Raw genomic sequence first — 133,795 nt, 5'->3', positions numbered from 1 at the left:
ACACTAATTTCACCTTGTAACACACTGCACAGTATTCCGCTCACTCTCGAAAGAAAGAGATCGACTCAGAGGCGGGAGGAACCGCTGACGAGCAGGAAGGCACAGCCTGCGTCAACAATTGCCCAAGATCTGCGGTCCTCAATGCATGAAGGTGTTATCGGCCAATGAATTAGTGCTCACATGTGGGACGAAACCAGGAGCACGCGGAGCAAACCCACATGTGCACGCAGAGCCGGCTCAGCCACTAAGCGACCCTTGCAATTGCAAAGAGCCCCGTGGCCGGCAGAGGGCCCCCTAGAGTCACTGCTAACTAGTGGGTGAAAAAAATCATACATCAAAGGGGCCTCCAACCAAATTTTGCTCAGGGCCCCCAAAGGTCTAGGGCGGGTTTTGTGTGCACGGATGGGGAACGTGGAGTCCACGTTTGCTGTACTGCTTTCTCCTGGCGAGCAAGGGTATGGAACCTCCTCAACGTCCACCCATGAAGGGAGTTTCGTCACGTTTGTGTGATGCCACCAACCGTCACCTCCACAGGGCTAGATGTACAGCTGCATGCGCCACAACCGCCCAGTTTAAGGTGGTGCGCTCAGGCTGAGGCGGTGATGCGCTTCCTCTGTGTTCCAGTGTCAATCTAAAATGACCTCTGACCACTTCGAGGGTGGCATTTGTGATTAGCTTCATCATCACACGGGTGCCTGAGAGGGCTATTAGTCATTATTTGGAGAGTCGGGAAGAGTCTAATTGGTAATGTCACGTTTATCCGTTAATTTACTGGCTGCGCGGTACAGTAATGTAATCGGCGAGCAGGGTAATTAGGGCTGCTCGAAATCAGTTGCTCGTTTTAAGTTTCATCCGATGACGCATTGGGCCCCCTTGAGCTGCCTCGGGTCATGGTGCCTCCCCATCTCGGCGTCAATGTAAACGAACTGATCACCCGCATCCTCCTGGTAGATATAGAGATGCAGGATAACAAGGTAAATGTACGGGCACTTTGTCAGGACACTGGTGGCTGAAGGCCTTCCCACGCCTTGCAAGTTATTTGGGTTTTTGAGCCACACTGCTCCATGCTGATCAGCGCCATTATACTGGACCGCATCTCTCCACCGGGAACTGAATAGTCACGTTCAGGTCCTGAAGGAGGTTCCAGCACGTGGAGCGAAATATATAAAATAGCAGAGGGACACATGAAGAAAACAAACGAATATTCAGGAGATGAATGGTCAGCTTCGTGAAGAAGCGCCCATTACACGCAGTGAAAACGTCAGACATTATGCCAAACAGCACGTGGTATAATCCGACAACACATAAGACAGCTGAGCTTTGGAAAATATTGATGTTCATGTGGTATCTTCGCTCACCCGATGTCGAGGAGGCGGAGGGGGGGTGACAGTTTATGTGTTGGGGGGCTCTAGAAATTATTCCATGATAAATAAAGCCCCTGCGCACACTGCTGGGATTTACCAAAGCCCTGGTGCCAGGATCACAGTGCCAATGTTTAAGCAGAGGGTTCGTTGCTGGTGGTGATGGCACCAAGGTTTGATTCGAGTCCGCTGGAACCCTCACCGTGTGTTATCATTGCTCACGACAGACAAGCATATCATGGGCGAGCTGCGAAATTAAAATCACAGTCGTGCGAAATAAGTAAGGTAACAGAGTGATGACAAATAATATATAATGTTTTAATAGTGCCATTGTAATGATGAGGTTTTTAAAATATACAGCATATACAGGTTGCTTCAAAAACATGGTAACACTTATGTGGGACTATCGTTTTTAATGGAAAAATAACTGATAATTCAATGTAACATGATAACAAATGTCATGTTAATAGCTTCAAAAAGTCAAAGAGTCTCCACTTGTTCGCCATCGTTGTCAACACATTGCCTGGAATCTTCTCCATGTGGTCTCCAGAGCCCACAGGCAGCACATTTCACGTGGTATTGTTGCAAATTCTCCGAAGTGTTAACATTTTTTTGAAGCACCCCGTATAAAATAATATGAATTCAAGCTGATTACTTGCTGCACCCAAATATACATTATAACATGAGCTACATAGCTCAATGGGTCTCAGCTGGCAAAAATGAAAATAAAGAAAAATTCATATTTACCATGCATCCAATATTGCGAACCTCTTGGGCCACTTGGGCCACGGTGCCTTTACCTTTGCCCGGGCATCCACCACCGCTGACGGCACCCCACACACACACAGCCAGCCCAGCCAGCACGCACAGCCACTGCCAATTGGCCCTGCGACGTCACGGCCAGTATTGCCGCAGCATGGGGAGGAGCGATCGTGTAAAAAGAGGAGGGTTGCCGATGCGATCCGCTGGTGAGAGAGCAATTTTTTTTGGTGGGGGTATTTTAACTTCGCGCGAATGTGTTCGAGAAGAGACATTTAATGCAATTGTGGTGCCGCTGCTGCAAGCGGGGTGGCTGCCGCTCCGCAATGCAGGTGCGTGGTGGTGTTCGTGTCGCTGACCGCCGTTCACTTTGCGTTCACGGTTTTCGTAGTCGTGCCACCGTCATTACGTTTGTTGTGTTATTGGGCAGAGAGCTGGAACGTCACCTCTGTGTGCGCGTGTGCGTGCGTGCTGCGGGTGTGTGATAATATGAAAAGGTCAATCCCAACGTCCGGTTATGTTCAGATTCTGCGTGCTTCCCACCTCCCCCATACCGCATGTGGTATTGTTAAATAAAGATACTGTGTGTGTGTATATGTATTGAGAGAGAGAGAGACGGTCGTGTTTAGATAGATAAGAAAACAATGTGATGCCATCATGCACACTGTGTAAATGTCATGGTGTTGCGTAACTATAGCCATGCAAACCTATTAATTCCGTGCATAATAATACATTTTTGAGGAGCTCAGATTGTTTTCTCTTAACAGTGTTTTGGTTCATTGATACAACAAAATATGTATTTACGATTATAAATATAGTTCGCTTTAAGTTGCGTATAATATGCAGACAGCACTGTGATTTTGGATAATGATACCCTTTTTGCTGTGTAGGGTATAATACTAGAAAACGAAAAGCTGCAGATCTAATATTTCCCAATTGAGTACTGTACTGCAATCCCTGCAATGTGCTTTAAAATGCGTAGGAGTGGTTATTCGCTCGTTGTGTTGTGCACCCTGCGACCTAAGTTGGATTGTGGCGAGGGACATCTGAATAATAATCAGCCGAGTTGGGTCTCCCCTATCGCCTTCACAAAGGCGAAAATTGGTGAAGTATGGTCAAATAAACTTCATGACTGACAGAGGCTGGGAGGCCTTCAACCGGCAGTGGATAGATACACGGCTGTATTTTTAAAATGATGATTATTTAGAATAAGAATATGAATGTATTACTGGAGAAATCCGATGAGCGATAAAGCTCTTTCCCACAGATGTCCAGTTGGAGCGGGTCAGAACGTCGCAACGACAAGAAACAATCCAGAAACACGATAGGAGCGCAAAGCATCTGAAAGGTATTCAGACGTCCGCGCGTTTATTTACTCATTGTAGACAATTGCATTGTTGGCAATGTTTATATTCTGCAAACGCCTCCCTTTGATCACACCCCCCATGACGGTACCGTATTCTCCCGATCGCAAGACGCTCCAGAAAGTAAGACGCACTACAAACTTGTGTTCGGTGTCAATAAACTTAAACAAGTCCGATTCATGAGACCTCCCTTGTCAGTATCAAAATATAAGAATAGGTTTCGATTTAAAGCTTTCGTGACTGCAGGGATTCATATTCTTGGATCTTTCGGTAAAATCACGTAGAAGGGAAATAATAAAATTTAAAAAAATAAAACAATAAAATAATACAATTCTCACGACGTTTCGGCCACAACACAAGCAGCCGTCCTCAGTTGAAGAACAGAGCTGTCGGAAAGACAGCGTCCTATTATTTGTCTTCTACGTGACTTTACCGAAAGATCCAAGAATTTAAGAATAGGTTTTACCCTTTCTGGCAATTAAACAGCTGTGTTAAGATGTTAAAACACCAAACTGAAACCCTTTGCAAGGAATCATGTCTGCATTAACCACAAATACTTGTGGTGAACATGCAAACAAATAAACCAGCTCCGATAGTCTATGAAACTTAAATCTGGACAAGTCTGGTCTCGCACCCACATATTGTATGATCATCATCAGCAACACGATCCATGGGCAAATATCCCGTCGGTGTCCGCTGCGTATTTCGTTTCCACTTTCCTGCGTCGTGTGCCAATTATTGCTCAAGGAGCGCGCACATCTTCCTGCCACCAATTTCTGGCACCGACCTTTTGCGCCCTCGTCAAGCCATTCTCCGTTAGCTCTTCCTCTCTTTTTTTTGTCCCGGTTCCTTTCATTTCTCCGAACTGCACGCGAGTCGCGCCGTTTCAACGCGTGCTTTGAAACGCAGGGGGTTGGGAAATAGTGGGTCTCACAATCGGGGCACTACGGTAAGGCTCGCATCTAATGGATCGTATTTATTTTGTATAATCACTCAACATAAGTGAACACCAGTGAACTCTGTCTAGTCTAGGCCCTGCCTGTGTTCGCGTCCAGTGATTGATTCATCCTCTGTTCATGCTCTATAAGTCCCCGGGGAAATATGTGAACTAATTTAATCGAGTAGGGGGATGCTGCCGGGGATGTAATGGACTTGCAATACCAAAGGTCATCAGTCGCACTCTCCGCAATCCGATGGGCAAAGTGAATTAAATCTCTCCGCTTCTGTCCAGCCAGCAATGTTGTTAAACCGGGCACACCCACGGCCGATCGGCGGATTTGCGTGCCGTGGGGTAGAGTGTGGGTACATCACTTTCACCTCTTTCATCCAGCATGGAAGAGGAGGCTAAATACGATATGGATGCCATTCCGTCAACAGTGTCATTCACAATATGTTGCAGGGCTGCACCTTTTCTTTCTACTTTCATCGAATTACTGTCCAGCGGCAACCTACGATTATAATTAAGGCATTGCCAAAAAAATGATTAACACCGCCAACATTTAACTGCTTTAATCTAGATTTGAAGTTTTCGTGACTGCAGGGATCCATACTCTATGGTTCTTTCGGTAAAGTCACGGAGGTAGAAAATAAAATAAATTAAATCACGACGTTTCGGGCGCAACACAAGCGTCCGTCATCAGGTGGGACAACCACAGCCCACTTCAGCAATTTTCTTGCTGTGGTTGTCCCACCTGATGACGGACGCGTGTGTTGCGCCCGAAACGTCGTGATTTAATTTAATTTATTTTATACCCACGTGACTTTACCGAAAGAACCAAAGAGTATGTAACTGCTTTGTTCGTGGTGCAGCTTTAGAAGCGTGTTCATGAACCTAAAGCGTGACAGCTGAGCTCCCAAGCCGAACTCACGACTGCAACCCAGCGGCAGCACATTCGAGACAAGGGGGGTTGGTGGTACACACATGGACTTGTGAAACTCGCAAACTCCTCGGGGCTGCAAGGTGGCAAGGATGTGGCAGTACAGCAAATGGGCATATGAGCATATCTGTGCAGGTGTGTGTTGAGTACCCCGTGTGCGTGATCTTTCTACCAGCTACTCGGGTTGTTCCCCTCCCACAAGCACGAAAAAGCACTCCTTGAATTGGCTAAGCATCCCAAAGCGGTCATCGTCGGCCGTGAAAAATCATCCGCTGCCGGATGAAGGCCCTTTCCCAAGCCATTGCCATCTCTCTCATGGTCATGTGATGTGACACCCCTTGCCCTCCGCCCCAGAAGAAGTGTCCTGAGACTTGTATCTTAAATTACAACGAAGAAAAGCCAACGCAATAAACTGACAACGCACGCACAGGAAGCATCGAGGGGTGGATGCTTGCAATTACGTTGAGAGACAGAAAGGGGACACGTGAATTACAGTACACGGGTTAAAGACGGAATTTTTTACTCAAGACTCGTGGCTATATCTTGACTTAAAGCTTTCGTGACTGCAGGAATTCATATTCTTTGGGTCTTTCGGTAAAGTCACGTAGATAGGTTCAAAGAAAATAATAAAATAACAAAAACTACGACGTTTCGATCACAACACAAGCGGTCGATGACGACTGCTTGTGTTGCGATCGAAACGTCGTAGTTTTTTGTTATTTTCGTTGAACCTATCTACGTGACTTTACCGAAAGACCCAAAGAATATCGAGACTTGCGAGTGAGCTTGGGCAGGAAGATGGAGTCGAACTCGCCCGAGAGATCTACCAAACACAAAGATGCAGGGATCAAAGCAACTCACGTACAGGAGCAAGTTGGATTGTCTACATGTCAGGGCCATGGAAGATGGAGATGGCTCGGGGAAGCCTTCATCCGCAAGTGGATTTATCATGGCAGATCTATGTATGTATGTTGAAGTTCTTTCGCACCGTACGTAGCCAACTGTGCTGATCGGAGGTGCGGGGGAAGGATGGCAAATTAAACACAAAAAGCAGATCTCAAGAAATCTAGGTTTAAAAGTGCATAGCTCCAGTGGCTTCCTAATATCGGAAGGAAGAGCGTTCCAGACGGCCACAGAAGTGCTCGATGGCTAGCGGAAAGCCGCCGCTTGCGAGGACGACACGGAGTTCGCGCGATGAAGGTTCATGCTCTCTGACGAGATATATGACGGCGACGATGATGACGAATACACATTTCTACTCGTCGGCTGCACTCGACGATTTCCAGCAGTGTGGGGTTTAAGGCGACACATCGGGTGGCGGTGTTGATAATAAAGTGACGACGCACTTGTGATACGACGTAAAAGGGGGGAGAGGCAAGCCGGGGTATTGCTGCATAAAGGTGGTCCAGTGGTAGCACTTGCACACCACAGCAAGAAGTTCCTGGGTCAGGTGACTGACTCGGTCACTTTTCTGCGTGGAGTTCGAATGTTCTTCCAAACTGTTCTGCACGCGTTTCCTCCATGTTCTGCGGATTCCACTCATGGCTCAAATTAACATCGAGGGTAACTGGAATTTGCCGAACATTGCAATGCTGAAAAATGTACCTGCAAATTAACCAATTGGGAGCACACACAGCAGGAGCAGTGTCTTGAGAGGCAGTGAGGCTATCCTGGGTAAGCAAGTGATTTAATAATAATACTAATAAGCAGAACTCCATTCTGTATCTCCATATATGGTTTAAAAAAATATGTTTCAGTCCCATCGGTCTATTGGCATTGCAGACCAATATTGCACTGAAATCTTTAACTTAATTAAATTCGCCATCAGGTGTTGATGGTGGCAAAAGAGTAAAAATAAAGTTTTGAATATGACAAAGATTGATAAATTAGACTTCATTGATTTCAGCAAGAATGGCCCAATACGATGTTAGGCTCCATTGCACGGGCATCCTGCGACGGTACAGATATTAGACAGCACAGGTCTTAGCTACAATAATCAAGATGCACCCCATCTTTTTGGTTCTTTCGGTAAAGTCACGTAGAAGGGAAGTAATAAAATAATAAAAATAAAACATAATAAAATAATTCTCACGACGTTTAGGCCACAACGCAAGCAGCCGTCCTCAGGTGAAACCAGGTCTGCGATGTGGCCGAAACGTCGTGAGAATTATTTTATTATGTTTTATTTTTTATTATTGTATTACTTCCCTTCTACGTGACTTTACCGAAAGAAACCAAGAAGATGAATCCCTGCAGTCACGAAAGCTTTAAATCGAAATTTAAGATGCACCCCCTCAAAGAAACTGTAACAGCCATGGATAACCTCTCAAACGTAAACCAGCCCTCTTTGTCATACGTACGTTAGTGGAAGTCCACGGGTTTCACCTATTAGAGGTGGCTGTTGCACTATGGGCTCTGGGCTCCAAGCCGTCGAGCACTGGGACGGTGCCACCTGGCTTCGCAGCTCACCTGACACTCTTTGTTCGGTGGCCGTGAAAGGAAAGCGGACACTTCGACTGTACACATGTTATACAATGGTCGATTTTAGCTGCGATCATCAAGAGGGCCTCCCCCCCACCCCCCACCACAGCCAACCTCTCAAACTTAATCCAGCCCCGGTTGTCATACGCCCATGGGTTTTTTTTCTATAAACGTGACTGTATTTATATATGTACTGCATTTTTTCGATTTAAAGCTTTCGTGACTGCAGGGATTCATCTTCTTGATTATTTCGGTAAAGTCACGTAGAAGGGAAGTAATAAAATAATAAAAATAAAACATAATAAAATAATTCTCACGACGTTTCGGCCACAACACAAGGACGGCTGCTTGTGTTGTGGCCGAAACGTCGTGAGAATTATTTTATTATGTTTTATTTTTATTATTTTATTACTTCCCTTCTACGTGACTTTACCGAAAGAACCAAAAAGATATATGTACTGCATGTTGAACTTCTTTCGCACCGTACGTAGCCAACCGCGCTAATTGGAGGTGCGCTATGGGCTTCCGGCAACAAGGCGTCGAGCGCTGAGACGGTGCCACCTGGACTTCTCGCGGCTCACCCGACGGACGCTCCATTGTCCAGACCGCCCGTGACGGGGAAGGCGGACACTGCGGTTGCGCGCCCGCGTGCCACCCCACACAGCGGCAGCAGTAGCAGGGTGCTGGTGGTGGCGGTGACGGAGCGGCAGTCCCGGGCACCACCATGTCCAACACGAGTGGAAGCCGGCGGACGTCTCTCAGGTACGGATGGAAGCTTGTTGCAGCCGAGCGCTTCGCTCAGTTTGCGTCGTCTTCAGATGCGGTGGCAGCGTTTGTCTCCTCGGGAGCTATGCCATGTGGGGGGGGGGGAGGCTTTGTTTGCCCACAACAACAACAACAACAGACAGAGCTTTGCCCAACTTTGTATTATTTCATCTTCTTGGTTCTTTCGGTAAAGTCACGTAGAATGAAAATAATAAAATTAAACATAATAAGATAATTCTCACGACGTTTCGGCCACAACGCAAGCAGCCGTCCTCAGGTGAAGACCAGGTCTGTCGGGGAGACGGCGTCGTGAGAATGATCTTATTATGTTTTATTTTATTATTTTATTATTTTCATTCTACGTGACTTTACCGAAAGAACCAAGAAGATGAATCCCTGCAGTCACGAAAGCTTTAAATCGAAATTTGTATTGTTTTGATCCTTGTACCCATGGATTAATCGCGTCACCGTGGACACTCACGGTGGCTAGGGGATGTCAAGTACCTCGCCTGATATGCAGGAGGTCGTGGATTCGATCCCGACCCTGACACCTGCTGTATATTTGAAGTTTGCGTGTCTCTCTCCCTGCGGTCGCGTGGATTTTTCTCCGGGTCCTCAGGGTTTTCCCTCCACATTTAGAATCGAAATCACGCGTTTAGAGTATTTGGCTGCTACGCATTTATGGCCAGGTCGCTTTTGAAAAAGAGCTGTATAGCTCAGTGGACCTTACCTGCTAAAATAAAAAATAAATGTTTAGTTTCATGTTTTTTTAATTTCTTCCTCGATATTTTCCGGAATGCTGCAATGCTGGCTTGGAGTCGAGATTATCGATCTAAGGCACGACCAGTCGAGCTCAAGATAAACCGAACCTTTCCATAACTTATTATTCGACCCCATATTCCTACAATCCTATGATGAGGTTCGTAGAAATTCTATGGAGTATCACAAGGACGACACAAGGTGAGATGGAATGTTACTGGGTGGCAACATTATTATTGGAACAATGTTCCGTACTGTTCCGACTGAAATTAAGCACTGTACGTACCCAATATATGGAGAGTGGTTTTTGTCCGCGATGTGAATGTGCGATTATGGAGGAAATTGGCTTTCAGGGCCTGATAACTGTGACAAAGCTTAAGCACCGATCACCTTTAATTATAATGATTTTGATAGCCTGTGGTTGAGCTCCACTTCCTTCCGTCTCTCCATTTCACCCCTTACACCCAACCTCAAGTGTTCGGGTAAATAAGAAAAAGGATTTCGCGACCAATATCATCCATAATATAGTGGGTTAGATCGCGTAATTTTTTTTTTATAATGGAAGAAAATAAATCGTCAAAAAAACGTCATGTAATTTCCGCTAGCCATATCGTGAGAACGGCTTACGGAAAATATAAACGAATGCTTCCATCCTTGAGAGAAAATTTGATGTACTCCCCTAATGTATGCAAAATACCCCAAAACATTAGAAATGTCTTACTCATGCGCGCGAAACGTTTGTAATTTCACACCTTCGTACGACCAATGTCACCACTTCAATTCAAATTCATTCTGCACCACCAGATTCTGCAGTGTGACTCAAGGTCAATTTCTTACTGTGCCACAGAGGTCGCAACCGGGTACCCGATACCCGTACCCTACCTGATACCCGGCTACCCGTACCCGGCCGGGTACGGGTACGGGTACCCGTTTGCGACCCTGGTGCGGCCGGGTACGGGTACGGGTAGGCCGTGAGTCACTGATGAGTAACCGTTTGTCAATCATTTCGGGTAGGGTACGGGTAGGGAACGGGTACCCGTACCTGGCCGGGTAAATGGGTACCCGTACCCGGCCGGGTACGGGTACCCATTTGCGACCCTGGTGCGGCCGGGTACGGGTAAGTAATCAAAACCCGTTTGCGACCTCTGCTGTGCCACATTGCAGTGTATCATTCATGACTGTTGGGCTTAAACATTTCTTTAGGGGCCGTCCAAAAATTACGTCACGCGCCCAGGGGGGGGGGGGGGTCAGACATTTGTGACGATGTGTGACGAGGGGGATGGGGGGTTTGAGAAATGTGACGTCACATCAAAATGCGCAACTTTAAATATAGACAACACGTTTTACTTAATTAAATAGACTTTTTAATAAATGTTTTCTACTACAACATCAGAGTGCACCGGCACATGAAATACGCACTACAATGACAATAGTTTAAAGCGATTTGAAGCATGTTTATTTTTTTTTGGGGGGGCAGAGCTTTTTGACGTTATATTTGAGGGGGGGGTGTGACTTTTGTGACGCCGTGTGACGAAGGGGGGGGGGGTCAAAAATCGTCCAAAATCGCGTGACGTCATTTATGGACGGCCCCTTAGCAATACTTTAAAGAAATAACTTTTCGGCTGTGAGAAGTCTGTGGTAATGAACATGTGGATGTAATTTTGTAGTTTTACACTGGTTTGTCGGAGCAAGGAGACAAGCATAGTGAAGCGTCTCCCTTATAAACTACAAAGATTTCAACTATATATTTTTTATTTTACCAGGTAAGGCTCACTGAGCTACATAGCTCTTTTTCAGAAGTGACCTGTCCACAAATACTAGCTCAGTGAAGTGGCCCATGTGGACATTTATAGCAGCAAAAAATTACATTAAATGCATGTTGATTCTAAATGTGGAGAGAAAAACCGGAGGCCCCGAATAAAAATGCACGCGCAGACGAAGAGAACATGCAAACTCCAAACATACATGCGTCAGGGTCAGGATCGGACCCACGATCCAGGCGAGGTAGTTAACATCTCGCTACCGTGGCGCCCCCTTCCCTGTGTGATCCCTGTCCCAGTGTGTTTGTGACCATAATGCAAGCACTTCTTGTAACTCGAGGGATCTAACGATCCGTGGAGCAATATCGATTCTCCGAGCTCACAATACATCGATTTGCATGTGTAAAGTCCGCACTGGGCTCACGTGACCATACAACCAGAGCTATCTACACTTGCTGCAATGTGAGATAATCCATTTGAATGATTAATGAATGGAATCATGACCTTGAATAGAATCATGACCCCTTCTATGAATTGCTATGCTTCAGGGAGGTGCGTGGTTCGAATCCGGCAGGCCGCCGTGGTTATTACTGCGGGTTTCGTTAACCATGAAGCATTCAAAACAAATAGATCGTTCTGTGCTGGCGTCATGGTCCACATTTACCGACTTTGAAATGTTTCCAAATTACTCGATTGAAATTACACGTAGCAACATGCCCTCCTTACTGTGAAACGACTGCCAAGCATAGCACCTTCGTGATCACCTTGTGCCATCAGAATGGTGCGAGTAACAAATTCTCTGAACATGAATGACTTATTATTACTACTGCAGGGGATAGGGGCCAGAGAGTGTGATGTGGGGGTGAATTGCCACAATGATCAGTCTCTTATCAGTATTTTTTGCGCTGGAAACGATGAATTGTGGCGGCGTGATCCGTACGCGTGGCGCGCCGGTTGAGTGCGTATAATGGTGCGAGTAACAAATGCTCTTTAAAAAAAATACATTACTGCAGGGGATGGGTGCCAGGGCATGCGATTTGGCGGCGAATAGTCTGAATGGTGGTCGGCGCGGTCTGCACGTGCGGTGCGCAGGTCGTGTGCGCAGAGTCGCAGCGCCCTCTTCTCGGTGGTGACTCCGACCGGCTCTGGGCAGGCCACACCGGAGCCCCTCCTGTCTCCGGGGAAGAGGGCGCCCTTCCACAGCAGCAGCAGCAGCGGAGGCGGTGGTGCCACCGCCGCCCAACCTAGGCCCTACTCGGGGACACCATCCCATGGCTGCACGAGCAACTTCTCCTACGGCCGGGCTGGAGAGGGCAGCCCCACACACAGGTAAATGGAAGAGAATGATTGCCCCCCCCCTCCCCCCCACCTTATAGCCTTTGACAGACGGATGCTGCTGGCAATCGCCGGTCCAGTTGGCGGATAGGCTGATGGATTTAAATTGACGTTTAGATTTTTTTTGGTGGTGCAAACAGGGCCCTTGTGTGCGATTGTTAAGTTGCGTGTTGCCAGCACCACCACGCACGGCTCGCCTTCGTCTTTTATTGCACCAGGTACTCGTTTCTTATCTTCTTATTTTATATTTATAGAGCGCCTTTGATTAAGAATGAGTCGAATCTCGGGGAGGCCCACTGCTTCTAATATTACTCACCACTAGGGTTGCTAACTCTCAAATACAAAACAAGCAGGACATATACATGGGAATAAGACTATTTCACTATACCAGTAGAGGGTAAAAATTACACGGTGAATGAATTGTCCTGAGTGATGAAAGGTGACCTAATGTATTGATTGGGTTCCAAATCCCTGGGGTTAATTGACCTTATCAGATGTACAAACAAAAATGGCTGAGATTGCCGGGGATTGTTAGAAGCCGTCCCTTATGGGACTACATTCGCCTAAGTCTGGAGTCTTGGGTTTCATAGCAATGGCTACCCGACAAAGAGCCTTAGCACAAGCCAACATGAAGGGCTCAGTGGTACAGTTAACGATAACTTATACAAGACAAGGCCGCCATCATCCTCGTTAATTTTTTTTAAACCGTTAACAATAATAATGATACAAAAATTGCATTTACGAAGCGCCTACGTGCAAGGCACTCAGAGCGCTGCACATTGCAGAAATAACTAAATACACGGCTTGTCAAGCGATGGAATAACGAAGAGGCTTGGAGCTGATTTAGAGAACCGAAAGCAAGAGAGAATAAACGTTGGCATTCAGGCGGGGGTATAGACCACACCGCCGTTTGTCTCCGAATTGTGAACAGCACCGGGCGAAGCGTTCCGTAGATTGGAGAGCGGCACAACAAGAGGTGGGATAAATAAGTGGCTGATGCAAGTACAGACGATGCCAAGTATGTACAGACACAGGCTTATTATACAGGGCCTCCTCTACTTACGAACAAGTTAGGTTCCAGAGATCTGTTCGTAAGTCGATTTGTTCGTAAGTCCAACTTTACTCCTGTACGGCATGCACACTAAACACGGGGAATGGCTTTAAAAGTTGCATAATCTCCTGTAGATGTAGATGCCACTGGTTCTTCAAGATCTGCAGATGTAGATGGCACCACCGCCATCCATTGTGCGGCGGTTGAACTTATGACTCTCGGTCCAAACAGGCAACCAGACATACGGACAGGTTTGTTCGTATCTCTGAAAGTTCGTAAGTCGAGTGTTCGTAAGTAGAGGAGTCCCAGTAGTCGTCATCTCGCAGTGATACTACTTTGAGTTACTGAGCGTCTCAAGACATCCGTTTCCCAGGGTGCTTCGATAAGAGACATGCAATACGGTACAGTACAGGAGAGGATAGATAAAAATACACCCTTTGCAGGAAGGCCAGCTGTGCTTATGTTCGAAGTAGCGTGTAGAAGTTGCCATTTGCCTCTCCTCTCCCCAGTGTAATGTAAGCGCGCGTCGAGCATATCAGAGCCATGCCTTTATAAGATGTGCTTTTATCCAGCCTCCACTGCATTATCATAGTGCTGCACTGTGCTAGTGTACCTGGCCAGATATGAATCCATGGCAATGTAATGAATGTCTGGCTTGGTTTAAACAGTCTATGCACTTGCGCCAACCTGGAACCAGGGGCGAGCATTCCATCACGATAAACGATTCATCTGAATCGCGGAGCCATTTACAAATTTGGATCCTGTACAGCAGCGTAGTTGTCAAAACGATGCCCACCCACACAGCCAAGCCACCATCCTTCAAGGGACCTGAAACAGATTCAAGTGTGAAGGTGCCAGATCTGGGCTCTGGTGGGTGGGGCAGTGAAGACTACTCATGTTGTACAATGGCCTCTGATGTTCTCAGGCTTGTGTGTGGCCTCCCATTTTTTGGGGAGGATGAGGGATTTTGCCACACACACGTCCTTGACATGACATTCACATGAATGAATAACATGACCGGCTCACTTGATTATGTGGCTAAACGCTGTAATCGACTGCGTTAGTTGTGGTTGATCACTTTTAAAAATGGTGGTTGCCTTGACAACCTGCCTACCGAAGGCAGGAAACCCCGTACAATCCACAGGCAGCGTGACGCGGCTGATGTCTAATGATGCGGAATGACATGACCAAGCATCCCCACCCCCCCTTAACCTCCCATCCAGCGGCACACACGTGGTAACAGAGGCAGAAGGATCGGTTACTTAAATAATCGGAGAGGTCAACTCAAATCATTTTGTGTTGGTTTGATGAAAAGCTCCTTAGAAAAAATGTAAAGCATTACCTTTAGAGTCTCCCTTGTACAATTGAATCATACTGATCACTACTGGGAACGCACCGTGGCAAAAAGAACAGTCACCGCATCGCGCCCTTTCAGATGCGCTTCTGAGGCCGTCTGGAATGCTCTTCTGTCCGATATTAGGAAGCCACTGGAGCCACGCACTTTCCGATTTATATTGAAAACAAATTTATTTAGAACTGCTTTTTGTGTTTAGTTTGTTGTCCTTTCCCTGCACCTCCGATTAGCACATTTGACCACGTACGGTGCGAAAGAAGTTCAACATATATACATCAGTGGTGATGACGAGATTATCAGATCAGGGGGTGCGGCAATTGGTTAGGTGAGGCCCCAATATTTGATTTGTCTCGCACGGTCGCACCCAGGCTATTCTAAATCGCGGCTCCTCTTGCCTAATCACATCATCATTACGCCCACGGTCTCGAACATTTAACGCTGTAGGGGAGCTCCGTCTTCACAAAATGCAGCCACCACAGCTCCATAGTTACCTGTTTGCCATATAATTGACGCGTATCTAATTAAACACATATCCCAGAAACGGAGTTCTACGTCCATTGTTATTTTTCTTTACGGTAAACAAAAACTTCCAACACGAAGTTGTTCACAACATATCTCATGGTGGTTGCCAAGGGCGCCCCACCAACTCGTAGCTTTGGCCACCAGGGCGGAGGGGGTGGGGGGGGGGCAAGGCACACCCTGCCCCCGACACCGGTTACGCCACTGACGTACGTGCAACAACGCGAACATTTCGCTTTGCAGGAGGTCCAAGCCAGCCGCCTCCGTGGAGACGTCTGGGATGAGAGCGCCCTCCGAGCCGTACCTCACGCCGCTCCAGCAGAAGGAGGTGGCCATCAGGCACCTGCGGGCCAAGCTGAAGGACTCGCAGAGGCTCATGCAGGAGAGGTGAGAGGGCAGTGTGATGAAACCCCCCACCCCCACACCCCACCCCCGTTCTCCAAAAGGTGCCCTGACCCCAAAACGAGAGTCCCATCGCAATGCCCGCTCATGAACGGCGAACGTGCAGCCCCGCGGTTTCTTTCTCGCGTCACCACTGGCCAAAAGGGCTTCCACTCGGGGGGCTCTCCAGAACAGCCTAGAGCAGAGGGCCCCTACGCTGGTAGGTTTGACGCGTCGGGCTATCACGACCAAATGTTATTCACGACAAAGGTTTTTATTTTGTGGGTTCGACCGCGTGAATATTAACATGTCTTTAAACCCGCCGCCACCCGACAAGGCCAATCGGTAAGGCTCGTCACGTAAACAAAACGTGCCAATTACTTACTACTTCAGCACACCCGGTGAGTTTTATCACACTCCAATGCTGGCGGCGGCATGACAAAACAATTGCAGGGTGCTTAATTTTTTTTAACACTTATATGGGACTATCGTTTTTAATGGAAAAGAACGGATAATACACTGTAACATGATAACAAATGAATGTTAATAGCTTCAAAAAGTCAGTCTCCACTTGTTCGTCATCATTGTCTGTAATCTTCTCCAGGTGGTCTCCAGAGTCCGAAGGCACATTTCTTGTGGTATTGTTGCAAATTCTCGGAAGTTTTAACATGTTTTTAAAGCACCCTGTATATGTACGTATGCATGTTGAACTTGTTTCGTACCACACGTAGCCAACCATGCTAATCGGAGGCGCTGTCATTCTAATTGGAGGCGGCTCTGCCGTGGGAATCGCTCGGGAGAAGAGGCCGGCGAATGTGGCCGTGGCCGTAAATGTTGGCCGCCGTTGTGCTCGCTCGCAGGGAGGGCGAAATGGAGGAGCTGCGTCTCAAGCTGGGCCAGATGCAAGAGGACTGGGTGGAGGAGGAGTACCAGCGTCTGGAAGCCCAGCTGTCCCTCAAGGAGGCCAAGAAGGAGATTAAGCAGCTCAAGTCGGTCATCGACACGATGAAGAACATGCTGGTGGACAAGGAGCCCGACGGGGGCAAGGGCGTGCAGAAGTACTTTATCGACATCAACATCCAAAACAAGAAGCTGGAGGCTCTGCTCAAGCGCCAGGAGGCGGCGGAGAATGGCGTAGCCGGGGAGGGGCAGGAGGAGGGTTCGTCGCCGCCAGAGTCGGCCACCCGCAGCTCCGCGTTCACGAAGGGCTCCGAGGATGAAGGCGAGAGCTCCGACGGCGTGGACACGGACACGGACGCCGAGGCGGAAAAGGGGACGTTGGAAAAACACGCAACCAAAGAAAATGGCGCAACCGTGGACGCGTGCAACGACAACGTCCGCCCCGGCATTTCGCGGGACACGTCTAAGGATTGCCTGAGCCTTATGCTCAGCGACTCCAAACCGCCGACCTTGTCCATTCACGTGCAGTCGGCCGAGGGCCTGCCAAAGACGCAGTCTCAGCACTCGCTGCTGAAGCTGATCATCGCGAGTCCGGTGGAAGAGAACGTTCTGACTTTCTCCCAGGTGGACATGGACAGGGTTAGGAGGATCAGCAAGGAGGAGGGCGTGCAGACGGACGAGGTCACGGGTGAAAACGCGCCCGACCCGAGGGCGCTCAAATCTCAGGCCTGCAGCCCGATCCTCTCGCAGCTGCACAAATGGTCGCAGGCGAATGCATCCTCCATAGCCGATGGCGAACGTGCAGAAGATGAACTCAGGGAAAGCGCCATAGAGTTGTTGCAGTTTCAATGCAACCGAGAAATGCGGAAGTCGCTGTCGTCCCTGACCTCGGAAGAGCGAGGCTCACTCGACGCAAAGTCTGACTCTTGCTACCCTGAAACGGTGGTGCAGGTGTTTGATAGGTCAGCTGTGGAGACAACTGCTACAGGTGCAGATGCACGGATGGGCCAAACCGCTGCCAGCTCAGCCGCTGCCTCTGTGGAGTGCTGCAATTGTTTGACCTCGGATAATCTTCAGAGCGGCTTACAGGCCGAGCCAGTGGGCATCAACAACAACAACGCTGCGATTGACTGCTTGGTAACCAGCCATTCTAACAGCAGCCTTCAGAGCCTTGTGGAATTGGCTGAGGAAGCTGGTAAGGATGTCTCCATTTTTTTAGTTTTTCTGCAAAGGATTTGCGTTGTAGTTTCTTGCTATTAGTTTCCATGCCATTTTCATGTGTTTTTTTACAGCTGTACTGAGTGATTCTTTACATATTTTTTTTAAATAAATAATGCATATATATAACTATGAGTTAGGTCATGTAATGATCAGGACAAATCTCTGTCATACGAACCTCCACCACCCGACTGAGCCAAACTAATTAAATTATTACGTTTAAAAAAGATTATTGTTTCAGCTCACCGGGGAGTTAAAGACCAATTGTCGCAACCGAAAATCGCAATTAGATGCGACGTTTCGCTTGAAATCACGCGAAGCGACTTTTGGACAAGAACCAGGAAGTCCGAAAGCCTGAGTGTAAAATCCACTGCTTCTTTCCTTACACTGCTCGACTTTGGAAACACCATCTTGTTGTCTATTTGCCCAAGTTCTTTTGACATTGGTAAATTGAGGCAAACCATTAACTGTAAAATTTTTTTACAACTGTGATAGTGCTCATAGTAAAGGTTTTTTTGGTTAGATCGCGTAAATATAAATGTGTCGTTAACCCATCACCACCCGATGCAGCCAATTGGTAGGGGTTGTCACGTAAACAGAACATGCCAATTCGTTACTACTTCAGCAGACCGGTGTGTTGGCGAGAAAATCCACAACATTTACAATTTGAGTACAATGTGTCGCTGGTGATTACCACCAGCTTCATCAGGTGATTTTCCAGAATTGACTCTGTCGGGTGGTGCCACGGTTAACGACACATTTATATTTACGCGATCTAATCCAAAAAACACTTTATTTTGAATATTATTAGTCACGAAAGCCTACGCATTAAACGGTGATGGTGTTGTTTGTTACTGGCCGCGTGGATCAGCGTGTTGTGCCCCCCCCCCCCCACACATATTCCGCTTGCAGCCGAGGATTGCCCCCATGCGGAGGCGCCCGAGCCCAGCTACTGGAGCAGCAGCGCCCTGCTGGACACGTTGGTGCTCGCTGGGCCCATCCTGCCCACGGTCGCCTGGTTCCTTCGGCGGCCCGGAAGCACGGCGGCCGGGGCCGCCGGCGCCGAGGCTGGCGCGGCCGTCGGGGCGGCCGTGGGGCAGCCCTTCTATGGCTTGCCAACACTGCTGCGCGGCTGTTGCCTGCTGGCGCTGCGCTCCCTGCGCTCCATGCCCAACGCCGTCATCGCGCCCATATGCCTCTGCACAAGGCCCCAGATCCAACAAGCAGACCCAAACAATGGGGAGGAGGAGGCGCATGGGTTGATGTAGATGACCGCCGGCTTGCTATGGTCCTGCTGTGTGATGAAGGACGTTGGATGGCCACGACGAGGGTTGCCACCCCCGATCCTGTTTTTTTCCCCCAAGATAATCCTCTTTTTTTACCCCAAGATAATCCTCTTTTTTGACATCGCTGTCATGACATTTCCATAAGTCTTCTCGAGACATGAAGTCCAGGTTTTTGTCGGTTATGATAACACGCCCGGGTCTGAATTTCCCATGGAATATTTTCTAGGGCCCACCAATCCCGCAGAACCCCCCCCCCCCCCACCGTGCCCTCCAATAGTGGGGAGAGTGGAGGGAGAGGAGATAGTTTGCAAAGTTCGGCCCCAGATAACTTTGGCTGATACAGATCCCTGAATATACCACTCAAGACAATGCATTTACGCGTAGTTCTCCCGTCTTACGATAACGTGAGATATTCCCCTTCCCATGATAAGTGCTGTTTTTTGAACCACAGAGGTGGCAATCCTCGTGGCTACTACTGCAGAGGTGTCATGGCCAATCTGTCTCCCCACCCGATATGAATTTGCTTGCACTAATGTTTCGTGGAAAATAACAACGATAAATCCTGGAACAGTCAAATCTCGATTATCCGGGATTTTTGTTTGTATCATAGTCAGTTTAACGCCTAGGCTTTCGCGAACTATATCATCCATGACATAGTTTTTTTTGGGTTAGATTGCCTAAAAATGAATGTGTCGTTAACACTTGTAAATGTTGTACTCAGATTTCTCTCCAACACACCGGTGTGCTGTACTAGTAACGAATTGGCATGTTCTGTTTATGTGACAACCCCTACTAATCGTCTGCGATCTAACCCAAAAACTGGCCTAACGGCTCGAAATACCAAAACAGCCACCAACAAACAGCATGAGCGAAGGTGAAATAGATACGCGTTTGACACTTTTCTTGAGATCGACAAAAGGTTATATGGAATTGGAGAAATAGACGATGGTGGGAAGGGAATTCCCAAGTCGAGCAGTGCATGGAAAGAATGGGCTCAGTGCTGTGACCTCCAGTGTGGTGTCGAACACAGCAATGGTTGAGACAAAAATGGACTTCTGGTAGGGGAGGGGTATAGCGTGGATTAAACAAAATGGATAATGCAAATCAGATGTAAAATAGACTGAAACATCTCATTAGATGTTTTTACTTAAGCATAATGGGGGTGAAGAGGTGGAAGTGGTCGTGTTGTTTTCTTTTTTCTTTATTAAAGTGGTCACTTAGTCGAGGGTGAGCAACTGCTAATAACACTGTGTAACAAAAAAGTACAGAAAATAGCTATTATTCCCCACAAACTTTGCTTTGTGACCAGGACACAAGAGCAAAGTTAATAATCCACTCCATTAATAACACTGTGTAACAATTTTGTTTTCCTGGGTAGTGTTATTTCCTAATTTCTTATGCCTCAAAAGTACATAAAATGGCTATTATTCCCCACAAACTTTGCTTTTGCGACCAGGACAGTGTTATTTCGAAATTTACCTATTTTCGATGAGAAAACGTGTGCATTTGTGTAATTCCTTCACTTAAAGTCCTGGTCACAAAAGCAAAGTTTGTGGGGAATAATAGCCATTTTCTATACTTTTTAGGCATAAGCAATTAAAAAATAACACTTACTACCCAGGGACAAAAATCGTGTTACATAGTGTAATGATAGAACAAATGGAGCATTGGGAAATCAAAGGGGGAGAGTGAGTGCAATAACACCACATTTTCTCTTTTTTTTATCTACAGTCCAGATAATCCGTCAACAGATGTTCGAGCGTTAACTTTATTTGTCAAGGAAAGTCTCACTGAATCTGAAGCCGACACTTGTTTTTGTGCCCACTTCCACAAAGGTGTGGGACGACAGGACACCTCCAGATGAAGTTCACGCGCACGAGGAGGCGACACTCAAAGCACCGCACAGCTATATTCAAGAACTGCTTGCTGTGCTGCCACCACCAGGCCACTTGCTCGCCAGAGCGTACATGCCACTGGCATTCCTCGGCAGTCTTCCACTCAAGTGCAGTACTAACCAGGCTAGCACCTGCTTAGCTTCTGTGCTCTGGTGAGATTGGGCACACGTGCAGGTTACGGGTCCCTGAATGAAACACCACCACGCTTGGAGCGTATATTTAAGCTGATGATACTATGTAGTTTATACTTTAGTTTTTTACGTGGTTGTTTAGTTACTGTAGCTACATACTATTAACATTCCTTCCCTTTATTAATGCTACCCCTATCCCCTCCCTTTGATGCTGCTAATCCTGCATAATGCACGGGCATAATATGACTTTGAAACCCCCCGCCAAACCTCCTACGCATTTCACAAGTAGTACTAATCACATACCTGCATTTCCCATAAATATGCTAAATTCCTCTAGATATGCAAATTCTTTTGTCAAGGCGCCCTTCCCCCCCTTCCAACCCAGCTTAAATATACGCTCCAAGCGTGGTGGTGTTTCATTCAGACGCTGTCTCCCCGACAGACCTTGTCTTCACCTGAGGACGGCTGCTTGCGTTGTGGCCGAAACGTCGTGAGAATTATTTTATTATGTTTTATTTTTATTATTTTATTACTTCCCTTCTACGTGACTTTACCGAAAGAACCAAGAAGAAGTTACGGGTCTCGTAGCAGCTGAATGTAAGGGTATAAGCTCTCTCTGATTCAGGTGCATGTGCGTAATCTCCAAGGTACAGTATAACGATCTGACGAACTAATCCTCTGGTCAGTTGACTATAAAATGTGACCCCTGGGCTTTATTTGTTGTTGTTTGTTGTTGTTGTCGTCAGCCTATAACTTCCGACCGCTGGGCAAAAGACTTCCTTAATGTTTTCTATTCCTTCCATTGCTTAGTTCAACTTCAGTAGTGTCCTCCAAACTGCAATTTTCATCTTGCCATGCCTTCCGCTGTCTTCCTCTGCTTCTTATACCTCCTCTTGGTATCTACTCCTCATGAGACTGCGACATAAGGTCATCATGTCAAATGGAATTAGCCCGCACTAAGCTATTTAGACTGTACTCTTGTGTAGCATAAACTCAGCTGTTGCCATGTTGTGCAACCATTGAACATAACTCTGGATATAACTGATGATACATTTGTGTATAAGTATTTACTCATAATTTTGGAGCTTTCGTGACTGCAGGAATTATTCTTTGGTTCTTTCGGTTAAGTCACGTCTAAAGATAAAATAATAAATTAAAATAATAGGACGTTTCGATTGCAACACAAGCAATCATCATCAGGCATAAAAGAAATAGCAACAAAAATCTAACTAGAAAACTATAGACAGACATACAAGCAGACAGACATCACAAGGACACACAGAGAGAGGACACATATCTCTCTCTGTGCCGATGTGTCCTCTCTCTGTGTGTCCTTGTGATGTCTGTCTGCTTGTATGTCTGTCTATAGTTTTCTAGTTAGATTTTTGTTGCTATTTCTTTTATGCCTGATGATGATTGCTTGTGTTGCAATCGAAACGTCCTATTATTTTAATTTATTATTTTATCTTTAGACGTGACTTAACCGAAAGAACCAAAGAATATTTACTCATATTATAGTTTGTTGCCTCGTTAACATTGAACATATTTTAAAACTTTTGAAATAAGTGGTCCTGATTATTCTTATTGTGATTATTATTTGAATGAATATACACTACTGCTCTGCCAAAAATATATATTAATGTAGTGTGATGCATTTTGTGATTTGAAATGCTTTTCTGTAAACAGCATATATATTTTTTAAACGTTATTATAATTTTAAGGAATCCATCCCAATATTGTTCGGTGAACTGTAACGTGAAGGATTTGCAATACTGTCTACAAAAACTGAAAGCAATACATAAATGTAACGAGCTCTGTAGAAGCTATATGGTAGTATTTATAGATATTCATTTTAAAACATGGTAACGGCATTCATGAAAACCATAACCTAACTTTTAACACTTTATAACACAATCAGCTGGATATATGCAAAACTTGCTTTTTGTAAAAATAGAGCATTATGTTGTCGTTGTTTTGTGCCTAGAAAAAAAAATCACAGTTAAATGCATTCTGCCTTAAACTCTGAGTTATAATTTAAGTGCACTACTATATTACATAAAATGATGAACCTATAATAAAAGGCATATATTAGCTAAACATTAGCAGGCATTAAAGCATAGTAAAGATCGCATTGATTTTAAATGGTTCTGTAGAAATATTGGGTAGGCATTTGTGAAACAAACATTATGGTGCCACTTTTGCCCAAACAATATAACCGTGCAAAAGTAGTAACCAGAATATAATGATACAATTAATGAGTGGAGTTTGTATACTACAGTAATATTTAGAATAACGGCACTTCTTGGAATGAGACCATTGGTAAAATATAAGAATGCACAACTTGTGTTATGAATTCCACTCAGTGAAATTATTTTGCTGTACTATTTCGTCTTGCCTTGATATCTTGACTTCAGTGCGTCTTTCTCATGCCTGTAGTTAAAAAAGTAGGCAGTAAACCTCTCATTCGTATCAAAAAATATGTCAGTGGTGCAAATGCATGACCAGGTGCGTTGGCACTTGCCGAAAAATCATTCACCGATGACGGTTAATTGTGGACGAGGTGGTTTGAAGAAAGGTGGCCTTATGGTGAATTGTGCACGATTGAACCGAATACGTGTACCAAATGTGTTGATTATTGTGTACCGATGATAACCAATTGATTGCGCCCCAATTGGTAAATTGGGAGTGGTCTCCACGATTCTGGCGACCAAAGGCAAGATCTGAGAGCAGATAGATGGTGGGAGACTGTCAGAGCAGATCTTGGAGATCGCGTGTCTCTACGGTGCAGCAGCTGCACCCACATATCTGATTTGCACGGTTGGCTATGTACGGTGCGAAAGAAGTTCAACATACTCTTTGTTCAACATACCTATTCTGACAGAGGGGAGAAAGCGTTGGCGAGGCGTGGTGTCGGTGGTGGTTGCATCAATGGTTTTGGCCTTGATGCGGTCCTTGATCCTGATATCAATACGCACGATGAATTCTCCACTTTTGGAAGGATAATAAGATAATGGACAAATGAATAGTCAAAGAATATCGGTAAATTATGTATTGTTGAATAATGGTTGACTCGTGTGGACGAATTATTAATACGGCACTTGAAATGAATTACAGAATGTGGAATTGTCATCAAATGATGAACTGGAAATTAATGGACGAATAAAAGACTAACGAATTATTGTACGGTTTCTATGAATTGTAAATTAAGTATTAACAATGCACTGTTAAGCCTGGACAATAATCGGCAAGATGAGTCAGTAGTAGAGCGAGCAGCTTGCAATCAGAAGGTTGAAAGTTAAAATCCTGGATTGGGGTACAACTCAGTCCATCATACTTCTGGGGTCTATAAAATACTAACTACTTTGTGGAGAGTCTACAGCTAGTGGTTGTCCTATGGACATCCTAGTCCTATGGATAACCGCATGAAACACATAAACGGTAAAAACTATTACCGGTTTGTCGCACATATCACAATGTCTAGCAATAAACATACGGTTAAAACCCCCCCAATCATTGTACCTTAGAAACGAAGGTTAGCTACTATGGTGGTGTAAATTGTTAGCACGCGCTGGACTTGATTAAGATTCCATCTCCCGATGGGCAGGTCACGTTCGGTGGGGTAAAGTATGGGTGGTTCCTCATCGATTGACGACTCACCGATCGATGGGCATGTGGCTGGTGCCGAAGCACGTGCTCTCGCGTCCCACTTACGGTGGGGTAAAGTGTGGGTACTTTATCGATCGACGACTCCTCGATTGACGACTCCTCGATGGACAACTTATCGATCGACGGACACGTGGGTAGTGCCGCGCACTCGCGTCCCACGTCAGGTGGGGTATAGTGTGGGTACATTCTCATCGACCGACGACTCACCGACTGACGACTCATCGATCGACGACTCATCGATCGACGACTCACCAATCGACGACTCACCAATCGACGACTCACCGACGGCTCATCGTTCGACGACTCACCAATCGACGACTCACCGACGGCTCATCGTTCGACGACTCCTCGATCGACGACTCACCAATTGACGACTCACTAACGACTCACCGATCGACGACTCATTGATCGACGACTCACCGACGACTCATCAATCAACGACTCACCGATCGACGACTCTCCGACGACTCATCAATCGACGACTCACCGATCGACGACTCACCGACGACTCATCGATCGACGAATCACCGATCGACGACTCACCGACGACTCATCGATCGACGACTCACCGACGACTCATCGATCGACGACTCGCCAATCGACGACTCACCGACGACTCATCGATCGACGGGCACGTGGGCAGTGCCGCACGCGCGTCACCACCCCCCACCCCGCCCACCCCGCGCGTCAACCGCGGAAGTCGCCGCCGTTGCCACCTCCGCGTTTACCGCTCACAGCCGCTCGTCGCCGATCCGAACGGATTGTTTCATCGTCGTCGTCACTATTTGTTGTTGTTGTTGAGCGGGTGATTTAGAAGCGAGAGGCAGGGACAGCGCTGGATCGAGAGCGACCGACTTCAGCAGGTGATGGGGGCCGCATCGCGACGAGAAGCGGCTGCCGCCGCTAGGCGAGAGGAGGCGGCGGCGGCCGCTAGGCAAGCCGCAGGCTTCGCCCTTTGAGATTGGGCCTCGGCGCGGTAGCGATGGGATTCCTTCGCCGTTTTTGAATGCAATTATTTGTTAAGTTTTGTCTAACTACATTAACGAGCGCAGACTCGCCGTGACTTAGTGTAGTCAAGCTACTACAGGGCCTGTGTTTGTTAAATTAAAGTGTATTCACGCCCCTTGGCGTTGGTTTAAAATGTTCGCATTGATCGTATTATTGTTGTGTATTATAACTTGTTTGTTTTGTAACTGGAGTATATTCTTTTCACAACCAGCACGACAGAAGTATGTATTATTTAGCATCATTACCGCTGAGATCGTATAACTAAATTGATTTAACTTGACTACGGTGTTTAGTTATACCGTGGCTTAATGCGGTCCAAGTACATTGGTACTCTTATCTCATTAATGTTACCACTTAAAACTACAGTACATTATTAACATTGATCCAGGGTGTTCCTTTTACAGTTGTATATGTTCACGATTATTTGATATTTGTATAGAACTACATTAACATCACTTTGCCAGAAGAGTTGTAACATGGCGTTCGGGACTGTACAGCGTTATTGCTTTTGATGATAGTTTATTATAATTTGTATTAAACTTATTATTTTTCTACAGTGCTAACAATTGGGTATTTTTTTTACTGTTTTGTTAAACTTACATTCATATGGCTTAAAGTTTTAAAAGTATGTATGTGTGTTGAACTTCTTTAGCACCGTACGTAGCCAACCATGTTAATCGATGCTGTTTGCTGTTGTTTCCACGTATTACTGTCATTGTGATGAGTACATTAAAAGTACTTGGTAGTTATCAAAAGGACCTCCCTTGGGTTTAATGTGCTACAACATTGAACGTCAGGTGTTTGTAAAGAAACCATGGAATGTGGCGAAGACGTTATCAAAGCAAACAGCATATACCCTCGATGGCATCTTGGCATTGCCCTTGATGCTATTGTTGGTTCTTGTATCGTTGATTGCTCTTATGATCACATTATTCTAGCTAGTGTGTCTCTTCAGCAGTGGTTAACGTACAGCAAATTTTATTGCTTCTTGTTATGATTATAATTAATCATGTCACGTCAGCAGAGACCAACCCAAGGCTTAATGTCGAATGGTGCGTCTATTATTTGTTCAGCATTTATGTAACTGTATCATGTTACTCTTAATATTCTAACTCCTATCATACAATTGTAGGTCTCGCTCCCCAAAGAGACTTTGTTCGAGTGGGCTCTCTCCTGCTTTCGGTAAAGTCACGTAGATAGAAAATAATAAAATAAAAATAATTAAAATAAACAATAAAATTCCAAAACTCACGACGTTTCGATCGCAACACAAGCGGTAGTCATCAGGCAGTGATGGGGGCAAGCCTCCAACTGCAACTGGTGGTATCTCAACGTTAGCAGAGTATTACCTTGGATTAATGTATTGCGTATTACTCTTAATATCACTTTATTAACAGTAATAGGCAATATAGAACTAAAAGCACTTCAACTATGCAGTCTCATTATCACTTATCACAGTTATTGTCACCTTACAAGCAGAGCATCCCTTTGTCACGCTACGATACAGTATTACAATCATTACCACTACTGTTAATAGTACTGTCACCTCAATGACAGAGCCTCTTCCATACATTGCATTTAACTCAATGACCAGTATCTGCCCCCCCCACCTCGGCCTTCACCAGTTAATCAAGCACTATAATTATTCCTGTTGCTACACGAGCATTGCTCAATATGCCTAACGCACAACCACTTTTAGCACTGTCATCATTAGTAGTGGGAGAAGTACAAACATTGGCTGGGACTTAGCTCATTTGATTGACAGGTGTGTAAGACTACGAGTTCATTACCATTAAATACAGACTTATTGGCCATAAAACATTGAATTGCCACATTGGTGGGAGGTCAACAACACTTGTATTAAGAATCATCTAACCCTGCCATCGGAATGTGGTTAGGTCCAGCAATTGCTAAGGACCTGGAAAACTTACTTTTAAAGGTCATTAACCTTGTAATCATCATCATTACCCATCATTACTGTATCATACAGTGTTATAAATAGTAGAGCTTGTTTGTAACATTCTAAATCTAGTTGTGTAACATGTATTGCAACATGTAGACTCTGCACTGCATTGACGTATTGTCATGTGTTAGCAATGGAATCGTATTTTTTTGTTACCAATGAAGTAAGATAAAGATGAGTTAGAAGTAGCCATTGTATAAAAATGTACGCTACTAGCCATGACTTGTATGGCTATATTTCGATTTAAAGCTTTCGTGACTGCAGGGATTCATCTTCTTGGTTTTTTTCGGTAAAGTCACGTAGAAGGGAAGTAATAAAATAATTCATTCTTCACCTGAAGACGGCTGCTTGCGTTGTAGCCGAAACGTCGTGAGAATTATTTTATTATGTTTTATTTTTATTACTTGTATGGCTATCTTCCCAAAGAGACACGATCTTAACCAGTGTCTCGCTTCTAATTCATGTTTTGAATTGTACTCCATATTTCACGGTTGTCCTAACATACTGTTACATGTGTGCTTCTTTTCAGGGTCGAGCTCTGTTCCCTCACCAAAATTGCCTAAGGCAGAATTTCAGGCGACATGTTTCGTGGGGTTGCTGCTGGAAACGCTGGTAAGGGCACAATGAAACATGTGTAGTAAATCATTTCAGAGACACTATTAGGAGGCAACAACGTTTATTCTACACCTTACACGACACCGTTACACACGGGACTAATACGCCTGTCTTTCACTCTTGTTACCCATGGGACTATAATACTCCTATCTCTTTCCTATACGGGATAACTACAATCGGGTCCGAGCAGCCACGTGCTGTCTGACCCACGATGTCGAAGACGTAGCACCTCGGTTCCACTTCACCCACGGACAGCCCCGATATGCAATCGGAGTCCCCTTTTATCCCTCTCGACGCGACCTGGCTCCACCCTCAGCCGCGCCCCCCTTCTCGAATGTTCCCGAAGGTTCCCGACAACTTCACACATGCTTCCTGCCCGGCTCCGCCCTTAACCACGCCCCCCTCAGGAGCTCTCCAGAAGCTTCTCGGCTGCACTACCCGTGTCCCCTCGGTCACATGTTCCCCCTACCCCTCACCCCGGCCCATCACGCGCTTCACCCGGAGCCGGGGTGAGTCGTCCTCACATCCCCCTTCTGCCAGCAGCCCTCGTGACCCATTATGCGGAAATTACTCGCTGCGCTGACGGAGTGGCTGCTATTCCCTATTCTGTCGGTAGGGCTCCTTTGCCTCTTTGCGAGCAACCGGTACCACGCCCCCAGTGACCCACTATGGTACTGCACGGTGTGCTAACCTCTGTCTCCATATTTCCTTGTTATACTGCACTCGGTGCTACGGGCCGTAGTGATCCATTTTACATCACTACACATGTTTTCTACCTTACTGAGCACGGTAAGGTCTCAGAGTACACGGGCTAAGAGTATGTGGACCCCGCTCATACGCGACCGACCCCGATTCATACTTGCACTTGTGACTCGTACTTTCGCTACACGCACGGGTTGAGAAACTAGTCACATCTCATTGCCCGCCATCACGCGAACGATCTATTTGACGGCGTGTAATTGTATCGCCCGTGCAAGAAACGAGTCGGAAATAAATATCGTGCTCTATCTTACCCGGATGCTAACGATGATTAGTGAATCTTTACTCTACAGTACTGTACTTTGTTAAACATGTACATTTATACATTTAATATACACGCTTACATTTTATGTACTACACTCATATAGGTGAACCACGAATTACGCGAATTCGCGCTTACACGGGGGGTACACGGAACCTAACCACTGCCGCGTACTCTGAGACCTTAACTGTATATAATAATTGTGAACGTTTATGTTCACAATGCTTTATCTTAGGTCTCACTTACAAAAATAATAATAATATAAGTGTGTTTGCAGATGGCTAAAAACGTCACCTTTTGACCTTTGCACTAATTTTATTAAAAATAAACGAATTATCATTGGATTGTTTGAAACATAATTTACCAATTGTCTACACTGGGCACTTTAAATTAATCTATTCGAGCTACAAAGCTGTTTTTGAGAAGAATAAGACAAAAGCATTATTATATTTGTTTTGAGTGTAAAATCTTTATGAAACGGACAAGTTATTGTTCGATCAAGAACTCAAAAGCACTCCTGCCCTTGCGAGGGTATCTGTACGTTCACATGAGATTGAATACAATTTTGGTAAGGATTTCACAGTATCATGTGTGTTTCAGGACGTGTGTTATTTGTGATACTATTTTGATAACTTGGTGATTTTCTGGATTTTCAACTCTAATTTTAATTTTGTTTTGCGGCATTATTTCAACAGCCCCTGCCAACAATCCTGAGCTGTATGAGGTAAGTGTTCAATGTTTATCTATATTTTTATACATTCCTTCATTATTTAATTTCACAGAGATGCATCGTTCTATGCCCTTGAACTTTTTATGCAAATTTTATTTTCAGGAAGTAAAGCTGTACAAAAATGCGCGCGAACGAGAAAAGTAAGTACTGTGCATTTGTTGTTGGAGTTTAAATGACACTCCTTTATTTTACATTTATTCGGCTTAATGTTACGGCAACCACAAAATTACCTGATTCATTTGTGCCCATTTGTGCTTTGTTCGTGTATAAGGTTTGACAACATGGCAGAGCTCTTTGCTGTTGTGAAAACACTCCAAGCTCTTGAGAAAGCCTACATAAAGGACTGCGTGACTCCAAATGAGTGAGTCTTGAGGTGCAAGGATGGCACTAATAAGCTAAATAACATAAATATATATCAAGCAAATGTATGATGTAATAATATATGTCAAATACAAATGCCGTATTCGTGAAACAGTTGAGTCCTGCTTAATACTTGCGTTGTTTTAAACGTATCTTTATTTTTAATATTCTGTGTATTTTTGCATGTTGTAAGGTTTAGTTGACCTTGTGATGTGTGCTGGCAGGTACACCGCAGCCTGTTCTCGGCTACTTGTGCAGTACAAAGCTGCCTTCAAGCAAGTGCAGGGCTCTGAATTTCAGAACATTGAGGAATTCTGTAGGAAGTACAGGGTATGTACAGATGTCACAAGCTATTGTGGTAATTTAGCAAAACCTTTTCATAGAGCACCTCATTTCCATACTTCTTTGAACATGTCAGTTTCAGAACAAATTCAAGTTGTGATTACATCAAAAAAATACATTACGGAGAAAGCTAAATTATACTATTTTGTATTTACAGCTTGATTGCCCACTTGCAATGGAAAGAATCAAGGAAGATCGACCGATAACCATCAAAGATGATAAAGGAAATTTGAACAGATGTATTGCAGACATTGTTTCGGTAAGTTTAACAATGAGTATTCTTAGTTACAAGCATGTTACACATCTTCTGATAATCACTATTTTGTGACGGTGCAGATCTTAAGTGTATATGACAAATATTTATCTCTTGACTTAAAGCTTTCGTGACTGCAGGAATTCATATTCTTTGGGTCTTTCGGTAAAGTCACGTAGATAGGTTCAAAGAAAATAACAAAAAATAACCAAAAACTTTTATATTTATTAATATTTATCTCACCGGGTATGAGAGACCAACGCCCCTTGTGAATAATATATGTTACCTGATTGGATCATAAAAAGTTACGGACTCCCCTCCTGTATGGGGTGATACATTGCTCTGCAAGATTTCTGAATGGAACTTTTTTACACCATGACATGACACTTATAGCACAATTGGTATACAATTGCAACAAAAAACAATCATATTCCAAGCGACAGAAAAAATAGATACATTGTACAGTCAGCTACAAATGTCCCCTTTTATTGATGCTCAAGATGCACAAACCTGGCCAAATGGCAGAACTCCACCAAACGAGAGAGCTGCGAATGCGGCGAGTGCGCAGACCATGCAACAGCCCTGCTCAAGGAATGCCCCTGCACTGTGCAAGATCTTGCAGCGTCGCAACCTCCGAGCGCTGAAAAGTTCTCGCCACTTGAAGGACATTTGACTTTGGTGGACGAATACGAAAATAATATTGATGCTCTTAAACATGCTAAAATCTGCTGTTAAGCACTATTCTCAGCATTAAACCATTTCAATTGTGATCTTTGATACCGCAGCTCTTCATCACAGTGATGGACAAACTTCGCCTGGAAATAAGAGCCATGGATGAGGTATGTACTGAAGGAACCACGTGTCCACATGAATATATTTATAACTCTAAGCTTTATGTTTGGCCAACTTTGGCAATCACCTTAATTTTTATTTTCAATTCAATGCTGGTTATTTAAATTAGCTTTTCATTGTTTGGGTCACAGGCAGTTGAATGATGAAATGTGTTGGCCGGGTGGCTTGATATTCCACGTGTTTTGAAATATTCACAGATACATCCTGACTTGAGAGAGCTAATGGAGACCATGAACCGCATGAGTTCGATTCCGTCGGACTTTGAGGGAAAAGAAAAAGTGAGAACCTGGTAAGAACGCGTAAGGATAGGTGATCGTTTGTCACCATAATTTAAATGTTGATCAATTACCCTTTGTATTCTTATTAGCGCTATTACCGATACCCCAATGAAGCCCTCATATATTGCTCATATGAAAGTAATAACGTGGCCAGGAGCACCCTCTCGCCACAGTGGCGTAACTACCTCATCTGGTATACAACATATTTGGATTCAATCCCTACCCTGACGCCTTGGGCCTTACCTGGTGAAATACAAAGTTTAGTTTATTAATGCAATGGTTACAATGACCCCTTTTAGCACCGATTTGATTCGGGCTCACATCTCCAGGGAAGCGTCTTGAGCGCTACGCGAGGCCTGGCTGTATTAAAGTTAAAGAGTTAATAATACAAAGTAATGTATAATTTCCACTGGTGGTTCAGGACCACCAATGGTGATGGGTAGCTTGTAGGAGTTCACGCTGTGACAGTGTTCTTCACCAATTTTCAATAAGACATCAGTGTGAGGGCCACCGCACGTTTGAAACCATTGGGTTTTCCAGCACGATGATGTTGGGCGGTGTTTTCACATGTTGTTTATTGTCGGGGGCCTCACGTCAGGGGCCGCACTAGAGGCCACCATGGGCCGCCAGTTTTCCTGCGGGCCTTGCAATGAAGAACACTGCGCCGTGAAATATACGTCTTGTTTTAACACAAACACAGGTGGATGGTAAAAATGGGATGTAGTTACATGTGTGCTCTACCGTATCCATCTCTCCAGGCTGCAGACACTGGGCACCATGTCTGCGTCAGACGAGCTGGACGACTCACAGGTGCGACAGATGCTCTTTGACCTGGAGTCCGCCTACAATGCCTTCAACCGTCATCTGCACGCCTCCTAGCCATGTGGTCGAATGGCCAACTTGGCCTGCGGGGGCCGCTGCTGAGTGAGCGCGTCCAATTGGGACGATGAAGAGAATTGCAATGTACCTGTACATACATGGGGCTGTTTTATGCCAACTTTCTCACTTTTTGAAAGCAAGTCTTGTCTAAACAGCACTGCTCTTTCACATGTGTTCTTTTCTCCTTGTTTTATTTGTATATATCTTGTTAAACAGGTTTCCAAGAGGTGTAAAGATGCATCACCTCAAAATTGTAGTTAGAAAGATCAAAAAAACGTAATTCCATATATTTGCATGTGGACCTTAATGACATTGAGAAATACAGATGAGGTAAAAGTCAATTTGCATCTTATTGGCTTTTTGAGAGTATAGATTATGGTTTATTGGCTCTCTGAATACTTTACTGAATGTCATAACATTTGCCTTGTGTTTGGTTTCCCTAACTTAATAAAAACTCAACTGAGCGTCTGTTGGCAGTGGGGCTTGAGCACAAACGAAAAAAACTCCACCTTTTCCATTTGTGGAGTTCTATATGAACATTTTAATAATTATCATTTAAACAAGGGTGTGCATGTATTTTTACTTCATAATCATTTGAAGCACATTGTCTATTATTAGCAAAGTGTTGACTTATGAATTCAAAACTGTTTGTCGACTTAACATTTCTCAGTGTTCTCAGGGCCGCACGATGTAAAGTGGACTCCAACTACAAAGTCAATACACACCTCTCCTCTACCCTCTTATGTGTTCTGTAGAAGGACCGTTGCCAAAAAAACGCGAGCCTGCAATATATTGTTCTGTTTCATCGGATTGGCAATGACAAATGTGGTTTTGTTTTACCCCAAACTTTATCATGCAACATTTGAAAACCAAACTGGAAGATTGCCTTAATACTGTAATGAGTCGTGCTGATGAGTGGGCAGAGTTCTTCGTAATGTCCAAGTGCGAAGCGTTGTATACGGTTTTAATTAAGGGAAGGTAACGGCGATGAAGAATATTACACATGGCGTGTGCCACTTTTATTAGGGTCTTCCCAGCAAACGTTACACTATTTGCAACAATTGTAAATCTTTATACCTTGCCTTGCGTTTTAACTACATGGCAAATATTAGCACACTTTATTAAAGCAAACAGGTTTAAACATTGCTTTCAAATACATATTGTTTTGAAGCTTTCATTATTTTGTAACATTTGAAAAACGTACGTTAAATTATAATGTAATGTATAGGGATTTCCATTCTACTGTATAATAAAAAAAACTCCTTAATGTTAACATTGTTGTGTTCTCCATATATCATGTTTTGTTAGGTAAGCAACTGATAGAATTCAGCATGCAATAATGACTAAAAATTCAATAAAATGATTTACATTCATGTTTCTCACAGGATTATTCACTCTTCAGATGCACACAAAATGATGAAACAAAGTACATAAAACAATTAAGTGTTCTTAATTAATTGCCAACAAACCTATGTGATCTATAGGAAGGTACGTATTATGTCCACGTGTTAAATGACAGCTGGTGCCTTCTCGGTGTTAGATGTCCCACTTGGCACTGTGTGTTCACAAGTTCTGATCGCAGGCCTGGTCTTCCTGTCGCCGAGGTCCGATCAACGAAGGCAGCAAAGGTCAAATCTCGCCGGGTGAGAAGATCAGCCACCGAAAATTGAGAATCCAGGAATGTAGAACTCGCGTCGGAATGGAGGGCCAGCTAAAAAAATATAATCCTGTTAAAATTAAGCACATTTTGACATTCTCACAATTGATGGGAGTTTTTAGCCACATGTATGGTTTAACAAAAATACATTCCTGCGCATGTTTATGTACTTGTGCGGAATCAATTTAGTTACAGAAGAAGTTCCCGGCAGATGGAGCGGCATGTTGGGACATGCTAAGCAACAAGCGGAACAACCATCAAACATCTTGGTTCTTTCGGTAAAGTCACGTAGAAGGGAAATAATAAAATAATAAAAATTAAACAATAAAATACAATTCTCACGACGTTTCGGCCACAACGCAAGCAGCCTTCCTCAGCGTCTTTCCGACAGCTCTGTTCTTCACCTGAGGACGGCTGCTTGCGTTGTGGCCGAAACGTGAGAATTGTAATTTATTATGTTTTATTATTTCCCTTCTACGTGACTTTACCGAAAGAACCAAGAAGATGAATCCCTGCAGTCACGAAAGCTTTAAATCGAAACCATCAAACAACTGAGCCATGTCTCATTTTATCCGGAAGCTTTTACGACCGAATTGAAAATTGAGAACCCCTTTATGTAAGAAATAACATTGTAAAATAGATGTACCTGTCCAGAGGATGTGATCCTTGAGTGTTGGTTAAGCCCGCGAGAGAAGCCTGGAAAGGAGCTCACTCCTGTGGAGATGGACCTGCGGAAAGGTGCTGACCTCAAATCCCACAGAGATGAACCTAGCAACAGTTCCTTCTTGACCAAGTCCTCACTTAAAACCGACTTCACCTCATTGTCTCCATCACTGCGGCTCGAGGACACATTTTCACACGACCTGCTCAGCATCGGCTTGTAGCCTCGCGCAATGATGGCCATGTCGTCGTAGTTCATCCTCTTATTGTCGCCTCTCATTCTTTCTCTGCCGCGCTGAAGGGACGCAAAGGTGCTGCTCGCCGGTCGAAACGTTCCGCTGCTGGAGAGCGGGGCCCACTGCGTGGTCGACGGTCTGATCGCGCTCAATGATGCGCTCGCGGAGAGAGGGCCGATGCGCTCTCCCCACGCTCGGAGCGTGGAGCTAGGCAGGGCATAGGACGGATACACCTGACGGATATATTCTTGCAGCGGACGAGCGAGCGGAGTGACCGGCTGGTCCCGGGGCACGTAGAAGATCTGCGTGCGCGCGAGGTTGAAGCCGACTCGGCGAGGAGGCAGCAGCGCGTGTCTCGGAGTGCCCTGTTTGAGTGCCGACTTCACCGGTCTGTGAGCGGCCGTTCTTTCCGTAGTCCCGTCCATTGCCTTCCTCGAGACGCGCTGGCACACGGACAATGAATCTGCGTAAAGTGCGATGGAAAATTTGCAATGAAATGCACGTTTTGGCTCCATTAGGTTTTCACAATGCGTTAAGCCGTGGTGCAGCGTCGCTTGAGTTGACTCTCTGATGTGTGAAGGAACATTTCTGAGGCTTGACTAACCGACTAATGGGTCTGCAGTTATTGCGCTCGTTTTTCTTTGCGACATGTGCATTGGCCAATCTATGCATTAACCATTTGTATGGCTGCGGAGCTAGTTGTTGTTGAGCAGAGGGCAGTGCAAGCATAAGTTATTACACTGCGATTCAATTCTCTCACCTCTGATCTCTTTCACAAATCCGCACTGAGCAGTGTGGTGAAATATGATCAAATAATAATCTGTATAAACCATGTCATGGGGAGGCTCATTTCCAGTAGTGGATTGACATGTATTACATTTCATAAACGTTTTTGTGTTAGATCGCGTTATTTATAAATGTGTCGTAACCCTCCACCACCCGACACGGCCAATCAGTAAAAAAGTGTCACGTTGACAAAAGACAAATAGTTCACTGCTTTAGCCCACCGGTGTGTTGAAGAGTGAATCCACAACATTTACAACTGCTCTATTTAAGTGAGAGCTTCTCCATTCTGGCGAATTGCCCGATGATACCAGCGAAGCGGCGTACTCAAAAACTGTAAATGTTGTGGATACACCTGACGGATAAATTAGTGTTCTGAAAAAAAAATATTTTGGATCAACATAAACAATACAGGCAAATACAGATCATAAGAAGCTGAATTTGTCACATTCAACATGCGAAAATCAGGTCTTTCGGCAAGGATTGAATTCATATCCGGCACTGTACAATTACGTTTAAAGACAAGAGTGAGGAACATGGATTAAGAGAACATACGCAGGTGGAAGACAATTCTAACTGTTATTAAGTAAAGTGCGCTTAGTGACAAAGTTGACAGCCAACGAATGGAACGCGTCCAAAGGGATTTCGTGGATTAGGTGCCGAGTAGAAAGTTATTTCGTAGGATCACAGGAGATGGCAGTGGCTTGGGGAGGCGTTCATCCAGAAGTGGATTGACTGGATGATGTCCATGATTTTATTCTTAATATTATATTAAACCTATCACGGTATAGGTAACTCAGAAAATTCTTACGTCAAAGCCCATCTTCATGCAATATACATTCGACAGATTGGCGTGAAAGAGTTAATACATGAACTTGAATGTGATCAGAATTCTTTACATTGTGTACTTACCGTGGCAGTTCCAGGCTCATACATTAACACATTTTTTCGCTTGCAAGTGGTATGGTAAAACAGGCTTTGTAAAATACAATATTTAAAACATCAATGTACTTTGCTACCTCAAGGTGATTCGTGGCCATGGAAGGCACATTATCCTGGCATTTGTCCAACGTATGTATGAAAAAAAATCTGAAAAGACTGAGTATGTGTTTTTAGATGTCCTGGCAACTTAAGTGCAAGCCGAGTCTGGGGTACACAATACACACTGTAGAGGGATGAATAGAGTGGCCATTGTAGAGCAGTGCGCTTTGTACATACAATTGTGAAATCAACACGCTGTAAAGGAAACATTTACCATAGCAAAGGCTAACAGCATTTATTAAGCGATCTCGATTACAAGTGCAGACATGCCCAATTTACATTGAGAATCTCGACAGTGATTTTAAGAATTTCACAGCTAATCTGCCAACAAACCGAATGGTGCTTATGTTTTTTCAATTTGACTTTCAAGGCATATTTGCTGACATGCTTTTATTCAAGTACTCAATAGTATTTTTGTACTACATAACATCATCGCGACCTTTCTCTGCGTACAACGTTTAATGCAGACGGTGAAAATTGTGCCTTATCACGCCTGTCCTGGCTGACGTTGACCGGCCAATGCAGTTCCTAACAGCGGTGTGCAGGGCCTGTGAACCGGTCTTTTACATGAGTCTCGTGTAGCCTCATACAATATTTAGGCTGGACAAATCATCCCAGCTAAGGGCTGTGGACAACATAGAACTCGGCCTTAATAATACTCTCTACAGGGGACACAGAGCCCCCCCCCCACCCCACAGTCAAATCACTACATCGGCAAGCACTTCGGTCCCATATGTTGCCCCAAGTACAAGTTGTATGGACCGAAACACAAAACAATACCAGCAGGGAGCAGCCGTTATCAATTTAGGATGACTGTACAATTAATGCGCATGTACAGACAGCTCTTTGTCAATCCACTGTTGCATGAAGGCCTCCCCCCACACCGTGTCGGTCATTGGGAGCTGTTTGACCATATTTCACCACGCTGGTTCGGTGTGGGTTGGTGAATGGAGGGGGCGCGGTGGGGGGAGGTCAAGACGGATTCAGATACGACTTGCCACTTATCCATGACCAGGAATCAAAGTCATAGAAGAGTGCGCAAACTGCTGTGCCGCCACGCATTCCCACATTCAACGTATTATGGCAATGGTTAAGCATACCTACAATTACTTTAACTTCAAACCAAGTTGAATGTAATTTGTTAAACAAGTTAAAGTGATGTGTTGCTCATATGAGCATCGGTGCTCAACGGTTTACATTCCCACGTTCCTATGGTAAGTCTATCCACATGACACTTAACCTTGACATCTCCGCAGAGTGGTAGATATTTTATCGACCGCGAAGGATGATGGGCACAGTTTTGACCTCGCAACTTTCCGTTTGCTAGCCGCTCACTACCTGCTGAGCCATTGTCTCGGCTCTTGTTAACGTTTTTAATGTTTAGATCTTTCGTACAGAAGTTGTTCATATTTTTTTCAACAAAATAATGCAACATATACAATTAGAAATGAAGAACCCCCCCCCGTTAAATGTTATTGATTTACGAACGAGCTATACATATATTGTTCAGACGTTTACCTCTCGAGTTGAGCTTCTTAACCTCCCAGTGGTCATGGAGACAATCTGACGCACGTGTGACAGAACAATCCCTTCTTCAGCACCGGACAAAGGCCACTCGGCACAAATTATCATCCCATTAGCCGCCGCAACTTTGAGCTTTAGTTCCAAACAAAAAAATAAACTGCGCGGATCAAGTGAGGGCAACGTGCGAGTCAGATGCGTGGCACAGACGCAGTGACACCAACCACCACCACACGTCCGCGGACACACGAAACACACCCCCAGAGTGCGCGTGTGTGTATCTATCACGTTGCCACTAAAACCTCCCTGTCAAATTTGCACACAGCATGGTGTGTGTCGTGTTTTGTGCACTAGCCAATAAGTATGGGCAAGCAACAAACCCATGAATGATGGAGTGCATGGGGAGGAATTAATACAATTATTAATTGACAAAGTGTTGTAAATGATTATTATTTGTACACAATGTTCCGGATGTGGACTAAGAAATAGCGTGCATGTTGTTCACGTTTTAGATATTCCAAACAGCATTTGTAAGTACAGTCTACTTTGCAACTCAATTATTTACCAAGTACCCTTTCTAAAAATAACTCAATTAAGAGTTCAACTTCATTGCATGTTGTACGATCTATGCGTAATTAGACTACGGGTTACCTTTTACGTTGTTTGTTGTTGTAATCTTGACTCATCAGTTGTACGCGTGTAATTCCAACAGCAATGACAGCTTGGCAACAAGGTCCACGCCTCCAAATCCTCTTTTTCTTCTTCTTCTTCGATTCGTGCGTACGGCACGTGGAGATAAAATGCCAACGTCGAGATCTGCTCGCCACGATGAGAGGGCTTCGCGTTCACATATCGTCACTCCATCACCCCGCACGCTTATCCATCCCAGTTTGAAACCTGCAAAGGGCTGTTGTTGGCAGGCAAGGCAAAGGTGTGAGATTGCATGACGGAGGCAATTAAACCCCCCACCCACCCACCCACCCCCCACAGACACGCTAAGCACACAGCACACAACGTGGCCACTAAACCCTTCTCGTCAAATTTGCACAGCGCGTGCTCTGCGCACCGAGCATGAAACTTCACAGCCCCCCACCACCACCACCGCCACCCGCACTACCCCCACCCCAACAAAGGCAAAGATCCCCCGTATAGCCTGTGACAGACTGTTGGGGCAAGTGCTGTTAGCGAGCACCTATGAAGGCCGGAACGGTACACGAGGGGGTGGGTAGCCAGCATCACGCCCGACCGCTCCGGGTACTCATTTGAGGCCGAGTCGACCTAGGGGAGTCCCAGGACCGGTTCATATAATCTCCACCGATGTTGGCCGTGAGAGGGAATCGATCCCAAAGGCAAAGATCCCCCGTATAGCCTTTGGTCGACCGTTGGGGGCAAGTGCTGTTAGCGGGCACCTACGAAGGCGCTGACACGGCACACCTCCGATTAGGTTGGCTGCGTCAACCCCTTGTTAGTGTCCTCCCTTATTACAAACCAATTGACACCTTATTGGTCACCCCGTGCCCTTATAAATCTTAAATGTCATCCTACAACGTCCCATGGAGCTGAAAACTCAATTTCCCTGTACAAGAATACGGGGTAAACCGTGTGGGTTGACAGGTATGCGTACTAGATTTGAAGCTTTCGTGACTGCAAGGATTCATATTCTTAGGTTTTTTCGGTAAAGTCACGTAGGTGAAATTCTCACGACGTTTCGACTGCAACACAAGCAATCATCATCAGGTGTGAAATCCACAGCAAGATTTTTTTTAGTAATTTGTATTATTTTATTATTTCCCTTCTACGTGACTTTACCGAAAGAACCAAGAATACAATCTTAAGTTATTACGGGACCCAAAACAAGAAGACGTCTTCACAATTCTGGCTGATCGCCCGATGAAGCTGGGTGTTGTAATCACCAGCGAAACGTCGGACTAGAATTGTAAATGTTGTAGTGGGTCCACTCTCCAACACACGTGCGAGTTTACTGAAGTAGTTACGAAATTGGAGACGTTTCGTTTACGTGAAAAACCTTCCTGACCGGCTGTGTCGGGTGGTGGCGATTTAACGACACATTTATATTTACGCGATCGAACCCGCGACCAATATTATGGATAATATTGGTGACAGAGGGGGGGGGGGTGGGCTTCCCTGCCCCTCCCCCCTCCTCCCACCAGACTAGACAGATTACGTCACAAGCTAGAGCGTGTTGGGGGGGGGGGTTCGCGTGACCATGGCAATAACCCCCCCCCACCACCATCACCAAGGGCGGTTTTAGCGTCAGCCGCTCGTTGACGTCAATCGCCCAGTGGCGTGGGGAGGAGCTGGGTGACGTCACGAGCGGCGGTGGGGGGGGGGTCGCGACCCTGACAACCGCGCAACAAACGTCACGTCGCGCGGTGATGTTAAGGGCGTGATGAAACGCCGGGCAACGCCGTGACGTCACGTCGAAGCGGTGAAACCTCACGCGGCGCGTTGTCGTCACGTTAAAGCGTTGAAACCTCACGCTGCGCGGTGACGTCACGGCGCGCGGTTAAACGCAACGCGACGCGATGACGTCACGCAGCGTGAGGGTTAAAGGCACGCGGCGTGGGGATCGTCCCACCGTTACCCCCTCCCCCCCCCCCGTTTTCTTTGCGTCACCGCGTCGCTCGGTGACGTCACCACGGCGTTGCGCGACGTCCACCCACACCTCTAGGCGACGTCATCACGTATCTGGGTGACGTCACGACGCCGCTAGGTGACGCTACTGGGTAGCGAGTTCTCGCTGCTTCGCTCGCGGTCCGGCGCGCGCTTCTCTTCCCTCTCCTCCTGTTGTTATTGTTGTTATTGTTATTATTTCATCCCTTAGAGATTTCCCCGTGGTTCTTAACCCATTCACTTCAATGAATAGGCACATTGCGGTGAGTAAAAGATTCGCGGCCGCACAAAAACACGCACGCACGCAAGCGCCTCTCGTTACCGTGCGAGTTATTTTTGTTTTCGTCGTAAAAAAAATATTTTTTACCTCTTCTCACAACACACGCCCCGAGTTTTTTTTTTTTAAGGAACAAACAAACAAACACAAATGTGCGGCTTTGCTTGCTTGGGGTGAAATCAGGCCGGACGGGGTGGGGGGGAGACGGCGGTCGATTCTCGTTCGTTGTGACAGCCGGGGGTTATTTATTGTTGTTGTTGTTGCCGTCGTTGTTGTCGCGCGCGTGTGTTTGGTAAATACATCGCGAGGGAATCCGCGCGCAGTTCGTTGTTGTTTTTTTGTTTAAAGAGATGAAGGGGGGGGGGGTGGAACCGCTTTGTATTTCCTAGAGCGGATAAGGTGCCGGTTTGGTGTGAACGCGTTCGCCCATTGGTCCTGGTCGGTCACGTGGTTGGGGAGGGGGGCGGCGCGCGAGCCAATGAGACGCGCCTAAAATGCGCCGGGTAGCTAAAGCGTTGTGGGAAATTGGAGCCGCTCTCCCCAATGGGCGAACGCGTCCGTAAGATCGGAGTCTTTTAACCCTGAAGGAATCCGATGAGCTGTAAAGCTCTTTCCGCACAGAGGTGCCCGGTGGTAGGGAGTGGTGGAGCTGCTGTTGCCGCAGAGACGGCGGGTTCCTTTACTGCTGCGTCCGCCTCTCCAGGGATCCACCGCACACACACACAACACCGCAGTAGCAGGCATTATAAACCTGGGGATGCATACGCAGCACGAGTGATTCACACAACAACCGGGATATACACACACACAGCACAAAGGATACGCACACACCACTTGGGATATAAGAGCCGCCGATCGCCACTACGGTGCGTGTACCAGGCTAGGTGCACATTGAGGTCACGCGAAGTGTCGAAGGCTCGCCGACAAGAGGTCACGGGACATACCCACGTGCCATTGGTTGATTGACGTGACCAGCAGAGTGGCACCACCAGTGCCCCCACTGTGCCAACTTACTGAGTTTTATGCGCAATGCACTCGCTTGGTTTGAGCATCGCCCTTCTGCTTATCGTTGCTGGAGGGCGGTTGCCTCCCAGCTGCCTTGCAGCGTCCTCCACGAACTTCCTCCCCGAACTTCCTCCCCATAGGGGCAGAGCTTGACACCGGTGGTACCAGTTACCTGCAAGTCCAATCAGGCCATCTCTTATCTTGCCCATGCCACGCACGTTTAGCCCCGTCTATCCGGCCAAGCAGAAGCTTCTTGGGCATGCATTGGCTGGGTATGCGGGCTACACGACCCAGCCAACGCAACCTTGCCTGCTGGAGGAGATCACTGATGGGACTGTGTCCAGATCTTTTAAGGATCTGTAAGCTCACTTAATTCAGTCTGGTTAAACCCAGGATGGATGTTAGGCAGGCCAGCCTGAAATCTTCACACCGGCACAGATGTTCCTTCAAAGTGAGTCCATGTTTTCGCAAGTATAGAAAAGGGAAGGCGATACTGTGGCCGAGAAAACCCGGAGCTTCCTATGGAGAGATAGGCCAGGTAGTTTTCATACAGCGTTAGACAGCTGATGAAAAACAATTCCGGTCTCGGAGTGAGACCTCCGCTGCCAAACAGGAGCCGGTCATAAGCACTCTGCCCAGGGGAGTCGAGGGATCGGAGTGTTTGGCATAAAATATCCAAGCAGGTGCTTTGTTTTTGTGGGGCTGATGGTTAGGCCTAATTTCTTATGAGCACGATGCAGGTTTTGCAGCAGAGTATCTAAATCCTTCTCAGAGTGAGCAGCAATTAACAGATCATCATACATAACATGGTTGACCAATAATGACATCCCTTCACTGCAACCGGGGATTGATCAGCCTCCCATTGTATCTATACCAGATGGAAATTCCTTCTGTACAGCCATGAGAGCGTTATGAACTACGTATTTAAATAATATGTGCAATAGTGTAGGGGCCAGAGGACATACCTGTTGCACTGCAAGGTGAACAGGAAATGGCTCTGACTCCCTGCGACGCATTTTTACCTGGTCCTGCCCAACATCATGCAGGTCCTTAATGATTGTGAGCAGAGGATTAGGGACCCCAAAAGCACGAATAATAGCCCAGAGCCCTGGCCTGTTGATTGTCATAGGCCTTGACCAGGTCTATGAAGCAGAGCTGTAGGTCCTGTTGAAATCCCCTACACCTCTGCTGTAGCAAACGGACAGGGAATATGGTGTCCATGCATGACCGACCCAGACTAAAACCACATTGTTCTGAGGCAGAGTCCATCTTCTCAAAAACCCACGACCAGCACTCATGCTTGCAGCTCTTGCACGGCTTTAGGAGCCTCCAAGTAAACTGTGGTAAACCTAATTCTGGGATGTTGTGACAGTGGGAGTCGGTCTTCCGCTTTGTTTCAGCTAGCCAGAACACCTCCATCAGCCAGGCTGTCTCGGGAGGTCTGGACTGTGTACCCAATGCAGCCATAGTAGCTGGATGAGTCACACACCTGAACCTACCCATTTCCCCTTGGCATCAAGTGAAGGGGGGGGGGCGATGCCAACCCCAGCTGCAACGATCATGAAGTTTGCACATGCAACCTTCCATCTGCAAGCTGAGACCAGGCTATTGTGGGTTTGAATGCGGTCCTCGGTGGACACCCACCACCGCAGTGGAAGGATGGCAGGTGCATCTTACAGATGATAAGCCGGTGGTCATTGGGCAGATCAGCTCCACGGATGGTCCTGGTGTCAAGGACATGGGCCTACATTCTCCATTACATCATTGTATAGTTCAGCAGATATTCTTTCCTGGACCTGGTGTGCATCCATGATGTGTGGATATGCTGATTCTGGAACAGTGTGTTGGTGATTACAAGCCCATAGGCTACACAAAAGTTGAGCAGCCTTCTACTGTTGTTATTGAGATGATCTGGCCTATGCATTCCACATGGCCAAATGGGGTTTGCATACACATGTGCACACACACAGCACGCAGGACACACACATAGTATCACTTGTATTATTGGCTCCAAACCATACCACTTGCCTTCTCAACCAGACATGGCACCACATATCTCTCGGATAATACAGAAAGGCACCATTTTTTAAAATTTGGACTACACACAGGTAGTATGGCATCATTGTCCCATCGGCTGTATGACACAAGACTACTTTTAATCCTCGGTCATACAGCATGGCACCACGTGTCGCGCAAACTGCTTGGCACAGCACCTGTCTCCTCAGATACACAGTTTTGTACCCTCTATTTCCTGGACTACACCGCAGTGCACTTTTGTCTCCTGGCTACGTGACACGTCATCTCCGTATCCTGGGCTACACACACCGAACGACACCTATCTGGTGGGGCTACCAGTATGACACTTTGTCTACTTGGACACAACAGAGCATTGCAACACTTATTTCTTGGATTATACACATCACCTCTTTCAGAGGAAATCGCAAATAGCACCAGCACCACCGGTCAACCGGGCCCCATGCAGCATCCTGGATACACACATCGCAACAGTACCTGTCACCTGGGCTATACACAGTATTTGAAGCCCTTATCTCCTAAGCATGGCACCCATTCTAGATTTGAAGCTTTCGTGACTGCAAGGATTCATATTCTTAGGGGGGGAAGGGCCCCCCCCTCAACCATTATATATACGGAGTGGTACCTCTTGTAATCTCTCATTTACTTGATACAGCTGTCGGGCTGTGACGGTTCCACCTGAAGATGGAAGCTTGTGTTGCCTCCGAAACGTCGTGATTTTTATTTGTATTTTACTTTTATTAATTTTAATTTTAATTTTTTACCTACGTGACTTTACCGAAAAAACCTAAGAATATGGTAGCCATTGTCCTCCTGTGCTACAAACAGATTGGCACCCCTTATTTCCTGTGCTAAACAAAGCACAGTACCCTCCGTCTCTGTTCTAATAAGTCACACTTCAATGGCTGCCGTGTATTCACATCTTGACACGTTAGGATTCTCCCTCCACGATTTGAATAATGATCACAATTTTATATTTGTGTCCATTATCATGAATGTAGAATCTGAAGTCGTTGCAGGGTTTGCGTGAAACAATTGCGATATATAATTTAAAAATGATTCGCACACATGGTTTAAGACTATATTTTGAGTATAAGTATAGACTTGAAACGATTAATTACTATCTGGAACATAACTATGAAGACACAGTGCCAACATCAGATATGCTGTGTCTTGAGAACATAATCATGTGATAGTCTACATGTCCATCACTGTTCCTTACCAACATTGTTTTATATAGAAAGTGCTCGTAAACTTTCAAATGACACTTGTGCATAATTGCTTTCTTTTTTGGGGGGGTTTGAGAAATCTTGTAAAAATGTATTTAATGTGACTTGCTGTTACATACTAGTGCTTTATATTTCTGTCAAATTAATTGGTATGAAATCGTTGTCTTCATGCTTCGTTTTTCCTTTTTTCTTGCAGCAATTCTGCGGTGTTCTTGGTCGCACATTTATGGAGTTTGTGAAGGGACGTGGCGAGTATTGCCAGGCTCAGCACGAGGTCTTTGCAGACAAGTGAACTGATAATTTCTCCCACTTTCGTGTCGCTGCAACCGTGCTGGCTTAAACCGTGCAGCTGGCAGCCAGTGTTGGGTGCTCCCTCCCTGCTGCCTCTGACCGGCTCAAAGCCATCACTGGTGCAATAATTTTGGCCGAATGGGGTAGTGTCGTGATAGGGTGCTGTTTTGTATTTGTTTACACCCATAAGAGCACAGGTGGGAGTGTTGGTTGCAATTTGTCTGTGGGTCATCAGATTTTTATTTTTTAGACCTAAGGTGTTAGCCAAGAGCCACATTTGGATATTGTGTAACATAGGAAAAGATACAGCAATGGCACGCCTCAACCGGCCTGCTGCGGTGGAAGTCACCTACAAGAACATGCGATTTCTCATCACCCACAACCCCACAAACGTCACCCTGGATAAATTCATCGAAGTAAGTTTTTTGCGCTCTCACTGAAGGACTTCAACACTATCCATACATATTTTATCTGTCAGAATAAGGGTTGGCAGCTGTCAAAAAATGAGTAAGCATTTGCGAGAAATTTGTTATTTAATGAGTAGTTGGAGCAGCCTCTTTACCTTTGGGGGAGGCGTGTAACGGTGCAGGAGAGAAACACCCTGTTTGTATCATTGATTTTCCTTTGTGTTTTCAGGAGCTTAAAAAATGTGGTGTGACCACTGTAGTCAGAGTCTGCGAAGCTACTTATGACAAGGTGCCTGTTGAAAATGAAGGAATCGCTGTACTGGTAAGTAAGTAAGTAAAAGTTGAAGAGATTAAACATTTTTCTCGTTTGTGTTTCGTGAAGTTTTCTGCAAAATTATTCAATATTAAAGCCTTGCAGTGGACATTCTGAGTGTGTTGATGTTACGATTCTGGACGCTCATTTCATAACATTTGCGAAAGGATTTTGCTTGTGGTAGGTTACAGCCCAGAAATGAAATGTCGAATATATCAATGCAGCACTGTACAGCCTTATCCAGTTTTTGACTACTTTTGTGTGTGTGTTGTTTTTAAGACTGGCAGCACAAGTAAAATCCCATCCAAAATGTTGATTAGCATGCATTTTCTTTCTAAGGCTTTTAATTCCTGCATTGTTTTCTAACCACTGTACACACACTGTTAAGCTGATTTGTCTGCTTAATGGTGCATTATTTTTGGCTACTTTAGCTGCCAAATACTGGTTGCTACAAAGCGCATCAGCATGCATTATTTAAATTAGTGCATTTATCATCCCTAACGTTGACTTGGCTAACCGATGTATGGTGTAGAACTTAAAAAAAAAAATCTGGATTCTTTACCGTTGTTAATTTTTTTTTTAACACTCATGGCAAGCTGATTCTTTCACACCCACACACAGACGCCACCAGCACTGATTTCACTATTTTTCCAAGTGCAGTTGCTTGAAGTTAAGCTCCTCAATTTCAGTGTTAATCATGCCAAGATATGGTCTAAATGTAACTCAATAGGTTTGTTGTACACAAGGTTTTCTGGCCTGAACTTTCACTGCACTGAACGAATTCCTTGCCCTGCAGGTGGTCTCACTGTACCAGTGTTTATATAATCAGATTAAAAAGTGAAAATGTACACGTGCAAATCATTTGGGCACAAATTTAGTTATTTAGTATTTCAAGTTGACCTGTTTGGAATGTATAAAGGACTGCTTGCTTTTCCACGTTATTTTAACTTATTACCATGCATTGCGTGTGATAAAATCACCCAGAATCCATCTGATCTAAGCTAAACAACGTTTCATTTTACCAGGTAAGGCTCACTGAGCTGTGTGGCTCTTTTTCAGAAGTTATCTGGATAAATGATAGCTGAACAAAGTGGCTTGTGTGGAAATTTATAGCAGCCATATCCTCTTAACAGATGTTTCTAAATGTGGAGGAAAAAACCGGAGGACCCGGGAGAAAAATCCACCCAACCATGGGGAGAAAGACACGCAAACTCCAAATGTACAGCAGGTGTCAGGGTCGGAAAGCTAAGAAGAGTTGAGTCAGAATAGTGCTTGGATGGATGACCTCCATGCATCCAAAAACTCGTCTAGTAGGTTTTGTGGGCCGTAGAGGTCATTGAAGCAACATACATTGCCGCTCTACACCCCCCGATCTCCAACATCCACTGACCATCGTGGCATATTGCCAAATAACCCTCAAGGACTCCACCACATTGGCAGTCGCTCATCCAGTAGCGGAGTGACGAACCGGCTGTAATGCATTATGCATGTTGCAAGGTACAATTATATGGTTGAGAAAGTACTGCTGACAACAAACACGAGTTATAGAACAAGCTTCTTTACTGTATCATGAATATTCTTAGGTTTTTTCGGTAAAGTCACGTAGGTAAAAAAATTAAATTAATGAAAGTAAAATAAAAATCAAATGAAAATCACGACGTTTCGGAGGCAACACAAGCTTCCGTCTTCAGGTGGAACCGTCACAGCACGATAGCTGTATCAAGTGAGAGAAATTCCAAGAAACAGTATTTGTATATATACTGGTTGAGGGTGGGAGGAGCCAAGGTAGGCCCTGAATATCATGAACTTTAAAACTCTGTAACCCCTTTACGCGAATTGTTTTGTTTGAGATATCCTTCCTGTGTTTCGTGCAGGATTGGGCCTTTGACGATGGAGCACCTCCTCCCGGCAAAGTGGTCGATGATTGGATTAACCTTCTCAAGGTCAAGTTCAGAGAGGAGCCGGGGTGTTGCATCGCTGTGCACTGTGTCTCTGGACTTGGCAGGTGAAGTCCATTTGTATTGAGAAACGCCGAATCGTCACCTGCTTGCAGATAACAGTGGCTTGGTAAATGGTTCAGGTAAACAGTAAACCATCTAACATGTGGAGGCGAATATAAAATAAGTAGAAACAATCTTTGTGCTGAAATTGACGTCATTCTAGACAACAATTGTGTTGTGTTAATAATGAGCCGTTGTGTTTCTAGGGCACCGGTCTTGGTGGCTTTGGCTCTGATTGAGTGTGGCATGAAGTATGAAGACGCTGTCCATTTCATTAGGCAGTACGTATATTATCACATTCGACTTGAATGCAATACTTTATCTGAACACCATACATTAACCGGCACGGCCAAGATCACACGCACAATTAAATATCGCTAAGTATTGCTAACAACATTGCTGTACTCATTTTGCATCGGTAATGAGCAAGTCCCCTACCTCCCTCCCCCTTGAAATTTTGTCAATTACAGGAAGCGTCGAGGAGCCATCAACAGCAAGCAGCTTCTGTACCTGGAGAAGTATCATTCTAAGATGCGTCTTCGATTTAAGGATACAAATGGACAAAAGAGTAACTGCTGCATTCAATAGATTCACTTAATTAAAGCATGGTCATTGCCATCATCATTGTAGTCAGTTGCCATGCATCATCACCCATAAGTCATACCTCAGCCAATTGCATACAGGATGTCAGAAGAAGGTTGTCCAAGAAGGGGTTTATGATTCCATCTCGGTACACATTTTGTAGTGTAATAAAACTATGAACATTTGCGTTGTTTTATAGGAATGTTTACTTTGCATTAGTAAGACCGTACTAGGACCGTGGTGTAAGTGTTCAATTTAAATATTCTTTGGGTCTTTCGGTTAAATTTAAGTGCTTATTCACAAATGTGTATGTGTAACATCATACTTCACATTGACATTTGCACATGTTGGTGGCTTGACTAAGGGATACTATTTGGCTTTAGTTGCTTCGGATGTAAACTTGTCAAATTATATTTGTACATTACAAACAGGTGGGTGTAACAGTTGGCACATAATGTGAAGTTAGTAAATGCCAGTTTTGTAAATTGTAATGCATCTTTAAGTGGGCGAGCTGCTTGCTCTCAGAGACATTGCAGTAACGGTATGCCCTCTAAATCATCAGCATTATCTGCATATCAAAAATGCCACAGCCTGGTATTGTTGTGTAAAGTGGAGTGGCTAGAGTGGAAGTTACTTGATGTCCACCTCTTGCTTAACCAAAGTTGCCATGCCTAGTCTAACCCAAATATTAACATTTTGCTGGTAATACTGTTTCTTTGAAGAGATGATATTGGCCTGCCCTGGCATGGAGACTTTGGTTAATTATATTTTTTGTACCTTCCTTTCTACCTTAACAGACTTGCCAAGCCACAAGCTTTGCTATAATTCACTGTTGGCCATTCAGATTGATGTGTGGTTCGATGTTGTGTACAACGTGCCTGGCTGGTTACTTTTTGGAGCATGAGTAATTTTTATTGGGATGTGTTTAAAAACACGTCCTGGGGATTAGGGGCATTGTAGTGAAGTATGGCTTTGAAGTGTTTGTTGGTTGCTTATCGTTCTATTTAAACTTTGAAATCAAGAAGCAAATTGACCCCAAGGATTACATATACAATGACAATTTGAATAATGTTATTTACCAGGTATAATTTACAATGCTGTAAGGTCTTTATATTTTTTTCTAACTTTCTACGGTTCCATGTTGCCTAAACTTGGTCATTGCCATTTTTCAGAAACAAATTTCACTTTATAACTTATGTGTGCGTGTAATTTTTATGGGCAAACATTAAAATATAGCACTTTTCTGGCCTTCCGTCCATTACCTATCACTTTAAATCACAAGTTATTATTTGTACCTGCTGCCATAATTGATATCTTTGTGTAAACATTTTTTTGCACAACTCCTGCTTCTTCCAAAACGTTTATTTAAAGTGGTAAATATGTAATAAAATCTATTTTGCAGAACAGCTGCACTTTTCACACATCGGGAACAAAAGTGTTTCATTGATATAAGGTACAGCTTTATGATGATTTATGTTAATATTGGTTAGGAAAATTTTTTTTTTCTTTTAAAAATGTTGGACAATGTTTTGCCTGTAGCAGATATGACAGGTCAATCATCTGATCTTTAACCTAAAATTGTCATTAAACCTGGCTTGTGTACACTGAAATTAAAGCATTTTTGCTATACAATTTAAGACGTATTTTTGGAATTCACCTCCTTTGGATTTTGTACACTTGATTCTGAATTGGCAACCAAATGTTACACTAACACACAGAGTACAAATTATGCGAGTTCAACTAAATTACAATTTGACTTACTAATTACTGTTGTAAGCAACATTTGGTTGATGGTTGTTATTGCATGCTTATTGGCAATTGTAGATTTCATGTTTAGAAGTGCAATGTTGTTTAAGTGAGCAGCTGTAGTGAATTTGTTGTATTTGGCAATATTTAATAAAAAATAAGTGAAGTTTCAAGCCTCAATAAAATACTGTAAAAGCAATTTGCTTTATGTTTGGTGCTGAAATTGTCTTCTGAATGCATTGTTGTTTCCCACAGGGTTCCACATTGAGTAGCGTGAACAGATTGACCGGCTGTAGTAATTGCGAGCCAATGATAAATTACTTGTAGGATAAATGGCTTTTAGACATCCCCCAATAAATTGACTTGATGTCTAGCGAGTATTAAGTAAGATTTGCGGGTGTGAATGTGTAATAATTATGGAATAAACTATGTATCATCGGCTGTAATGTTATTCCACGTTTTGGTTTTCATTCATGTCCTTGCCGCTGAATTATTTCTAAATGTTTAACTCCATAAACGTGCATTTTGTCCAGATTGATATTTGGAGCATTTAACAACAAAAAACGCGGCAAAAGTTAAGCCAGAAAGATTGCTTACCTTCCTAAGCTGTGGTTGTGGTCATCTCGTTATCATGCCATCTCCACAGTGTGGCCGTGCGACCAAGCCAACCCTGAGAGATTAAGATTTGGTGGTTGAGCACTGGAAACAAAATCTACACGTGCACTGAAGATGGAACTTAAAAAAACTGTTATTCGTTTTAACATATGCAGGTGCAGTGTATAATTATCTTATACAAGCTTTGCAGATGTTCGTGTTGAAGACTTATTGTTAAAACGTAATGTCAACCTTGTGGCTGTGAGGTCACGTGCCAGTCGAGCTTGTGGGGTAAATGGAATGCAAAAGTATTTGCGTACGTTCATTAACAATTTACGAATATCCATATGGGAGTGTATTTTTTTTTACAATAATTGTCTGAGTAATAAATACGTTACTTTGTTTTGCTATTTTGAGTGTTGTGAAGCTTGAATACAATTTGTCATGAGGGATTTAAAACGAGAATGGATTAATTACGTCTTTCAACTTGCCAAAACATTTTGACTCGGCGAGGTACACGAAACAATTACGTTTCCATAAAGTATTATCTATGCATGTGTGTGCATACGTGACAAGTCTGTTAAAGGCTTGCAGGGATTTTTGTTCTAGTGTAAAAATTACATTATGAGCTAAAGTGATGACGTTTAAGCACATAAGGGTATATAAACCAAGCTAAAATACAGGATAATAATTTATTGTGCAATGTTTGGTGTACGTATATTTATCATGTGCACCTTAAGAGAAGAGTTTTACATTGTCCGAATCCATCCAACTGAGCCCTTTAGTGATACTTAAGAATACGCGAGGTCCTTGTTTATAAGATGGGAATCGCAGATTGGTCTCAGTCCAGATTGAAGGCAGCCCATTTCGATGACAAGCGATAAGGTTGCTGATGGCGGGAAAATATAACCAAAACCTCAATCGCTTTCCAGCCGCGGGGTTCGGCTTGGAAGAGTGGTTGGCATTGGGGCAGTGGCCGCATGCTTCTGGGCATTTAAAAGGAGGCACGGCTGCTGCAGCGGAGTAAACGTGGCGTCGTTGGAGGAGCAAGCCTCTCATCCCTTGGCAGGTAATCGCGATGCAACGTGGTAACGAAACTGGCCACCCGAGTTCGATTCGCGCTCACGGCCAACACCGGCAACGATTATCCGAACCGGTCACGGGCGGGCTCCTAGGTCGACTCAGCCTCAAATTTGTATCTGGTGCGGTGTGAGACAAAGGCGGCCGGGCGTAGTGTTGGCTACACACCTCGTGCGCCGGTCCGTTCTTCATCCAGGTGCTACTCGATCACAGCACTTGCCCCAACAGTCTGTTAATAGGCTGGGGGGTCTTTGCCTTTGTCACCAGTCTAATTAGTCAATGGATCAAGTCGTTTAAGTAGATTGTAGCTTCTTGCTTTTCAAAGGTGACTGGAGCCAAGAAAAACATTTCAAATCACGTGTAAATACTTAATTTTAAAACGTCGGCTTCTGATGATGCAAATACAAACATTCAAATAGACATGCGATGAAAAATGCTAACGAAATTTAACCGATTGCAAGTAATGATGTGGTTTGAAAAAGTCTACTGGATAAGGTTTGGTGAAGAGTAGATGTTAACAAAGCATTAGGCTAAGCAACTACATTTGTATTTATCGATGTGATTGGTGGCAGGTACTATCCGATTGTGCATGAATAATAATAATAGTTCACATTGTGCTGTAAAACCTTGACAAATGTTTGGTTTAAATATCCATATTTGTCATGACTCAGCATGTACCGATGCAATCATTAATCATTACAATCGATTCGTCCGTTAAAAATACATGCATCATATCGTGCATGTCAAAATCAATCATCACATGACTATAATTTGCGAAACGGACGGTATGTTTATCTTGGATTTTTCCTTCAATTCCCATATTGAGGCAATCCTAGTCAATACACGCCGTTCAATAACACTGGTCAACAAAAAAAAAAGTTTTTTTCTGGTCTGGACTTTTGCAGTTGTTTTAGACTAATTTCAGGGTGCTGATTCCAAATCTGTTCTCAGATTTGCTCTATCACATCTCATTTTATGCTATCGGCATACCCCATTTTCATTGATTTTACCCGAAATTAACTCTGTCACTTATGATTGCAAGTTGTTGCAAGTCAGTGACTGCTTTAGTGTTAAAATATGGTGCTGTATTTTTAGGATAGTGTGTTTATAATATAATGTTATGTATATACAGTATTCACATTTATTTAATATTTTTCTTCTGCAGTTTTTATTAAAAATGCAATATTTGATACCTCAAAAACCTGATGTGATAGACAAAAAAACAGATTTGGAATCAGCACCCCAAAATTACATTAAAAGCGTTGAAATACCTTATGCCAGAAAAGTGTGTTGACCAGTGTTATCCATCACTGAAGCCCCGTCACCTATTCTGTGGCGAATGCTGCCCTCGTGTGGCTGAAAAAGAGAATCATCTTCTTAGGTTTTTTCGGTAAAGTCACGTAGGTAAAACATCAAAATGAATGAAAATAAAATAAAATAAAATAAAAAATCACGACGTTTCGGAGGCAACACAAGTCTCCGTCATCAGGTGGGACCGTCGGAGACTTGTGTTGCCTCCGAAACGTCGTGATTTTTTATTTTATTTTATTTTATTTTCATTCATTTTGATGTTTTACCTACGTGACTTTACCGAAAAAACCTAAGAAGATGATTCCTTGCAGTCACGAAAGCTTCAAATCTAGAATGAAAAAGAGAAGTCCACCACTTGATCTTTCTGTCTCAGGAAAAAATGTAAAATAAATGTATGAGTCTTGATTTGAAGCTTTCGTGACTGCAGGAATCCATACTCTTTGGTTCTTTCCGGTAAAGTCACGTAGGTAGAAACAAATAATAGATCACGACGTTTCGATCGCAACAAAAGCGACCGTCTTCAGGTGAAAAAGAGAAGACGGTTGCTTGTGTTGCGATCGAGGGGAAATGAACTAAACTGCATGGAGATGCAGACTGAGATCGGCAATTTAGTTCGTTATGAGAGACAGCATCGCACTGAGGAAGACTAAAAACGGTAATTGGATAAAATTGCATTTATCGATAAAAATGAATATTTATTGGTATCATTGATGGGGTGACCTGCTAATATTGAGAATTTCACTCTCCTCACACCAACATTTCATTACTCAGGCCTGGCTACAATGCCCACATGTTGTCCCAGACTAGACTAAGACTACACAACAACAACAACAACTAAATAAAACATTCCCATCAAATGAACACTGATCCTTTCCTCTTTGTTTTTTTTCGGTAAAGTCACGTATAAAGAGAAAATAATAAATTAAATTAAATACTAGCATACGACGTTTCGATTGCAACAAAAGCAATCATCATCATTTATAAATGAAATAGAAACACAAATCTAGTATGCTTAGAAATGTAATGTAATACAACAGAGAGTCGGATAACATAACAGTCAACAGTCTACCTGGTTGATTACGTTCTTCCTGAAAATGCTACATTTGAGAGAGAGATAAAACACAGAACCAGAGACATAAACAGACATATAAGTAGAGACAGATATCACAGAGATACATAGAGAGAGAGAGACATAGGCACACAGAGTGCCTATAGCATTCTCAGGAAGAACGTAATCAACCAGGTAGGGTGTTGACTGTTATGTTATCCTACTCTCTGTTGTATTACATTACATTTCTAAGTATACTAGATTTGTGTTTCTATTTAATTTATACCTGATGATGATTGCTTGTGTTGCAATCGAAACGTCGTATGCTAGTATTTAATTTAATTTATTATTTTCTCTTTATACGTGACTTTACCGAAAAAACCAAAGAGCAATTCCTGCAGTCACGAAAGCTCCAAATTAAGTACTGATCCTTTGCCTTGTGTATCCAGCGGCAACCATCATGGCCAGTGAGCTGAGCCTGCTGGCTGCTGGGATGGGCCACATGTCCAGCCGGGGTCCGACCTCACCACGGCCACCCGGGGGACCTCCAGGGGTGGCCGATTACACCTGGGACCTCCCACCGCTCGGTCATCCCGAGATGTCAAGCTTCGAAGAGGTCTGCCACACGTTATGGTTGTTATTTGTTTGACTTGCATCCCACTGGGATTTTTGCACGCAGCGTTGATGTACGGTGTTTTTTTCTGGAAGATTTTGCTGTTTTTTCCTGGATTTTTCTGTTGTGCGTAGCCACTTTAATATGTTCTTTGTTCATGTTTTTGTTTGTTGCGGTTGTACCCGAGTCAAGAGCCGCATGGCTCACAGGGCTATGAAACGTTGACGGGACTGCACATTGTACACATGCATACTAAGTCGACACGCGCGCACTAACAGGCGGAGGATGCTGCCGTGGTGTGATGGTTTCTGGTGTGATGGTCTTTCGGCGCGGCAGTTTGAACGATGGGACCATTTATTTTTTCCTCGCCTCTGTCCACCCAGTAGTATTCATCGGTCGTCCACAGTTAGTCGATTAGCAAACATATCGCGTGTGGAGGCGTAAAGTGTGGGATGTTCCCACCTCTTCCAAGATGTGCGCCAAGCGTGGAAAGAAAAAATTAGGGCACCAACACCCGCTACACCTCAGAGAGCATATCTCGAGAAGCCTGTACTCTCTCTCGGGCTCCCTCTTGTGGAGAGTTTTCCGCCAGAAGTGGTATAAAGCAAGCCATTTTAAAGGCTGCAGCTGCTCCCTTAACTTTAAAGGGGAGTCATATTAAACAAAAAAATAAACTACTTTTTTATTTTACCAGGTAAGGCCAACAGAGCTATTTAGCTCTTTTTCAGAAGCGACCTGGCCACAAATGAAAGCTATACGAAGTGGCTTGTCACGTGGACATTTATAGCAGCCAAATACTCTAAACGCATGTTTCTAAATGTGGAGGGAAAAACCGGAGGACCCGGAGAAAAATCCACACGAACATGGGAAGAGAGACACGCAAACTCCAAATATACAGACTTCAGGATCAGGGATCGGGATCGGGATCGAACCCACACCCTTCTGTATACCAGGCGAGGTAGTTAACATCTTGCCATCGTCTCGCCCAGACAATGAGATAGCGGCCGTGCGTGTGCTGTGTGTGCTGCCAAATGTTAGAGGGTTGATCGTGAAGTCACAATTGAAAATTCAGAAGCGAGTCAATTGAATTGGTTATAAAGGCAGATTTAATTTGCAATAACATAACACTAATTGCCTACAAAAATATGAATGATTCACTTTAGTGTAATAGTCCCGTAAGTGGATAATTTTTCAAATATTTAATGTTTAACATTAAAAATGCGAAATGGTTGTGTTGAAAAATGCATGTAATTAGATTGTATCCAAGTGTTAATTAATCGTCATTAATGTGCTTGACAGAAATACACATCTCTGAGTTTAAACCCCAGATTAATAGAAAGAGTTGCATGCCGTGAGCAGTATGGACACATGTTGCTTGAAATGTTAATGTATCAGCTTTAACATATTTATTTTTGTCTAATATTAAGCATACTTATTTCAGATTTGAATTATAAATTTGTATTATTTTAATTATGCCTCCGTTGAAAATTTATTTTAAAAAATGTGATTACTTAAAAAAAATCCATAGTGTGCATTCATAATTGGGTAATTGAGCATAGGTGTATGTCCCAATCCGAGATAATTAAGACCAAGATTAATTACTACCTGTGAGAAATGTTTGCAAAGCTTCAAATAAGTTATGCCCCTCTTAAAATGTGAACGTGCTTTAAAACGCGTTTTCAAAACATAAACATTAGAAACGAACCCCAGGCTGCGAGAAAACAAATCCAGTTGGAATTGCAGTTATTGCAAACTTAGATAAAACCAGCTGCATTTAAATCAATAAGCATCGACAGGAATCGATTGAAACATCTTCTTTGGGCTCAGTGATAAGGCTAGCAGTCCGTTCCGTTTTTGCAAAATGTACCACATACACTTGTGAATGTTTGACCTAGTTTTTTTCCCTCTCTCTCTCTTTCCCGGACGTTTCCAATTGCAGTCTTTCCTCAACAACACTCGCCAACAGCACCCTGTGTCTGGGGGCTCATTCCAGCAAAGCCAGGATTCTCTGCCTTGCCAGGTCAAAGGGCCATTCACAGGTCTGCTCGCGGAAGCAGAGCCCATGTTTGCTTATCCCAGCACGCCTTTCAGAACAACGCTTCCTGATGGTCTAAATGATCCCTACCTCATGGGCAATGCAGGTGAGTCACCCCTGTAAGGTTGTTAACGCTCTTTGTTTGGTAGACATATCTGGAAACAAAATGTCGTGATGTGTTATTCAACCAGACAATTTTGCAATCATTTTTTTGGTGCGGCAGAGTTCGAAATCTTTTCTACATACTTGACCTTCTTTGGCTAGGTCACTGGGTTTAAAATAATGAATCCGTCGAATAATGTCACGATATATCATCAATTTTTGCGGAGCATTGTTTTGTGTTTTGTGCAATGTGTCCTTTAGAAGCCCTGTCTAATTTGGATTATGGAAATGCGGTAAATGGAAGCGTTTCAAAGGACTGCACTTCACAGGAGCCCTATCCCTGCGCTGGGTCTAACATTAAAATGTCGCACGGGAGTGTACAGCTGCCTCCTCCGTCCAGCAAGCACGAGCAGAGAAAGCAGTCGTATTTACAACTCCACAGTGAGTCAATGCGCAGTCGCAAATCACATGCACAAAAGCATCATGCTATTGTAAGCGCGGTGGCTGTAATTAAACGGTCCATCACGTAATGCAAATGCCACGCTTTGTTAGTCATGCCACAGGTAATAAATGGTCTTTTGAAAGTGTGAGGCTGCCGAAATAATGATTTGATGGTTACGTATTGTTGCTGTTTAAGTGAATTGACCTCCGGTTGGTATTTCGTGTTGCAATGCCCGTTAAAATTATTTCTGTAAATACTACAAATAAAAATGGTGAAGCCACACATATACGCACAGCTGTAGTATGTTTTACATAAATCCGTGTGTGCATTTGTATTACAGCAGAAAACAATGAGACCAATGTAGGTGACCAGGAAAGAATGAGTAAAAACTATCAACATTTCCCCCACTATGCCTGGAGCGCTCCAAGTCACGGTAACGGGCAAAACATTGCAGTGACGCAGCCTCATAAAAGTCAGTTTGACACTCAGAATGACAGCCAGCAGAATGGAACAGTTAGCCCCCAATATGACAGATTTGACCATGAATCAGAATGGACAACGATGTCACGCGACCAGTCTCCAAGGACCTCCATGGGTACAGCCTCCCCAGACACTTCTTTGGACGGACAAGGCGGTAACGCTTCTGCGGTAGAAACGGGGCAAGAATGTGGCAATCTCTTGTCCACATGCGGTGTCCATCAAGAATTTGTTCCAGAATTGAGTTTCCGAGATCGTCGACAGCAGAGTACAAAGTCACCAAATGAGAAGCAGAACAGTGATATTCCGTGTATAGAAAATCAGAGGCCATCGCCTGAAAAATCAAAGGAATTGCCACTCTCACTAGAAGAAGAGCCGTACCAAAAGGGCAATAACGACACAACTTCACAAGGCAGCCCGGTTCGAACTTGCCACCCTTTGGGTGACCGTCATTTGATGCGTACCGGTGAATTTGGCAAACAAGTTGCGTGTCAGCAGGAAGAGATGACTCATAAATCAGTACAACCAGACGGGACCCAGGAGCTCTGCTCTGACAGAACTGGCAGAAAAGAATATTCTTGCCAGGTCCATGACAAGTCCGAGAATACATCCCAGTGCACGTCAAGGGAAACGGAGATTACGGACCACACAACGATGGACGAGGATGATAACAGGTTACTAGTGGCCACTGGAAATGCAGGCCGTGGTCAAACTGAAGATACAACGAAGGCTGGAAGCAGTACAATGGTTAGCTATTCGGACATATCATCACTCTCCTATCTCTACTGCTATGGCGTCTGCTCCCATGAACTTCACGAATTGATTCTTAAATCCCATGTTAAAAACTCGGTCAACCAGACCGTTTCCTCTCACTCATACTCTCTTTTCAACCATCACATTGCAGGTCAAAACACTACTCTTTCTGATTCGTCCTCCGCACTGGAATTCTCTCACATCGTTTCATTTCTCACGTTATTATAACCTTGCTGAATTCAAGAAACGTAGTAACTCTCCTCTATTGCTATTTCGACAGTGTTGTTTGTTGCTGGCAGTTTTACAAATTTTGGGCTTTTGGTCTTTGCTTAGCAATTGTGATTTAAAAAATAGAAAACATAGTGTGGAGAAATTGATCAATTATAATGCAAAAGGTTTTCGGTGTCGAATGAAATTTCATGTGCATGTGGTGAGTGTACTGCATTGCAATAGACTGTACAATCTAAAATGTGTTTAATACATTTGTTCATTTAACAGTGGCAGATTGAGTGGGGGGGGGGGTGTTGACTGGAGTGTGTGTGTGGTGAGGTTGATAATTAATGGAACAAACCATACGTGAAATGGAAAAACTTCACAGTTAATCAGTTTATTTTCCACACCTGGGCACACAGAGCCAACCTTGACGCCTCTCCGCTCTGGAAAATAAATGACTGCTTGTTCCTTTTCTTTAAGAGCAGGCAGGGTATTTAGAAAAAAATTCATCCTATTTCCTTGCAAATGAAACTACTCTTAGCATTCGTTTTGTACAAAATAGCATATCTGGAATGGAAAATTAGGGGTATTTATTTTGTTGAATTTTCAATCCTTCATTCTTTCTTCTTTCTATCTTCAAACTCGACTGTCCCCCGTGAACAGGCAATGGGATCAGGGCTGCGTTGCGTTGGATTTGGCTGCATCCGCGCGCCTGTGCCGGGCTCTATCTACTGCAGCAACCGCTGCATCTTGAAACACGCGGCCTATGCCATCCAGCGGCTTGAGAAGAGCCGAGAGATGCACGCCAATGGTGGGAAGCCCACGACGGTCGTGTCGGTCAAGCAGGAAATCATCTCCTTCGTGGTGAGGCTCCTTCACTGCTGGAGTTCATAATTGTGGCTTCGATTGCAGATTGCTCGGTGATCTTGGGTTAATCCTGGGGGGTGGGGGGAATAAAGGGGAAGTGTGGCCCAGGTAAAAAAAACCCATAACGCACAGACACTGCAAAACAAATGTAAAATGATGCTTTAAACGTGTGCTTTATTGTCTTTCAACGTCGAACGTGTCGTCTGTATTTATTTGGTGTTGTGATAATATTTAGGTTATTATCAGGGTATATAATTGTTTAGGTATCCATCCGTTCAGGGAAACCATGCCGAGTCTTAGCAACTCTTTTTCCGGAGGGTCCTGCGTTGGGTTTTGATTTTAAGAATATTTTCAGCACCCGGACACAACACGGCATGTGTGACGGGGCAAACACTCTATCATCTAACAAAGATGACTCAAGTTCTTGTACTAATGCCGTCTTCTTCTGGCAAGCCAGGGTATGTGGCACCTCCTTGATAATTGCGGGGAGTTTATATTCTTGGTTCTTTCGGTAAAGTCACGTAGAAGGGGAAAATAAAATGTCTCACTACGTTTTGATTGCAACACAAGCAATCATCATCAGGTGTGAAAACCGAAAGAACCAAGAATATGAATCCCTGCAGTCACGAAAGCTTTCCATCGAAATTTGCGGGGGAGTTTCACAACATCTGTGCCGGTGATCCACCTACCCTCGTCCGCACAGTGCTGGATTACAGGCCTGAGCCACGGCTGCCCGGCTAATACAATCTGTTTACTTGCCAACATATTTGGGCGGTCATGTTGGCACTGAGTGACTTGCCCGCGACGAGTGAGGAGCAGTTAATCACCAATACGACTGCACGAGTAAATATATGTTGTGGTTTCGCAAGCAGAAGCAATGGTTATTGCAGCGCACGGATAGTCAAGGGTTACCTGTGTTTATGGAAATATAAAAAATATTCTATCAGGTAAGGCCTACTGGCATGTATCGCTCTTTGTCAGAAGCGACTTGGCCACAAATGATCGCCCAATGAAATGGCTCATCGTGTGCAAATGTATAGATCCCCATGTGGAGGGGAAACCCCGGAGGACCCAGAGAACGATTTCCTCCAACAAAACATCGCGAGTGGCACTGTTAACAAGACAGAAACACGACAGCGGCAATCGCAGAGGAAATAACAGAATTGGTCGATGGGGTTTTTTTGTCCCAATAACGAACCCACGAGTTCCACGTGTGCTACGTGAGCGTCACGGTGGTGGGGTAGAGGTGCGACCTTCACAGGTTGCTACTCGCTAACAGCACTTGCCCCAACAGTCTGCCAAGGCTACACGGTGGGGGGATTCTTTGTCTTTGTAGAGGTGTGCACAGCCTGTGGTGCCCCCCCCCCACCACCACAAATACAGCACTCTCAGCTGGTGGTACCCCCACCTCCCTGATCCCCATGTGGGTTCCATCAATCCTCTGGACTTACTGAAGGATTTGGAGGTGTCCTATTGACGAGCCCGCAAGCTTATGGCATTGCAGCAACAACAAAAAACCCAGTCCCCTGCATATCCGCTGTAAACTTGCCGTTAATTAAAAGCGCCACACACACACACACACCGCGTGCTGAAGATAAAAGCTGTGCTTCACAGACAAAAACATATCCTCGAAGTGGGGGGGGGGGGTGTGATGTCTTTGTTTTGTCCAACCATCTGTAAACAAAGTGCAGTTTTGTGTCCGAGGCACAGCTGAATTGACAGAAGTTTGCGCGGATTATTATTTTTTGCTTTTAAAATACGAGTGCTTTGTAACGCTTTTCTTTATACATGAATTTTTAAAGAGGTGGGGGGGGGGGCGAACACACGTTTTGATGCAGTAAAAATAAAATATCGCAACAACTTTTTAACAACACACACACACAAATTATTATTTTTTTCAGGTTGCAAATGATAAGGTGAAAAAGAGGAGCAGCGTTGTCTCCGATGATGTTGAAAGTGAGAAAGGGGAAAGCATTATCCCACCAGAGCCCAGGCGTGCGGCTTTAAATATTGAGACGGACGAGGGATCGACTCGTGATCGAAAGGCTCAGCCCACTCACGAGAGAGGGGTCATCCCATCGGGCGTCTTCTACAAGCCCGGTAGGAAACGGAGAGAGGCATTGTGGTGGTGGTCGGAAAAAATTAACCCGTTAAAACAAAGTTTTTCACTATAAATCCTTTATATGCGTGGCGGCTAGAGTCTTCTCGTCCTCTGGCTTGAGATGGCTGCCACCTATGGGTCAGATGATTGCCTGCCACCATTAAGCAATTGGTAATTAAATATATTTTTTTTCCTAAAAAGTGTAAAGTTATGGAAAAAACGAGTCTGTGTGCAAAATGTCAGCTCGATTGGATCACGGGAAGTGGGTTAAAAAACGACCAAAATATTTGCACGGTCGTAAGCGCGCAAGCAAGCAAGCAAGTGAACTTAATATAAAGGATTTAAAAATACACCACAAACGACTTTAATAGTTATGATCTATTGTTCTTCTTCTTCTACTGCTTCTTCTGCTAATTTTTCTTCTTCTCAATTTATAGCGCTTCACCATAAAATAATGTCCCAAAGTGCCTCACACATAACTGGTTGCATAGCGTGCGTTTTTTTTAAAGATATAATTTTAAAGTCAGAGTTATATTTCTTGCTGATTTGTTATACGATGATGATATACAATAAACAGACAGCATGAGAGATTTCAAGCGTCATTACTGGAATTGTGGACCCTAGCCGGGTGAAATATGGCAGTGCAATAAGTGGGGTGGAGGGGCTTTGGTTTGGCATCGTTGACAAAAGAAATGTTTGCAGGCTGCATTTCCCCCTCACAGAAAATGTGTGGTGCTGGGGTGGGGAGGGAGGGGAGCCGCTAATTTACCTTCATGCCAATCTCGTTTGGGCGCACAAATCAACTGCTCACCCCGTTACTAACGCCGTATCGCGCCCGCATAAAACAAGTGAATGACGAGAAATGAGGTTGTGAATACGGACTCTAAAAAAATTAACCCGTAAAAACAAAGTTTTTCACTATAAATCCTTTATATGCGTGGCGGCTAGAGTCCTCTCGTCCTCTGGCTTGAGATGGCTGCCACCTATGGGTCATTTGATTGCCTGCCACCATTAAGCAATTGGTAATTAAATAAAAAAAAATGTTTCCTAAAAAGTGTAAAGCAAGCAAGTGAACTTAATATAAAGGATTTAAAAACACGTCTGCCTTGAACCCCAATTTCCTAGAAGCAAACGATAACAAAGAAGCGCGCCTTCGTGACACCCTGCACATCCTGCGCGAAGAGAGGGCGGACAAGCGTCAGTCGCTCGCGTCTGGCAAGAAGCGCCGCTTGGCGCCCAGAGAGGCGAGGGATAAAAGGGAAATGAATAATCAGAATTCAAATGAAATCGAGGGCGAGGCCCAGCAGTACTGCAACCCAGCAAAAGTCGCCAAGGTCGCAGCGGTTGACTGGCAAATTCGTCAGACAGTAAGGAAGGCCTTCAGGGATACATTGCTGAAAAGGTGAGCTCCCCTGCACATTACTGCGAGTAAGCATCACACGCTGGAGTTAAGATGTAGTATTGGCAAATAATTTGAAGCCCTCTCTGAATCTACCGCTACACGCCGAATCAGACGTGGGAGTTGTTTGACCATACTTCACCACGCTGGCTTGGCTTGTGTGGGTTGGCAAAGACTCATTAACTGGTACAGATATCCCTCGCCACCGATGTTAGCCTTGGGTGGGAATGAAGGTCAGGTCTCTGGATTCTTATCGCGCTGCACTAACCACTGCACGACCGCTCCCCGCAGAAGGGTGAAATTTATTGGTTTAAAATTGTATTGATGGATCTTTCATGGATTTATTAATTCACGAGTTGTACTGGAGGCAACGTTTTAGCTGGGTTTGCGATGGCACATGCCTGTAATCAAGCGCTTCGGTGGCAAAGGTTGAGTGATTATTCGAATCTGCGAAACTCAAAAAACCCATTGAGCTGAGCGGTGGCCAGTTGCCCCCTCATTTGTGTTGGTTTTATCCAGGTACCCCGATTCACTCCAACAGAAGAAAACTTTTCCTAAAAAAATTAAATGGATAAATATCCCGATGCAAGAACCTCTAAAAGAGGAGCCTTGAAATCAGTGAGCACTTAGCTAGTTGAATAATGACATTATTGCATTGTTATTTTTTTAAGTATATATCTTTCAGTATTAAGGCGGTAATGTATTGGTATGCCAAGGTTTTCTGATTATCCATCTTCGAAGCACGGGGACCGCGTACTTGTGCGCCCGACTCTATAATTTTCTGAACACTGTTTGCCTGACCTCGATTATTTTTTTCATCTATAATATAAACTGCATTGTGTATTAAAGTCCGCTTTTGTATCTTCAAACAAACTAGGTTTAAAGAGATGGGAGGACAGAAAGTGAATATGAAAGATGTTGCCAGGCTCGCACTTCAAATTGAGAAAGAGTTGTACGCTTTCTTAGGCCATACTGAAAGCAAATACAAGACAAAATACAGAACCTTGAGTTTTAATTTGAAGGATCAAAAAAACAAGGTATTTTAATTGCAGCGTCATCACACACACTAGCAATGCACAGCACATTCAGCGTGTATGACGGTTGAATCAACTGGGCACGTCATCTGTAAATATGTTGTGTTTTGCGTGTTTGATAATTGGTTTTTTACCCTTCTATCTGGCAACAAAACTGACACCTTTTTACAAGGAGTCATGTTTGCATAGACCGCAATACCTGCAGTCATAATACAAACAAAAGACATAACTCTGACAATGTGCACTGTCCTTGAAGTTGATTGGTCCACACCCGAGACAGCTTTCCTTAGAGCCTAGTCTCACATGGTGTTGGACCAGATGACGCCAAAAGGCGCACAACTCAAAGACAATGCACCATCAGAGTATGAGAGCTCGGGGCAAGCATTTACACCATTGGAACCTCATTTGCCAGTAAAAATATGATAATTTATTTTTTAACCTTCTATCTGGCAACAAAACTGACACCTTTTTACAAGGAGTCATGTTTGCAAGGACAGTGCACATTGTCAGAGTTATGTCTTTTGTTTGTATTATGACTGCAGGTATTGCGGTCTATGCAAACATGACTCCTTGTAAAAAGGTGTCAGTTTTGTTGCCAGATTGAAGGTTACAAAATAAATTATCATATTTTTACTGGCAAATGAGGTTCCCATAGTGTTTTGCGTGTTTGTTTAGGGGCTCTGCGGGCAGGTGCTGGCCGGCGAAGTGAGCCCACACACTGTGGTGAGAATGAGTCCCCAGCAAATGGCATCCCAGGAACTGGCAGAGTGGCGGGCACGAGAAAACAAGCACGTACGGTTACACATGCAGCAGCCACGCTTCCTACACATGCACACAGACGCACGCCGACCCAAAGCCAAGCAGCTCGGCAGGCCGAGGATTACGGGACACAACTAGCATGCCTTCTACAAAGACAAAGGTCTCAATATAGCCTTAACAGACTGTTGGGCAAGTGCTGTTAACGTGCACCTATGAAGGCCGGAACGGCACACGAGGGATGTGGGTGGCCAGCACCAAGCCCAGTCGCCTTTGTCTCCCTAGTAGCGATGTTTACACACCACACCAGGTACTCATTTGAGGCTGAGTCGACCTAGGCGAGGCCCAAGACCGGTTTAAATAATCGTCACTGGTGTTTGCCGTGAGCGGAAATTGAACTCGGGTCACTGGTTCGGAGCTCCACACACACACACATATCGGCCAAATGCTAAGCAAGTATTCATACAATGCATGAGAAAACAAGCATGTAGGATTACTATATGTGACGGCCAAGCGTTCTACACACACACACCAGCCCAAAGCCAAGCAAATATGCATCGTATAATTCAAGCCACCATCACCTCCCTACACCCCACCCCCCCAGAGATTCAAACAATTGTCATGATTTGGGGTAGTGAATTGATTCTGGGGGAAAAAACATGTTGGTCTCGTTTTTATCATCCCCATTGCATTGCATGTTATTTGTTCTTATTGTTTGTAAGTAACTTTTGCTCTATTTGAATAAATGTGACAGTTTAGAATTCACTAATAATTTATATATATTTAAATTGATCAATTATTCCAGTTATGATTCCATCAACATTATCAATCGATTAAGCAATGCATTGCTACATGCCGACAAAGCGAGGCAATGTGAACGGACGAGATTTGTAATGTTTTTTTTGGTAATATAACCAGGTAGGATGTTGACTGTTATGTTAGCCGACTCTCTGTGTTGTATTGCATTGTATTTATAAGTTTACTATGTTTTTTCTTCTCATTCATTCGTACCTGATGACGATTGCTTGTGTTGCAATCGAAACGTCGTATTCTATTATTCAATTTATTTTCTTTCTACGTGACTTTACCGAAAGAACAATATTTTAATATACGATTTCTTTCTTCTAATTACTTATATTTGTAATGCCTAGACGCTTGAACTGATTGAAAGAGAGCAGCAGCAAATGGAGAAAAGGCCAATCACAAAGACCACGCACAAAGGACTCGTGGAGATTGGTGACGCGACGTCTCTGGTGGACATGCAGGTAAAATATCGCGCGACAGATTCTGAGTATTCCCTCTGCGGAATAAATCAGAATATCTCCATATATATAAAAGGCAAAGTTGTGATTATGTGTGTCTGTTCGAAATGTTTAGCGTACTTCCCGACATGCAAAAAACTTGAAATTTGCCATGTGAGTACTTTCCAGACTGTACACCATGCAAAAATTATAAAAAATACACTTTTTTTTTGGGGGGGGGGGGGGGGGGAGCTCAATAATGCATATATTTTTTGCACGGCAAGTGAGCTGTGACGTCAAATCTGTCATGTGACCCGCGCATGTGGAAGCGTAACGCATTGCAGTGTAGCGGTTAGCGCGCCGCGCTATGAACCCGGCGACCCGAGTTCGATTCATGCTATTTTTTGTCGGGCCAGTTAAAGCCCACTGAACTATTAACTTATTTTTCAGAAGACACCTGGAAATGTAGAGCAGCAACATCATCTAAATAATCTTGACGCACGTTTATAAATGTGCAGGGAAAAACCGGGGGACCCGGAGAAAAAAAATCCACGCCACTATGGGGAGAAGGTGAAAACACCAAATATACAGGCGTTAGTGTCGGGATCGAACCCCCGAATATGATATCGTTAAATGAGCGTTTTCATTCCGTTTCGCCGAGATGGTGTTTAACTTTAGATCTGAAGAATCACCGTTTCAAAAGTCTCATGTGAAAACTATTTACAAACAGCCATCGGACGATTGCTGTATACTAATGGACAGTGACTATTGAAGTCAAATTGCGTTTGTGGCTTTTGTGATGTGTTATTTCATTTGAAAATAGTTCAGGTCGATGATTTGAAATGTTAGGCCTCTCCCGTGACATTTCTTTGGGTTATTGTGCTAGAATGCCCACCCCTCAGCACCTCCCCACGCCCCCACTACTTTTTTCAATAAGAAGGAATTACTGGCAGAACAAATCAAGGCACAAACAATCACAAACAAACAACAACAACAACAACTTTCCCAAAAACTTTTGTAGAATATTGCAGAGGAAGGGATTGCCGAGAAAAATAACAAAAATCAATCACGTTGCCTTTAAAATTCACAGAACTCTACCCTGGAGAGGGACATAGATAAAAGGAGTGGGAGAAAAGCATTCCTTCGGAGAAGTCCTGCGCCTCTGGATGCAGCCAAGGAAGGCGCGTCTCAATTGTCTGATCACAACTGGAAATTCTGCAAAGGTACGGGAACAAGTGAAGTACTAACACTCGGCACCAATTAAACATCATCATGACAACCTTCATCATCATCATCGCCATCGCCATCGCCATCAGACATTCACAGGTATGTACAGTTTAATTTGACAGAAAGCTATTGGTGTTTTGCAAGGATCATTTGTCAAATAGTTTCGACATGTTTTGACAGCATGGATACACATTGGCATAATTTTGTGGTAAATACGTTATGAGCGGAGGTGGAGTTCTGGATGAAACGTGTACAATATTTTTCCTTCCACTTTTTTAGTCATGAAATTATTGTAATCTTTGTTTCAGTTAACTAAGCTAACACATATTACCTACAAATGCAGCTTGCTTTGGGCTTCAGCATTGATGATTTTACATTGCCGATTGGTGTTTTTCATTTGTCAATTGCATTTCATGGAATTGCAGTGAAGGACACTGATGAACCGTCCTCAAAAAAGGCCCAGCCTGCCGCCAGCCCCCAACAGGCAGAGTTGGGTGAGAGGGCATCCCAGCATCCTCCGGCTTCGGCTGACATGACCCACAGCTCCACGCCTGATGCAGGACCACCACTGAACGGAGAGGCCGGAGACACTCACGGAGGCGAGGTGGCTGAGAGCGCTGCGACACATTCGAACGAGTCCCCTCGGGTCTCCGGCGCATCGCCCACTGAAGTGTTGCGCAATGATGACATTAATGACAGTCTCGAGGTTATTGTCAATGATGATGGCGATGACGACAACGTTAATCGCGATGGGGATGAAACAACGTGCGCCTACGTCAGCGGAGGGTCCGCGCCGAGTTTTCAGCAGGACACCACAGGAGGGCAGCCGACACGCAGGCCGATGGAAGAAAGCTGTGGGCTCATCCAAAAGATCAGAGGAAGCCGGTCTTTGTGTGATGCTATGCCAGAGATTGCGCAAGGGCCTTTGGTCGACGTGCATGTCAGTGAGTTGCCTTGCAAGCCTTTGAATGAATCTGATTGTGAAGAGAAATGGATCTCATCTCCTGTCACCGACACACAACAGCTGGCACATATCAGGTATACTTGTGTGAATGGACCTCATTTGTGTCATATTGAACTCAAAATAGCCATCATTAAATGCGTACAATGAATGTCATTTTAAAAGCCGAAATGACTCAGCATTGATGTGGGGTTTGAATTAGTAGTCGCGGTAAAATGGATTTTTGCAATTTCGTTTCAGATCTCCGGAGAAAGGTAAAGATGCGAAGGCTGCATCTTTGCCGGGAGAGATCTGGAAAGGGTTTATTGGGCTCCCCAATGTGGCCAAGGTTGTCATGAAGGCCTATCCTGTGTCCGGTCCTACAGACAATCTCACTGAGGTTTGTAATGTTCACATAAACATGCGTCACCGTGTTTCAAAGGTTATTCACGTAACAGTGCATTGGTTGTCATATTCGCTCAAAAGCATGGATGCTTGTTTGTTCGACGGCAAATAATATCAAGCGGTATATATATATTTTAAATCCTGCGATATCATGTGCATCTATTGCAGGATTTACCGGATTCAATTCAAATTGGGGGGAGGATTCATCCGCAGGTGGTTTGGGATTATCTTTATAAGCTCAAAGCAACTCCCTCAAAGGTATTGTGATCAAACAGAGGACATACACACATACTCATATAATCACACAAACGTATGCTTCTTACACGTTGAGCGTTCTTTCACTGAAAAAAAAACAACGGCTTGTCGATTCCTACACACTGTCTTCCATTACGCAATTGGGTGTCATGCCATGAGGTGAAGGATCAGTTCCGTAATTCTCACAGAGCAGCGCAAGTTTTCTACGTCTTGCAAATACCAAAATGGCATTCAGTCTCTCATTAGTGGACACGTTCAGCACGTTGGCTACGTTCGGATGCTAAAAGAAGTTCAACATACATAGATATTGACTCATTAAATAAGATTGATTTGTACGCTCGAGATATATCCATTGGAACGTGCATTTAATAATCAAAGTATGCAAATTCAATGATAATGCTACTCGTAGGCTAACGAGAAACCAATGAGACCGACAATAACAATGGGACAGCCATTATATATGAGACAGAGAGTGCAAGCGTGCATTACACACGAGGCAGAGCTAAACAAGACAGAGCGTACGAGAGAGGACAAATGGGACACGCAATGCAAATGACACAGACAGAATGCACGAATAAAACACACCAGACAATTATGGTGGTATGAGTAAGAGAAGAAACGTTTTGATTCCTAAATCAAATCGTGACGGCTAATTGCGACAATTCACTGCATCGCTTTGGGAGGTGGTGGTGGGGGTTGAAGGGTGGGGGAGGGGGGGATTGCTGATTTGTTGCAAACAAATGCGAGCATATTTTGACACGTATAAAGTAAAAAAATGTAATCCAAATGGTTGCTACGACTGGGTTTTTTGTTGGCGTCTTTTTTTTTTTTAAAGGAGGCCTGCATCATCCGCTTTGTCCCGGCATCCGTGGAGGAACGCGACGGGTACCAGTCCGTGTTCTCGTACCTGAGTGGCCGCAAGCGTTACGGCGTAATTTCCAACAACTCGCACTCGGTGAAGGACCTGTACATCATCCCGACGGGAGCCGGACAGAAATTCCCAAGTAGTCTGCTCTCTCTGCTAGGCCCAGGTGAGGCGCTTGTTTTGCACCGGTTTTATTTGCTGTATTTAGTAAAACTTATTGTTAGATTGTGATACTGGCAAGAAATGTCACCATATTGTAGCTGCTCGCCCCGAGCTTTTTGGCGTCCTCTGGTCTAACACCGTTTGAGACGAGGCTCAAAAGAAAGCTGTCTCTGGTGTGGACCAATCAGTTTCAAAGACAATGCATATGTAATTATCAGAGAATGTTTGTTTGTTTGCATGTTCACCACAAGTACGTGTGGTTAATGCCGACAGGATTCCTTGAACACGGATTCTGTTTGGTGTTTTAACATCCTGACACCTGTTTTATTGCCAGAAAGGCTAAAACCTATTGTTGTATTGTCATATGAAGCGCTGTTTGTTGATGCATTTTCCCAACACACACGCACACTGATTGTTATCTTTGAACAGGAAATCATATGCTACGTGGGTTTTATTCATTTCGTAATGAACACGATGATCCGTAGTTGTTTTTGGGTTGGCCTGACCCAAAAATAAATATGGATAACTATATTGATTATGGAATCCTACGTTGCAAGTTAATATCATGGTTGCTCCCTTGGAATGAATCTGCCGTGGTGTTTAATGGTGAGCACACTGGACTTGAGACCCAGAGGTCACCAGTTCATTCTCCCAGTGTGCCAATTGAAATATTGAGTAAGTTTCTTAAATTTCACCACCTCTCTCTCTCCACTCAGGCAAAAATAATGACAACAGCACAATTAATTGGTAGGTTACATGTGGTGGGTGAAAGTGTTGAGACTCTCACCTCTTCCGAGAGCTCTGTCCAGTATGGAAGAGTAGGCAGAAACACCCTCTAGAGGGGCTCTCTAGAGCTCCCTCTGTTCGAGGCCCTTCTGCCAACAGTGGCGTGAGCAGGCAATTGCAGGGTTGCACCTTTACCGTTCCCTATTTTAATTGTGTAAAACACAATATGTATTGTTCATAGTTTGTATTTGTTTTAAAATAGCTACATTCCCAAGACACATTTTTTCTGAACTCAGGATTAATGTTCCAATGGAGTGCTCAAGGACATTTGCAAGTTCAATACAACTTGCATGTGGCTAAATGGGGCTGCGCTCTTTAAATTGTTGTGAAAATAAAACAAAAAATAACTTGCCGTATAAGTTGATACAAACAAACCGAAGGCTCTTTAACTACACTAATGGTCATTTTTTTTTTAGGACTGAACAACACAGAGGCAGGAGCAATTGTGGGCGTGCTGGTTCGTCAGAAAGTCAAACGGCAGCAAGCCGAAGAGCAGATCCGTGAGGGCCCTGCCGATTGTCGCGCGGAACAACGAGCGACGAAGACGTGCGACGCTCAGAGGCGAGCGCACCCTCCCAACGCCTGCCTCAAGTGCACGGGGGCCTCTCACTCCGCCGACGCGAGGAATCCAAAGGCGGAACAGAACGGCCCAGAGAGTCAATGCGATCAAGGCGGCGCCGCGCGCAAAAATTCCGACAACAACTCGAAAGCTGAATGCGCCTCGACTGGGAAAATTTCGCCGATCGCGGAACCAAGCCACCACGGCGGTGGACGCGAGGCGGCAGACCCGCAGAAAATCGCACGTGGTGATTGTCAGCTGAGTCAGCAGCGGCCTCTGACTGGCACCGCCGCAGCGTCAGATCGACCACAGAACAGCTCATTCTTAGGTTCAGAAGAACATGCCCAAAGGGGCCACTCGGTGAAAACATCGACTCGTGGATGCAATCCCGTTCAGACAGAACAAACGGGAAAATTTAATAACGAGACACCAATTTTAAATTTCAAATTAAACCAAAAAAATGGTCTCGCTGGCAAAAATGTCGATGCTAAATCTAACGGCGTCCCCGGTGAGGTGTTCCCGCACTCCGCCGTCATCCAACACAATCAAGACGCATCCCAGATAATTAATAAGCAACCGTTAAAGGGGAACAAACGCGCGGAAGTCCGAAGGGAGCCAGTGCCGGTGGCGAACAACCCGGGCGGTCAGGTCTACCGCCGCCTCTTGTTTTCCACCGCAGCCGTGTCGGAGAAAGGGCACGGCCTTGCTTCGACGGAGATTAACCCCACGCGGAGCCAGACGGATGTCTCGACACCGAACGCCGCTACGGCGAGGGCACCGAGGGACCCACGCACACGCCGGCCCGGCGCTTTTTCTAACGTGCCGGTGACGGATGCGCGGCGCACAGCGGCCGTGCGTGGAGCGGTGAAGGAAGACGGTCAAGGCGACGCGGTGCCACGGAATGTCACGGAAGGTCTGTCCGTGAGAGGGTGTGCCGATGTTCAAAGTTGCAGAGCAAATAACGATTCCAACCCTCTGATTACAACGCCCCCAAATGTGCCTCATTTGTCGAACGCGATTCAGAAACGTGTGAGCGCACCACGGCTGCCCTCGGCGCAGGAACCGACGGAGGCAGGCAGAGTATTTGAGTGCGAGCCGATGGAAAAGATTTGTGCTGTAGCCACTACCCGTGGTGCCGTATCGCCACCGGTGAATTCCCGCGTGCCTCCGCCATCCGAAGAAGCTTTGGGACAAACGAAGGCTCTTCTTCCGACGCCTCCACCACATTCACATGTGCCGCCCGACGTTCTGGAGAGCCCCCCCGGTTTTTGTTTTCCTCCTCCCAGGTGCCCCCCAGGTCCGCCTCCATTCCCAATCGGCCTCTTCCCGCCCTTGGAGCCACCGCCTTTTGAGCAACCCTTCTTTGAATACTACGACCCTCGGCCCAGGTTTCCTGCCCGGATGCCTTTCCACCACTTGGCTCAGGAATTCCATCCACGCTGGTTTCATCCTTTCCACCAACCAAGGTGGCCTGCGGTGGGTCCACTCTTCCGCCCCTATTCTGTGAGGCCTCCACGGAGAAGGTTTCCTCGTGCCATAGACGATGTCTGAGGGGGGGGCATCGTTTTCATCCTTGGCCTTCAGGAGCTTTCACCGCCTTCCATTATACACATATGTTGCCACTTGCAATCAAGCGATACGTTGCTTCGGCATCGTTTTGTTGCCGGTGATTTTACCACAATTGTGCCAGTTTCGGTGTCATGTCATGAAATCAAGAATCCATGCGGATCTCTAGCAACCCTTCAGGTGAGAGAATGGGCTGCGGAAGCGCATGTCACAGCTATTCCTTGAGATCCTTGTGGTCCACACAGGAGACGGCATACATTTCTCCGCCACTCTGTGTATTAGGGTAATGTTTGCCAGGTGACAGTCAAAGTTGGAATTTTTTAGCCAGAAGAAAATGTAGTGAAGTGTCTTGAAGGCACAGCAGCAAGCAGTTCAACTGCTGAATGGCCTGCAGGCTCAAGCGGGGTCACCGTGGCAGCTGAATTAATTGTATGAATTCACATTCATTGGTGCCTAGGAACCAAAAATAGTCTCATCTATTTTTAAGTTCTGATCCAATTATACAACATTATTATTTTTCGATTTAAAGCTTTCGTGACTGCAGGGATTCATCTTCTCGGTTCTTTCGGTAAAGTAACGTAGAAGGGAAGTAATAAAAAAAATAAAAATAAAACATAATAAAATAATTACATAATAACATAATTATTTTATTATGTTTTATTTTTATTATTTTATTACTTCCCTTCTACGTGACTTTACATAATAAAATAATTATTTTATTATGTTTTATTTTTATTACTTTATTACTTCCCTTCTACGTGACTTTACATAATAAAAGAATTATTTTATTATGTTTTATTTTTATTATTTTATTACTTCCCTTCTACGTGACTTTACCGAAAGAACCAAGAAGATGAACATTATTATTCACAAGCAACGACCCTCTGCAATATACAAAACAACCTGGGGATATGATCATGAATCTACGTCAGCACATCAGTCTAAATGCTCGAGTCCTGCATGTGTTTTTTTTAAAATATACAAATCGTTTGTTTCCATGTATAAACATAGGGATAATATATTTGTGTACACAGTGCTTCTATTAAATTCAGTAACATGCTGGGTACTTGATTTATCCACCCATTTATGTCTGCTTCACTTTAAATAAAGTGGATAAATGAGCTTAATGCCTCTAGTGTTGAGATTGGTTTGTTTCGTGTTTATGAGATGTATACAATTTGTACAAGTTGGTATAAAAACAAATAAGAACCACTCTTATCTGATAAACTGTAGCGTGCTTACATCAGTCATTGTAAGGTGACAAATCTCATATAAATCATGATATTCATGCAGAGTTTTATATATTTACAATATCCTAAAATGGATCGTACAGCATATCAATCTGCGTCATCTTAAACCGTGTAGCATAGTAATGATATTTCTCTGCAGCGTTTGTGATGCTTACTGGAAATATTTTACCTGCTGTAGTGTGCATGAAACAATTCCCTCTTAATCGAGGAATTCGTTAAAAACCCAATAACTATTACAAGCCAACACCTGTAAAAAGTGCCATTATAGTCGTGTAAATATATTTTTTTATTTTTACGACGAGGTCCTGTAAAAAAGTGTGTCCTTATGTTTTCGTGTTTGTAGACAATGGACCGTTCTACATTTCCACCAGTGTGGCTCATTTTATTATTATTATTATTATTTTACATGGCCTGCCAGAGATAACATTCATAAAACGTGAGAGCAAATGTCATTTCTTTTGAATGCAAATTCAAAAAAAGGTCAAATTTCATTTGAAATATTTCCGAGTTATTTTCGCGTGGCAATAATGAATCTGGTAACATGCTGTGCCTTGATCGTTTAAATATTACTGTTTGTAGTAACAAATGCTCTTTTCCTTAACTGGCCGCCAATTGTCATAATAGCTGGTTCTTTTAAGCTAAAGGTGAGACCGTTTATGAAATGACCAATGGACTCTGTTAGTTGATACGTTGGTTAGCACACTGCATTATGATCATGGTAAAATAGGATGCACGACAGAGTAAATCATGCCTTCAGCTGGTCTGGTGCTCCCCTATATTAACTTGCTCTGAAAGGGGAGTACCTGCTGTGTAAATGTCAGAAGATTGAATAATAAAAGTGGACGGGCATGTGTGGCGTTGGCCACGTGTCCCCTCATGTTCTACAGCGACCTTAATAGGTGCTCGCTAACATAACTGCGTGCAATGATCCTTAAGCATCGAGTTATTGAGATTGTTTGTTTCCATGTGTGCATATTTGAGCTTCATTTACGTATGATCCTTGAATTAAATATTGTAAAACCAGTGCCGTAGTTTCCTTGGATTAATTGTGACGAATAAAAGCTTACTTTATACCCATTGCCAAGTAGTATGTTGTACTATGATATGTTATATCAATACAGATCTTGAAATATTATTTCTAGCATGAAAGTTTACTTTATTATGTTAAATTCGTGGATAGCCCTTCGCCGATCGCGTGGACCAAATTGAACAAACAATGGACCGCTTCAAAGTTCGAAGTTCATTTATTAGGTATAGCCCTGTGAGCCATTCGGCTTTTGAATCGGGTGCAACCGCAATAAAAAAACATGAACAAGAAAACATCTTAAAGTGACTATGTGCAAATAGAAAATCCAAGAAAAGACAGCAAAATATTGCAGAAAAAAGCACCGTACATCAACACTGTGAAAACATCCCAGTGGGATGCAAGTCAAACAACAACAACCACAAGACAACTTAGATTAAGCCCATCAGTCTAACTCTGTACTACAACAAACAAACATGGCCAAACCAAAAAACTTTTCGAAAATCACCAAAATAAAGCCATAAAAGCAATGAAACAGTGGTCATAGGAACTGTGACCGAATTTTCACAATAAACAACATAAACAACATGTACTACCAAACTCTGCAGCCATAGCTGGCTGCATGAGTCACTCCACAACAGCGGGAGCATCAGTCGGAGTATCAACATTTTTCAATGCACCTTTAAGATCAGCGCACTAAATCAAAACACAGATCATACTTTGTATACTTTGCATACTTTGCAGCGATCATCCGGAGCGAAACATTGTATTTTAGGCCACTAAATTGCAGTGGCAGTTAGGGGTGTACAACTCCGCTAGAGCAGTTTTGCAGCTTCAAAGGGAAGCAACATCACCTGCATTTGCAAATTACCGGACGTTGCCCAATGGGAGATTTGAAATCAATAATAACAATAATCACATGAAACGTACAATGAAATAGTTTACATATTTAATGCAAATGAAGAAAAGGCATTGCATGCGCGTGGATTATGTAATGCTTTCCAATATGCATTTGTCCTTAGAAGCATATAATTGGTGCACACAAAGCAAGCAGATCCTTTGCCTTGTGATGAAACGAATGCGGTTTGGATAGCGGCTGTGTCGGGAAGGACGCAGAAAAGCCTTCGATCCACGTGGCTGGTTTTTTTCCCCCGAAAGAGTAAGGCACTACTATCAACACAACATTGAGCTAGAGTCGTGTTCACAATGGGCCATCTTTATGAGATTTTATTATAACCCCATGTTGCAAACAGGCAGATGGATGAAGCCGATACTTTTACGCTTTCAACCTTAGTTTAGAGCATAAACAGTGCAACATTTCAAGGACTGTGTTGCAATGTGTGTGTATATATATATCAATACTCTTATATAGCTTTACAATTTTATATATTAAAAAAAACATTAGGGTAGCAATGGCTGTAGTGTAGCAATGGGTGCTCATCATTCGGCTGCTTCATTCAGTTCCGAAAGAACAATAAGAAACGCAAACATTTACACGCCCATATATCTCGTATCGGGCGCAATGTTCGATCGAGAACTCGGATGCACGAAGGCAAAGCTCAAAAGTCTATCCTACGTCAGCATCAACAGGTGAGGGTCTGAACAGGTGAGGGCCTGAACAGGTGAGGGCCTGAATGGGTGACGGCCTGAACGGGTAACAGCCTGGACAGATGAGAACATGAATAGGTGAGAGTCTGAACAGGTGACAGCTTCTTCTTGGTTCTTTCGGTAAAGTCACGTAGAAGGGAAGTAATAAAATAATACAAATAAAACATAATAAAATAATTCTCACGACGTTTCGGCCACAACGCAAGCAGCCGTCCTCAGGTGAAGACCAGGTCTGTCGGGGAGACAGCGTCTGATTCAGACGCTGTCTCCCCTGATTCAGACGCTGTCTCCCCGTCGTGAGAATTATTTTATTATGTTTTATTTTTTTTATTTTATTACTTCCCTTCTACGTGACTTTACCGAAAGAACCAAGAAGATGAATCCCTGCAGTCACGAAAGTTTTAAATCGAAAAAAGGTGACAGCCTGGACAGGTGAGGGTTTGAACACGTGATAGCCCGCACAGGTGAAAGCCCGAGCAGGTGATGGCCTTGAACTTCAGCTTAAAGGTGGATGTGGCTTGCATTCTGCTGCGTGTTGTGCAGTGGGGAGAGAGCTCCAGACGACTGGTGCAGCTACAGAAAAAACGCAACTCAGCCAAAGGACGGTCTTGGTTCTGGGGACGATCAGCAGATTTGTTGAAGTGTTCCGTAGGAAGTGGCCCTTTGCTCTGGCCAGTTTGGAGTGAGAAGAAGGGGGCGAGGAATGCGCTAATGGGGAGACACTGAACGAGAGCAAGCTGGCACAGGATAGTGATTTTGTACTGCTCCGCTAAAATCGCAAGGATTTTAGCGGAGCCGCGGAAGCCATCCGTTTGCGCCCTAATGCCCAATACGGCGCGTGACAGGGTTGTTATTAAAGCCCCCTGGAGTTTGTTGTCGTATTTTTTTTTATTTTGTTCGTCTGATGTCCGAGCAAGGGTGGTTTTGCAACAAATCAAAGGGGAGCGGTCGTGACATTTATTTTTGGTGAGCGGTACATAAACGAGCAACGTGAGGGACAGTTGGGACCGGAGACTCCTACCCTGCGCGTGGCACGTGGAGCGGAACGTCAAATTACGCGCGTAGCCACTTGCCGCACGTATGCAGGTGCGATCCGAAAGACGCGTCGGAGAAAAATGTGAACATTTGGCAGTGAAAAAACTCGAGCCCCCTTTTTTTTGACTGCGTGGGCCAGTAGATGGCAGCCGTGCTGCGTATTCGCACCGGGATGCGTGGGTTTCTCTGCGAGGACTTTGGACGCACGCATTCACTGGGGCGTTTGTTCTCGCCGCGGTGGCGAGATGCTAACCACCTCGCCGGGTAAAGTAGGAGGGTTGTGGATTCTATCCAGATCCCGACCCTGACGCCTGCTGTATATTTGGAGTTTGCGTGACTCTCTCCCCCCGTGGTCGCGTGGATTATTCTCCGGGGCCTCTGTTTTTTCCTCTCCACATTTAGAATCAACATCACGCGTTTAGAGTATTTGGCTGCAATACATTTCCACATGATAAGCCACTTAATTAGGCTATAATTTGTGGCCAGGTCGCTTCTGAAAAAGAGCTATATATCTCAGTGGGCCTTTCGTGGTGGAATAAAAACGTTCAGTTTCGAAAAGGTACCCATGTTCACATCTCTTTCGCCCTCCCACCCCCCGTCTGTATCTCTCTCACAATAGTAGTCATACAATGGTTTGCATTGTGTTTTAAACCGCTGTGGTTTTTTTCTCAAGCTCAAACTATTTCGATTCATGGAAAAAGCGAGGAAAGTGACGTTCAATATTTGTTTCCTACAAGCAATATTTACATATTGATATCCGTAGGTATGCGGTTTTTGTTGTTGTCCTATATTTAGGCCTCCACATTCACCTCCCCACGAACAATATCCACAGTTAAATGTAACACCTAGGCTTTCGTGACCAATGTTATGATCCATAAAATATATGTATTTTTTCGTGGGTCAGATGATGGAAATAAAATGCGCGTCGTAAACCCACAATAGTGGCCACTGTCTGACGATGTAACTATCAGCAAAACGTCCGCACCCATGTAAACATTGTGACATTATTCCCCAACAGCGGCAGCGATGCTGAAGCAGCATTACATCGGCACGTTTGTTCACGTGACAACTTCGTCAATTAGCTGTGCCCGGTGGAGGAGGGTTCACAATACGTTTTATTAAATGCGATCTAACTCAAAAACATAAATTGTGAACGACATCTACAGCCCTCTGTCATGTTTTTTTTTTCTGTGCAGCGTGCTGCACGCAACGATTTTGCTAAATCCCAGTGCTCGCTTTCTCCCATTGTTATGAGTCAAGGGGAGCGAGAAATACATCTCAGTGATATTATTCTTCTTCTATTGAATCGTCTGAATTACGATTACAACCTGCACTGTCACGACCACACCGCCGCTCATCACTCTTCCACTGGTGGGTCAATGTGCCGCCCGCCCTCCCGCCACTGCGGCTCCAGTCACGATGACCCAGCCGCGTGCGTCCAAAGTTCCCGCGTTTCTGTTGGCTTCCCCGTGATCAATTGGTGCCATTTAAAGGGCCAGCAAGCGAGCCTAACTAGGCGCACATTAGTTATTGATCGCGCGAGGCGCACCGAACGATTCGATTTTACGCGGCATGAGTAACTTCCGCCGCCAGAATGGTGCCGATGCTCTCCAAGCGGCACTCTGTTCCTCGACCTGATTATGCGGCAATGTGTACAGAGAAGTTGCCAGCCGCTAATGTACCGTAACTTCCATGCAGCCGTGACAAGGGGAGCGTCTCCGTTGTGTTATTGACTGCTCTACTGGACTCCGTCGGCGTGCCTAGGTGTCGTCTACGTAGGTCACAGCGCAACGCCCCAGCCAACTCTGCGACAGCAGTGTAGAATGTTTGGGTGTCTGTGTGAGTTTTTTTTTATAGTGGAGTATTGTGTTTGAACGTTCTCAAAAAACAGAAATGAGGGCACAGTCATGGATGGCTCCGAGGGACACGAGCTTGCATTGCCGGTAGTATGAACGCGACAGGGTCCACACTGGCGATGAGGCTTTTAAGTTCGTTAGTTTCATTTCTAGAGCTGAAACAGAATGACTGACTTTGGACCCCCCGCCCTTTTGTTAAATCGTTAAAACAGATGGATGCCGCCACGGTATTGTTTATATATTTGCGCACTTGACTTACGTTCCGGAGGTTGCTGGTTCGACCTGCTGGCACGACGGTTGAAACAACGTTGCAATTGTCATGGGTGCTCACTTCTGTCCAGCCTGGCGGTATGAAGTGGGTCAGCAACAGTTTGTCGGTCCGAAGGTCTTGTGTGTGGGTACTCCCATCCGCTTTCAAAACGTCTGGGCGATGTGGACGAGTAGGCCAAATACCCTTTAGGGCTGTAAGGGGGCTCTGTAGAACTCCTTCTCGTGAAGGTCCTGCCACAAGTACTGCAATTGCAGGGCTACACATTTTAACATATGATAAATATAACGAAAAGTTTTCATAACGGAAATGACAAATGTGTTTACTTAAAACTAAACTTGTATTAATATTATTATTTTACCAAGTAAGGTCCATTGAGCTACGTAGATTATTTTCAGAAGTATCTTGGCCACAAATGAGGCTCAACGAAGTCGTTCATCATCATCATCATCACGTGGTAATATAGAGCAGCCAACTACTCTAAACGCACGTATTTATATAAATGTGTTCACTTCGTTATTGATAGCTAGGTGTTTTGTTTCCAAGAGTGCCAACATTAGACAACGCATTTGGAAGAGAGAGATCGAGGAGGGGGAATAGGTTATTATTTAACTGATGGTGATGTCAAAATAAATGGTGCCATCAGCTTCACACTGCCCACCGCAGTGTGGATGTGATCCTTTCATTCAGTGCCGCTAAAATTGGGCCTGCTTATATAATGCGAAGCCACACGACTCGGCAATGACAATGGCTGTCAGTCTGCTTTGTGAGAGCTGTTTTAACGGTGTGTCACGTGGCACGCTTGCCAAGCTAGGTGTGCATTTACAAACCGATCACAATTTAAGTCGAGTAATGTTGTACGCCTTAAAAAGTGATTGCTAAATTTACGTATGGCATTAATTGGACGGCCGTGTCGCTGATGATGTTTGTTAGCATGACGTGCTCCGTTCGAACAATGTTAACGGTTTTCCAGGTTACCGTAACCTGCACTCAATTTAACTTGAATGTCCGTGTAAATAAAGAGGGCCCATTACATTGACTGGCTTGTCAACCTTGGTTTTATGTAAAATGTAAAGAAAAAAACCCAGTGCAGCAGCTGTCCACATCCAAGTGTCAAAGTTCCTGCCTGAATGAGTAAAATGTATTTTATATCAGGGTACGCAGATGGACTTTGATGACACAAAATCTATATGTCAGCTGTCATTTATTCAACATCTGATTTAAATTCTGTTTCTTCCTTGACCAGTCACCACGCTGAAATAATCCTCCTCAGTACGCGAGCATATTGACTATTGACATTTACAATGGTATGTCGGTTTTCTGACCTCCTGACCACACTGACTCACCTGGAAATACCGACTTGTGATTGTGCTCTTGTGTGGGTATCACAGTGCCGTGTTCCCACACAATTTCCACTTAATATAGATTGTACTCACCAGTAGTTATATACTCCTACACGTGACCGCCAATATAAATGGGTGTTTTTTGTATTAAAGACTGAAACAAATGGTGACATAGTTTGTTTTGCTGACTTGGTAACACTGACTAATAATGAGGCAATATTGTTTACGTTTAGATAGCTAGGTGTGTACGTTTAAATGTGTTTTGCAGAGGTTTATTTGATTTTAAATATCCTGGTTTTTCATTTTTAGCAATTTTTGTTAAAGGTTGGTAAGATTTCGAAGAAAAATCCCCCCCAAAAAGCAGAAGCAATTTCAGAAAAAAGATAACGGAATACAGGTCACATTCATGTGGAACGTTTAGAAACTGTTATTTTCCTTTTTTTTTACACAGAGCAAAAAAATAATCACGAATCGCATGACCTCACAAAGCACGTGTGTAAATTGGCGGGGACAAGATTAGGTGTGTTTTTGGTAAATATTTTGCAAATCTGCATCCGCAAATAGCATGCATTTTTCATGAAACCATTTACGTTATTGCAAATTTGCAAACGTTGTGCAAACACACAGATGGGAAGGGCTTCGGCCAGTCATTTGTAAAAGCAATGGCTCGTGGAATTCCTTGTAAGGAACCGGAGGACAGTTTGATGCATGTATGAATGGCCAATACATTATCACTGAATAACAATAACTTAAAAGCCGAGTCCATTTGTATTTATATCTTTTAGCAGAAATCATTGCACATAGGGTCATGGATCGCCTACGATATTTGATAAACATCGAAGCAGTTTTCATGTCACGGCGATTAATCTATTTCGGTCTCACTCCCCAAATATTACTTCTTAACAAAGAAATGAGAAATAGCACCGTCGTTTCGAAGATAAATGCATTATTGGTAACGCAAGATATCACAACACTTTTTCGCCTTTGATAAAAAAAAGCACGTGTCCCTTACAGCATTTGTCATTCCATTGTGCAGCACCAGCCATAATGACATCTAATTTGTTTGAAACCTCACACTGTCATCTTGTTTGTATCGCCTATTGGCACCTCGTATATGAGGTTCTCTCACAAACAATTGCGTTTGTATACTCAGCAATAAAATGGACTCAGACTTGAACAGATATTTTTTGTTCGTGGCGAGTCTTGGTACCCTTCCTCTTGTAAAACGTGTGAATAACAGCAGCATGGCATTCAATGCCCCTAAAACGAGAACCGATTACACATAGGGCACATGCTGATTTTCTGGTTCAACAGTGCCAGATTTCGATCAAAGGACCTGAACTTTGGATGCTGCCATGCTGTTAACACACGGGGCTCGCACTGTCAGGGGTCGTCGGTTGAGTTTCATTCCACGGCACAGCAATCAAAACAATGGAACATTATTTCAGTTTTAAATCCCCCCCCCCGCTCTCCTCTACCTCCAGCAGTATATAAAGGGGTACAAGTCTCAAGCATATTTTGTGAAATTAAGAGATCACGTTTGACTCATTCGCAAGAGTGACCTGTGCAATTAGTCTGCCAGCGAGGGGGGCGTTTATGTAATTCCGATTGAGCAATTTGTGGGCAATTTCCGAAAATTTTGCCAAAACTTGGACTCCAACGGCTGCACACAATGCGACTGACGTCACGGGACCATTAACGTCCCACTCCGAAGCAGACTGTGCGTGACGGATCTAAACACTCGCAGTGATTATCGTCAAAGGCGCCCATGGTATCCCGCAGGTGGCCCGCGGTAGGATAAAATGTGGGTTCATGGGCAGCGTTTGGGAGGAGGTCAAATATCCGCTCGAGCCCATTTCTGATACGAGTCTCCCTTCCTCCAGCAGTGGCGTCAGCAAGCAGCTGCAGGGCTGCACCTCTGCCTGTTTCCTTCCTGAACTCGCGAGGGTAAGCCCTCTCCAAGGTCGTGGACAACCACACCGCCCGCACACGAGTTTGCGATTGCGCTGAGAGCTTACGCAGGAACTCGACATCCAAGTTCCCGACGAAGCCGCCAGCACCTGGCGCGAAACGTCGGACGTGGAGCCGAACAGCGCGCGGTACAACCAGAAAACGCATGCGGATCGTGCACATGCGTGTGTGTGTGTGTTGTACGGACAAGTGGGGAGCGGTAGTGCAGCGGTTAGCGCGCTGCGCTACGAACCTGGCGACCCGGGTTCGATTCCCGCTCACGGCCAACACCCAGTGACGATTATCTGAACCGGTCTTGGGCCTCCCCTAGGTCGACTCAGCCTCAAATGAGTATCTGGTGCGATGTGTAAACATCGCCACTGAGGAGACAAAGGCGGCCGGGCGTGGTGGTGGCCACCCACCCTCTCGTGTGCCGTGCTGGCCTTCATAGGTGCTCGCTCACAGCACTTGCCCCTACAGTCTGTTAAGGCTATACGGGGGATCTTTGTACGGACAGAACAACAACAACGGAGGGCGGAGGAGCGACGCTCACAACAACGAGTGGAGCGCCGGGTGTATAAAGCACAGCAAGTTGGTACAGTAGGGGGCACAGGTGGTGCATCAGCCAGTCATCTCGGTCATCTCGGTCAGTTGACCCGTGGCACCTGCTGGGTCTGCCCCGTGACCTCCTGCCAGCGGGCGTTCGACACTTCACGTGGCCTCAAGGTGCACATGGCCTGGCACAAGCGTCGTGGTGACGTCACCGGAAGGTGCATCGAAGGAGTCTGGCGCTTAAAAGGTGGTCTGGTCGGGTGCATTGAATGCTGATTGGTGCTCCGTAAGACATTTGTTCACGTCTACTATGTGATCGTTATTGTTATTTGGTTATTACAACACCACAGCGCTCGATTTACGATCACGCGTCACTCCCAACAGCACGATATTGATGTGCAGTATACTTTATTTGGAGCTTTCGTGACTGCAGGAATTACTCTTTGGTTCTTTCGGTAAAGTCACGTATAAAGATAAACTAAAACATTAAATACTAGCATACGACGTTTCGATTGCAACACAAGCAATCATCATCAGGTATAAATGAAATAGAAACACAAATCTAGTATACTTCTAGTATACTTGTATTACATTACATTTCTAAGTATACTAGATTTGTGTTTCTATTTCATGTATACCTGATGATGATTGCTTGTGTTGCAATCGAAACGTCTTATGCTAGTATTTAATTTCTTATTTTCTCTTGATACGTCACTTTACCGAAAGAACGAAAGAGTAATTGATGTGCAGTGACAGGAATGGGGGCTCACATCTTGATGTGAGCCAACCATTGCCTCCCTTCAGGTGACCCGTCAGTGTTATAATAATGATTAATATGCAAATGTTGTGGCTTTGCTCTCTAACACACTGGTGTGCTGAACTAGTAACGAATTGGCACGTTCTGTTTACGTGACAAACCTTACTAGTTGACTGTGTCGAGTGGTGGCAGGTTTAACGACACATTTATATATTAATGCAATCTAACCCAAAAAAAACCTCTATTATAGATAATAGTTTATTATTGTGGTTGTCCACCCAGGGAAGTTTCGTTGAGTCTCGAGACTTATTTTCAAGAGGGTCCTGCCATGTTTTCATGTTGTTACGTGTCATTCCAATTGAGTCATTTGCAGGTATTTTTGTAAATTTAGTTTTGGGATGTTTGGCCAATTACAATTACATTGACATAGTGTTCCAGATAGTATGAGAACAATTCATGAGATTTGTAGTTTAAAAATACGTTATTTTAACTCTTCTTTTCAATTGTACATTTGTGTTTTTTTATCTATTATAAAAGCCCGGCGTTCCATTTGTCCGTCATCTAAATTATAAGAGAGCCTTTCACAAGGCCTGAATAACAAAGTTATAGAAAGTGGAACCCGCCCCCCCCCCCCAGAGATATGGGGGTAAAAAGTTGATCCAACAGGTTAACGACAATTGTCGACCCCCCGCCCCCCCACAAAACACGTAATGTATTTTGTAGGCACAGATGCCTCCACACAATGCTTACAATAGAGTCCAGATTTATCTTGCAGGCAGGAACCAGAATAAGACGGCCGCATGTCGCCGACATTCCAGTGTTTTAAACTCTGCGCTTTCTTACATATATATGTAATTGTTTGTCGTCATATCAGTTTACTGGGCGACCAGGGACAATGGTCCTTGCCCGATCCTGGCCCTCTGGTTCAAAATCTCAACAAACAAAATATTGCTCTAAATTTCGATTTAAAGCTTTCGTGACTGCAGGGGTTCATCTTCTTGGTTCTTTCGGTAAAGTCACGTAGAAGGGAAGTAATAAAATAATAAAAATAAAACATAATCAAATAATTCTCACGACGTTTCGGCCACAACGCAAGCAGCCGTCCGACAGACCTGGTCTTCACCTGAGGACGGCTGCTTGCGTTGTGGCCGAAACGTCGTGAGAATTATTTTATTATGTTTTTTTTATTATTTTATTACTTCCCTTCTACGTGACTTTGCCGAAAGAACCAAGAAGAAAAAAACATTGCTCTATGTTTTTCAATTTGTATGTTCGACTTCTTTTGCACCCTACGTAGCCAGCCTTGCTGTTGGGAAAAAAAGAAACCCACAGCAACCCGAGAAAGCCCCATGAAGAAGAGACCGAGAACATACAAGCTGCAGAGAACATACAACATACATGCAAGAGAACATACGAGATGCAGAGAACAGACAAACACGACGTGAGGAAAGTGCCCGAGTCGGGAATCGATCCCAGTCCATTCTTGTTATCGCTGCGCTGACAACGTTGAACTCAGCTTGGCCCACGAGCGGGGCCTCGATTGTGCCTCCATCGCCATCGCCGTCGTCGTCAGCACAAGGACACTCCACAGACGCGTGCACACTCGCGGCGACGCATCGATTTTTACAAAAAAATGTATTACAAACCGTGCAAACGGAACAATCTCTTGTATAAAAATTGTCTCGAGGGGAGGGGGGGGGCAGGGTTGTGGTCGTGGTGGTTGGTGGCGGTGCATTTCTGATTCCGGGCGAGCCAATCTTGCGCGGCATAAAATGGGGAGACTCCCGAGGGATAAAAAAAACCTAAAATCAAATGTCCCAGGCTTATACTGCGAGATAAATAGCACTTGGTGTGGGCGCGTGTGATAAATCTTTAACTAAAAGATGCTTTTGACCTTATCTGTAGTCTTTCTCCTGAGTTTGACAAGAACATTGTGGTGACAAAAAAAATAAAAACTTTTTTTTTTAAACGGGAAACTTTCTTTTTTTTTTTGAATTGAGATATGTCCTTTATATTTTATTATATGCTATGGGGCCGTCCATAAATGACGTCACGCAATTTTGGACGATTTTTGACACCCCCCTCTTGTCACACGGCGTCACAAAACGTCAGACCCCACCTCAAATGTGACGTCACAAACCATAATTCCATTTTGAAAATAAAAGATGCTTCAAATCGCTTTAAACTATCGTCATTGTCGTGCGTATTTAATGTGGCGCTGCACTTTGATGTTGTAGGAGAAAACACGTATTAAAAATGAGCCGTTAGAAAGCTTACATTTACCATAACATTTACTTGAAAATATTCAACGTCTAACTAAAACTGCAGATGTTCAGAATGTTATATTTAAATTATCTTATAATTATAAAATATTAAAAGTAATTATAACTATAAAAAATGCTTGAAACTTTGTAGTAGAACGAAGCAAAATGGAGAGTACAATTATAACAATCATATATTCATTTCACAGTATGAAAAGCCCTGGTAGAATAATTAGAATCAAAATGTTTAAAAACAATCATTAAAACATGTTCAAAATGTATGCTGCTCCATTCTCCCATGGAGAAGCAAAATGCTCCCTCATGGAATAAATAAAAGGTGACCTTAGTAAATTTAAATAATCAAATAGATATTAATGAAAACTAATCAAAATGAGTGTTGTTATAACAATTCTATATTTATTTAAAGACGCGCATTTTGATGAGACGTCACATTTCTCAACCCCCCCCCCCCCTCGTCACACATCGTCACAAATGTCTGACCCCCCCCCCCTAGGTGCGTGACGTCATTTATGGACGGCCCTTATGTCCGGGTTAACAAATAAATGGAATAACTCTAGATTTGAAGCTTTCGTGACTGAAAGGATTCATACTCTTTGTTTTTTTCGGTAAAGTCACGTAGGTATAAAATAAAGGAAAACAACTAAGTGTATGTCTTCTTGGTTCGTTCGGTAAAGTCACGTAGAAAGGAAATAATACAATAATACAAATATAATATAATAAAATATGAGAATTATTTTATTATGTTTTATTTTTATTATTTTGTTATTTCGCTTCTACGTGACTTTACCGAAAGAACCAAGAAGATGAATCCCTGCAGTCACGAAAGCTTTAAATCGAAAAAAAAACTAAGTGTGTGGTTGTGCTTTCGCTACGTTGTCCCCACCTGAAGAAGGACGCTTGTGTTGCGCCCGAAACGTCGTGATTTAATTTTGTTGTTTTTTTCATTTTATTTTATTTATTCATTTACCTACGTGACTTGAAGTTGAGAATGGTTCAACGCTAGGACGGGCATTCATCAAGGTTGTATTTTGTGTTTTCCACATTGTTGAATAGTATCATCGATTGTGTATTTACAGAAACATTCGATAGGGTTAGCACACTTGAAAAGCCACGAATGAATACGGGAAAGATTAATGTTTGGGACTTGAAGTACGCTGATGGTGCAGGTTTGTTGATGATGATTTTAGCTGGAGTGGCGAGGCTATTGGCATTCTTAGCACCGAGAGTGGACACTGGGGTCTCAAGGTACAAGTTTTTTTTTCCGAAGACAATATTGATGGTGGTTTTTTTTTTTTATAAATGGGACTCCCATAGTAGGTCTGAAAGTCATGGAAGGAGGAATTATTTAAGTGGTAGAGGACTTTGTACTTAGCCAGTAACGTCCATAATGCAGGGGTTTGGGAGATGGAGGTCAAGAGGCATATTGCTTTAGTAGGTCAGATTTTTTTTCTTCTTCTGGGAAATGTAAACCACGTTGGGAGAGAAGAGAGATGAGACCGAGTGTAAGGAAAATAGTGTTTCTGGTCGGAGTGCTGTCTGTCTGTACTTTTGAATGGCTCAGAGAAATCTGGAACCTATCTAAGCAGCTCGAAAACCAGCTGTTGGTATTTGAGCACAGGTGTTTGAAACTCATGCTTGGAATGGTATGACAAGACAGCATAAGCAAGACAAAGACAGAAGTCGAGAAGAGGACACGACAGGCCAGAGTTTTAGATACAATAAAGAACAACAAAGACATATGTGTGGAGGATGGTGCCAAGGCTAGACATTGGAATGATCTCCAGAAGTCTGGTAACCAAGAAGAAGACCAGATGGTGGGAGACTATCAGGCCAGATCTTGGAGGTCCCGTGTCTGCTTGGTGAGCAGCTGCGAATTTTGGCAGAGGGTTGGAAAGTGTTGGAGAGATGTGGTGGCGTCAACGGATCTAGTCCACAATGACGTCTTGATCTTGATCTGTCCACGCAGCAGTATAAATGGTTACGTCACAGTTGATTGGAAGGTCTCGTGCGCTGGGGTAAAGTGTGAGTACTTCCACCTCTTCCTGGCCAAGTGCCCTCTTCGGAGGGTTATTTAGACCTATCAGTATTGATATTCTTAGGTTTTATCGGTAAAGTCACGTAGGCAAAAACATTAAAATTAATAAAAGTAAAATAAAATAAAAATCACGACGTTTCGGAGGCATTCCTTGCAGTCACGAAAGCTTCAAATCTAGAACTATCTGTATTGGTCGCCCTTCTGCCAGCAGTGGCATGAGCAAGATATTACGGGGCTGCAATATTTTGTTTCCGCGATGTGATGGGGGAAAAAAATAATAATCCTACCCCATATTTTCCTTGCTTGTCGTGGGTTTTAGCGGAGGTTGAATGGAAGTAGCAGTGGATTCTGCACGAGGGTTCTTGCAGCTCTGTAAATAGTTTAATACACATTTAAAATCCACACAGTAACGATACAAATAGGTTCCTGTAATGGCACTGTCACCAAGTGATTTCTCAGCTAAACAGTGACTGTAAATTACCCTTATCTCTTCTGTGCAGTACTCAGAGAAGCTTACCCTCCAATGCAGCACCCCATGATACAATGTCAATACCGAAAACGCATCTCTACATAAATTGTCAATGTCACGCTTACTGTGGTTTACATTTGCGAGACTTATTTAATTTTTTGGGTTGCCTTTGCAAGTAATTAAATCTCTCTTTTTAACAAGTCAATTTGTTCAGCGATATGTAAAAAAAACCCCTACAACAAATGAAGTGAGACTGCGAGTGTCAGGAGGTTAAAATGCTATCCCAATGCCATGATTGAGTTTCAAACCGTGAACGTGCATGCGTTCGATGATTTCACAATCTGGGGTAAGAGATTAGTCTGGGTGACAATTTGTGCCTCGCGTTATTATGCAGTGACCTGTGCCAAATCTATCGGATTATTTTTTTTATTTCTCCTCGCCTACCACTCTGCAAATGCGATGCCGACAATTTGCAGTGACGCGCATGGAACTTTAAATAAAATTGGCACTCATGCATTGTGACTGCTGGAAGTGACATTTACAAACGGGGGAAATGATTAGAATCAAGCACTTGTGGGAAGAAGAATATATGATCCACACATGGGCAGTAAAATCTCAGAATCACATAAACACACGTGAACCCGGGACTCTTGCCTTCTGAGATGGACGAGCAATTCCTTGCGAGAATACTGAGTGGTGATACACATCATCCTCTTGATCATGTAATTGCACACACGTGCACACCAACGGAACTAAGTAATGCCTCTGTAAAGCTCACAAAATCGCATGCTTTTCTGCTCATTGCTAAGTGATGCTATTACACTGCAGGTGTAGGCAATAACTTGCGAACCACCTGCATTACATATTGAAAGTCTAAAGCTGCTGTCTGCCAGTGTGCAGGAGAATATAATTGCCACGGGCTAGTTCCTATGTGGGCAAAATAAGCGTTAAAAAAACTTTTTAAAATATATATACACAGACATCATTATGGCAGCGCTGAAATCCTGTCATCCCAGTTATTACTGACTTCTTACTGTATCGTTGATGCTGCCATGATGTAGGGTTAGCACAACGGACGTGCAATCCAGAGGTCGCTTGGCATAGCAGTTGAACCAATGGTGCAAGTTTTTTTAATCCATGCAAAAAAGATTTAACTACACTTATTTGGCCAATCTTATTTGACAGACAACTCTTACAGGTTATTGATAGACAGCCAGGCTTGTTTTACCATGTTTAGTTGTTTTCTCCTTTTCACACTATTGTTATGTAGGCCAGGTTTAGTCACAAACCGTACCTCTCCATAACAAAGGCTCACCCTCTTAAGCCTCACCTTACCATATGAATAAAAAGTGTGCCGTACTTGGCCCTTCCCCCCTCTCCAACCATTATATATACGGAGTGGTAGCTCTTGCAATCTCTCATTTACTTGATACAGCTGTCGTGGCTGTGACGGTTCCACCTGAAGACGGAAGCTTGTGTTGCCTCCGAAACGTCGTGATTTTTATTTTATTTTACTTTTATTAATTTTAATGTTTTACCTACGTGACTTTATCGAAAAAACCTAAGAATATGAATCCTTGCAGTCACGAAAGCTTCAAATCTAGAATTTGTTTAATCCCCCATCACCTCTGACCACCCAGTAGTGTACATGGCACGATCTGTGGTTTGTCTGCCCAGTGTGGAAGAGTGGGCCTCCATCCCCCTCTGGAGGGGCTCTCTAAAAGCTTCCTCTCGTTGGCACAGCAAATGCAGGGCTGCACCTTTATCTTATTATTGTATCTTTGTTATAGAAATATTTTTTTACTAAATCCATAATAACTTGTTTTTGCTCCCCGATTTAAAGTCGACACCTTTTTCAATTAAACGCACGTTTATCTGCATGATTACTCCCACTGTTTTCAATGATTAGATATAAACAGGGGAGTGATATTGACAATAAATTGACATATTTTTGGAATATTTATTTCATATCTAATCAGTGTACGCGAAGCTACATTGTTCATTGGATGCCAGTCCAAGAAACATTAAATGCGGACACTAATGCAGTTACTTCCTTCCATTATGCTCACCACAAATGCAAATATTATATATATAAATAATACATGCAAAAGTGATAATACAACTATGTTATAAAAACAGTTAATGGTAACATTTTATTAATGACATTCATAGCCTATTGCTGAAGCCATTAACTGCTTAATGTCCCTCTTGTGCTTCGCAAGCCCCCTGAGAATTTGAGCCAAAGCAGGTTTTCTGAAACAAATTGGCTTCAAGGATGAGATTTCATTGGAGAGTGGATGAAATGTTGTTCATTTATGGCGGTTAATTAATACCAATGTGCATTTACTCATTCATTCTTAGGAAAGAGAACGCTTAAATTATCAGCAGATTAACACAAATGTGCATTCTTTTTTTGTGCCCGACTCAAAATAATGGTTTGGGGAGGGACAGTTAGCAGGCCTAAACTGTTTCCTAGCAACAATTGTAATGGACGTTTGTCTAACAGTCTTTAATGTATCACATATTCCCCAGGAACAGTTTAATCGCGTTTCTGTACTTCAATGTGTACTAATAATATAATATCATTCGATTAAAAAATTGGATAGAATCCAATGCTTGTTTATATTACGAAACTAATTAAATAAGAATTAACGAGGAATCGAGAAGAGTGTGTTCATTCTAAATTAAGTTCATCAACTTCCAAAGGGAGTGGGTGGAATGGCAGCATTGCTTTTGCGTGCCGTGTTTCTCAAATATCACAGTGATCCATTTTTCAAATCCCAACCCACAGACTGAGTTTCCAATTATTTTAATTGTCTCATAATTATCTGCCGTGACAAAAGCCCTGGAACCTTTAACGTTGCTACACGTATGTCTTTAGACCAGCCCTTAAGTCGGAAACTTATCAACTATAAACTGCTTTTTTTATTTTGCCAGGTAAGGCTCACTGAGCAATGTATCTCTTTTTTCAGAAGCGACCTGGCCACAAATGATAGCTCAACGAAGTGGCTTATCACATGGCAATTTATAGCAGCAAAATACTCTAAACACACGTGTTGATATAAAATGTGGGGGAAAAAAACCGGTGGACTCGGAGATAAGTCCACGCAACCACAGAGAGAGAGACATGCAAACTCCAACTATACAGGCGTCAGGGTCGGGATCTAACCGACGACCTTCTGTATACCAGGCGAAGGAGTTAACATTTCGCCATCGCGACGCCCACGGTGGCGAAGCACAACCACTTGGCTCACTTTTCTTGCCCCGTGCCTCGAAGAACGCGGCGCCGTTCCACGTGGTGGGAGCTTCTTCATGAACTGAATCACAACGAGACGTTCCCGAAGAAGCCGCTGCCAGCGCGCGGAGCGAAATGTCAGACAACCGCGCCGAACATACCACGTGGCAAGGTACATCCCGTAAGCCGTAAACACATCGGAGAGCAGTTGCGACACAGCGTGCGCAAGCCGGCCGTGTCGATCTTGTCGCCACATCGTTCAGAGTATATCTCCAAATTTTTTAATTTTATCATTACCATCATCATCATTATTAGCAATGGCACAATTGTTTAAAGATTGCTTCTTAGTGCTTCGTCCGCTTTCCGTCTTACTTTTGTTTTCTGCAGCCTCATGACTTTGGAGCTTCTTTAACCTTGCTGTAATATCCATGAAATGCAAATGATAGGCCTTCTTCGTTTAATGCTGCCGCATGCTTCCCCAGGGAGGGAATTGGTGATCAGTGAAGGCTGAAACAAGCTAATTAAGGCATTAATAGCTGAGAACAGCTGGCACTCCAGGGATGGCCTGTCAGGCTGATTTAGATTGGCATGTCTCACGGGAAAACATTTAACTCTTTCAGTGGAACTGTTTGAGCAGAGGATGAAATAGGCGCGGCGCACTTTGGAACGGAGCGCGTCTCCCGCTGCATGCGCAGAGTGAATTCGGGCAGTGCGCGAAAAGCGAACAGCTCACTCCCACAAACTAGTTGGTGCGCGAAGGTGCCAATGTTGCTTGCGTTCGAGCCACACGTGTCTTCTGTGCGCAATGAGATGCCCCATGTGCAGCCTGCGATGTCTTCCCGGCGCCTGCGTGAGAAACAGGACGGGTAGGTCATGGTTGTGGCGATTCTAGACCCCGCTGCGGATGTTCGATGGACCACCTATTGCTTCTCGGGAGTGCCATGCTGCGGCCAATGGTTAAGATTAATTGTACGATGTAATTCAATGCTGCACCATGTGATTTGGCGGATCGCCAGAGAATAGAGATGTGTGTGGCTTGGTACAGCAGCAGTGCCGTCATTCTTGTCAGCATATCATAATTCATCGTCTTCATTTATCATCAACATTATCGAAACCACTATCACTAATTGTATCATCATCAATCATCATTAACTTCATTACCATCATCATCATCATAATTGAAATGACCATTGGAACTGCCATCATCATAAATCTCTCTTTGGTTTAACGGTCCTATGGAGGGTCACAGAAAATCTCTCACATACACCACGTTGCGAGATGTTAAATACCTCGCCTGGTATACAGGAGGTCGTGGGTTCGATCTTAACCCTGACGCCTGCATATTTTGAGTTTGCGTGTCTCGCTCTCTCCCCCCCCCCCGTGGTCGCGTAGATTCGGGTCCTCCGGTTTCCCCCCTCCACATTTAGAATGAACATCACGCGTTTAGAGTGTTGGGCTGCTCTAAATTTCCCAATGACGATAAGCCACTACCATTGAGTTATCATTTGTGATAACCAGGTCGCTTCTGAAGGAGAGCTCTATATAGCTCGGTGGGCCTTACCTAATAAAATACACTAAAACCCCACTAAGACACGTGTTTGCGTCTGACACGGATAGGGCCTCGTTTTGTCAGCTCAAGGCATTGGGTGGGGGTGTGAGTGATGACGTCACATCGTTTGCCCCCCCCCCCAATTCCCATCGGCACTTCCTCCCCGGCCTCTGATTTGCTGTGGGGGTTGTTTTGTGAGATGGGACTTCTACCCATTCCGCATGGTGAATCAAGACTCACGACACATATCTGGCAGCCGCCTGATGATGCCGGTTGTAATTACTTGGCGAAACGTCGTACTCGAATTGTAAATGCTGTGGAGTTACTCTCCGACACAACAGCGTGCTATACTAGTAACGAATTGGCATTCTCTGTTTACGTGACAAACCTTACTAATTGGCCGTGTCGGGTGGTGGCGGGTTTAACGACACATTTATATTTACGCGATCTAACCCAACAAAGCCTGTAATTGTTCATCAAGATTACAAAAACAAACAAAAAAACTCCGTAAAGAAATGTGGCCGAATCGCTCTGACGGAAATTTCCAGCTCACGTCGAATCTGGAATTTTTTGCAAATTTTTTTTTTTACAAACGCGTGTCTAACGTACAGTACAGATTGGATGCAACACATTTAATCTTTTTTTTTGTTATAAACAATAGATGGATTCATACTCTTTGTTTTTTTCGGTAAAGTCACATTCAGACGCTGTCTTTCCGACAGACCTGTTCTTCACCTGAGGACGGCTGCTTGCGTTGTGGCCGAAACGTCGCGAGAATAATTTGTTTATGTTTTATTTTTATTATTTTATTATTTCCCTTCTACGTGACTTTACCGAAAGAACCAAGAAGATGAATCCCTGCAGTCACGAAAGCTTTAAATCGAAATTTAAAAAGTCACGTAGGTAAATAAATAAATAAAAATAAATAAATGAAAAAAACAACTAAATAAAATCACGACGTTTCGGGCGCAACACAAGCATCCTTCTTCAGGTGGGGACAACGTAGCGAAAGCGCAACGGCTTAAGTGTCTTTTTTCTACCTACGTGACTTTACCGAAAAAAACAAAAAATATTAATCTTTGCAGTCACGAAAACTTCAAATCTAGAATAGATGGATTCATACCAGCGGGCAATGGAAGACCAAGGGCCTCTCAGAATCGGAGATCAGCAGACGAGTTGACACAACGTCCAATCGTGATTCCAACAGCGTCGCTTGGAACCCTGTTGTTCTCCGAGTGGTTGTTCATCATTATCGGCATCGTGAAGGCGCTTGTACACAATAATAGATGCTGCTTTAGGGGCCGTCCATAAATGACGTCACGCACCTAGGGGGGGGGGGGGTCAGACATTTGTGACGATGTGTGACGAGGGGGGGGGGGTGAGAAATGTGACGTCACATCGAAATGCGCAACTTTCAATAAATATAGACAACGCGTTCTACTTAATCAAATATACCTTTTCATAAATGTTTTCTCTTATAACATCAGAGTGCAGCGCCACATTAAATACGCACTACAATGACAATAGTTTAAAGCGATTTGAAGCATGTTTTATTTTTGGGGGGGGGGCAGAGCTTTGTGACGTCATATTTGAGGGAGGGGGTCTGACTTTTGTGACGTTGTGTGACTAGGGGGGGGGGGGTCAAAAATCGTAAAAAATCGCGTGACGTCATTTATGGACAGCCCCTTAGCAGGGAGCTTTGGCATTTACGGGATTCAGGTGCTCCCGATGCAAGTACATTCGAAAAAATAAAAACAAAAGTATAGTGTACAACGACTCTCGTCTGATTCTATTACACGGCAGTGTGTAGCGTGCACGAATCTTGGTCGGGCACAGTGATGTCCTCATTTTATATATATATAAAAAAAATGAATTTCGTGTCTCAAGGCCCGAGTTGAATACATGGTGTGCCGTGGCACGAACGTGATGTTACATTCCAAAAGGTATTTGGTTTGCAAAACCTGCAATTTATAAACGAAAGCATGCATTTTTTTTGTGAACAAAACAGCCTTGGTACTTATTGCTTTTTTTTGTTTGTGAAACCAGCTTGTAAACTGGACATATATTGGTAGGGAAATGTTGAATTGCATTGGAAATGTACTCGGTATAAACAAACATTTTTGCAAATATATTCAGCGCGCTTTAAGTTTACAATGGCTGGGTCACGATGCAAAGAAAAGTCACAGGCAGGAGTCTGTCAAAAGTCTCAAGACCGCATGCAAAATAATGCGGCGACAATGCCCATAACCTCTGTCACTCACAAAACATCAGGGTCATCCTCAAACTCAGCATCGCACATGGATTGCAGACGAAGGACCTCTGTGAAAGCAATGGATTTTCAATTTTGATTTGAAGCTTTCGTGACTGCAGGAATCCATACTCTTTGGTTGGTTCGGTAAAGTCACGTGGGTAGACGTTTCGATCGCAACACAAGCAATCTTCATCAGGTGGAACAACCACAACATTTTCTTGCATTTTCTTGCATTTTCTTGCCGTGGTTGTTCGACATCATGAGAAGATCGCTTGTGTTGCGATCGAAACGTCGTGATTTGATTTGTTTTATTTTATTTCTACCCACGTGACTTTACCGAAAGAACCAAAGAGCAATGGATTTTCATGAAAGCTCTGCCTACGAAAGGCACCAGCAAAGGGGACACATCTTTGAGAGGTGCAAGCAGCGGTTGGTGACCAGCGTTTGTCCCGTTTCGTTAGTGCCCGAAACGCTGCAGTCAACATCGTGAAGACAGGTGGAAGTGTGGGGGGGCGATGACACAAATCGTGCCCCCCCCCCCCTGCGGCAGGCAGAAGGCGCCATGGCCCAGACCATTCGATGCGTAGAGCAGCGGTCCCCAACCTTTTTGGCACCAGGGACCGGTTTCGTAGAACACTTTTTTTCACGGACCGGGGGTGTGGGGGGGGGGTCATCATTGGGTCTTTCCCCATTTTCAAAGAAGCTCTCCAGCGACGTTTGTTTTGTTACTCATTGTGGCTACTAGGGGCTAGAGCTTGTGGGCTCACCAACACTGTGACTGAGACAAGTGCGCAGTGCAGCAAAGAGGCGCGGACGGAAGTGGTCAATCATAAAACAATGGGGGCGGCCCACGCGCGGACTCACCGCTCTCACCTCCTGCTGCTGTGCGGCCCGGTTCCTAACAGCCCATGGACCGGTACCGGTCCGTTGCCCGGGGGTTGGGGACCCCTGGTGTCGAGGATCAACCGCTTAATAAACGGCAGGACTGCTTTTTTGTGCGGAAGACTGCAAGTATGATTCGCAAGGGTAGGGGAGGGGGGATGTAAGTGGGGGGGGGGGGGGGGTCGGCTGTTTGGATAACATTAATTGTAATAGTTTTTGTTACGTAAACGTATGTGTATTTGGTGACAATGAAGTTCATTGTGGTCTGAAGACGAAGCTCACATGGGCAGCACTGTGCTCGCAATGCAATGACCATCCAGGTTCACGTTCAAGTTTATTTGTTTAACCCGGTGAGAACCCGAGAGACCAGGATGAGTCTCATTTTGCAAGAGCAACACGTGTCACTGAAATACCAAAAGTAAAAGAAGTACAATATAGTACAGCAAAGAAGCAAATATCAATGAAAGCATAAACAACTCCATTGTCTATGGATTCATGACCATATCTCTCTTGCGCGTGTACGGCTTCATGAATATCAACTCATAAATCTACGCCTTAAAATCATTTGGCCAGGAAATGGCTCCGGTGGATGTGCGGTGGATTGCTTCAATGCTTCCACTGCATTTTCGGAGATTCACGGTGGTGCGCTGTGCGCCCGATGGCCTGGTCCGAGTTTCGGGAATCTCACGCGGGGCCTCTCTTTGAACTGCCACCTGTGAAGGTCACCGTGGGCATGCTGTGAGACGTGCGGATTCGGTTTAATGTGAACCGGTGTTTTTTTTAGTTACGTGAAATCTCAGAGGTTCTTTTCGCGGAATGGGCTCGTTTGGGATATTTGTGCTCGCACCAAAATCTGTCGCCGTTTCTCTGCGCCGATGCAACTCACATTTTACAAAGGCATCGGCTGGGTTGAAAGAAAACAATTATTTGCGTAATTCCAGGTGGTGGTTTGGTAGATTTTTGTAGATCTCCATGGATGAGCAGACTTAGATTGGCTTGCATTCATGGAACGCTCTTTGCTGTCTGCATGTGTTTAGGAGGAGAGATATTTGATGGTGCAGATAGTCAGCGTGAAAAGTATTGAATTTTGTGTGCTGGTGACATTCCTCGCTGATGTGTTGAAGACGATGTCCAGGTGCTTGGTGTGGCAACTCTCAGCCCAAATGTGAGCACACTACTCTCCTGTTGAGTACAATAAGTCAAAGTTAACAGCACAGAGCGTGTGTGTGTGTGTGCCTGCGTGCCTGCTCTCCAACTCGTGTCCAGAAGTTTCTGGTTCCTCCTGGTCCTTTGTCTTTTCATAGATCTTCCTCAAATGTTCTTGGTGGTTCAGGCTTTGACGAAGAGTTACTGGGTATGGCTTCTTCTGGTTCGGCATTTTGCTATCGCCAGTTGTTTGCGTGGAATGCAGTAGCCACGGTCTTGGATGGATTTGAATATAGCTGCCAATGTGTATCACCTTATGGAACCAAATGCACTTAAAGCCACCCAACACATTCACAGCACTACTCTCGATCGACAAAGGCAGGGGCTGCTTGTGCATAATCCCTGCTGACCTCTCCACGCTCATGGGTTTTTAATGGCTTCTTGGCACCATAATGAAACGGTAAAGGTGCAGCCCTGCAATTGATTACTCATGCAAAGCTGCCTGGTGGAAGGGCCTCCACTGCAGATAATTCCTCTAGACCAGAGGTTGGCAACTCGCAGCTCTTCGTGGACTGCTTCGTGACGTTTTTTTTAAATTCAGGACCGCCGTCTGGCATTCACCAGAGTGCAATGCAGCTCCTGAAATGTTGATTGTTTTACCGAATTCGAAATAAATGTTCCTTCTTGTTATTTTGATTGCCAAGCTCTGCTCCAGAGGATATTTTGGCCTGCTCTTTCCGTGCCGGACAGTTTGTTTTTTAATATATGTACGTTGAACTTTTTTCGCACCATACGTAACCAACCATGCTAATCGGAGGTGCGGGGAAGGACAATAAACTGAAGACAAAAAAGAGGTTGGAGTTTCCACATTATATTCGACCAATTGTAGCCTGCAGGTCAACTAACTACGGTGTCTCCACTCATGCTGTTGGGTGGACAAAGGTGGAAAATTTTAGAAACTTGCCCATTGTTCAAACATCTGTGTGAAGAGATGGAACTGACCATATCTGGATTGCAAGGCCAATGTGCTTACGGTCACACCACGGCAGCATCACATCAATGTTACACAACACGGTTGTGCATAGATATTCTGTCATGTGAATACGTGCTTTATTTGGGGAACAGTAAAGGGTAGAGGTGGAGCCACAGAGGTGTCCACTTCATTCTGCAGTGGTGTGTATATGTACGCATGTTGCACGTGTTCCGTACCGTAACAAAGCTAACCGTGCTAATCAGAGGTGCAGGGGAAGGACTAACAAACTAAACGTTAAAATAATTCATCTTCTTGGTTCTTTCGGTAAAGTCACGTAGAATGTAAATAATAAAATAATAAAAATAAATTCAGATTCCAAAGAACACAGGATGAGATGTTACTATCCTTTGTGCAAGCACTTCCAAGAGTTCATGAACAGTGAGCCTGGTGAAATTTGGGGAGCGCATCGTCAGTAGTGACCCTTTGGTTCCTAGGGTGTTTCGGCCTTTCATACTATACACCCTCCCCAAAGGCGGCCAGCGACAGGGTGATCAATCCTACGCTTGCGTCCCATTCCCAATTAGTCATAGGAGTTGCCTTGTTGTTGGTGGGCCAACATCCCATGGGACTATGCATGGCAGGGGCGTCCTCCTCCCTGAGTCAAGCATTGTTGACTGCATACCTCCTGGCCCTCTCACTTTGGGGCCCAGCTGGGGTCTTTCCTCTTCATCCAGAGCCACTGACTGCTGCCTTCTGCCGCCTCCGATACAGCTTTGATTGCCGAACGCTGGCTCTGGCCCTTAATTCCCAGGTCTCTAAGCAGTCTGGTTGTAGATGTTGCCACAAAACCTCTGCAGCCCACCTCCACTGGTCGGACTTCTGTGTTCCAGCCATGATGCCGTGCTTCGGCAGCTAGATCGGCATAGCGCAGATGTTTTCGCTCATAAGCCTCATCTACTGAGTCCTCCCAGGGTACTGTGAGCTCAATGACGAAGACCTTCTTGAGCGAACGGGACCAGAGCACCATGTCAGGTCTTAGGGTGGTGGTTGCGATCTCCGGAGGAAACACAAGTTGCCGGCCAATGTCAGCTAGCATTTTCCAGTCGCGGGCCAAGCGCAGCTGGTCTCGCTCTATTGGTGTAGAGCCGCTCTTCGGTGGTTTAGCCCCTTCGCGGACAAAGGTCGTCCATTCTACGTGACTTTACCGAAAGAACCAAGAAGATGAATCCCTGCAGTCACGAAAGCTTAAAATCAAAAGTTAAAATAATTTCTAAAGAAATTAGTTTTCAATCTCTGTGTTTTGAAAATATCAGAAGCAAGAATGTCCACGACTGGCCGCAGAAGCGCATCTGAAAGCGCACGGTGCGGCCACCGTCTTTGTTCGATGGCATTCAAAAGCCACTGCGAGGACGACCTCCCCACACGTGATGGTTCGTGTTCCTTGGAAACCGGCAAACCGGAGTTCATTTCTGAGCCGCGACTAAGATCAGTGGCGGACTGACATCCGAACTGGTCCCGGGGCCTTCCTATCCGTTGTGTGCGAACCCGTTTAGTCTCAACAGACTGTTGGGGCAAGCGCTGTTAGCGAGCAGCAGCAACTATGAAGGCCGGCACGGCAACACGAGGGGGTGGGTGGCCAGCACCACGTGCCGGCCGCCTTTGTCTCCCTAGTGGCGATGTTTACACACTGTACCAGGTACTCATTTGAGGCTGAGTCGACCAAGGGGAGGCCCAGGACCGATTTAGATAATCGTCACCGGTTGGTGTTGGCCGTGAGCGGGAATCGAACTCGGTTTGCCGGGTTTGTAGCACAGCGCGCGAACTGTTGCACCACCACTCTCTTCACACACACACGCACAATGAGAGGCTGCTTCGTACTGAACCGCCGCAGTCAAGAAGCGTAAAATTCAATTCAACGCACAGGCTGATTCTTTGAGTACAGGGTCAAGGAGGGTATAAATGTAGCGCATGTTGCTGTTACTGTTGCCATTTTACACTATTTTGTCTGACACCGGGTTAGACGGGAGATGGTGAAATTCATAATTAGTTTAAAATGTAAAATCGCCGTATAATACGCCGGCGTAAAATGTAGATTTTTTTTGTTTAATGCTCAGAGTCGTAGTCTTCACCGCTCTGCTGGGGACACGTGAGCCCCCCCCCCCCAAAGTGTTGAAGACATCTCACCAATTTAAAAAACCACTGCTGTTTATTATTAGATGTATGCTGAAGCAGCTATTTCTACTGCGGTGCTGTTTTTTTATTCTTTAATTGCACGTCAGGCCACTTGGTCAAGAATAATGACGGAGAGGCGGCCGCAAAGGAATTCAACTCGTCCCAGAGGAACTCCCACTAAGGAGATGGAGCGACGAAATCCGCTCGCGGGCGGGGTGTTGAGGGTAGATTGTTGGATGGTGCGAGATGGTGGTGGCTTTGGGAAGCCTTTATCCAAGCGGTGGATGGACCAACGTTGTTCATGATGGTGTTTAAACATAATCCTCCCAGCTGTAGTTTGGCTGATTATATATATAAATGCTAAAGTAGTTGTGCATTTGTTTATTAGGCAGCAGCTCTGCCAACTTACAGCTTCGACACAGTGAACTGCACATTCTGGTCCCTGAAGAAAATTACGATGCAAATTATATTTTAAGCGTATATTTAGTTGCACCGGTCAGAACTAATGTGGTGCTCATGCACTGGACTGGCCAAATGGTCTTGGAGGCTAATTCTTGTGCCACTGAGCAGAGCTGTCATCTGTGTTGAGGCCCATTAGCAGGCAGAAGGCAGGAAGTCGTCGCCTCTAAACCAATCCCAACACCTTCTGTAAATTATGCAGAAACTCATCATCAGACATGCAGGCTGGAAGCAAATGAGGGTACTGTAGTGGTAATTATAATTATTATAGTTTAACACGGAGGCTTTCGCGACCAATATTATTCATAATAAAGGTTTTTGGGTTAGATCGCGTTATTTATAAATGTGTCGTAACCCTCCACCATGAAAATTATGTTGATTCACTCTTCAACACACAGGTGGGCTAAATTAGTGAACTATTTGTCTTTTGTAAATGTGACACATTTTTACTGTTTGGCCGTGTCGGGTGGTGGAGGGTTACGACACATTTATAAATGACGCGATCTAACCCAAAAACCTTTATTATGAATAATAATTATAGATTCAAAATGTGGTTTCTAGACAGCAAAGGGTGCGATTGTGACCATTCGATTGGTCATCATGCTTAGCATGTCACGTGACATTACCGTATTACATGGAGGGCATTAAAAAAAACTCAACGTGTAGGAGGGGGGCAACACAGTCATTGGCCGAACCTTTAGCAGGGCGGCACATATGTGAAAAAGAGCTTCATAGCTCATCGGATTCCACCAGTGTAAATAAAGATTCTTATGGTGGGTAAGGCCTACTGAGCTATCTAGCTCTCTTTCAGAATCGACTTGGCCACAATTGATAGCTCAACGAAGTGACTTACCACGTGGAAATGTATAGCAGCACAAACACTCTAAGTGCACGTTTCTAAATGTAGAGGAGAAAACCAGAGGATCCGGAGAAAAATCCACGCGACCATGGGGAAGAGAGACGCGCAAACTCCAAATACACAGCAGGCGTCAAGGTTGGGATCGAACCCACGACCCCCTGCATACCAGGCGAGGTACTTAACATTTAAACCCTCTCCAGCCCCCCCCCCCACACCTCCAATACATTGAGGGTGCATAATAAAAAAAATGTTGGGTTAGATCGCGTTAATATAAATGTGTCTTTAAACCCGCCACCACTCGACATGGCCAATTAGTAAGGTTTGTCACGTAAACAAAACATACAAATTAGTGACTCGTTCAGCACACCGGTGTGTTGGAAAGTAACCCACTTACTCCTCTTAGCTCGCTGTGGAGCATAAGGCCGCAACAAGCCCACGTCATGCCGGGCGGCCTTGAGCAGCTTTCTCTGCTTTACCCCAAGACCATGGCTGGAGAGTGATCCCACGACAACATTTACAATTCGAGTTCGACGTTTTCGCTGGTGATTACAACAACCAGCTTGCTTCAGGCGACAGCCAGAGTTGTCGATCTAACCCACCCACCCCCCCCTCTCTGTTAGGGATAATATTGGTCGCGAAAGCCTAGGTGTTAAATAATGGGGCGTTCCCTCCCCATTGTAAAATTGAACCCAGGTGACGCGCCTCGTTTGTCGAAACACAAAAGGCTGTCTCTGCAATACGCTAACGCGATCATCTACGTGGCCGCGGCTCTCTCCTCTGCGCATAACTCCCGGAGAGAAAGTACAAAGACGGCGACAACAATGATAGGACCTGTCACCGCGTATTTGTTTTGCTTTGAATAAGGTGGCTCAGAGTGTGTTTAAAGACGGGTGATTTGGTCATTGAGAATTTTTTTTTATTCCTGGGCACGATTCAAGTGAAAAAGAAAATCGTGCCAGTGCGGACATTGGAGTTTAGTTTTTTTAGAGTGTAGTTTTGTGTTAGCTTAATATTTAAGAGATGAGCAGTACTTAAATGCTCATAAAAAAATATTCCCGATTTTAATGAAAAACGGCTGGCATTATTATTTTAGTTTTTGCCGCGCCTGTTTTTTTTTTATCAATGCTCTACCTTAAAAACAAGTATTTCATTCATTTTCAGTCCAATGTCCATTCACTGTCAGACATATGCATCCCCATGCCATCTCAGTTGTTTGTTACCATACCTAGTCGTGCTTATTGCTTAATGCACTTTAATCGAGGAAGTAGGGGAGGGATCCTCAGGACCGGTTCAGACAACACTCGCCACTGATGTTGAACTTAGTTGGGGAATACTTAGTTGGGGTCTTGAGACTCAGGCCGCCGCCGTGCAACGAATGAATTCGCACCACATAGGGGACAGGGAGACCTCAGGACCAGCTTGGGTCTCACTCTGCCACTGGCGTTGGTCGTGGCTCAGAATTGAATTCAGGTTTCCGAATTCAGAGCGCATTTGCACAAACCACCGCGCCGATGAAGCGGTTACCTCTATCACTCTATCGCCACCCTCTACGGTTCTGCAAATTAAAATGAAAACGATATCCGTTGTGATGCTGGGGATGCTGCCACGATGTAACGGGAAGCACACTTCGACTTGTTAATTCAGAGATCGCCGGTTTGATCTTTTGAGCGCAAACATTTCCAAATTTCTGAAATCGCGCCGCCTCTGTCCACCCGGTCAGTATAAATGCTTACAGCCACATTTAGTTCATCAGTGGGTCGTGTGTGGTGGGATAAAGAGTGGGTGTTCCCATTTTATTCGATGAGTCTGGCCATTGTGCAAGAGGAGGCCAAGATACCCTCTAAAGAGGCCCTCTAGAGCTCCCTCCGGAGAAGCCCTTTTGATGACAGGGCTTCACCTTTATCTTTCACGTGTCAAAACAATAGATATATAAATGAATATCTTCACTATGTAGAGTTTGTAAAGAGAAGTTCTCTCCGAATATGGCATACGGTATATTTATAAATATGTTCTGTAGGGAATAAATACGCATGTTGTTTCCCCCCACAAGCATACACAACAAGCCTTACGGGAGAAAAGGCGATATTGGTAGGAGATGGAATGATCTCCTTTTGTGTTGCAAACGTTCACTGTGACCATCACTGTGACGATTACATTGGTGGGAAAGACGCATGCCACTGTGCAGATATTGTTCTTTGCCGGATCGTGTAACGCGTGGCGCTGCATTATCATAGCTCGGAGCCTTGGTGTAGCGATTGGGGGAAAAAACAACCCAATGCAACCTTCAAAACATTTTCCCAAAAATAGACACTTTATGGACGCCATCATTACATTATCATGTTAAATAGTGCCCCGTGTCAAAAAGCAGCATCGTCAGTTCAAGTAAAAAAAGGAGATTGCGGTACAACAGTATCCGTCGTGACTTTGTTTGCATTCATTTGGTGATTTCCATCGCATATACGGCTGTTGTTTGGCCGTTTTTTGTTTTTAAACATATTTTATAGGTTTATAGGGGTAATATATCTCCCAAATGGTCTCCGAGCACTGAGAGCACTCGGAAGTCAACGAATGAATCCCCTGAAGGGGGGGGGGGGGGAGCGAAACTGACCCAATTACGGAATGAGCCGTTCCGTGATTTAACGCATATTAGGGGTGGGGGTAGGAGGAGGGGGATGAGGGAGGGGAGGAGGAGGGTGGAGGGCACTTGCAAATAAGGCGTCGACGCAAACATTGTAAATAATGCCCCGCACAATGGGGGATTTAATCTGCAGTGCTGCGATCAGCGCTGGGTCAGCGTGAACAGGGAGCGACCGAAACCACTGCCGGCCACTGAAGAGAGAGAGAGAGAAAGAAAAACATAACTTCTCTGAGGCAGCGAAAGTCGCGTTTCGAGTGAGGTGGGAAGGAGGTCACCCATAGGGAATGGCTGCAGTGGAGTGATCGAGAAGGAGGGAGGATGAGGAAGAGAAACCGTGCGCACGCGTGGATTAACGCAACGTTCTTCAACTGCAAGTTCGTCTTCGGGCTGATTAAATTAGCAGCACGGCAGCTTGACGGGTACCTGTCACGGCAAATGCGTTCGCGAGCAGCCTTGGCAAGCGGGCCTTTTTTTCTTTCTCTGGTTTGGGCCTTCCAAGTGTTTTGGGTGACCCTTGATCAATGCGGCTGGTTTTCTACAGCGTGAAGACTCGACGATGCATTTGGGGGGGGGTTGGGGGGTGTAAGGAAGCTTCCATCTCTGTGACCCCCCCCCTCCCACCCAACCCCGCAAGCTTGCCACGACCGCTCTTTTTAGTGACGCTGGGGAGCCGGAAAGGCCCTCTGCACCAGCGTGGACGGCACCCTCGTGTTCACCTTCTGAAGCGCTCGCTCGTCACCGTGGCGTGCGCGATGACACCACAACCACGTGACTTTTCTTTTGTATTGTGCGCGGTGCTTTCAGCACCACAGCGCGTGGATTTGTAACGATTGGTAACGTTTGTTTTCTTTTGTTTGCTGGTGACTTTGTGTATTTCATATTGAAATCGTCTCCAGTGCTTTTGCTGCTGGCGGCAATAAAAGTTGTTTAAAAGTCAAAAAGTCTTTAGTGCTGCCACCGCACACGAGTGACGGGCTGCAGAGAGGCTGTCAAAATCGGTGGGCGATTTGTTGCAACGTGGCGCAGGAGGGCTGTTTTTTTCAAGGAAGAGAGAGAGAGAGAGTTTGAGGAATGCTCACTGGGGAGGCAAATAATTAAATAAGGATACACAATATAATTAAATAAGGATACACAATTCAATGGGTAAAGCGCATTTGCAAAGATGTGCATTATGCACTCGTAGATACACGCACACGTAAACATAATACACTCATTACCGGGCCTTAGTCAACGCACTGCTAGAAGAAGGCCATGTCAGCCATGCAGGTTGTTTGACCATACTTCACCACGCTGGTCAGGGCTGGTTGGTGGACTGGGGGGGGGGTGTGGTGGGAGGTTGGAGGGGCAGGAGGAGGTGGCTCTGGCTAGGACCAGTTTAGACCTCGCTTGCCACTGATGTCAGCCATGGCCAGGCCGAGTTGATAGTGCAGCGTCCTTGTATGTATGTATGTGTATGCCGAACTTCTTTCGCACCGTACGCAGCCAACCGTTATTATTGGAGGTGCAGGGGAAGGACAACAAACTAAATACAAACGTCAGTTCTAAAGAAATTAATTTTCAATTTTGATTATTTCAAAGTGCATAGCTCCAGTGGCTTCCTAATATCTACGGCAAGAGCGTTCCAGACGGCCGCAGACGTGCGGTCACCATATTTGTCTGATGGCTCGCCAAAAGCCGCTGCTTCTGCGAGGATGACCGGAGTTTGCGTGATGATGGTTTACGCTCCTTGACGACATCAGCGAGGTATTGTGGTCAATTCGTGGCAAGCACTTTGGGGCCGTCCATAAATGACGTCATGCATTATTTTGGACGATTTTTGACCCCCCCCCCCCTCGTTACGCGGCGTCACAAATGTCTGACCCCCCCTAGGTGCGTGACGTCATTTATGGACTGCCCCTTTGTCTGTGCAATGAGTGCGACCTCATAATGTATTCGTTCGGCAAAACGGCAGCTTGGCGAGCACTGGACGGACACGGTCGGATCTCACAGTACCCGTTACGGCGCGTGCAGGAGCACCACAACTCCGCTCCGCGTACACACGCTAAGCAGCTGTCAAATATCCACGGTGGTAAAACAAAAAAGGGATAAACACAAATGTGTCTCTTGGCAACGTAACAGAGTGTTATAGGCAGACACGACAGGACAATGTTGTCCCGAGCGATTCATTCACTGCTGCCAGCTTGGAGCTCGTTGTGTGAAGGCCGGCCCTATCATTATATTTGAGAATCCCATCAGAGGCACTGGCAGACTGATTTGATCTATTGCTTCGTACTTATGTTGTCATGGGCAATGGGAAGCATTTAGTTTCACTTTGTTTGTTCGTTAAATATATTTGGTCTGCAAGTTCTCCTTGAGATCGGTTGGATTAAATGTTATGCAATTGCTACAATGAAAAAAACAGCCCACCAATGTTGCAGTATTTGAGAATGTGAATAGGGTTGTCGGGGTCATAGTCTGAGAGACTGCGTTTACTATCTGACGGACGCTCATTATGTGAACATGAAAACTTTGACATTATCTCATTTTTGGTCTCAATAAATAAAATCGTTTCCACGAATTCCGTTTCGAGTAAAGTATTTTTTTCCCCTCTGGCTGACGCTGGGCGATGCATTATGTTGTTATCGTATTACTAGTCCGCAAGGCCATCCCTATGTTAAACGGCTGGCCACGTCTGGCAGCTTGCTCATTAAAAGGCTACATCTGATTTAGCTCGAGAGAGAGTTGGGTGTTTGACCTCAGTCTGGGCCCTGCGGTAGCGCCAGCGAGTAGAGGAGTGGTGGTGGTGGTGGTGGGGAGTTGGGGGGAGGAGTGGTTCTCATTCATCAGACCTGCAGTCTATTTTGGACGAGACCAGGAAGGTGAATAGTCTTACTGATAGTCCTATTTGCTGCGACGTCACAGGCTAAAATGAACACGTCCAATTTTGACCATCATTAAAAAAAAGAGCAGCCACTCTTTAAAACTATGGGATTTCTAATGCTAGCGTTTATTTGAATAACGCTTGCATTAATAACATTTAATTTGCTATTATCGTAGACAGATCGCAAATCTCATGAGCAAGCAACTCATCCAAAGGCGTGACGATTTCATTGTTGCTCACTCGTTATCTTCTTGTTGACAACTTAATTGCATCCAAGGCTTCCATGTTAGAGGTTATGGGCCATTAAAGAATCTCATAGCTGAATTTTTGGAAGATGTATAAAAAAAACCCTCCACCTGCTCAGCCATTAAGCACACGGAAATCACCATTAGTTTTATTCAGGCAATTGTTGCAAGGCAATGAATGTTGACATTCCTACTTTTCATTTGCATGAAAAATCACTTTTTTGGGGGGGGGGCGGGGGAAATGCTGTCTATTGAGTGCCTTTAGAGTGGCAAAGCCGAGCAATATTATAGTGAATCCTGGAAGTGATCAAATTAGTTTAGCAGAGCATCATATAATATGGAGCACTTTGTCAAATCAATCACTGTTGAGGCCTATGCGTGTATGTGTGCGTGCTTTTTTTCCATTATGAAGTGCCGTTCCTTTATTAAGTGGAATTGTGCCAGCAATAGATGTTTGGTTTTCATTAAATCCACCTGAGCAGCCGTGAGAAGATGGGGTGGGGGGGGCTTTTGGGTGCTCCTCTGGTCTAGATGCTCACATGTCAGCGCGCACGTGTTCAAATCGGAGGTGCAGCAGCAGCAGCAACTTCCAAGTAATAATTATGCTAAGAATTAAAATGTATAAAGCGCCCTTGAACACTCGTTCTCAGGACGCCCTTGCTTCAAGGTGAGGGGGGGGCATGTAAATACTCATGTGGGGGGGGGGGGGGGGATTTTGTAAGCGCCGCGCCTCGAATATGATTTCTACTCGTACGGTTATTGCGAATGGAGAATGAGGAGTGGCATACTCGAAAATGTTGTGCTTATTTTTGTTGGTTGCTCCATTGCTGGGTTTTTTTTCTTCTCTTTTTTTTGCCACGTCCTCCAGAGAACCATGGTTACCGGAGTACAATGTTTTCCTTAAGTCGTGGCAACTTTGCAGTATGACCTTGTTTAAATCGAGGCATACGGCTCAAGGAGAAGGGGAGGGTGCCATTGTTAAACACAACTTTAAACAAAGGTTAACACACAATACAGAATCACTCACGATACAATCTGATGTTGTCCGTCTTGGATTTTGTTCCGGCTCTCACACCCACGCCCCCTATTTCTGTGAGCAAAGGCTGCAGTGCCCATTGCTTCATTGTACTTGAGCAGTGTTCGTCACTGCGAGGCCCAAGGGCCACTGGCGGCTTCTGGTGGCCTTTAGTGCGGCCTCCGACAATACACAACACGTGACAACACCCCCCATCATCATAATAATTGTGTTTTTTACCCTTCTATCTGGCAACAAAACTGACAACTTTTTTACGAGGAGTCATGTTTGCATAGACCACCGTACCTGCAGTCATAATGCAAACAAAACACACAACTCTGATAATGTGCACTGTCCTTGAAGTTGATTGGTCCACACCCGAGACAGCTTTCCGTAGAGCCTAGTCTCACATGGTGTTGGACCAGATGACGCCAAAAGGTGTCATCTGCTGGCAAACCCCCCAATGGTTACACACGCGAGGCGGTCCTCGCACCGCTGATGTCTTATCGGTGAAAGTGGCCCCCTCTGAACATGAGTGAAGGACACGGGATAAACGGTATAGTTATTTCATAAATTGTGAAGAGCAGATATTCTTTGGTTCTTTCGGTAAAGTCACGTATCAAGATAAAATAATGGTATGCTAGTATTACATTTAATTCATTATTTTATCTTGTATGCTAGTATGTTATTTAATTAACTATTTTATCTTGATACGTGACTTTACCGAAAGAACCAAAGAATAATTCCTGCAGTCACGAAAGCTCCAAATTAAGAGTGAAGAGCAGACTTAAAATTTCTTTAAAATATTACACGTTATTCGGTGACGCTGCATCGAACGCGGCTCGCCGGGTTAGCCCTCTAACCACTACCCCTCCCCCCCTGAAAATTAGTGAAGAACATCGTACTATGATAATGTATAGATGGGGGGCATGAGCATTCAGCAAGGGAGGGTGGGGGGGCGGGTGCGAGGTGAACTCAGCCCCCTTCAGCTCCCCCTGAGCGAACCAGGTTGGAGTTCAGTGACGGCGTAGCGAGTCAATGGCAATGAGGGCTTTGTGATTGGTTTGAATCGAGTGAAAGATGAAACTTTGATGGCGTTTCCCCCGCATGCCCTTCTGAATGCTCATTTGCTATGACCAATCGTATTTTTTGCCGCAGAGTAGTTTTGATTGCATCTTTCGTATTGTGTATAATGTTTAAGTGGTTACTCTATTTAAGACCGGAAGCAACAGGAGAGCTTCACCATTCTTGCCCGATGAAGCTGATTGTAATTAACAGCGAAACGTCGTGCTACTCAAATTAAAAAATGCTGTTGATTCTCTCTTCAGCACACCGGTGGGCTAAAGAAGTCAATTAATTTGTCCTTTGAAAACGTGACACATTTTTTACTGTTTGGCCGTGTCGGGTGGTGGAGGGTTACGACACATTTATAAATAACGCGATCTGACCCAAAAACCTATATTATGAATAATATTGGTCGCGAAAGACTACGTGTTAAATTGACTTGAGAGAAAGTTAAACAATTTGCAGGAGATGTAAAATAAGTTACTGATTTCCTGTTCAATTAAAGATGGGTGCAGTGCTCATCTGCTATGTTTTATATCCCTAATCCAGTCATGGAAATTCCACATTCTTATGGCAGAATGAGTATTTACGTAGATCAATTACTGTTAACTTCACCAACAAAGTGATACTCAGTAGCACTCTACTACAACCCCCACTCACCTGGATAAGTGGGAATAAAAATGTATAAATAATAATTATATCCATAACTATTTACGTTTCCTTACTCTAAAACAATTGTGTCGCATTGAAGTTAACTACACGTGTGCAGTGACGTGAGTGTGAAATTGTAAGTAACGTGCAGCCCGATGATACTGGATATAATTACCAGCGAGACGTTGTTCAAGTTCAAGTTCATTTATTAGGTATAGCCCTGTGAGCCATTCAGCTCTTGAATCGGGTGCAACCGCAACAAACAAAAAACAAAAACATGAACAAAAAACATCTTAAAGTGAATATGTGACTAAGTGCAAACAGAAAATCCAAGAAAAGACAGCAAAATATTGCAGAAAAAACACCGTACACCAACGCTGTGTGCAAAAATCCCAGTGGGATGCAAGTCAAACAACAACAACAACAACAACCACAAGACAGCTTGTACTCAAACTGTAAGTGTTGTGCATTCACTCTCCAACACACCGGTGGGCTGATGTAGTATCTAATTGGCGCGTTGTTTACGTGACAAACCTTACCGGTTGGCTGTGTCGGGTGGCGGCGGGTTAACCACGAATTTATACTTACGCGATCTAACACAAAAAAACTACCCTTAATTATGAATAATATTGGTCGCGACAACCTACTACTACGACGTGTCAAAAAAGAGGAAATGCACCGTAATAAAAGTGGCCCTTTATTGGAAATTTCACATTCATTTATTCCACGTTATAAGTTGTATTTATCGTATTGCACTCTAAACACGTAAAGTTAAAACATTAAGCCACGTAGGGTTTGAATGACAATTCTACATTTTCCACACACCAACCCAAAGTCACGTGAAGAACAGTAGAAAATAAAACCCTGCAGTGTCCCAATGATCTTCTGCCATCGAAAGTTCGTAAAAGCTCAAACACACGCTGCCGTGTGTATGGACTGCAAAATAACGTTCAGCTTTTTCAGCTGACTGCAGCCCTTTTAACTGTTTTTCTTTTGTCATAGTCATCACAATAGACATGGGAACTGTAGCATTTATCACAGATCGCCTTATTGCTGGCTGCCATATGATATCGTTTATATTGGAGGTTTTCATCCAATCCATTATATCTGTTTCTCTCTCTTATCTACGTGTACCTTCCCCCCCCCCTTGTCTCTTTGTGATCTCATATGCTTCGAATGCACAACAGGATGTGTGCACTCCAAAATAAATTAGCTTTTTTTCCAATTGTGGAAGTTTATTGCTTTTTCAGATTTTATTTCCCCCCCCCCCCCCTTTGCGACGGAGATGCTGTTTCGATGAATATTGCCATTTCTAAAAGCGAACAAAATAATAATCTTGCATCTCTCCCTCTCTTATCGGTGCACGTTATCGATAAACAATTAATCTGTAATATCCCTTACTCTGGCTGAGCATTGCACTGTATTAGACAGCACCACACTACTAATCTGTGACGCCTAACAGCACGAGACAGCGAGAAAGCTTCCCAACTGCTCAGCGTTTCATTAGCCGCTCGTTATTTCTATCTTTAAAGGTTATCACATGGCCACATTTGCTTCATATTAATTGTGCTCAGTTCCTTCACCGACCCCCTAACGTGGGCTTAATTCAGATAGCACCCCACCAGCCACGTGGAGACTGTGATGAGCACAAAGGGAGCTTCACCACCACTCGTGTGATCACACCATGCTCCACATCACCAAATTCTCCAGCTGCCGTTATAAAGAGAACATGGCATTGTGAGCGTGTAAACACGGCCCTCCGGCTACACTTGTTATTTTTTCAAACGAGCATTTTGCCAAGAATTCCGCCAGAGAATACTACTCGGCAATGTTCCCCAGAGTTTTTCTACTCCCTCAGACAGTGCCGAAGACGAGAGGATTGGGTGTTCTTTTTTTGCGCGATGCTGATGAACGCGCTACGGATTGCCGTATATTTTTCAGGCAAAAGTCCCACGTTCCACCACCACCACCACACGGAATGGATGTGTAATGGCGGCTTGACACACTTCTCTTGAGATGGTACTTTATTGAAGACATGTTGACTTGACATCAGGCGGAGATCCCCACCGCAACAGCCCCGAGTTTCCTGCGCATCTCCCTCATATGTCACTACGAGGCCACGCCTCCTTTCTCGATCATTCTCCCTGACTCTGGACGCTCGCTCCACCGTCAGACTCCATCGTCCTCTTCCGTTGCCTGTCCACGCTCCCTTTTCGAACATTCCCGTAGCCACCAGTCCCTTCACACTTACAACTGACTCCCCTGTCATTACCTCCCGTGGCCACCAGTCCCTTCGCACTGCAGGCTGACACCCCTGTCATTACCTCCCGTGGCCACTAGTCCACTCACACCGCATGCAGGCTCTACTGTCATTACAGATGTAATCGGCAGAAATGGAAGAAGATAAACGGAGCTCCATTTCTGCGTCTTCCACAAAACGATCCGGGGAAGTCGATATCGCGTTAGCGCAACTGGACTTGCAAATCAGAGGTCCGCCGGTTCGACCATTGAAACAATCGAGCAGTTTTTTGTGTGTATCTCGAACCGCCTCTGTCCAATGCAGCGGTATACATTTGTACATCACAGTTGGTCGATCGGTAGGTCGCGTGTGGTGGGGTAAAAGCGTGGGTATTCCCACCACTTCCAAGACCTTTCAGCCGGTGGTGTGAGCAGGCAGTTTCACGGCTACACCGCCACCGCAATGCAATGCTCTGCACGTACGTATGTTGCACTTAATACGTAGCCAAGCATGCTAATCGGAGGTTTTTTTATGGGGGGGGAAGGACAACAAACTAAACCCACAAAGCAGTTCGGTAGAAACGCGCTTTCATTTTAAAAGCAACTGCGCACCGAGTGAAGGATTAAGGTCTTCAGCTTCTCGGGACGATTTGTCTTGTTCTTGCACAGTGGTTACGTGCCGGTTTAGAAAATTAGCGGCAAGCTGTGACGGATACATCTACGGGCATTTTCTCATCGTCTCACCGCGCTCAGGTTGATGCCCTAATTATTTACTTTAATCCCCGCGGAAGCGAGCTGCAGATGTCTTGCGGAACACGAGTGGGATGCATCAGCGTGAGTTCGTGAAAGCGTTGGGACTCGACTAAACTAAATCTATGCATTTGAAGCTCGCGTGACTGCAAGGATCCATACTCTTTGGGTTTTTCGGTAAAGTCACGTAGGTTAAAATGGAAAATTAAATTAAATCACGAAGTTTCAGAGCCAACACAAGCCTCCATCTTCAGGTGGAACCCTCACAGCAAAAATTACTGTAACAGTAATTTAAGGTTAAAACAGTAATTTAAGTAAAGTCACGTAGAAGGGAAATAATACAATTAAAACATAATAAAATAAACATAATAAAATATATTTATTATTTTATTATTTACCTTCTACGTGACTTTACCGAAAGAACCAAGAAGATGAATCCCTGCAGTCACGAAAGCTTTAAATCGAAAAATACAGTAATTTAAGGTTAAAAAGGAAAACAAATACATTAAATCACGACGTTTCGGAGGCAACACAAGCCTCCGTAACCTACGTGACTTTACCGAAAAAAACAAAGAGTATAAATCTAAGCATTAAAAAAAAACTTTACCAGGTAAGGCCCACTGAGCTATGTAGCTTTTTCTCACGAACGAGCTTGCCACAAATGATAGCTCAACGAAGTGGCTTGTCATGCGGGAATGCATAGCAGCCATATATGCACCAAACACATGTTTCTGAATGTGGAGGGAAAACACCGAAGGACTCGGAGAAAAAAGTCCACGCGACCACGGGGAGAACGCGCAAAACTTCAAATATACAGCAGGCGTCAGGGGTGGGGTTGAACCCACGACCTCCTGCATGCGAGGCGAGGTAGTCAACATCTCATAGCCAATCGGCAATGATGATGTCGTCATTGCACGTGCGTAGAAATGTTCGCGCAAAAGTCGTGGCTGCACATAGCAAACCAAACATTATTACAAAGCGGTGCTCACAGAATCACCCGATTCCTGCATCTGAATTATTTGGAAGCCCGATATTGACAATAATCGATAGCCCGCAGTCGAACCACTGCTGGATGAAGACTTTTCCATGCCACGTCATTTGTTGACGGTCGCTTGACTTTTAAATTTCGATTTAAAGCTTACGTGACTGCAGGGATTCATCTTCTTGGTTCTTTCGGTAAAGTCACGTAGAAGGGAAGTAATAAAATAATATAAATAAAACACAATAATCGTGAGAATTATTTTATTGTGTTTTATTTTTATTATTTTATTACTTCCCTTCTACGTGACTTTACCGAAAGAACCAAGAAGGTCGCTTGACTATACTTCACCACGCTGGTCATTGCGCATTGGCGAAGGGCCGTGGCGGGAGGTGAGAGGGAGGTCAGGGTGAATAAGGCCAGCACAGACATCATTAGCGCCACTGATGTTCGCAGAGACTGGGAACCAACTGTTCTCCGGCTTTATATTGCATACTGCTCCAACACTGCCCCGCAGTAGGTATGCATCGGCCACATGATACAATGTTAGATATGATTACACTATGAGACCTCCTTTACCAGCGGCAAAATATAGAAGTAGGTTTTTACCCTTTCAACTGGTACAAAAAGTGACACCTTTAGATATGATTGTTATGAAAATAAGCCTAAAACTAAAGTATATAGCATTAAACTCTTTGGTTCTTTCGGTAAAAGTCACGTAGGTACAAAATAAAATACAAATAAATCACGACGTTTCGGGCGCAACACAAGCGTCCGTCATCAACTGGGAAAGCATGGTCTGCTGCTGAGGCAGACTGTTTTGCATTACTATATTAACTGTATCATTCTTTAATCGTATTCTATGCCCTGCAGTATTAATGGATGCGAACGGCAGGTCGTGTGCAGTGGGGTAAAGTGTGGACAACTCCCACCTCTTCCAAGATGTCTTGCCATCGTGGAAGAGTAGGCCAAATACTCATTTTGAGGGCCTTTCGCGAACTCTCACGAGTAAGAGGGCCCCTCCATCAGCAGCGGCGTGAGAAGGTCACTGCAGTATTGCACCTCAACCCTACAATGCGACCTGCAAGTATAGTTCTCAAATGGATATTTCAATTCGTTTGCCGATCATTCCCACGATGCTATGTCAAGTGGGGGTTAGGGGGGGGGGGGCAATGACAAGCAAATAAACGCAAGACACTCTGAATAAATTAGTAAATACATCTCTGGCTTGATGAGTTGAAAGACATCTCGTAAAAGAAATACACGCGCAGTGTGATGTTGCGCGCTTGCGTGCGTTGGACTGCCAGGAATGAATGTCTCTTGTGAAGCGCGGTAATGTTGCGAAGGCTGCTTTGATCACGACATTAATAAGGGGAGTTTATTTGAAGCAGCGGAGATCAGTCTCACGCGCGCACAATGTGGAAATTGTCTCTTGCTGGGTCCACAACCGACCACTGCTCCTTGCCAACTCTCTGTTGAACGGTTTCAGCCGAGACACGCCGCTCTGAAGCCAACGCACCACCGCCACAAGCCCCGTGTTGAGGTCAAAACGCCGAATCGACTAAAGTCTACTTATATGTCTGTCTATATGTTTCTGGTTCTGTGTTTTATCTCTCTCTCAAATTTAGCATTCTCAGGAAGAACGTAATCAACCAGGTAGGGTGTTGACTGTTATGTTATCCGACTCTCTGTTGTATTACATTCCATTTCTAAGTATACTAGATTTGTGTTTTTATTTCATTTATACCTGATGATGATTGCTTGTGTTGCAATCGAAACGTCGTATGCTAGTATTTAATTTATTATTTTATCTTTATACGTGACTTTACCGAAAGAACCAAAGAGTAAAGTAGTCCAACTTAAACTTCTATTTTAATTCACTCTTTTCAAGAACAAACAAAAAAGTAGTGCATCCAAAGTCGGAGCTAGAGACAACATGCGTTGGTGCTGACGTTTTTTCCCCCTCTCTCTCTACCTTTGAAGCACGGATATTGCCGCGTGGGGTAAATGGTCAGCGCACTGAACTCGTGATACTATGGGGGGGTTCGTCCATTCGATCTACCGGCGTGGCAGTTAAAATAATGGTGCCAAGTTTCTTAAATCTTCTTCTCTGTCCACCCAGCGGTTATAAATGGATAACACCATACCACTGTAAGTATGTTAAACTTCTTTCGCACCGTACATAGTCAACCATGCTAATCGATTGTCGGGTGATGTGTGATAATGTGACGTGTGGCGTACTGACACATCATCCAAGACGTCTGGACAGCGTGGAAGAGTAGGCCAACAATCCTATAAGAGGGGCTCTCTAGAGCTCCTTCTAGTGGAGAGGACCTTACCATCATCAGTGGCATGAGCAAGACATCGCAGGGCTGTGCGTTTACCACGTGGTGACATTAGCCGGGCAGTGGCGACGCACAGTCGTAATCCAGCAAAGTGGAAGCAAAGGGGATTTGGTTGATCGTACAACTTTTGCAAAACTTTCCTTCCTCTGGGTGTCAGGGTGCCATACTCCGGGCTTGCCAGGAGAAGGCGGTACAGCAAAGCACGAACTAACATCAGCTGTCCCTTCTGTACGGGATCGAGTGCTGTCCCCTCGCACATGTGGGAATCCCCCCCTACCCCCCACGTGCTCCGGTTTCCTTCCACACGTATACACTCATTAAAGTGGCTGAAGACAATTCTGGATTTCAAGTTTTCCAGAATCCAGAATTGGATCCATACTCTTTGGTCCTTTTGGTAAAGTCATGTAGGTGAAAAAAATAAAGAATAAAAATAACTAAATTAAATCACGAATTACTGTTTTTGCTGTGGTTGTTCCACCTGATGACGGAAGCTTGTGTTGCCTCCGAAACGTCGTGATTTAATTTAGTTTTTTTTATTTTTTTATTTTCACCTACGTGACTTTACCGAAAGAACCAAAGAGTATGGCTGAAGCCATCTTAATATAGAGTGCTGCAGAGCTTGGGCAATTGTTGGCGCCGACTCACCACCCGGCTGCCTACCAGCTCGTCGGTGGCTCATCGGCGATTGTGCTCTGCAATTTGCACAAACGACGGCGCTATACAAACCCACAAAGGAAAGGCACAAAGCAAATGCCAGCCTCAAGAGTAGCCACGAATGCCCTGTTGTGAAAGTTATTTTCGAGGAACCACAATTGACTTCGGAAAAACAAAATATCGACGGCTTGGATGTATCTGCGTTCGTGTGTTGGACATCCGTCGCACCGTTGCGTAGCCAGCCCCTCGATGTTGCGGGAAGATTTCGCGTAACAATAGCCACGGTTCGTTTGACGGCGCGTTCAAGACCTCTACTGACGCCACAAACAGTGCGTGAGCCCAACAACCTTTGTTTCATTGCCATGAGCGCAACCATATGACTCGAAATCAAATGCGAATTCGGAGGGCGCTTTAGATATGCTGCAAGGTGTCAGCTCCTTGTTTTTATTTTATTTTATTACAGACGGGTTCTTCTCTGCGCGATGAAGTAAAGCGTGGATTTGTTGTTGCGAACGTCATCATATCTTGGCGTTGTCAAAAAAGCAAAGCTTTCAGTTTATCAGAATTTCCTCTCAATATACACGCGCAAGAACAAGGAGTGGTGTAATGTTCACCACGCTAGACTTGCGATCGATTCTATCTCCGGGCACGGCAGTCAGAACAATGGTTCAATGTTCTTAAGTCCCCCACACCCCGCTCATCGCCACCACCACCACGGCACCTGTCCACCAAGCAGGAGAAATGGGTTCACCAGCAGTCAGTCGATTGTTCAGGCCACATGTGGTGTGTTAAAGTGTGGGTGCTATCACATCTTTCAAGATGTAGGGGCCAGCACGGACGGAAGATGAGGACAACCCACCACTACTACTACTACTCTCGAGAGGGGAGCCTTAACAAGAGTGCACTCTCACAGAGTATGTTCCACCAGCAGTGACACGAGCGAGCAATTGCAGGGCTGCACCTTGGCCCTTTACCTTTATGTAGATAATACAAAAGAATCACACGGAGGCAAGCCTACGCATTTTCAGACGTGTTTCCATTTCCCCCAACATCTTGTGAGACACGACTTCGAAACATTCTCAACAGCTTTGGTTGAACACGAAAAAAAATAATTCTTACTCCACTTAGACGCTTTAAGCTTATCCCATGGCTCCTTGCAAACTTCCATCTGCTGCTTCTTACAAACATATTGTCACAAGGCGGAGCCAAATGGTATTGTTGTTGGTCTCATTTTTCACGCCGACAGACGGATCATCTCTTCGCGCTGAAAGATATTTATGGAGCCAATTAGGGCACGCGCCGGCTGGCATTGGCCTCTCCGGTACGCGTTCGTGAGGACTGTCAGGAGCCCAGGATGCGTTACGACCCACCAGGAACGGTAATTAAGCCTCGCGAAGACAACGATGCAGATGCCCTCACCGAAGCTGTGCGCCGCTAATGGTTCCGTTTCTTAAAAAAAAATGTTTTAATATATATTTTACAAAATATTTTTTCAGTGTATTTATCACCGCCGCCCCACTCCCACCTACCCTCCCTCGCCACCACCCCGACCCACTCCATATTCTTCGATGTGTGAGATAAAAGATCCCTCCCCCCCCCCGCCAAAAAAAGAATAACCATTCGAATAAGACAAAAACCACACACGCGAAATCAACGGAGGGTAAACAAAATAATATGAATAATGTCAAGTTCGACTTTTTAAATATGCAGCGCTTGCAGTTCTGCAGCATTTTCTGCACTTGCAATTGAAGTTTCACGTAAAAGTTTTCTCTCCGTCGTTCGTGATAGATGGTACTGTCAGAGCCTGTAACTGCTTGTTTGTATTCTGCAATCATTTTTAAGAGCTTGCCTCCAAGGAGCCTTGTTCCCCTTTGTACGTGCTGGCCATTATGGATTCGTCAAAGAGTTCACGCATCAAACGAATCATTTTAAAGAGCCTTGACCGATCTCTGCTGCGTTGTGCAGATTCCTCTAAAACTAGTCTAAACGCAAATAATGAGAGCGAAAGCGTTGAATATTTTTTCCCTTTTTTCCAATTACAAAAGTTTATTGTCAAAATTTAAAAATCTGCGTTTTTTTAGGTGGTAGTAACATGGTTATTATCGTGCATGCTCTTACAGATGACTACTTTAAAAAGGCAGACATTTTTACGCAAAAATGTTTGTGTCATTGAACACAAAGCTGGTGTCTCTTTCCACCCAATTTTATCCCATTTGTGTTCTTGGCATCATGCCACAAAGAGGAAGAATCAATTCGGATGTCTTGCAGCGTAAAGTGCGATCCTTTGTGTTAGAGAACGGCCTGTGGAGTAGATATCACACAACAACTTCTGAGATTTCTTCAACAATTCCCTCCCCACCCCCCCACCCACTCTGCTAAGGAGTTCCTTCCCTGACACTCACACTGAATTTTGGTTTAAAAGCTTTTGTAAGTTTCAGATTCTTTTTTTCAAAATTAAGTGCAATTCCAAGTTTCATATCAAATGGACGTGTGTGTGTGTGGGGGTGGGGCGGGGTGGTCGTTTTCAGTGATTGATGACTGAACTGCGACCATCAACTCTACACCCGAGAAGCTCCCTCGTTTTTTTGTTGTTGCTCACAGACGGCTGCCCTGATTCAAACCCAGGAACTTCCCGGCGCCACGCCAGCTCCTCGCCAACGAGCCGACTAAGCTACACATGCGGAACATCGCCAGGAAATGTGTCCATCTCACTGCACGTGGCCATTGTGGGCATTACGATTTCGTGCCCAACTAATCGGACGCTGAATGCTTATTTCAGTTTTTTTTTTAAAGTATATAAATGAAGCCGCTAAAGTGCGGGGAGGAGTTGGAGGAAAGGGGGGGAGGGGCTGTAATTGAATGCTCTTTTCCTCGTGAGCTTGGCCCCTCTGAAATGGAAGGAGTAATAGAACCGAGAAGGTGGGCCCGTTGTTACGGCGTAAATGCATATCTTCACATCGTGGTAAAATTTTCAATGAGTTGCTCTCGACTGCAGGGGGCTAATTCAGTGTTATTACCCCGCAAAATCACTATTGACTCGCCCATCACGCTTCCTTTTCGGGGGGGGGGGGCATTTCATAAGGTCCTTATTTCCCCAAAGGTTCGGCAAATATAATTTGTCATTGACTTCCCATTCAATTATTTATTACGTATTGCTTTTGAATAGGCATTAGTCCCTCCACAGTACTACACTGCACTCAATGCAGCCCAGTGAAACAAATATGTTCTTTCATTATTGTTTTTAAATATTGCTTTGTTTTTTGTTGTTAATAGTGCCTACCCCATAACGTCTTTGAAAAAAACAACGCGTTAAATGACTCCAACACAAGCCTGTTTTTGTGTGTATGGCAATTGTGAAATAAGTTGAACATTGATGTCGGGTATTGGGAAGTTGTCATTTTATATTTGTAAATTATAACTCTTGTCAACGTTGTATGATTACAAAGCTTGGCTTACGTGTTAGCTGCTTGGAGTATTTTTTTGTAGTACTGGTAGGAACCTCCTGGTTACACCAGTCCACAGGAGATTATTGTGTCCGTCGTGCAGGGAGGAGCTGGGTGGGGAGGGAGGGGCTGGGTGGGGGGTGGGAGGGGTGGGGTTGGGTGGGAAGGGGCTGGTCACCCCGTGGTGCCCTTATAAAACTCAACGTTTAACCTACTCATGCCGGCTTGTGCCCGCCCTCACAGTGGGGCATACTTGCGGAATACCCCACGCCGCCGTTGACCCTGGCCATTGACCGAGCAACCCAACGTTCCTACCAGCTCCCTCCGCAGGAATGTGTTGTACTAAGGCAGAGTTAAAAGACAAAATACACGACTCATGTGGGGGTCTCCGACCTGCTTGCTTGTATTCTAGCGTGCGATGTTTGGCGCGATGTTTGGCATGCTCTCCGACACGTCAACCTCGACGCTGCTCTCGGAACTTCTTAGAGAAATGTTATATTTACTTCCTGAAATATTCGAACATTGCAGCGAGCCACTCCGGGGGGGGGGGGGGGGGAGTTCAGTGGCTCCCACCGCCAGTGACGATCCTGCAAGTAAAACAATTGTGCATTCGAAGCCAATAATATATTTACGCGATCTAACCCCCCCCCAAAAAAACCCTTTGTTATGGATGATATTGGTCGCGAAAGCCTACATGTTAAACTAACGGTAATATTTATATGACTACATTACCCCCCCCCCACCTCCCCGCTGCTGCCCTGGTCTTCACAACTAATTGGCTCACAAGTGACGATATTACATTTACCCTTTCTATTTATGACCAAAACAGGAGGATTTTTCCATAATTTTGACTACAGCCTGAAGAGGCTGGTTGTTATTACCGTCGTACTCGAATTGCAAATGTTGTGGGTTTACTCTCCAACGCACCACTGCGCTGAACTAATAACTAATTGCCATATTTTGTTCACGTAACAAACTTTAGTAATTGTCTGCGTCGGGTTGTGGCGGGTATTTACGCAATCTAACCCAAAAAACCCTCTATTATGGGTAATATTGTTCGCGAACGCCGAACGCGTTAAACCGAAGACAGTAAGTTGTATTTTGATTCGAATAGCCAGAGTTATTGTCTCCGACTTATTGTTGGAAGCTCAGTGAGTGTGCTGCGGGTGACAACAACTTCACAAAGTGTAAATCATCATTGTATTGTCACCGACACCCGTTGTGTGCATTGCGACCGATGTTAACCATCATTGCATCTAATATCCGTATTGTTTATAACATCTGTGCCGTCACAGGACGCCTATGCAATAGAGAGAGCATAACAGCTTATTGGGCCCTTGGTGCTGAAATACATAACATCTAAATCGTCACCACCTGTCTGCATTCGCCTAACCATCGCCTGGATGGAATAGAGCACTTTATAGACGGACCCTCTGCTGAGATCAAAAGTGAGTGACTGTGTTTGCTGCAATGGCCATGCCATTTTGTGGCTTCGCCGCTAGAAACACTGAAATTGTACAGCGGTCTGAATCGCGAGAACTCGAACGGCAAAGATGCTAATAGGTAGACAATTACTGGAGCCGAAATGTTGCTGCATTCTCTAAACAGGTGCTGACAATCACACTTTACAGGCCAATTTTGTTGTATCTGACCTTGGTCTAAAAGCCTCAAATTGGCTCTGATACCAGACAAAAAAGGTGGCCACGTTTATTCACGACACTGCTAAGTGCAAGAGCCCACATACATATCTTATGCAACACGTGTGTATACGGAATGAAATCATCATCATCATCATCAGCCAAGATCAATCCACTGCTGGCTAAAGGCCATCATCTTTCATGATTCTACAATGCAAAGAAGTCATCTCGCACTTGCAACCCGAGCAGCTTTCATCGCTCCATCTCCTTGGCTGATGTCGTTCTCGGAAGTGTTCCATTCGTCGTCTGCCACTCCATCATTATTCTTGACCATCACCCCGTCGTCACTGCCAACCGGAGCGTCCTGCTCAAGTCTCACTTACTTCACATTTTGAAATAATGTGTTCAACCACCATTCGTTCTCGAATCCCCACACGCTATTATCTCTGCCTCTCAATGCAATTCCACGCATGCTGTTCTCCACGCCTCTCTGTCCAATGATATAATAATAAAAGTAATCATCATCATCATAATGATGAATATAAAAAAATAACGACAAACAATTTATATCATCGTGTAACGTATAATATCATTTCTGAAAAAACGCCCCAGTGACAGGTCTCATGATGCGCTTTCAATACATATTGATTTACCATGCAAATCGAATTTCATGGAAGATGCCGTCCGGTTTCACCCCATTAGATCAAGGATGGAATACATGTACTATACGGGATACACAATGTAATGGAAATACTTCATTACGATCTCCCAGGGGAGCTGTGGAAAAGTGATCTCGGCAGAGGGTCAGTCTGTAAAATCCTTTATATTCAAGCCGAGGGATGATTGGGGGGCAGGACAGGTGGTGACAATTTTGTAGTGGTCACCTACACTCGCTCGCTCGTTGGTTATCCACTAAGAAGTCAGAGGCAATAACTCTGCCTTTTTAAAAATCAAAATATACTTCATATCTGTTGAGTAACCCATCGTCTTCAATTGCAGAATTCGTTTTCTTTTAAGGGTCACCACTGGTGCCACGTGACGGTAATTTACATATTCTATAGCGTCTGTGTGGCATTGGTTCAAATGTGGCATGCAACCTTCTAAAAATAAAATGTATGGACTAACTTGATCTAACATGCATTTCTTAAAACGTATGTAAAGTACCCGTAAAAATGCCGTCCCGATCACGAACATAATATATTCTTTTTCGGACGGAGCATATTAAATTTTACTTGTCCATTTCATTTAAAAAAACACACCATTTATTGCCGGTAAACAGCACGAACTAGTTCGTGCGTCCGCGTGTGCGATGTACAGCCATCCGATGCGGGTCTGCTGGTTGCTCCACGCGTGTCCTTCGGCATGACGTCCGATGCTCGAAACACGTGGTGCTTCACTCTTGAAGGAGATCCCACGCAGCACGTGAAGTGAAAACATCGGACATTGCGCCAGACAACTTTCTGTTCCCAACCCCTGAAGTCACGTCAGAGATTTCGATTTAAAGCTTTCGTGACTGCAGGGATTCATCTTCTTGGTTCTTTCGGTAAAGTCACGTAGAATGGAAATAATAAAATAATAAAAATAAAACATAATAAAATAATTCTCACGACGTTTCGGCCACAACGCAAGCAGCCGTCCTCAGGTGGAAAACAGGTCTGTCGAGAAGACAGAGTCTGAATGACACACCCCAGGCTTGGAGCGTCTATTTAAGCTGGGATGGAGGGGGGAAGAGCGCCTTGACAAAATAATTTGCATATCAAGAGGAATTTAGCATATTTATGGAAAATGCAGATATGCGATTAGTACTATTTGTGAAATGCGTAGGAGGTTTGGTGGGGGGTTTAAAGTCATTATGCCCTAACACCTGGTCGACTAACAAAAAAAAATGTAACCGTGAGTTCCCATCACAGATGTACGTTCAACTAATGCGCCGGTCTTACTTCGCGGGCACGGTTCCTGCAGGTTTTACGCGTTTCAGATGTTTACAATGACATTAAATCACGGCGTGGGTCGAAGGTGAAGGCAGCATTATGCGAAAGACAAATTGTAATTGACGCGCACAAACTTGACACATCCAGTAGCCCCCGAGTGAATTTGATAATAACACTCTATTTCTAAGGAACGCGAAGCAAGCCAAAGCCAAGAATATTTTTTGTTTTTATTGCCAAGGACTTGGTAGCCCAACCGTGCGCTTTTCTCTTCCCACAATGGCTCATTTTTTTTAATTAAATCACAACATATTGCACTTCTGCGTGCATTTGAGTTCATCATTTGTACCTCTGTTCTTTTTTTTTGGTTTCTCCGCAGGAAGAAAGCTAATTACAAATGAGCTAATTGCATATATACTGCACAGTGCCTATAGTTGCCGTAAAATTACGTATTTTTTACGGTAGCGTACGAACATGTGCGTACTTTAGCAACATCGGATACATTTGTGGCCCAACTAAAAATAAATCTGGGCCTAAAAGGGTCACATTTCATAGAAAAAAACATTGGAAAACTGTCAGAACTTAGTGTCTTGAACCGTATTCCTAATTGCCTTTCAATAATGATACAATAAATTATAAATAAATTATACATTCCACCTTTAGCGTGCGATTCAGCAGCGGGACTGCTCTGATGATTTTTTTCTCGCCCGCCCGTTTCAAAAAGCCATTTATTTTGTGAGCGCACACGGCTCACCTTACTTCAGCGCAGAGATGTCACTACAACGGCGGTCTCAATGACACAAGCAGCCACTTGCACTGTAAACGCTGCATACTATTATTGTTTTTAACATTGTTTAACTCTCTGCACAATATTCGCTCATTCTGAAAGAGAGAAGATGACTCAGAGGCGTCAGGCGTCACGGATGAGTGGGACGGCAGCGGTCACGTGTCGAGTCTGTGCTAAATCCCCTCGCAAGGTCTGCTATCCTCTATATATTAAGGGGCATTGGCCAATGACTGGGGGTTTACACGTAGTAGGAAATCGGAACATCTGGAGAAAACCCGCGCATGCGAGGGGGAAACACTATATCCTATTTAACAGAAACAGGAGGAGTACACATTTCCTTTCCTGCCTTCTCCTGGCAAGCCAGGGCATGACGTATTGAACTTCTTTCGCACAATGCGTAGCCAACCACGATAATCGGAGGTGTGTGGGAAGAAGAACAAACTAAACACCAAAAGCAGTTCTAAAAAAACGAGTTTCAATCTAGATTTCAAAGTGCATGGCTCCAGTAGGGTCCTAATAAAGCCCTTGAAAAGGGAGGCTTCTTAACGCGTGTGATCCACCGACCCTAGCTGCCTTCACAATGCTGCATGAGAGGTGTGCACCACCACCTTTATATTAACAAGGAAGAAAAAGCATGCATATGCTTGTATATTTCAATGCTTTCCAAATACTTGCTGTGACATATAGGTCAGAAAAGTGGACAATGACAGAATGTGGAACAATAGCTCAAGATCAGCGTGGAGAGGTGCATTCTTGGAATTACATCGAAAGAGAGAAAGAGGAATCCATTAATCAGAGAACATTCTCAAGTTAGTGAGACATCAACTTTAGTTGACGAACAGGGGAAATTGGAAGTGTGATGATTCATACGCCATGAATTCAGGGTGACAGATGAATTCATGAATCGATTCTTTTTTGTCAAGATTTTTTAATGATTCCTTTGCATTATTTCTAGTTTTTGATCTGTCCTTTTTTATGCGTCTCATTTGTACACTCTATTAAATCAAATATAGCATTAGCATATGCACAACCCACAACATTTACATTTATATGTATGCGATGTAATCCAAAAAACTTTATTATGAATAATATTGGTCGCGAAAGCGCTACGTGTTAAATTTGTATTTGTAATTGATCTCATTCTCTCTTGCGTTTTTTTTTATGGTGTGCTCATAATTTACAGACTGTATTACTGTTGGCACGAGCCTCGCTAGTAGGCACTCTTCTCGCACGATTTCCAGAGGCAGACTTTGCAGCAGTGAGCATTGGTGACTATACTGTGCTGATGAGTCCCAAAGAGGATGAAACAGGTCCACAGTCATCAATCACTGCCGCTGTCAGTCGGTCAACAACAATCCACTTACAGTGGTACCTCGGTATAAGTCGTTAATTCGTTCCAGAAGGTAGGACTTATACCGAAAATGACGTATACCAAACGAATTTTGCCCATAAGAAATAAAGGGAAAGGAAATAATCAGTTCTAAAGTATAAGAAATTATATTTTATATATTAAATAATTTAGACACTACTTATTAATAAAATGCATGCATAAATTAAAATAAATGCATAAATAATTTAAAATAAATTGAAATAAAAATAAAATTTAACGTCACTTTACCTTGCTGAGAGGAGTTGATAGCCTACGAGGATGGTGGTGAGGAAGGGGAGGATTTCGATTTAAAGCTTTCGTGACTGCAGGGATTTATCTTCTTGGTTCTTTCGGGAAAGTCGTGAGAATTGTATTTTATTATGTTTTATTTTTATTATTTTATCATTTCCCTTCTACGTGACTATACCGAAACAACCAAGAAGAAGGGGAGGAGTCGTGAACGGGGTCTACGCGGTGACTCATCCCGACCCATACAAGTTCTAGCAAGCGCGTCGTATCCCAAGCAAGACGTCATATCTCAAGACATTTTTTTTATCGTCAAAACACGACGTATACCAAATTCGACATATTCCAAAGCGGTCGTATACCGAGGTACCACTATTCAGATAATGCCGATGCTGTACGCATGATGTGCAACGGCTGTGTGCTTTTTTAAAAATGTGTTTGCATCATGTTAAAATATTCTCTCGGTCTCCACTCCATAACTAACGTTGTCAGTCTCTCATCGGTTGTTATCATTCTTGTCCTGCCCATTTTCCACTTGATTTTGTGTGTCAGCAAGAGCATTGGTGATCCCTGTCCTTTTACTTATCTATTCATTAATTCCTTAACCCTATCTCCTTGGACTCATCCCTCACATACTTCTTGCTAAAGGGATTGTGCAGCAGCTCAGGTGGTGACCATCAAGGTCTGTTCCCGTGGTTGAAATATAACAATTATATTAATTCTAGATTAGTCAACACCTGATGGCAGTTGCTTGTGTTGCTTCCGAAACGTCGTGATTTAATTTATTTGTTTTCATTTTAATTTATTTTTTATTGTTTTACCTACGTGTACTTAACCGAAAAAAACAAAGAGTAACAATTATATTATCAACGAATTGATTGGTGCACAAACACACACACGTGAAAGAGTCTTAACGTTAATTAGGATTTGCCTCGATAGAATTTTGTAAAAAAGAAAAAACACATTGCATGTGTACGTGGGTGTGCATTTGTTGTCTACGGACAAGTACTGTGATTGTTGCTGATGGGCACTTGGCATATATACAGGATTATTGCTTCCCATAATTAGGATTTTCATTTGTGCAAGGCCAGAGACAAAAGGGAGAGATGTTGATCCAAAATTGGGCTAATTTAAACGTATATATTTGTGTGCATTCCAAATGGGAATCGTTCGTCTAATGAGCTACTGTGCACTGGAAGGTTGACTCCAATTACCGGATGCACATTCACATCTATTGTGTGGTAACCTCACACCAAGGATCTATTCTGACGCTCCGTTGGCACAGCTGATATGAAATACTACAGCAACAAGGCACATCGCAGCGTCCCATGTGTGCAGATATATATACACACACGCACAATTAATTTGGAAGTTGTATGGCTATTGCCGGAGTTATAAGGAACGGTTTTAAAAATATAGTTTCAAACATCACCAACAACAAAATCACCCTGAATGTCTAAAGCTAAGCAGGATTTTGAGGCTGGGCAGCACGTGTTGGACATGTGATCACCAAGGCTGGCCAAGTGTTGTGGGTGTGAGGCTGCAAGGTGGCAGTGCTGAGTGTCACTCCCTCGTGCGTGTGTGTTTTCCGCAGGTACTTTAGTCTCCTACCCCCGCTCCTACCTTCCAAATACCAATTCATGCTATAGGCCAAACACATCATTTAGGACCCTCCTAAAAAGTCTTGAGACTCATTGAGAATGTCCCTGGGGTAAAAATTTGGCGTGATTATTATGATTTATTAATACACCTTAGCAGCATTATGTAACACAGCGGAGCCGTTTTTGCCCTGGCCAATTCGAGCAAAGCTGGTACGGAAATATGAACAACTGCAAAACTGCAACCCTTCTAACTTTTATTTCTAATTTCCCCAAAATGTTATCCCAATTGTGCCATCGGTGTCATATTCTGAGACGAAGTGCCACTGTAACCCTTCCTCGTTACAGGAAGTCAAAACAGAGCATATGGCGCTTGTTTTGTTATCGCACGTGGTTAATGCTCACGTCTTGGGAGGATATTTACGCAAGGAGAATGCATTGTTACAGCAGGGCATTGCAGACCAAATGCGTCCCTCCAGAATCAATTAGTTCTGCAACAACACTGCACCCCTAAAATAAAGTGCCACTGGCGTGCAAAATTTCCTCGTATTTTGTTTATTGTCTGTTTCTGCTGTGCATGGAATTAAGCCGAAGAGATCTCGCGTGTAATATAATTGCTTTAAATCAGCTAAACATTACAGTTAGAGTTAGGAGGGAAGGGCTGGGAGAAATGGGCGTGAGTGCAAAATCACCTTCCCTCATTACGCTGCGGACGTTTGCGGTGTTGTTGCTAAACGTCAGACTGGATGCACATCTGGGTGAGTTTGATTTCTTTTTAAGCAGGGGGTGGCGTGGAGGGTGGGAGGGCTTGGTGAAAGCAAAATGCTTCCTCATTTAACGAAATATCCAGTCACCTTCACGGCACATGCAGATAACCGTCAAAGCATGTAACATGTGCATGCCATGGTGCCTGCTCGCTAAAGGACATCTAAAATGGAATCTTTCTGCTAACTTGGCAGTTTGCACTGTGAGCGCAGGAGCTAGAGAGAGAGAGGAAAAAGAAATCACGAGTTCAGCGCTGCGTTGAATTTCATGCTATAGCGGTGAACATTGTAAACACCGGCCTTGTTTGCAGCCCTGCAAGCCACCTGCTACCTACCGAACGCCCCCCCCACTCCCAACGGAGTTGCACGTTCATCTGGGAGGCGGCAGACAACGAGGCATGTTTAATTTACACGCGCTACCTCCCACGTGCCATTTCAATTATTAATCATAATCTCCGTGCGCAGTGATGGACTGCAGATGTTTGTTGCGAGATTCTTGTGTTTTTTTTTCCTCCCAGAGTGATTATTTCTGCAAGGGTAAGCGGGCAGCGCAGGTGGTACAAGGCTCATAAAATCTTAATGAAGTGGGAAATCATTTTTTTTATTTTTTGAAATGTATATTTTATTCATTACTGTGCCACTGCAGAAATTTATAGCGAGTATCATATCTAAATTGAAGGCGCAACAGGATTACCAAAGATGCCTCGGTTCTCTTTGTGTTGTGCGACCATGAACGTTTGAGTCTCGAATCTGTGTGTGAGTCGCGAATCTATGATCCAACAAAAAAAACACTCAATGCAAATGACATTTTCTCGGAACAAAATTCTTCACCCGTGCGTCGAGTTTTATAAAAATGAATTGTACACGCTAAGTGGATTTTCTAATATCCTTCCAAAAGTGGAAGTGTTGTTTTGCATTTGTTTCTGTCGGTTTCGTGTTTGATAAAGTGCCACGTTGTGTACATTCTACAGGACAATTTCTCTTGCTCGTTATTGTCTCTCGAGGCCAACTGTGTGCTACGGTCAGATTAACATTCATTTCACCCAACCGCAAAGGCCTGACAACTCTGAGAAAACTTGCACTCCTCACCAACAACAAACTGTAACGTTTAGGAATAATTTATCATGAGCACATGAACACATTTTTATTCATCTGTGCACACGACACGGCCGAACAAATACACCCTTCTGTAACCCATCCGAGATCGGGCTCGATGGGCCTTTACACCATTCACTATGATAGTCACTTGTCTCTACTTTATTACAACACACAGACTATTAGGGGGGCAGGGGGGGGGCAAGAAGGGGGCGAGCAGATTTTGAGAGGGATCAGCTTAATTTTAAAAGTAAATAATATTTTACAGCCCTTTAATCAATACACTGCAAGGTCGAAGTAATCCCCTTGTCGTGTTGATAATGGAACTTCTTCTTGGTTCTTTCGGTAAAGTCACGTAGAAGGGAAGTTCTCACGACGTTTCGGCCACAACGCAAGCAGCCGTCCTCACCTAAGGACGGCTGCTTGCGTTGTTGCGTTGTGGCCGAAACGTCGTGAGAATTGTTTTATTATGTTTTAATTTTTATTATTTTATTACTTCCCTTCTACGTGACTTTACCGAAAGAACCAAGAAGATGAATACTTCACCATGCTGGTCAGGGCGCTTGGTGAATGGGGGTGGTCGCACAAGACCAGTTGTGAGACCACTTACCACTGACGTGAAGGTCGTAGTGTTCGCATTGCATTCTGGCCACCGCCGCACTCTCATTGTGCACAATTCACGATTTCCATACTTTCTTGTTCGTGGCTCAGGTTCTCCAGTCATAGGCAATACTAATTGCTCATTGAGACGCGAAGGCAGCTTGTGACAATGATGTCACAGTGCTGCGTTCCCACTCGACCAGTTCTCTGGGGAATCTGCAAGGGCTACGCAAACACCACCCCCAACCCCCCATCTGATGATGAAGCCACTGCCTGCGCAGTGCATTCTGGTCTCTCAAAGGATCTCCATTTGAGTTTCCGAACCTCTGAATCTGTGGGTCTTTATACGAGTCTGCGGGAATCTGATTGAGTCTATGGGTCTCTTGTGTGTGATGCGATGGGTCTTTGTGTGAACGTATGGGGTCTCTATACAAGTTTAGCAGTCTAGGCAAGTCCGTGGGTCTAATTGGTAATTGCAACACGAAAGGCGGAGTGTGGCTCTCATAACACTGGTCAACACACT

The 133,795-nt window shown here is 44.4% G+C and overlaps 3 protein-coding genes and 2 long non-coding RNA genes across 9 annotated transcripts; 3 read left to right on the top strand and 2 right to left on the bottom strand.

Moving 5' to 3' along the window:
• Positions 1–25,535: 25,535 nt before the first annotated feature.
• VPS28 (VPS28 subunit of ESCRT-I) lies at positions 25,536–34,536 on the top strand. The gene is made up of 10 exons (XM_078593725.1): positions 25,536–25,725; positions 28,363–28,445; positions 30,165–30,193; positions 30,302–30,339; positions 30,471–30,560; positions 30,784–30,889; positions 31,059–31,160; positions 31,940–31,993; positions 32,204–32,295; positions 33,043–34,536. The coding sequence occupies exons 2-10, from the start codon at positions 28,415–28,417 to the stop codon at positions 33,161–33,163; spliced, it is 663 nt and encodes a 220-aa protein (XP_078449851.1). The 5' UTR covers positions 25,536–25,725; positions 28,363–28,414; the 3' UTR covers positions 33,164–34,536.
• Positions 34,069–39,993, bottom strand: LOC144717916 (uncharacterized). 5 transcript variants are annotated; one of them, XM_078593723.1, is made up of 4 exons: positions 39,713–39,993; positions 39,059–39,103; positions 35,467–36,179; positions 34,069–34,874 (listed from the first exon to the last, which is right to left on the bottom strand). In XM_078593723.1, exons 3-4 carry the CDS (start codon positions 36,139–36,141, stop codon positions 34,659–34,661), a joined length of 891 nt encoding a protein of 296 aa, XP_078449849.1. In that variant the 5' UTR covers positions 36,142–36,179; positions 39,059–39,103; positions 39,713–39,993; the 3' UTR covers positions 34,069–34,658. The 5 variants fall into 5 exon arrangements, with proteins under 5 accessions (XP_078449849.1, XP_078449847.1, XP_078449850.1 ...); XM_078593721.1 differs by having other exon boundaries at positions 35,467–36,159; XM_078593724.1 differs by lacking the exon at positions 39,059–39,103.
• A 1,806-nt stretch (positions 39,994–41,799) lies between these two features.
• On the top strand, positions 41,800–46,537 carry LOC144717984 (uncharacterized; the record flags this gene model as incomplete). The annotated part of the gene is made up of 2 exons (XR_013585165.1): positions 41,800–41,958; positions 46,437–46,537. It is a non-coding gene; the product is annotated as an uncharacterized LOC144717984 (long non-coding RNA).
• A 9-nt stretch (positions 46,538–46,546) lies between these two features.
• Positions 46,547–52,030, top strand: LOC144717915 (protein tyrosine phosphatase type IVA 2-like). The gene is made up of 6 exons (XM_078593718.1): positions 46,547–46,947; positions 47,168–47,260; positions 49,126–49,256; positions 49,458–49,532; positions 49,722–49,819; positions 50,631–52,030. Exons 1-6 carry the CDS (start codon positions 46,843–46,845, stop codon positions 50,735–50,737), a joined length of 609 nt encoding a protein of 202 aa, XP_078449844.1. The 5' UTR covers positions 46,547–46,842; the 3' UTR covers positions 50,738–52,030.
• An 8,601-nt stretch (positions 52,031–60,631) lies between these two features.
• LOC144718019 (uncharacterized) lies at positions 60,632–94,246 on the bottom strand. The gene is made up of 3 exons (XR_013585173.1): positions 94,094–94,246; positions 90,658–90,740; positions 60,632–61,184 (listed from the first exon to the last, which is right to left on the bottom strand). It is a non-coding gene; the product is annotated as an uncharacterized LOC144718019 (long non-coding RNA).
• Between the last annotated feature and the right edge of the window lie 39,549 nt (positions 94,247–133,795).

This window comes from Lampetra planeri, chromosome 4 (genome assembly GCF_965212315.1).
Source record: "Lampetra planeri chromosome 4, kcLamPlan1.2.h2, whole genome shotgun sequence".
Taxonomy (NCBI): domain Eukaryota; kingdom Metazoa; phylum Chordata; class Hyperoartia; order Petromyzontiformes; family Petromyzontidae; genus Lampetra; species Lampetra planeri.
Note: the sequence above shows the minus strand (reverse complement) of the source record. Positions and strands in the feature narration are given on the sequence as shown.

Excerpts from the sequence above, each read along its gene's own strand:
- VPS28 (XM_078593725.1), top strand. The coding sequence starts at position 28,415 with ATGTTTCGTGGGGTTGCTGCTGGAAACGCTG. Across the intron at positions 30,194-30,301 it reads ACAATCCTGAGCTGTATGAG|GAAGTAAAGCTGTACAAAAA; the intron begins GTAAGTGTTCAA and ends TTTTATTTTCAG. Across the intron at positions 32,296-33,042 it reads AAAGAAAAAGTGAGAACCTG|GCTGCAGACACTGGGCACCA; the intron begins GTAAGAACGCGT and ends CCATCTCTCCAG.
- LOC144717916 (XM_078593719.1), bottom strand. The coding sequence starts at position 39,172 with ATGATAATTTGTGCCGAGTGGCCTTTGTCCGGTGCTGAAGAAGGGATT. Across the intron at positions 36,160-39,058 it reads TAAGAAGCTCAACTCGAGAG|CGCGTCTCGAGGAAGGCAAT; the intron begins GTAAACGTCTGA and ends TCCGTGTGCCAG. Across the intron at positions 34,875-35,466 it reads GGATCACATCCTCTGGACAG|CTGGCCCTCCATTCCGACGC; the intron begins GTACATCTATTT and ends ATATTTTTTTAG.
- LOC144717915 (XM_078593718.1), top strand. The coding sequence starts at position 46,843 with ATGGCACGCCTCAACCGGCCTGCTGCGGTGGAAGTCACCTACAAGAAC. Across the intron at positions 46,948-47,167 it reads CCCTGGATAAATTCATCGAA|GAGCTTAAAAAATGTGGTGT; the intron begins GTAAGTTTTTTG and ends TTGTGTTTTCAG. Across the intron at positions 49,257-49,457 it reads TGTGTCTCTGGACTTGGCAG|GGCACCGGTCTTGGTGGCTT; the intron begins GTGAAGTCCATT and ends TTGTGTTTCTAG.